This window comes from Coffea arabica, chromosome 1e (assembly GCF_036785885.1).
Source record: "Coffea arabica cultivar ET-39 chromosome 1e, Coffea Arabica ET-39 HiFi, whole genome shotgun sequence".
NCBI lineage: Eukaryota > Viridiplantae > Streptophyta > Magnoliopsida > Gentianales > Rubiaceae > Coffea > Coffea arabica.
This window is the reverse complement of record NC_092311.1, coordinates 47,000,644-47,123,966: the sequence shown is the minus strand read 5'-3', so window position 1 is coordinate 47,123,966 and position 123,323 is coordinate 47,000,644. Positions and strand designations below refer to the sequence as shown.

General features: G+C 36.4%; 11 protein-coding genes across 20 annotated transcripts; 5 read left to right on the top strand and 6 right to left on the bottom strand.

Moving 5' to 3' along the window:
* Window positions 1-4,886: 4,886 nt before the first annotated feature.
* LOC113689647 (NAC domain-containing protein JA2-like) lies at window positions 4,887-6,608 on the bottom strand. The gene is made up of 3 exons (XM_027207393.2): window positions 6,350-6,608; window positions 5,962-6,245; window positions 4,887-5,635 (listed from the first exon to the last, which is right to left on the bottom strand). Exons 1-3 carry the CDS (start codon window positions 6,597-6,599, stop codon window positions 5,054-5,056), a joined length of 1,116 nt encoding a protein of 371 aa, XP_027063194.1. The 5' UTR covers window positions 6,600-6,608; the 3' UTR covers window positions 4,887-5,053.
* Window positions 6,609-20,220: 13,612 nt separating this feature from the next.
* On the top strand, window positions 20,221-23,198 carry LOC113708139 (protein indeterminate-domain 13). 6 transcript variants are annotated; one of them, XM_027230636.2, is made up of 4 exons: window positions 20,221-20,545; window positions 20,663-20,961; window positions 21,067-21,463; window positions 21,686-23,198. In XM_027230636.2, the coding sequence occupies exons 2-4, from the start codon at window positions 20,814-20,816 to the stop codon at window positions 22,707-22,709; spliced, it is 1,569 nt and encodes a 522-aa protein (XP_027086437.1). In that variant the 5' UTR covers window positions 20,221-20,545; window positions 20,663-20,813; the 3' UTR covers window positions 22,710-23,198. The 6 variants fall into 6 exon arrangements, with proteins under 6 accessions (XP_027086437.1, XP_027086418.1, XP_027086411.1 ...); XM_027230617.2 differs by having other exon boundaries at window positions 20,222-20,545; window positions 20,667-20,961; window positions 21,064-21,463; XM_027230610.2 differs by having other exon boundaries at window positions 20,222-20,545; window positions 21,064-21,463.
* A 5,045-nt stretch (window positions 23,199-28,243) lies between these two features.
* LOC113708131 (fasciclin-like arabinogalactan protein 11) lies at window positions 28,244-29,281 on the bottom strand. The gene has a single exon (XM_027230602.2). The coding sequence runs from the start codon at window positions 29,164-29,166 to the stop codon at window positions 28,435-28,437; it is 732 nt and encodes a 243-aa protein (XP_027086403.1). The 5' UTR covers window positions 29,167-29,281; the 3' UTR covers window positions 28,244-28,434.
* Window positions 29,282-34,777: 5,496 nt separating this feature from the next.
* LOC113708120 (uncharacterized) lies at window positions 34,778-38,582 on the bottom strand. The gene is made up of 4 exons (XM_027230592.2): window positions 37,764-38,582; window positions 35,735-35,819; window positions 35,306-35,347; window positions 34,778-35,200 (listed from the first exon to the last, which is right to left on the bottom strand). The coding sequence occupies exons 1-4, from the start codon at window positions 38,376-38,378 to the stop codon at window positions 35,142-35,144; spliced, it is 801 nt and encodes a 266-aa protein (XP_027086393.2). The 5' UTR covers window positions 38,379-38,582; the 3' UTR covers window positions 34,778-35,141.
* Window positions 38,583-54,980: 16,398 nt separating this feature from the next.
* Window positions 54,981-62,272, top strand: LOC113708085 (beta-galactosidase 8-like). Its single transcript, XM_027230554.2, has 19 exons — window positions 54,981-55,635; window positions 55,777-55,872; window positions 56,226-56,338; window positions 56,470-56,536; window positions 56,617-56,709; window positions 56,823-56,972; window positions 57,105-57,193; window positions 57,318-57,423; window positions 57,540-57,627; window positions 57,950-58,068; window positions 58,260-58,424; window positions 58,546-58,733; window positions 58,825-58,934; window positions 59,966-60,075; window positions 60,260-60,373; window positions 60,617-60,718; window positions 61,315-61,526; window positions 61,593-61,929; window positions 62,036-62,272. The coding sequence occupies exons 1-19, from the start codon at window positions 55,471-55,473 to the stop codon at window positions 62,141-62,143; spliced, it is 2,532 nt and encodes an 843-aa protein (XP_027086355.1). The 5' UTR covers window positions 54,981-55,470; the 3' UTR covers window positions 62,144-62,272.
* A 2,035-nt stretch (window positions 62,273-64,307) lies between these two features.
* On the bottom strand, window positions 64,308-66,248 carry LOC113695455 (uncharacterized). The gene is made up of 2 exons (XM_027214572.2): window positions 65,239-66,248; window positions 64,308-65,107 (listed from the first exon to the last, which is right to left on the bottom strand). The coding sequence occupies exons 1-2, from the start codon at window positions 65,978-65,980 to the stop codon at window positions 64,383-64,385; spliced, it is 1,467 nt and encodes a 488-aa protein (XP_027070373.1). The 5' UTR covers window positions 65,981-66,248; the 3' UTR covers window positions 64,308-64,382.
* A 3,081-nt stretch (window positions 66,249-69,329) lies between these two features.
* LOC113708111 (probable pyridoxal 5'-phosphate synthase subunit PDX2) lies at window positions 69,330-73,363 on the bottom strand. The gene is made up of 7 exons (XM_027230585.2): window positions 72,916-73,363; window positions 72,696-72,823; window positions 72,037-72,124; window positions 71,857-71,930; window positions 71,296-71,487; window positions 69,865-69,962; window positions 69,330-69,790 (listed from the first exon to the last, which is right to left on the bottom strand). The coding sequence occupies exons 1-7, from the start codon at window positions 72,965-72,967 to the stop codon at window positions 69,667-69,669; spliced, it is 756 nt and encodes a 251-aa protein (XP_027086386.1). The 5' UTR covers window positions 72,968-73,363; the 3' UTR covers window positions 69,330-69,666.
* Window positions 73,364-74,301: 938 nt separating this feature from the next.
* Window positions 74,302-79,911, top strand: LOC113708091 (serine/threonine-protein kinase GRIK2). 2 transcript variants are annotated; one of them, XM_027230567.2, is made up of 13 exons: window positions 74,302-74,932; window positions 75,241-75,410; window positions 75,534-75,920; window positions 76,017-76,091; window positions 76,185-76,229; window positions 76,656-76,730; window positions 77,050-77,137; window positions 77,340-77,464; window positions 78,427-78,522; window positions 78,887-78,953; window positions 79,075-79,190; window positions 79,331-79,409; window positions 79,561-79,911. In XM_027230567.2, the coding sequence occupies exons 3-13, from the start codon at window positions 75,591-75,593 to the stop codon at window positions 79,713-79,715; spliced, it is 1,251 nt and encodes a 416-aa protein (XP_027086368.2). In that variant the 5' UTR covers window positions 74,302-74,932; window positions 75,241-75,410; window positions 75,534-75,590; the 3' UTR covers window positions 79,716-79,911. The 2 variants fall into 2 exon arrangements, with proteins under 2 accessions (XP_027086368.2, XP_071915167.1); XM_072059066.1 differs by lacking the exon at window positions 75,241-75,410 and having other exon boundaries at window positions 74,796-74,932.
* A 7,322-nt stretch (window positions 79,912-87,233) lies between these two features.
* Window positions 87,234-89,547, top strand: LOC113708102 (F-box/kelch-repeat protein At5g60570-like). Of its 2 annotated transcripts, none has more exons than XM_027230577.2 (2): window positions 87,234-87,513; window positions 87,769-89,547. In XM_027230577.2, the coding sequence occupies exon 2, from the start codon at window positions 88,114-88,116 to the stop codon at window positions 89,311-89,313; it is 1,200 nt and encodes a 399-aa protein (XP_027086378.1). In that variant the 5' UTR covers window positions 87,234-87,513; window positions 87,769-88,113; the 3' UTR covers window positions 89,314-89,547. The 2 variants fall into 2 exon arrangements, with proteins under 2 accessions (XP_027086378.1, XP_071915162.1); XM_072059061.1 differs by having other exon boundaries at window positions 87,234-87,543.
* Window positions 89,548-104,627: 15,080 nt separating this feature from the next.
* On the bottom strand, window positions 104,628-107,055 carry LOC113695451 (uncharacterized). Its single transcript, XM_027214559.2, has 2 exons — window positions 106,518-107,055; window positions 104,628-106,384 (listed from the first exon to the last, which is right to left on the bottom strand). Exon 2 carries the CDS (start codon window positions 106,323-106,325, stop codon window positions 104,922-104,924), a length of 1,404 nt encoding a protein of 467 aa, XP_027070360.2. The 5' UTR covers window positions 106,326-106,384; window positions 106,518-107,055; the 3' UTR covers window positions 104,628-104,921.
* A 4,996-nt stretch (window positions 107,056-112,051) lies between these two features.
* On the top strand, window positions 112,052-119,579 carry LOC113708073 (zinc finger CCCH domain-containing protein 24). Of its 3 annotated transcripts, none has more exons than XR_011818304.1 (14): window positions 112,052-112,727; window positions 113,470-113,562; window positions 113,658-113,981; window positions 114,159-114,231; window positions 114,471-114,603; window positions 114,692-114,845; window positions 115,005-115,088; window positions 115,410-115,532; window positions 116,272-116,445; window positions 116,583-116,717; window positions 116,984-117,079; window positions 117,746-118,069; window positions 118,930-119,007; window positions 119,093-119,203. XR_011818304.1 is itself a non-coding variant. In XM_027230542.2 (14 exons), the coding sequence occupies exons 1-13, from the start codon at window positions 112,200-112,202 to the stop codon at window positions 118,977-118,979; spliced, it is 2,247 nt and encodes a 748-aa protein (XP_027086343.1). In that variant the 5' UTR covers window positions 112,052-112,199; the 3' UTR covers window positions 118,980-119,007; window positions 119,093-119,579. The 3 variants fall into 3 exon arrangements, 2 of the variants coding, with proteins under 2 accessions (XP_027086343.1, XP_027086335.1); XM_027230542.2 differs by having other exon boundaries at window positions 118,974-119,007; window positions 119,093-119,579; XM_027230534.2 differs by having other exon boundaries at window positions 118,964-119,007; window positions 119,093-119,579.
* The last annotated feature ends 3,744 nt before the right edge of the window (window positions 119,580-123,323 follow it).

Below are 123,323 nucleotides of genomic sequence, written 5' to 3'. Positions count from 1 at the left end.
TATGAAACTTCAATCATCAATTAATAAAAGCATAATTAGAATAATAAAAACTAAGATCACTTATAGTTGCACTCCAAAATACTTATGGTACTTTTTATAGGGAGATGGGTACTTTGGACAAATAGAAAACTAAAACCAATTCCTGCTTAGTCTATAATGTTTATTGTTATCAACAATTATTTATTCTAAATCAATAGATATGATATAATGAGTTTTAATCATCACAAAAAATTAAAAGGGATATAGTACAAAATCTCAATCATCAATTAATAAGAGTATAATTGAAATAGCAAAAACTAAAATCACTCACACTTACATTATAAAGTACCAAGACTCGTGGTACCTTTTATATAGTCATGATAGTCACAATAATAAATCCCTCGGAGAGGTGAGAGTCGGCCTCTTTTAAATTAACCTCTACTTCTCAAATATTTTTTTTATTTTTTTTGTCAAACAGCAATATCTACTCTACTCCTACTTCTACTCGTATTCTAGTCATAAAATAGGAGACCCAACTGGACCAATTGAAGAATCGTGGAGGATTGAACCACTATCGAATCAGACAAATGCACAATGCATCCATATGAATTTTGAAAAAATCAAGTGAACTAAGAAAGCAATAGAAGGCAAGATTTGAATATTTAACCATCCACTTCATCAAAATTTAAAAGTATTTGATGATGGCACTTAAAGTCTTTGGTGGCCAACAGCTCAAATATCAAGGAAGTTGAAGTAGATCTGGCTAGTTATTTTGAACTAGGAGGGCTGATTGACTTTGCTTCATTTGTGATCGTGAATTCGTGATGTGAAAGTTGAGTGGGTTCCATTGTGGCTCTCATTGATTTTGGTACTAGCTTAGTTTAGGAGTTGTGATTTGACGAGAAAAAAAAGGAAAGTGACGGGAATGACATTTTCTCCAATGCCTAGGAGTCTTTGATGAGCAGAAAGGATGTAAAGTGTATGATTTTGACGGATGAGCTTCTACAGTCCTATTGCAATGGTTGTCAAAGTATTTGGGCGGAAGGCACAGGAAAAGTTAAGAATGCCAAATAAAATTTTTCTAAATGCTAATTTTGTGCGTTCAAATGTGTCTTGAACAAATTTTTATTATATAAATATATATATATCCAAAATCATTCTTTTTTTTCAACCATAACTCTCAAATAATATTAAAATCTTTTATCTTCTTTTCTTTTCTTTTATAACTTAACATTTCCCATCATTTCTTTTCTAACCTAAACTTACAAACTAGATGTTAGAATTCGGATTGTGTAGTCATAAGTATTATCCGTTCGATTCTTTGTCAAGATTAGTCCTTGTTGTAAAAGCCATTTTTTTTACAGACCTTACAAGGCACTTTCATGATTAACTGAGATACCAGAAATAGAATTATGAAAAAGTATAAGATTCCTGTTTTATGCTTCCTATTTCTGTTTGGATTTTCTTCCACCAGTTCTCTTATAGTTGGAACAGGTTTGGAAGACAGCAGAATGAATCAATAAAGTCCCTAATCCTTCTTGTTATGCATTTATAATATCGCACACATATTTTTAGGACAATCGTGTAAGCACAATACCTCTTCTGAAGTCAATGTCAATTTTTTTTTCATCTTTCATCTGTTTGCTGGACAAGTGGTCTTCGGCTTATGATTGCAGAACTATTCTTCTGTCAATCCAGAGTCTTTTAGGAGGTAAGGAATTTCTTAGTCGTTCTTCTTTTTTTCATTTTTCCTTTGCTTTTACTTGTAGATTCTAGTAATCTTTTTTCCACTTGTCATAAACATGCAGAACCCAATAATGAAAGCCCTCTCAACAGCTCTGCTGCTGCACTTTGGAAAAACCAGGAAGGTTAGCTTCCCGTTCTATCTGAACTTTGATGCCAAGCCTATGCATTGCTCTATTCTACAGATTGTTCAGTAAATCTTGTCACTAATTTCCTGCTAGAATAAGAAACTTTGTAGGGCTGGATGTTTGTCTGTCAAAGGTTGCTTATATCTTAGTTTGCAATCACATGATCCTTTAAAGGGTACTCAGTTTAAATGTTGGAGATCCCAAGAGACTGTGCCCATTAGAACTCAAAATAATCTCATTTGAAATTTCGTATTGGGACTACAGTATTTAATCTTTTGTTTCAAGTGTTGTTGTGGGACTAAATTAGCATTCTGAGCCTGTATTTTGCGAGGCACAAGCTAATTAATTAGTTTGACTACTTTCAGTTTCAAATTGAGTTTCTTACCTTGTATGTGGGTTCTGTAGCCCAAACATTCTTCAACACAGTAGTATTTACGTCCCTTATATGGAATGTGGTAGTCCCAAACAGAAGCTGCTCTCCAGGTCCATCATCTTTCGATTCAACGGTGATAATTCACATTCACATCATTGGGTCTGATGTTTCAATTTCTTTTTTTGCTCTAAATTTGTAGAAATCGGAGATGGCTGCAATGGAGACAAGCAGGGCAAAGGTGGTGGCTATAAATGCTGAGGTTCGACGCGTAAAGGCCAGATTAATGGAAGAGGTTCCTAAATTGCAGAAACTCGCCCAGAAGAAGGTGGATTCCCTTTTTTTCATATTTTCTAAAATTATGTTTCATATTTCATGATTTAAGATTATTTTGTTAGTTGTTCTTAATTGGTTTGCAATTGCAAAAACTGCAACTAAAACATGCGATGTTTCAGTTTTTTGCCTTCTGTTTCATTTTTATTTTTTGTGCTTTGTGAATAATCCATCTTGTACTAGTTATAATTTGAGAGAATTCTGATGTTGGAATTATTTTAATGGCCATGAACAGAAATTATTCTAAGGTTGACTATAATGTACCTCTGTGTGTGTGTGTGTGTGAGGTAGAAAGTTGAAATCATAGAGAAGTACTGAAATTGTTGAAGGAACTTAATGTTTTAGTCCCACTCAAATTGTCCGAGTCAGAAGGAAGGTCTGGATACACTGAAAAATCTGGCTCAAGATATGAATGAGGTTAGCATTTATCCATGTGTTTATGCTTGAGATGCTGCTGGGAATTTATTAATCTCATTCACCCACCACAGCCAAGTGTGCGATCCGGGTCGACCAACGGATTAGTCAGGGCAAAACCCTGGATACCGTGGCAGGCAACCAAAAAAAAAATCTCATTCATGATACCAATTTTTTTTTTTTTTTGTTTTGTTTCAGGAGCTTGATAGGCAAGTTCCCCTAATTGATGAAATTGATACTAAGGTTTGAAAAACGGGTACTTGGTTTTTTTGTTTTTTTCATGAAATTGCTGTTACAATGATTTTGAAGATTTTCATGGGATGTATTCTTTGGTATTTACAGGTGGACACGGCAACATCTGAGCTCAAAAACACGAACGTTGAACTGAACCACACGTGTAACTATGTTTGTATCTTTCAGTTTTTCAAAAACTAGTCGCGACCCGTGTAACGAATTAATTATTTAGAGCATGCTTTTGCATTTATGGATTTTGTATTGACTATTCTCCCGAAATTGTTCCAGATTAGGTCCGGTCAAAACATGCGTACCGACATCATTCTTTTATGCATTCTTCTCGGAATTGCTGCCAACTTGTGCAAGTGAGTTACTCAACCTTATCGTGAACGTGCTATGTTTCCCATGTGTTATGTTGGTTCTGTCTCATCGCATGGAGGCTATGAGCTGTTAGTGCCCATCGCATGAAGGGTACTTCTAAATAATGCTAACTTATCTCGTCCCTTATTAACCACTCACTGCTCTCCCCATTAACATCACTTTCTTCTGTTAGTTGCTGTGAAGTGAAAGAAAATTACTGTATACTGTCTTTAGCTATTAATTACTATGATTTTATACATGTAGAATACCAACAACTACATCAACACATTTTGTTTTTTCTGCATGAATTGCTATTGCAATCCACCTGAAATCTCAATGGAAAAAAAATCTTACTTTTAAAATTCATGGTATCATCATGACAAAATGCTGTTTTTATCTTTTGCAGTATACTAAGTAGTCAAAATGTTCTCATCTCTCTGATGATCTTCCAGTCTGGTACTTGCAGTCGCTTTGCTGGATTTCGACCATCTCTGACGCATTTCTCGTACCAACTTCAGTGAATCATGATGGTTTACTTTACAGCTTGAAGGGGCATTATCTACCAGTTAGATGTTAGTACTGGCTGTTACTTTTCTGTTAGATGTGAAAATATAGTAAATTTGATGATTAAAAATCGGGGATTAAAATCTGTGATGATTATCAAACTACTGTAAATCACCGGTCAAAACCCTTGAGCAGAATTTGCTTCCTCTTACAATGTTGGGAGAGTTGGTGCATGAATCTTCATTGAGCTTCAATATGTCTGACTTGGGGATACAGCTTCTTGTTACTTTGATCAGGTCTGTCTATTAAATTTGTAATCAAGGCAACTAAAGTACTTTCATTCACTGCATCTAGCTCTCTGTTTTTCTCTTTACGATATGAAAACTTTTCACCCGTATGTTTTGCTACCTCTCTCCCTCTCCCTCTTGTGATATATTGAGAACATGAAGTAATGTACTTTAGGGTCACATATATAGCTGATAGGAAGCGCTGCGTCCCTCCACATCAGTAAACTCCTGAATTATTTACTTTCTACATTGTTCTTCCATTTCATATTCAGAGCTACCAATAGTCGTGCCCATGTATAGATCAACTTGGCTTTCAGGTTGAAATTACATTGGCAAAGCTGAGCGAAGGAAAAAGAGTTAGCAGGCTCGGCAATTAGTTGCATTTGAATGTACTGTGCTGAATAACTGAGTCGAGTCTACAACGTAAATGTCAAAGTTTGCAACATAATATACAACTTAAAAATGGAAATGAAAGACGCCATAGGCAAGCAAACTATAGGCTAGCAAACAGAAAAAAAAATAATAAAAGCACACATTATTTATTAAGTTCACAAATACTAGAAAAGGGGTAATGGCATTAACACCATCCATCGGTACACAAAGACTGATGCTTCAAGCATCATACTGACTACAGTATCATCTATGTGCTGAGAGTTTTGGCGAATTCGGTTGAAGAATGAACTTCAGAGGAAGCTTGCCATTTACGGCAGCAATTTTGCCGCAAATGCAGACACATCAAGCTCCTGTAAAGTCATCATAGCACTAGATAAATTGAGCTTGAACATATCTCCATGAGATTGTTGTTGATTATAGAAGCTTGCACCATTCACATTACCAGCTAGGAAAAACTCATTCTTGTTCAGATTAGTCATGGCTTTCTCGGATGGAGGGATGTTCCCATATCCAATTTCTTCAATAGGTTTTCCCTGCTGATTCAAAGAACTTGGAAAGAAAGAATTTGTCACTTGATTCTCCTTGATTGTTCCATGTTCATATACTGTCTTGCAGTTCTGGGAAATGTTGCTGCTGCAAGAGGTTGCTCTTGTATTTGTCTCAATACGAGGCAAATCTTGAGTAGCAAGCAGTTTTGCCAACAGGTGACAATCTTTTGATAGGAAATAGCTCGAGCAGATATCTAAGGCGTTTTTTGCTGCGTATGCTGAGTGGAGTTCCTTGAGGTTTGGGGTGTCCTCCGTCACCTTGATGGGACTATGAGGAACTTCCCATGAATTCTTTGACATGTTGCCTTTTTGTCTAATCCGGCATAGGACCCAGTCATCCAACTGCATAAGAGATGGGCCAAAATTTAGCCACAGTTGATTTCATTGATGAAAATGATCCTCTTGTATGTATCAAAAGTTGTTTAAAGTCGAAACATAAACTATTGTGTCCAACCGCGTTTCAGGGCTTAAAAGGGAGAAGGCTATACTTTTACAAAACTAAAATAGTAAACAAACCCTATAGTTTTCTGGCTCTTGGCGTTGCTTCTACAATAATTGTAGCCTTTTTCATGAATCATGATATGGAGAACACAGTTATCGTCTAGTTCTCATGCATTAACAATAGGCAATATGAATGAGCAGATCAATGTATTTAGCCAATTACTTACCCTCATGGACCCTTTAGACCTTGATGGCCTTTTATGGGTGTCAGGAAGTCGGTACTCGATCATGATCCAGTCCGTCTTGACTCCGTTCGGAGGTTTTCCGATGTAGAAGACAAGAGCTTTCTTGACTCCTATTCTTGCTCCAGAGCAACTGAGAATAGGTTTGTCAGTTCCGGTAGCCTTCCAATATCCTGAAGCTGCCGTCCTGTTAGGCCGTGCACCATTTGGGTACTTCCGGTCCCTCGGGCTGAAGAAGTACCATTCTTCCTCTCCAAACAATGCCTTCTCTGTTCATTCCAAATATAAAAGTGAGTCACGATCACTCAATAAAACTACTACATGGACATAAATTTTACAAATACATAACAAGTAGATAAGTTGGAGAACAAACTTGGCAAGTCCCAAGGATTATAGCTATAAAGCTCGATTTCACCTACAACAGCAGCTGGCAGTGGACGAGAATTCACTTTGTTGTGGAGATAATAAACGATGAGCTCTTCGTCAGAAGGATAGAATCTGACTCCAGGAGGAAACTGGAAGCTAGAAATGGGTTGTGTCTCCATTGGAACAAGTCCCTGGATCCTATTCGCCTGGTGATCAGCAGGCTGGCTACAAAGTACAAAGAGTGGTGAAGTGTACATGTGTGTGTGTGTGTATATATATATCCCCTGGAGAAACTTTCTATCTATGTTGTGGCAACAATTCTAAGCTTTATAACGCGTAGTACATAAGTTCATGCAGATGGGGACGTTCCTTTTTAAACAGGAAGCGACGAGAGGGATATACAGGAGCATCCAAGATTTGGAGGAATATATACAAGTCGGACCAATACAACCAGCTTTTGTTTCTCTGCATTTGTTATTGGGATCATGCTTCATGCGCAGCAACGTGTGAACATGCTAATTTTTATTTTGTTTTACGAAAATAAGGTTGAAACAAACCTTGTGATTCTGAAAATTAGAGACTACTTTTAGGTATTGGTTTTTCTCTATTTATCATTATTCTATCTCCTTGTCTCTAGTTCTCCATATTTTAAGGATTTTCAATCCCTAATTTTTAGACATTATCTCTAATCTTTAAAATCCCAAGCGTTACCGAGAAATTGAATTAAATGTCACTGATACTACTATACAAAATCACTTTAATTAAATTGAATTCGTTGGATTAGCTTTCTCCTAATCCATTTAAACATTCCTACTGTACCCATTTACCTTCCTGGAAGCATGTAGTCATTAATGAACTCATTGAAATTGTTAATGACTAGAAGTTAGAATGTTGGTTTGGAATCATAGAGAGTTGTAAATATAGTTGTTAAATGACTTATTGAGATTGTTTACCATGATGGGTTAGAATGTAGGTTTTCAAAATTGTCAAAGGACTCGTTGATGTTTTTACTATGAGGGTTTAGAATGTAGGTTCTTAAACCATAGAGAGTTAATAATAAAAAATTTATTGAGATTATTTACCATGAGGGCTAGAATTTTATTTTTCGAGCTATGAAAAGTTAAATTGAATATTTAGCAAATCACAATAGGCTTTTTGGCATTTAATCCTATTGTTTATAAAGCGCACTTATGACATTTCACATGCAACGGTCGGCTTATACAAAATTTTTCCTCGTAAGGATAAGAAAATTTTTCCTCGTAAGGATAAGTAGGCTCAGGTATTACAATTTATTTCATGTGAACTCAAATTGAAATATAAAATTAAAATAATATTGACTCGTATATCAATGCTAAAATATATATGTAGTACGGGAGTCTCTTTTTTTTTTTTTCTTTCTTCTTTTTGAGCACATTATGCCAGAATTTGATATGGAATATACCAGAAGTTGCACTCTCCCTAAAAACTCTTCTTTTTTAATCTATTTTAATAAACAGTTTAAGTTTCATGATCAAGTAATAAAACTTACATCTTAATCGTGTTTGGATGGTAAATTACTGTGGACTTTCAATGTGAATATTATGTCGTCATAGAGTTTGGGCCCCTCATATATTTTTTTTTATTCAATAATTGGAAATTTTCTTTGCAACTAATTCGGTTTTAAGCATGTTTGGCCACCACAGCTTCCTTTTGTTTGGCAAGTAGCTAGAGGGATCAAATTTCTCAGCTTGTACTTAATTCAGAAGGCTATTAATTGTGTCAACACCAAAAAAGAAAATATAGAATTCACCAAGACTGGCTAAAATGCCATTCGATCTAAATAAATTTTCGCGTGAAATGTAATCAGAGCACTATTAAGGGAATTAAGGAACGTGGTCTCGAAATGGTTATATAACGTTAATCTTTTGATTAAGGACATTGATATTGTGTGTGTGTGTGTATATATATACATGAATGTAAATGTAGCTAGAACGCAACAAAGAAGTTTTGTTTCGATTTTGTGGTCAATTTTTTTTATATAGATTGGAATCAGGAGGACGAATTTAAAGAACATACTTTTACGGTTGAACAGAAGCAGTGAGCCCTATGAACAATTCTTATGCGAATTGAATAATTTTCTGTAAGTTCTATAGCCAACTAATAAATTCTTGAAGTTTTCATAAAGAAAGTACAATGTTTGACAAGATCCAGCATGGCTTTTGTACTAAACAATCATCGTCATGTCGTAGCTAATCATGACTATGTGGAGCATTTCAGTCAAATATGCCTTACAAATAACGCAGGGAGATGTTCAATCAATCTTGATATTCCCTTTTCTTATTTATCAGAGGAGAATTTTTGTTTTGGTTTTTTTTTGGGGAGGGGGGGGGTGTGGGAGCATCGGTATTTTCATAATAGTCTAAATTTTCCCAATAAAATTCCACATATTGCATGGCCTTTGGATCAGGAAAGAACAGGTGTTGGAAGAGCAGACACGAGAGACTCTGTAGAGCTCTCTCCCAGCTCCCTCCAGTCATTCATGCACGCAGAGGAAAGATTATATGCTGTTAAACAATAGATCGTAAATTAAAATTTACAAGAATAGATTTTATACCTCCGTAACCATTTGCTAAAGTACCCCCCCCCCCCACCCTCCAAAAAAAATTCACCTGGGGGTTGTGAAGTTCTTGTAAGGGGAATACATGGTTAGCAAAAACAAGAGGGGAAAAAGAGAAAAAAGAAAAAGCTGAAAACCTAATGTATAATCTAGCCTCAACATTGACTCATCGAGAACTCAAGAAAATGGCACAAATTATGAATTTTTCATAACCAATAATTCATCATTTACTAATCATAGGAATTTTCCTTCGGAATAGGCTTATAAGATTAAATTTCCTAAGTCTTTAAGACAAGCACATTAAAATTAAAATATTGTTCAACCAACAAGTAAAACAGATAGAGAAAAAAGCTTGTGGCTAAATTTGCGATCCTGAAAATTAGAATTCCTAGATTCTAATCTCTTTCCATTTTTTAAATCCCACCACCCCTTCCCTACTGAAAAAAAAGAAGCTTGTAAAATTGACTATATTTTTCCGCAACGGATCTTTTATCCCACATCATGTGCCACTCACTGTCCCACTTTTTATTATATTGCTATTTCTCCTTCATAAACATCATGTTTTAATTCTTTTTTGTTTCCTTAAGATCCAATAACTATTAATTGAGTAATACACAAAATTTAACAAACTCAAAAAAATCAAAATGCATAAAAAAATGAGATTTTTTATGAATTTTCTGCTGTATTTTTTAATTTTCTATTATATATTACTTTTTGAAGTTGTTGTATTTATTTTTTACTTAATTAATAGTTATTGAATCTTAAGAAAACAAAAAAGAATTAAAACATGATATTTATGTAGGAGAAAAAGCAATATAATAAAAAGTGAGACAGAGAGTGGCACATGGTGTGGGACAGAAGATCCGTTGCAATATTTTTCCCTGTTTTCTTGTCCAATATCTTGGTGAGAGATCAAGGATAAGTCCAAACACTATATCAATCCATTTTTTCATTTTTTGTCAAAACTATATGAATCCATATTTGTCGCACACGATTTCATTCATTATTTATTGCCATGCAAACGTTGTTCCAGTTGCCATATTACACGCTATAGATCGGCATAGGAACTATATCCGGACCCAAATGTTTTGATCAATTACTTTTAAAAAAAAAAAAAAATCATTATCTAAAAATTTTGAGTATGACAATCTAACCAATCCCGGACCGACAGTATTAACCTGGAATCAGCCTGTAAATGATACTTCAAGTCAAGAAGGAATTATCCATAAGGGATTATAATGACATTGTTGGCCTGGTAATCAATCTTCATCGTAAAGTACAACCGATTTTATCCATGATAGGATTTGTTTTCTATTCAAGACTTGAAAAATCCAATATTGAACCTTGTTATAATCGCTCTAATTATGACATTTTCTTTTTCTTTTGTGGTGAAAGAGATTACATATCCAAGGGAGGATATGATTTCGCTATATGGATAAAAAACCGTATCTACTATGTCTCTAATAAATTCCATTGTCATGTTGACCCATGTTGAATAACTTATCCGCCAATAAGCCTCCATGGACTGTTAGCTAATAAATCAATGGTCTTGCTAATAGGTGCCTATGGAAATTTCTTACTCCTAATAATTAAAGATGTTTACTGTTAATTTTTTTATTAAGTGAAATTAATTTTAAAAAGTATCTACAGAATAAAATAAGCAATAAATGTTGACGAGTGCATTAAATATAATTTAAATTTAAATGACCTTACAAGTACTCATCAATTACCCATTAGAAAAATCCAATTTCAGTTGAGAAATTCACTCTAGGTTCTAGAATATGCCAAGAGACAACCACACAGAACAGAAGTCATCAAATGAGAAAGATCCTATTGGATAAAATTGAATCTAGAGAATACCAGAGCATGATTATCCAGCAAAGCAATCACAAAGTGCCATTCATTATCAATTTACCATCACCAAGCAAGCAAGTGGATAATTTTGTCGGATTTAACCCTATTTAATAACTCAATTCAGCACTTAAATTTAATGGATTCAAATCTTAATATGTTCAAACACGTTTGATAGCCAAAATAGAGCATCTTAATTAGTGATACTGAATTTTCTAAACAAAATTTGTTCTAAAAAATAAGTGATAAGTTATTCATTTATCACTTAATATGATGTACAGTTAAATGTATCAGTGTTTTAACAATTTAGCAGTGTAACAGACTTAGATTTCAAATTTTAGATTTCATTTTTATCAAATGCATCCTTAGTAATACAATGATAACCTTAGTTATGTTAATACTCCTGTTGGATCTTACCCAAAACAAAAAATGGTGTGATGACAAAATAAAGAGTAAATGATAAGGAGAGTTGGTGCAGTGATAGCTGCCTTGTTCAGTAAGTATTTAAAAATGGGGCAGTAATTTTCTCCGGCGACATGAGCTTGGGTTTTGACCGCACTTCGGGGAGCATCAACTGTGACTGCTTGTCGGATTCGGGACAATTAAACAGTCAAGGGGGAAGCTGGGGAAGGGCACTTTTATCCTGCAGGAGGAAACTTACAGCTAACTGTAAGTAGCAGTCAAAAGCCAAAACCCGTCAATTGATGGACTTTCCCAAAGGACAATCATAAAGATCATAAACAGATTCTACAAACCGCCTTAAATCCACTTAACAATCACATAATCAATAATATCTACCAATGCCTAAGGGCCAGTTTCCTTTGTCTCTTTCTTATGAGGTCGTAGTTTATTAGATTTGAAGAGGATTTTGATTTGAAAAGCAATAATAATGTTGGGTTAATTGTAATTTTTGCATCTTGATCATCATTATTAATTTAAAGCACCTAATTGAATTATACTACGTATATGAAGTTCATTGCCCAAATGGGGTATAGAAGTCAGCCTATCTTATACTACAAACAACAGAATGCTTCAATAATAGAAGATGCCAAATACGATATAATATTATATGCCCTCCCCAAAAGAAACACAAAAGAGAATGATCTACAAGTGGCAAATTCTAAGTTTTTCCGTACATAAAAATACGTATATATTGATATGAAAATTACCCGAAAAGATTTTAAAAGAATTAAAGAAAAAAAATTCAAATTGATAACATCTTGGTGCAAACTGCAAAATGCAAATGGCGATTGGGGATTTTAGATGCCACTAAGGTTTTATAATCGCCAAAAGGGTTGCTGTTACAAACAATTTCCGAAGGATATTCACATGCTCTCTAGTGTTATGTCATTCTATTGCAACGTTGTTTGTACTGCATACATTGCTACCTGGTATTTGCTGATTTTGAGCTCCACAATGACAGTAGTCCAACTGATTTCGTAACCTGATAGTTATTAGCAAATCACGTCATCGACCTTCGTATGCCGAAAAGTTGGGATATCACTAAATTAAAAAAAATTAAAAAAAAAAAAAAGAACTCGCCAATGACCGGTCCTTGGTCGCACAATTGTTTTAATTGTTACTATTTTTATTATTTTTATGGGAAATTTTTGACTTGTTCCTTTGTTTGACAGGTTTGATCCATCAATATGGGTACAATTGATTTGCCCGTTCAAAATTTCTAAAATATGTTTGTAATGTTATTCTTGTCAATAAACTAAACTTTCATAAAATAACCTACAGAAACAGTTGCCCTTTTGTCTTTTTTTTTTTTTTTTTGCAAAGATGCAAATAAGACTGGTTCAAGCTGAAAGAAAATGCATAAGCATAATGAGAGCAATAGGGCAATTTTAATGATTAATTTGACTTTCTAAGGGTATGTACACCCTAAAATTGTTTGTTCTCCCCGTTTCTGAGGGGTTTCTTTACTAATGTCCCAAGCTCGGAAGTCTCAAATAAATTAAAATGATTGTGGTTTCCAATAAATTCACCATTCAAGTTATTCGGATTTAAATTGAGTTTATGAGGCATGAAAGATTGACTGTGAATTGTTGCTTCTTGCAATTATATGCTACAGATTTTTCTGCCAAATAGAAAAGAAAAAGATGAAAAATACTGCCCTTAATCGAATGCCATTTCTAAAATTACGAAATTGCAGATGTTTTTACCTTGCATATTCGACGGCATCTCATGCATGGGTTGGACTTCATTCCAATGGCTGGAACTGTCCAATACAAAGACCTGGACCTTTGTCTTCTCTGTTCATCAGTATATCATAATTGGGCTTCGTTTGAAGAAGGAAATATCCATCCCCACCCACAAAACATCCTTTCAGGACTTTCCTATCCGCAATTTCTTTCTCAACTGTTTTTCGAAACAATGAGGACAGCACTCACAGCAGCAGCAATCATTTAAAAAAAAAAAGAAAAAAAGATGAAGGGTCTACATCCTGAATTGCAGTCCTCTGAGAAAGTTGTAAATGCATTTTTCTCTAATTCCGAACGATGTTGTTTTTGAACCACGCTTTTTGTTTTCAAGGGGAAAAATACGCAAGTATTTACTGGTACCAGTCCGTCAATTCGGGGCAAATGTGAGCGCTTCTCCTCTCTAAAACGACTAAAAGTAAAAGTAAAAGTAAAAGCGTGTATTCAGAACTTGCTGCTGGTTTAACCACGGTGAATGGGCAGCCCGCCCTACGCTGAAGAAATGTCCTTGGAAAAGCCCACCACAAACTGCATGAAATGTAAAACCCATCAGGCTCAATTCATATACCATATGCATGCATCAGGTTTTACGTTTGCATTATTATTATTCAAAACCAACTTATTCTTGCTCCCTCTCTCTTGTACTAACTTGTAGGGTTTGGAATGACCCCTTCAATTATGAGAAAAAAAAAGTTTTCTTACTTCCTTTTTTTTTAAATTTTTTATCCTCCCACCACGTCACTCCACAGTCTTTCCACCCTAAATTGTAAGGTACAAGATTCAAGATTCGAATCCTGAACTTCATGATAGGAGGAGAAGGTTTTCTTGCTTCCCAAAAGTAATTCGGACTCCTAAATTTCCTTGAATCAATTCAAATAGCATCTTACCAAAAAAAATTGTTTTTTTCAAATAGCAGAAAAAAGTTATATATGAGAGGGCGTGTTTTGTTTGGAGGAGGTTTTTTTTTTTGTGGTGGGGGGGGGGGGGGGGGGGGGGGGGGGCGGGGGGCGGCGGTGACTACCGTCTCAATATTATGAAATTCCTTAGAGCCCCACAAAGATTTGTGCAAAAATTTTAATTATAAAGTTCTGTTATCAACCCCTTGAAGTTTGAAAATATTCCATCTCGCCATGCCCTACTTTCATTTCCAAGGAAATTTTAATATCTACTCTTAAAAAATTTCTAATGGAATTTAAAAAATAGGTTCTGACATGGCTTATTCCTTTGAATTAGTCAAAAATTGTTTAAAGTTCCCTTCCGCTGATTTTGCAGTAAGAAGCCGAATATCCCCGTTCCTTCCTATCGTAAAGAAACCCATCTCCCATAGGGTACCATAAGCTGGTGCATGAGTAAACATGGGAAGTTGCATGTGAAGATCTTCTGATTTCATTTGTTAAATCTACCAAACAATTCAAACCTTAAAAAAAAAAAAAAAAAGAAAGAAAACTATGCCAAACAAGAATTCTAAAATAATTCCCGTGTTTTCCGCAAATTTTCCAATTCTCTAGTTAGAAAGAGAAGAGGAATAAACACATAAATTACTCTCCCCCATAAAATTCAGGCTTGGCGTCAAGAAACATTCTGGACTAGGCAGTTGATATTTGAGTAGGTGAGTTTGATGTGGGGTTTGGTGTCTTCAACACTTTGCATTCTTCAGAGATCGAGGGAATTAAGAAAGCATCCCAATGGTTGTTCAAAAGAGTATAATCCGACTGCTTCATGCCAAAAGTGGTTGAGCTTTTATACCATCCTCCTTATATTTTATTGATGCAAGTGAATGAATTGATGGAGGCATCTGCTGGTTATATATATAGTTTCATGTGTCAAATGCAATAACTACTCTACATTAATCTATAACCATTTGTTGTCTCTTGCTCATTCACGTAATCGTATTTTATTATAGAAATAAATTTTAACTTAAGATATATTTCAAGCGTCATATTTTTTGAAAGAAAGTAAATAAATATAAGGGAGGATAAGTAAAATTAAATAGAGAAATTGTATAAATGCAATGAAAGATAATAATTGTTATTATGTATATATGCATGATAGATTAAGTGAATGTTAGATATATTAACGATTGCACTGCATAATAGGCATCCATTAGAAAAATTATTCAACTTATCGTTTTAATACGTGCATTTACCGTTTATGCATCTCCTCTATTTAAACACTTTTTGAATTAATTGTACTTTTTTAATAAAAAAAAATTATCACCTAAAAACCTCTTAACAATTGGTCATTATTAGACATTCGTTAGCCAAACCATTTATTATATTCATGACCTTTGAGGTAATCTTGAACCCCTACCTTAATCAAGCTTAATCAAAGCTTACTTGCTTTTTTTTATTAAAAAAAAAAAAAAAAAGGCTTACGTGGGAATACTCTCCAAACTTGCATGCATGGGAAACGGTAATAACCAAGAATATTTTGTTTAGTAATTGTTATTGCCTGATTCAAGACTAATGGTCTCGTGAAACAGTTATGCTTATTGCTAGAAATTATATTCATCTTGTTTGATGAAATTTCTTTGCATAAAGCCGGCCCTCACCGAAACCATGCAGTGAATTTACTAATTGTTGGAGATATACAAGGTAAATGTCCCCGAAAAATTTGTGTGATATCTCTCAAGCATAAGTTATATATCCTCTTCCTTCAAACATAGAACTTTGAGCATTAACCATATTATGACGAAGATGCAAATAATTCGGAAAACCATTGATGACTGTTCCGCGTCCATTACCAAATTTGGCAACAAAAACATGTAAACAGCAAAAGAAAATTTGAAAAAAGAAATTGTTAATTTGGTGCAATCCAAATAACCTTTATCTGCGCTCTAATTTCACGAGATAAAGCTTGTCCAAGAAAAGAAAAAGCGTTCTAGAAGTGTAGAACTATCCAAGAATGCACACATCTTATAGTTTTGAGCAATTTATGGACTGTTTTCTGGATCGAGTAACCAGATAATGCCATGGCGCCACACTGGCTCTCTACCGTGTTTATTATTGCTATCACACTCTTTATCTACAACATCAGCAGATAAGAATATTCTTTTTCCCTTGTTTTTTTCTGTTCTTGAGAAGTTTCCCTGTATTGTAGTCATCTGCCCAAAAGTGATGGCAGATGAGAGCCAGCTTCCGCAAAGCTGATGAAGTTTCCCCTCAATCATAAAATCTCTTGTTGTTAGAGAAATCTAATTACTGGATTCCTGTTCCTTTTTGGCAGTTCCACCAAACGTACGTTTTGGCTCGTGACCTTCTTTTTGTGACGCTCAGGCACTCGTCAACCCGCCCTGGCCAATGCATCATTTCTCCCCTCAGTAAGTACAGTGCTTTCGTACTCCTCCAATGCAGCTTTCAACCATTAATGAGGGGGGGAAAATGATGAGATATATATATCTTGTGGCATTTGGTATATATCTCGAAGAATGGTTAAAACAACTGTAATCTGCAAGACCCAATTTAACTGATGCGGCGATTGATTAAATTAATCAGATAACTAACTGTGAAGTACTTGATTTCACTTTCAACAATTTTCTTTCGCCTTCTCTGATCTTACAAGTCTTGAAATCCCTTCTTTTGGACCAAAAAAAGGAAGAAAAATTATGTATCGCAGCGTGGACAAATTGGTTGGTTAGATACTACTGACTAATTAAATTCTGCAAAACAAAAGAAGGCAGACTTTTTCATTTTTTATTTTTTTTGGAGGAAAAAGGAAAGGGAAAAAAGGCAATAACCTTTTCAAAAAATTTACCCAGCAAGCAAGCAATACATCGTAGAGGAACAGAAAAAAGTGATCGTATCATATGTTGCAGTACTACTACTGGCCAGGTAATAAATGAATGAGTATCTATCAATTTCACGCATTAGCAAGAGGAAAGAGAAGGAGGGGGACCCCCAGCCGAGAGAGGGAAGAGGGACCAGGGAGAGATCAATCATCTGCATAGATCGGGCGGTGTCTGAAGTCTGAATCGAACAGTTCAGAAACCGGAAGAGATTCTTTCTGAACTTTCTTTTTCATTTACATATATATATATTAGCAATATAATTTTAACTCTTCAATTAGGCATCAGAATTTATTTAGCCCACCATCTCCCCCTCTCTCTCTTTGCGGGTGCGAAGAGTAATTTTTGGTTTCAAGAATCAAGATCTCATCGTCTCATGATCTGTTTGAGACTTTGAGAGAAGAAAAGCGAATTTTTAGAAAAGCGTGTTGGTATGTATGTTGTTCGTGGGTGTCTCGTCTCGTGGACTGGTCGACATATCAAAGCGCAACCAGTCATCTCTTGTCTTCGTACTACAGCTGCTATTACACTATTATGCTGCTACTGTTATCCACTTCATATCCTTCTCTTTCTCTCTCTCTCTCTCTCTCACACACACATACGATACAAGTACACCCTCTCTCTCTCTCTAAATAGTACTAGTATATATACGGGAGGGACTAGGAGGCATCTCAATTCGAAGAAATAGTTACCCTGCAAAACATGCAACTGTGTCTTCTGTCCACGGACCAATTGTATAGTAACCTAAAAGAATACGCCATACTTCTCAATCATATATGCTTAATCAATCAGCATACCAACTAATCTCAATCATTAGTGATTTTAAATTTGGTAACATGCAAGCAATCTTGCAATCGTCCAAGCTGAAATCGTCTAGGCCCTCTTATACCCTTCTTTTTTTTTTTTTTGATCTTGGGGAGGGTCGTAGACGATTACACTGGAATCAGTCATGGTGATGCCCCTTATACCCTTTGTCTCTAAAGGATGTTTAATGCAGAGGTTGCACCATGCTAATTAAATTAGACATTAATTTGATACTTTTCTAAAGGTTAAAATTAAAATTTCCATGAAAAGAAGTACTATGTTTCAAAAATTAGACAATTTAAGTATTATGGTCAAACTTTAATTATCTTTGCACTCCGTATTTCTCCTCTACTCTGGATATGCGTAGATGAGCAGCAATTGCAAGAGGCAGTTAATACTGAACATCACAATTTAAATGTGAGATGCTAACATTTTATAGGTTTTCTATGAGTGCACGCACCAAATAAGCACAGAAAAATTAAAACCGTTAAAGTTATCATTCACCGCGAGGATCGAAACATTTTAGCAAAAATTTAAGGAAAAAAATTTACAGAAAAAATAGCACCCGATTCACTTTTTATTTGGTATCTTTTGGATATCAAATAGTGCGACTCAATTTTATATTCGAACCAAAATTGGAGAAATTTTTGTGAGTATGTTTGGACAAGGGATTTTTTGAAATAAATATTCTAGCACTTTTTGTAATATGATGTATGTGAAATAAAAATGATAATTTAAAAACTAAAAAAACATATTTATGATGCAATCAAAAAAAAATTTCTGTTTGATGCACTGATGTGCATCCTCAAATAGATGTTTACTTTGATAGAATTAACATGTACATAGTATCCAGTGATTGTTATTGCAAGCAATTGTGAATGCATTGCATGACATATACATACACATTAATAGTACTAGTAATACTTCACGTGCTTTGCATGTTATTGTATTATTTTAAAATATAATTTTTTTTTTTTTTAGATATTATGAATAACCGTGGTCACACTATAGCAATAATATCATATGGGTCTACTAATATCATTTATTTGTATCCAATTTTATATATTCGGTAATCATCTAATCACATACTATGTCAATATATTAGGTAATTTAACATATTTATCTAACCTTTCCTCTTTTTCTTTTTCTTTCACTCTTGTAGATGCCATCAAATTGCTGGCTAGTTGGCTTTCGCTACTGTTTTGCAACGATAACTTTTTGTCTTAAGATCATCTTTTTTCTAGTATCTATATTAATATATTTGATAATCTCTTAGAATTGGAATATTTGTGGATAATTGAGAATTTTTCATTAACAAATAAATTGGGAGTAAAATGGAAAGGGATAGTTTTAGATAGAAGTGCTTATTATTTTAATTACCATCATAATTGAGATTCAATGCTTCATTTTTTGTAACCCACCACTATTGTTAACTATTACGTACAGTATTAGAATTCAACGACTCTAATTATTAGAAAGGAAAGTACTTTAGACAATAATAAGCACAAAATGTTCTAATGTAGTGAAGTACTTTAGAAAGGAAACGACTCTAACTGTTTGAAATGTAGTAAAATGTTCTAATTATTGGAAAGGATGGTAGGTTTACTATCACAAAAAATAAAACCAAATTTTGATTATACTTCTTCTAACTAACTAAGCCTCATGCATGATACTAAAATCAAATTGAGATATATTGGGTTCAAGATGCAAAATTGGATGTATACAACTTACATAATTCATCTATTTATTCAATGTTTCATAAATAAATTGTTTCATTTATAAATCAATATGATAAGATATAACATATATAGTGAACTTAATCATCAATTAACATTTCATCTTGTCATCAACCATTATTTTCTACAATGAATTTAAATTATCATAAATTATAAGAGCACACTACTGTAAAACTTTTATCATCAATTAATAAGGATGTAATTGAAATAGTGGAAACCAGTTAGTATCACAAAAATAATTACAGGTACCAAGACTAGGTAGTACTTCTATAATGGTAATGATATATCTCCCTCAGTATATGCGATGACAACATTGTGGGTCCGGTCCAGCCCACCTAATCTTCCACTGAATCCAATTCCTAGTCAGGAGCTTCACGGGACGGCACCGTATGAATACTATACTCGTACCAGTCTCGCTCACTCACGTCTATCCATCATTTCACACAGTCACACAGTGCCACGGTCTCACACACACACACACTCTCTCTCTCTCTCTCTCTCTCTTCTTTTTTTTTTTTTTTTTTTTTTTAAAAAAAACTCTCGCTCAAAATGTTCACAACCAGGGTCCAAATTCAATTATGGCATAATCATTATTACCTGATGAATGGCTGTAAAGGCGTTGCACTTTTCCCTATCAAACTTTTTGAAGATCTAATGTTTGATTCTACTACTCTTATCTTTTTACTCCCTTTTACCACTAGCTAGTACTCTTTTACCGTTTTTTTTGTTCGGTCAAATAGTACTCTTTTACCTTGCCATGTATCCATAATTCTTTTCTATGCTAATGCTAGTTAGTCATATAGTCCAATAGAAGTAGGACGAATTCGATCTTAGTCTAAGCCATGAAAAGTATCACAAAATATATACTATAGCTCATACTATTTGACAATATACTAAAACTAATTCAAGTGAATTATTATTAGTATCGAAATTTTTTATTTTTTTTAACTGTGGAGACCAAGATGTCGATATGTGTTTGCATGAGGGGGGGAGAAAGAGAGAGAGAGAGAGAGAGAGAGAGGAAGAGTGGTCCACTCTGAGTCTATGGCTGACCGACTCTCTCTTGAGAGAAGCCGTGTAAGATAAGAAATGAAAGAGAAAGATAGAGTGAGAAAATATTCCTTCTTTTAGCTGGCTGTTGTTCATGGTTATATGGTTTTTTCTGCTAAGGTTCAAACAAAGGCGAAGAAGATCTGTGCAAGTATTAGTAGCAGTGAAGACTGAAGAGGTGGATAATTGTACTGATATGCAACTGGGTTTTGTATGTTATGTGGGTTTTTCTTTGTTTTCAGGGAAAGTTTTGATTTAGCTATTTTCAGCAAATCCTTTTGTTTTTTCTGTGTAGGCAGGCGAGAGCAGCCAGTTGGTTTTGTAGTGCATATATATTTGCCACGGCACCTTCTGAGTTTGTTCTTTTAGCTACATCATCAGCTCAGCTGCTGCTCCTCTTAACTCTTCGTGCTATATAGCTTGCTCTCTCTCTTTTCTACTTCAAGATGATGTCTGATGAAGGGCTTGCTTCTTCACTAAGAGGGTTCATTCAAGATCCTAATCCAAATCTTCCAAACCCTAATCCTAACAATTCCAACCCTAACCCTAATTCAAACGCTGCTAAAAGGAAGAGAAATCTTCCGGGAACTCCAGGCAAGCTGGCTTATTTCCATAGCCTTATGAATTTTTTTCCTTTTTATCTGTAAGTACATATTTGTTCTTGTGTTATTGAATAAAAAACTGTGGATTTTTTAGCAGATCCAGATGCAGAAGTGGTAGCACTCTCACCAAAGTCTTTGATGGCTACAAATCGGTTCTTATGCGAAATATGTAACAAGGGTTTTCAGAGAGACCAGAATTTGCAGCTGCACAGGAGAGGTCACAATCTTCCTTGGAAGCTGAAGCAAAGAACCAACAAAGAAGTCAAGAAGAAAGTGTATATCTGTCCGGAGAAGACTTGTGTTCACCATGACCCGTCCAGAGCTCTGGGAGACCTCACCGGCATCAAGAAACATTTCAGCAGAAAACATGGCGAGAAGAAATGGAAGTGCGAAAAATGTTCCAAGAAATATGCGGTCCAATCGGATTGGAAAGCTCATGGTAAGATTTGCGGGACTAGAGAGTATAAATGCGACTGCGGAACACTCTTCTCCAGGTATGCATGCTAAACCCTTTTAACTGAAAATTCCATCATAGAAGTTCAATTTAATGCGAATCATGTGTAGCGTACGTAGTATCTATGTTCTATACATGATTTGTTTGGTTAAGGAATTTATTGATTCATGGTCAACGGCGTTGAGCTTTTATTATCGCCTGAGTACGCATATTAGTAATATCTAGTCAAGTTATTGAGTTCGAATTCGGTTATGTTTAACAGAAAAGACAGCTTTATCACCCATCGAGCTTTCTGTGATGCATTGGCTGAAGAAAGTGCAAGGTTTGCTCCAATTCCATCCGCGAATCTTAATTTCAGAAATGAATTGTTTAATGGGGGTCTAAGCAGTCTTCAACCAGCCGGAAATCCACAATTTTCTAGTAGTATTGCTGGACTAGACCCTGCCACGGGCCAGCTTAATCTGAATGGTCAGAAACCTAGGCTGCCATTGTGGTTGGATAATGCAAATACTCAGCTCAATAATCCTATTGGAAATCATCCAGGTAATTCTAATGCTTTCTTGGCGTCAAGCTCAACAAGCCTGCCTGAACTGGTCCAAATGACTCCGACGAATATGCTGGGGTTGTCTTCACAGAATCAATGGTTCAATAGCGGTGGGAATGCTTCGTCATCCGGTCTGCCCCGAGTACTAAAGGAGGAAGAGGAGAACAGAGGAAATTTGTCAGACCACATTAGTTCACTGTACTACAACAATGGCCAAAATAGTAGCCAGCATGAAACAGCACCGGCTCACATGTCAGCAACTGCACTGTTGCAAAAAGCAGCTCAAATGGGATCAACAAGAAGCAATTCAGCTATCTTTGGAACAGGCTTTGGCCTCATGAGCTCATCTTTGTCTAGTCTTTCGAATTTCAATTCTTTGAACCAAAGCAGAAATGAGCTGCAGAATTTCGGCCAAGCGGAAAACTTGAATGGGCTAATGACTTCGACATCCCAATCGACTATAACTACAAATCAAGGAGATGGATTGCTGCTAGGAAACATGAGATCAAGCAATAATTTAGTTGGCAATTTGAGACATCCATCGGCCCCTCCAACAATAATGCCTGGCAGTACTGATAGAGGGGGCAGCCAAAGTAAATCAAGTGGAAATGAAGCTGAAGGCGGATTAACTAGAGATTTTCTTGGAGTAGGAGGGAATGAAAGCAGGCCCTTTTTGCAACAAAATGAATTAGTCAAGTTTGCTTCATCAATGAGTTCAGCCATGGATTTTGGAAACCAATGAGGTTCAAAAATTTCCTTCGATGCTGAACGGGAAAAGGACCATTCCATAATTCGAAAAGGAAAGAAAGAGAGAGAAGAGGGGATCTTGTGAATTGTCAGAGAAGGAGAGGAGGATTAGGAGGGGAGGGAGGGGGCCACTGACTATGGGAAGGGACTTGACAAAATAGAGACTTGGCAATCAAAAGGCAGGCCATGGGTTAGATGACTGCATCCACAGAGACAATTTCTCTACTTCTACTTCTACCCTACGAAGGGGGAGCTTTATATTGGACCACTTTTGGTGAGTCCGTGAAAAAGTCCTTTTTGGGTCACTCCTACAAACAGCCTAAACTAGGGCAATGTATTGGAGTTTGAATTTGTATTTCTTGGTTGGATCATGGATTGTGGTGATGGACCATTGGCTGAGAGAAGAAAATGTGTGTATTTTACTGAAAGTTCTTGTGATAATGAGGGTTTGCCAACAATATGGTAACCGTCCCACTTTCTTAAACTCTTTTTTGTAGTTTGCTTTCGTTTTTCTTGCACTCTCTCAAGTTTAGTTTTTGACTTTTTGGTTAGTCCCTCTCTTTTCGACTTTTGCCCCAAATCAATTGTGGAATTATTAGAGAAGTGACTAGGTGATGACCTTTTTAGGATAGGAAACTACGGGCTAGGCCGCATATGTCGTACCTTTCTGTCACGGATCTCTCTCTCTCTCTCTCTCTCTCTCTCTGGTTAACTTTTGGTTGGCTGCTAATTGGTGCTTATTGAGAATTCATCAAATTGTTTCAATTGAACTCTAGCTTTCTCCTATGTGGAACTTGGGTGGCATAATCCTGGTTAATTCGATCTTGTAACAATTCTATTTTCTTTAAAAGAGACGAGATACTTTTCCTTTTCCGTTTCTTCTTTTGTTTGGTTATTTTTTGAGGTCGCACACTAGTTGAAATGCTTGTGATTTAGATTATACGAGGGAAAAAGAGAATTGAACCGCACAATATACGTAGAAAGAAGACATCAATCACCGTTGTGTCTCTCAAATCAAGAACTAATTAAAGATTCGTTGATTCATTTGTTTGTTACAATTTTGCATTCGCGCTTGAACAGTAAAATCATGGAAATACAAATTACAACGAAGAGGACTTCGCATCAATTACATTTTCTTTTTGTTTCTTTTTTTTGGGTGAACGAGAACGGAATCTTGACAGCCAAAATGACGGTATTAATGCAAGGCATGTAATCCTCAGAGATAAATCTGTTTGCTTATATTTTTTTTCCTCAGAGATAAATCTGTTTGCATATATTAACCTAGGAGTTACAGCAGATGAGATCTTGATTCCAATTTAGGATTCAAATGAAACTCACCACACACAGAAAACGTGTCAGCATTTTCTGCTTCTGTCTCAACACAACATGTCGACACACACTACTTGTCTTTACCCTTGGCTGCATGCAAACAATAATGTCCCCATCTTTTGTTCCAATCTCTTTCCGATGCTCTCTAGCTCTAGCTTCAGCCCAACACACACACACGTATATATATATACATGGCTTGAAACGGCTTCAATTATTTTAGTCCAAATCTCCCTTTCAACAAAATTAGCAGGTAATCTTTCAAATCTTTCATATTTATAAAACGCCAAGTTAGAATAAAGTAATCCCCTGAAGACTATATAAAGGAGGGTTTAAACCCAATTGATAGTGCAATGAGCTGAGAAAATCTTGAGACGTGTCTAGCAGCCGTATATAGAAGCATTTTGGAAGTTTATGGTAAGTTGGTTTAAGGTATGTGCTAATGTTAAACAAGGTATAGATAGAGAGTACCATAAAAGGAGATAGATGTTCGTTCAAGCCGTTTGTTAGGTAGGCGTCAGTCCCGTTAATTTCTTAACTCCAATTTCTTATGCAATCTTAGCATACTGCCGCTATATATAGCGACGTATAAAGATTCGTGCATGGACCGGTTGTTAAGCGTCATCAGTCCCTGTTAATTTCTTGAAGAAATCTCAGCATTCTGCCGCTATAGCGACGTAAAGAAAAGAAAAGAATCGTGCATGAACCGGCCAGTTGACCGCTGCGACCCCCTCTCAAGCCCTATCTACTTGTAAAAACATAGACAGCTTAAGCCTTCAGCAGGATCCCGGATGCTGATACAGGCGGGGTGAAATTGTTTTCTTTAGATTGGTTCATTTATTTGGTGCGTTTTCTGGCGTAATATGTTGTTTAAGGCTTGTTTTGCTTTTTGAATCATGTATTCAACTCTTGGGGGGTAGTTTTGATATGTTTTTAGCTGCGGCATAGTCGATCTTGATTTCTGCTCGCAGTAATTTTTTTCAATTAGAGAAAAGACAAGCGAAGGAAAACTCGAAGTGAAGTTCATCTCAAGGGCAACCTTTAATTCAACATCTTGTACAAATTCGATGACCATCGCACCCCGTTTATGGATGGATGACCAAGGAGAACCAAACACACCACCATTTCTTGTAATTTGTACTATATGGCTATAGTGAAGAATTTCAAAGTGATAGGAAACTGAGAAAAAAGACGTAGAAATTCGAAACCACAGAGCTTGAAAATTCTGAATTTCCGATCATAACATACAGCACTTACTAGTAGAGTAAACAAAACAAAACAAAAAGAAGAAGAAGATGAAGAAATATTAACCATGAAATACAAGAGAAGAAAGGCATGATTTGTTGATCATTCCCGCCAGCTATGACTGATATTAGCCGGGGCCAAGGGGTCCCTTCTACGAAAGATCAATCCATCACGGTTAGCGGTCCCTTGCTCTATTCATTTATTTATTTATTTATTTATTTATTTTGTATCAATCAATTAAGTAGAGGGGAAACATCGGAAATTGAAAATTCAAACCTCTAATGTTGAAATTTGGTGTATCCTAAATGTTATATAGTCTTTGCTAACATGTGACTATGATGCTTTGGAAATTTCAAATGCAAGTTTTTCGACCAAAGGCCACCATAATTGTGTTTTCAAATTTTCGTTTATGGTGTAATTTTGGTTTTCAGATTGATCCTCCAAATTGAATATGGCATCTATACTGTTGAGATGTCGAGTGTTGAACTATTGATTCTTCTTCTAGCCCTAAATTATCTGCGTCATTATCGACCTTCAAGATTCAGAGGGATCAAGATGGCACAAGAAGTTATATTATCAGTCCGAAATTCAGGACGAATTTGGAAAAATAAAATATTCTGAATAGGTCAATTCTGCATAAAAACATATGTTAAAAGTTTTATTTGAAAGAGATAATAAAGAAAGAAATCAAACTTTCAAGGGCCGGCCGGCTCTAGTGACAATTTTTTACAATATTTTAGAGAGAAAATCAACATCGCCACCATTTTTTTCATGTTCCCAACATTTTATCTCTAAATTTGTAAATTCGCCAAAGCATACTTTTTTTTCCTCATGTTAGACTTTACAAATTCAAGAACAAATTTGAAGATTTAGTATGTTATAGCTAAATTAATCTTTGTGCGTGTATTCAGATTATTGTTTTTAACATTTTGGATGCACTGGTAGAACAAATTGAACATAAACTCGATTAGTTTGAATTCCTTTCTCATTTTTCAAAAGGCTTCTCCTTCAAACAGCAATGAAAAGGATGAGATTATGATTGTGCAACCGAGATGCAAAGGTTAGCTTGTATTAGTCAAGAAATGTTTTTAGTCCAACTTTTTGTAAATTAGCAACATCTTTATCATCCTATTCTACATGAGAGGGGGACTTTTTGGATATGCTATCCCATTCCACGGGGGAAGGGGAACTCAACTAGATTGTATGAGAATCAAAAGAGTGTTTTGGTACATTTAATTTTTCGGAATTTTTAACTGCAGGGTGTTGTATCTCAGGTGTGAGATTTAAACTCCTTACCTGCTTATCAAAGAGGGATTTTAAATCCCTTTTGATAGCCAACTTGTTTAAGACAAGTACATTTGTTTTTAGTTTATCCGAGCACTCGAAACTAGTCTCATTACTCTTTCCTATCTCAAACACGGACAAAAAATTATATAGATGTTGAAACAAATAGAAGAAAATGACTTTTTTTTATATAAAAAAAATAATAATAATAAAGTGCAGCCTAGCCTAGCCTAGCAAAGCCACCCATGCACCAGTTTATTATTTTCCCAAAAATCATCACGGGCCTTTAATTTCCTTTGGATGCTTAATATTTTTGGGCCCAACTGTCTGAAATGCATTCCCCCCCCCCCCCCTCCCCCTCCCCCTCTCCTTCAAGTTTGCATCCAAATCATGTAGTACAAAGTATAAGCATTCATCCAGAATTTCCCTAGACTTCAATAATTATGGCTCTGTTGGTTCCCCAGAGCCCTTTCTTTAATCCCTAGAAATGCACACACGGAATAGTGGAAAAAACAATTCCATCAAAAACGAAAAAGAGAGAGAGAAAAAGAAGGGGGTCACGGGAGTTAGAAGCGAAGCAGCCCATATGGTGGGCCATTATTACTAGTCTCAGTATATGGGCCCACAGTATTGGTGGGCCATGAGCATGCATTTTCCGTATGTGGATCCAGAGTATTATTGGGTCTGCATCCTGCACACGCGTATCCTCGAAGAAATTATCATGCCCGGTGTCCTAAATTCAATGAAGAAAATGTCAACAATCTCAAGGAAAGCCTGCCCCCTCCTTTTTCTTTCTTTCACTATTGATTAGTATTCTTCTTTTTTTTTTTTTTTTTGTCAATACTGGGAGTGTCCCATCTTTTGTCAAACTAATCTCTTTGTACCCGTGCGCCTCGCCCCCTAAGGATACACGAGACGGTAGGAGAGTCAGAATCGACCACACGACCTGAGGCCTAATGAGGTTATCCCATATCCCTAATGATTAGTATTTATTGTTACATTTTTTGTTTGGTAAATAAGGAGAATTGAATAAACTTGCTTTTAGTATCTCTTTTAAAAGCGATTACAATTTCTTACCAAATGAGAGGGTTTCTTTAATTTCCTCCCCATTACAGTGTATTAGGAGTGTATAATCCCATCAAATGTCTTATCTCAACTTTGCCACGAATCCACCATTATAAAAAACTCAGAGTGTATTTGGATAGCAGATTATCCCGGTGATTTTGATTTTTTGGTATAGACCAAAAACCACATCTACACCTCATAATCGCCTATCCACAATGAGACAAAAGCACTATTGCCCCCGTACCATCACTTAATTATTTATTATGAACTGAATTCATATATTTACTTTTAATACTCCTAGTTTGATGGCCGATTTTGATTATGCAAACAGCGAGCAGTTAAAATTTTGAATTAAGTAGAAGCCCCAAGTAAATTTAAGAACAGGACCAACTTTGGTATTTTATGATAACATATCCGATGAATTTAACTGGAATAAAGGAATAAAAACACAAATTTTTGCTGTATAATGGTACATAGTCTCAAGATACACAAGCTGGAAGAAAATGAAAAAAAAAAAAAAGTGAAAAAAGAAAAGCAACAAAAAGTGTGAAAGACCCTAAACATAATCCAAAAATTGAATGATTTAATGTGCTACGTTAAGTTCAGAACTCCAAATAGCAAATGCGACCATATTCAATGCAATTATTAAAAAGACACATCAAGTTTCTTTTTTCTTTCTTTTTTTTTTTTCAATCTCGACCGTCGAATAGGACTCAGCAAAATCATGGAATGCCTTAAAACACGGACCCCACATCAGCACTCCCCACCTGATTCAATCACCACCGTCCACTTTTAACTCGTCACAACCAAACTGTAGCGAAAATCGCAGCTCCAAAACAAACGGCCATGCCATGCACGCGAAGCCCACTTGCATCGGACGACGGCGTATCATCGCCTGACGTGGGAGTATCAGCCGCTGACTTCTTCTTCTTATCCTCTCCAGATGTCGGAGCGGGGGCCAATGCCGGTGCCGGAGCACCAAATAAGCTCAAGGGCAGAAGCACTTTATCCACTTGATAAACAGCAAGTTGGTTGTCCGTATAGATTGTGTTGGCCACCGTGGCATCATCAACCCCAGTCGACACGTTCACTTGGTTGCCGGAGGTGGTCACGTTTAATGGGAATCGGGCCGAGCTGTCTCCGGCTTGAGTCCTTACTGGATTGCTAATAGTTTGGAACTGTGTCGCTGAGATAAATGAGGGTATAATGTGAAATTGGATAAGCTGGACTTTCTGTTGATCGGTTAAGGAGTTGAGGGTGCCGGATTTAAGACTTGAGAAGGCGTTATCGGCTGGAGCAAAAATGGTTAGTCCATTATTTGTATCGTTGAGTTGGCCATTGATCTGATCGCTGATTTGGGTGATTCTCATAAGCCGGATTAATGTAGTGAATTGACCGGCCTTTTCGAGGATTTTGGTGATGTTGGTTGGACCAGCTGGTGCTGGGGCGGCAGCCGGTTGAGCTAGGATGTCCGTGCATTGGAAGAGAACAACTGCTATGAATACAAGAGCTGATGAAATTTGATTCCTCATTGTTATGAAGTTTTGTTTGCAAATTTTGTGTGGTGAGACGGTGCCCTGCCCTATTGGCCTATGCCACTTGGGAAACAAAGAAAACAGGTTTTTCTTGTAGAACTATGCTGGTCTCGTCGAGAGGAATGGAGGCTTTTATATGTAAAAAAGGAAAAGTAAACAGTCGTGTTTGGTGAGTTGGTGCATTGTTGTTTATTAGTTAGAAAAACAGTTTGCATCATATGAATACGAATGTTGGTGAGGCGTAGCAACTTTAGTTAGAGAAGCTAATGGAAGAAGCCTAGTTTTGAAGACTATTCATTTCGAATTGGAATGAACATGAGGTTGGAATCACTGCTTAGTCCATTATAGTTTGCTTAGAATTCAAGGAAAAACAGAAGGATCTCAACTCAACTCTCAAGTGGGGTGTATGGCAGAAAGTTTTTCTGTGATTGCTTCACTTCCACTTGTACGTATTACGCATATATGAGATTTCTTTCGCTGGCCTCAATTCAAACTTAGGATAGAAGTTGCCAATTTCAATTGTGTAGTTTCCATTTGGGGTCATCATCGAATTGGAAAGCATACTTTTGCTTGGTTAAGTTTGACAAGCTTATGGAAACATATATATATATATATGGAACTTGCGTTTATGTCCGCATGTAGATCTTCAAAGCAATAGCCAGGTTGTTAACGTAGGAGTATTAACTTAACTACATAGGATGTATTCCAGCTGCTATCCTCTCTTGACTTCTGCCCCTTTTTACCAAAAGCGAGAATCAGAAAACAATGTTCTACCGTTTTAATTGTTAAGAATAAAATGCATACCTTAATGATCACTAATCATTGACTATTGCTTTTAAAATAATTCATTTGATATACCCTACTGATAAACCAGCCACTTATGTTGTGGTACTCCAGCAGACATGGCCTAGTCTGTGTTCAATTTGATTAATCCATAACTAATTATAGCATCAAATATTAAATTGCTTCTTGCCTCTTATACTCACAGTAACCCATCTCGATTCTCAAATTCCATTGATTCGGGCACAATGTTTTCTTTGGAAAATGAGGTAAGTTTCTCCTTTTGCATCTCCTTTTGGAAAATGGGGTAAGTTTATTGTGGAGGCACCGTGATACGTACAAAAGCCCTGTTTAATATTGCGGCGGCTTGTAAAAAAATACTTCTGACACAAGTACCTTTAACAAAAGTACTTTTAAGTTATCAAAAACTGGGTTCCTTAAATTACGAAAAATTAATCTTAAAAGTAATTTTTGTACTTAAAAATGTCTTCTTTTTTTTTTCCGTAAACGTACTGTAATCCCAAACGGAGCAAAAATCAGATTTTTACACGGTGTATGCTGATTGGAGTCCAATGGGGTAGTACTTCTGCCCCTGGTATGGATTTAGCTCGAGCATTGGAATTGAGCAATCCAATAATACCTTTCAAGATTTGAAGGTCCAGCTTTGGTTGAGGTCCAATGTTCTCAGCTATCGGGAAGAACAGAGAAATCAAGACGTTTGCGTAGCCGACGACCTGGTAAGGTGTGGTTGAAAATTAGTGAAGTAGTTGATAGTTGATACATCGCAACCGAATTGATCTAAAGCTTTCTAAGCAAAGAGGAGAAAGAAAGATAAGTTCCACCTTTTGATCAAATCAGCTTTCATGCATCCACCATAGAATGATGGAAGTTGCTCCAAACAAGACGAAAATGCTTTGACTTGCTAGAGCAAATTCAAAAGATTGAGCTGACTGAACAGCCATTTGAAGGAGTAATTGTTATTATATAAATTAACTAACTATACAAACTACAATATATGTATCCAAGTTACTTTCAAAGGTTAAAGCCTTGAATGTTGTTCGTGTAACCAAAAAGTTAAAATGCTTTTCTAACGAGGTTAACGTTACTACGTTCTAACCAATCTACCATGTATATATACACATTAACAATCACTACTTTCTCTTACATTTGTACGTTTTCCTATTAATCCTCTTGCAATTATAATATGCTTTCCTTAATTAATTTTATATTTCTAAAAATTTAACATCTGAAATACTTTTCAACGAATGCCCATAGGACACCCGTTAAACAGATCGAAAGTTAAAACAAAGAGAAGATAGAATTCGAACCAGGGTAGACCGTAGACTAATATAAAATTTTGCCAACAGCAAATGGCATAATCTTTAAGGACAAATGGAGGAAGTACTAACTCAGAACCATACAAATCCTCATTAAGAATGTCTGCTAAATTGGGAAGAAAAAGTAATGGTACATTTGTACCTTATTCTGCCTCGTGCATACCTAGTACTTATTACACTGTTACTTTATTTAATCTTCATTTTGACATGGATTAGTCGCATCACTAACCAAATTAGCCACTGTATAAGACATTCATTTGCCTTTAAGGGTAAAATTACGAATTCTAGCTCTGTTTACCATTCCATAAAGAATATTTAGCAAAGAACATATTTGCTAGTCATAATACATATAATCGAAGCTAAATCAATTAAGTAACCCTACAACTTGAAAATAAGAAAGCATGTTGTCTTAAATACTATCTAGTTCAATACCATTTCATGATAAGGGTCCAAAATGAAAATATCTTCAAGTCCAGAATTACAAAATTAAACCCGGAAATGCACCTCTTCCATGACTAAGAAAAAGTGATATATCAAGGCTGCAAGAGTTGGCAATCATGTAAAGAGGGATTATTCATAAATTCATCAGCGCCAAAAGCAGCTGCAGCATAGCGTGGATCATTATTTGAGGACTTAGCTTCACCTTCTGCTTCTGAAGCCCTTGTAGTACTAGTATTAGCACCAGCGGGCTCCTCATCGTTACCACGCAGCTGGTCATCACGTTCCAAGTCTTTCAAAATCTGAAGATTATTCCTTCGAGACATCATCTCATAGGTAAGCAGATTCATGTTCTGCAAAAAACCCAAACACATGCCTGGATATAATATATAACTGAGAAATTCACAACCATCAAATTTTTTTGTACATAATCTAGAGAGACAATCTACTTGCCTGTAGGAGAGACATTAACTTCAAGCCTGAAACGGCGTCTAGAGCTGAAGGCAGCGAAGAAGATTCAGACTCCACTGGAGAATAATCCAGGCCTGTTCTCTGGATGATACCCGCGCACCATTTGCTGTTTTCTGCCTCTTCGGCCAACGAGATGCTCTTGGGTTGGAAGGTTCTTCAGGAGCTCCTGGGTTTTGCGGGCTAGAGCTGGATGGATCCTTTGTCGCTGCTGTCGTTCTTTCATGGCACGAGCAAATGCCTCTATAGAGGCCCAATCAGCTGGAGGGCCTATAGATGCCACATTAACTTTTAACTACCTCCTCAAACAAATATTTAATCCCTTAGCCTAGATTTTTTTTTTCTTTGTAAATAGAAAAGATTATTTCATTACACTTAAATGAAATTTATAGTAATGACAATCATTACTTGAAATTTATATTATCTAGAGAGAGAGAGAGAGAAAACTTGTATAAAGAGAAAAAAAACTTCGTGATTAGAGAATTGTATAGAATAGGCAATTGTATAAAAAAAAAAACTTTTACAAGGAAACTCCAATAGGGAGAAAACTCTCACAAAAAATCTATAGAGAGAGGGAGAGAGAAAACTTGTACTATAAAGAGAAAAAAAACTTCGTAATTAGAGAATTGTATAGAATAGGCAATATCAAATGTCGACCTCTAATAAATAGAAAATTTTATAGAATAGGCAATATAAAATATCAACCTCTAATAAAATATCGTAATTAGAAAAAGATGTATAAGGTAAAAAAAAATAAAAGCACTTCTAATCTAATTAGAAAATTATAGTATGAAATAGCCAATGCCAAATGTCAACCACGAAAAATTGTGTGAAATAAGCCATGGGTATTAGGGCTTTAGTTCCACATTAATGGAAAGGGCTTTTACACGCTACTCCTCCACGATCCTAGACTACGGGTGGGGCCAAGATGCCTTAAGGGGGTGACCCAACTCTTAACCAGAATCGGGTACTACGGTTGCCACTCTTAACCCAACTCTTAGAAACTGCCGCTGGTCCGGTACTGCCGCTCATTCTGTGGGGTTGCCTGCAAATGTAGGAAGTTGAATTCTTGACCTACAATCTCCCATTGGTAATCGGTCAAGATTAATGGGAGGAAATTGATATTGCTTTTTTTAATGTTCTGATACTATAGCACTACATTGAATTTTCTAAACATAAAAAATAAAGAGATAAAGGTTATTTAGTCACAACCTAAGAAATAATCATCGGGCGATTATTATTATTATTATTATTAAATATTGGTTTATTTTATTACATGTCCTAGGACACAAGATAAGTACGCAAAAAATAAACAAAAGAAGAGGTAGGTCCAGTAAAAAATTTTCATGTCATACCTCGCCCCTTAATTTGCATGGAAATTTTATTTTACATGCAATGACTAATTTACCCCATATTTTATCTAAGGTCACGGCATCGAGTAACCCTTATATTATATATATATATAATCAAAGTGATGGGCATTTTTGTCTTATCATGTGACTCAAGAGCCAAATATGATCTAATAACAAAAAGTTTTTTTTTTTTTTTAAGTAAGGAAATAGACTCCCTTCTCATTATTTATAATCACCAAATTATGCAAATTTAATTAATGAAGGACAAGAAATCCGAGGCCTGGTTTAATGGCATCACCCTTCATGGTGGCATCTTAACTTATTAAGATTTATGCTTAAGTGTTTGGCAAGGAGATTATTTTAAATATTGTTTGAAATATTTATTATGACACTTTTTATGATGTGATGTATATAACATAAAAAATTGTCAAAAAATAAAAAAAAATTGTGTGATGCAAAGAAGTACTAATATTTTTTTTTAACAAATAATGCCTATCCAATCACAGCAAATATATATATATATATATATATATATATATATATATATATATATATATATATATATATATATATGTACAAATAATGCTTATCCAAACACACTATTTAAGGGTTTTCTCCAAATATAGATAAAAACAAAATGGGAAAAAAAACTAGTTAATTGTTCTTTTGGCATATTTCAAATCTTGCATCAGCATGAGTATGAGAGAAACACCATATAATTTAAGATTTGTTTTTCTTTTGAAAAATGTTATTTATTCGCCATATAGAGAAACACCATATACTTCTTTTTTTTGTTATTTGCACTTCCATTATCATTTTTATTATATAGTTTTGCATTTATTAAACTATATAACATAACAAATGATGGAAATGCCAATAACAAAATATGGAATGCAAATAACATTTCCCCTTTCTTTATCTGTTTTTCCCCATTTTTTCATCAATGGACCTTAGGCAGCCTACACATAATCTTGAAATACTACTACCATTTTGGCTCTGAACCAGGGAAAACGCCTAAACGTCCCCACACTTCCCCACCCCATACAAAAACAACAACAACAACAACAACAACCCACACGCACAATCCTAGCTAACAGGAATGGTATCCAACTAAAGTTATACAGAGGGAGTTGGAGAAAAACAGGCTCATCTAGACTACAAATGTGCACTGTCAACAGGTCGGTGAGGGATTTCAAAACCCTACTAGTAGCCAATTTGCCTTTGACAAGTAAGTAGAAAAATGCCAAAACCATTTCTTTGCTTTCCGCTGCCAATGGTGGAAGCTGAAATCTTAATTCTTCCCCCATGAACTAGGTCGCAATCCACAAATGCATCAGTTAAACTAACTACACTTGTATCAACCAAATATGAAAAATTTTAGGGCATACAAGTACAAGCGTAAAACAAAATCCTATACGATAAAACTTAGCATGTATACAGAAAAAATAAAAGAAAAAAGAGCAAATTGAAAATTGCTCTGAATGTTAAAGGAAGCATGTTTAAGCTCGAACAAGCATAAAACTTCTTCCGCGAAAACTCTCGGTTACTGAAAACTTTTCCAATTAGCTTGCACAAAAAATTCCAATTTCTTGCCAGCTCATTTGTCAGACACTTCAGCCAAAGCATCCTCGGCTTTCACCCTTTGAGGAATGATATCTAAAGGCATAACACCAATTATGAACTATGAACGTAAACCTGAATAAACTACATGCTACTTTAGGATGCTAGAACAATTTTCATTAAGGAAACAGTAGCAGATACCTGAGAGGAAGTCAAATCTCTTCCTTTTTGAAACTACAGAAGCTGAGACAACAGAAAGGAGCTCTACGTTAGAATACAACAGATTTGGAAAGGCCTAATAAATTTACTAGCCGCAAGTTTGTGTCTAATTACCAACTTCAATAGCTAGCCATATGTTTACGAGTATTTAAGTGTTTAAAAACCAAGTGCTGTAAAGGATGATACAAAACCTAAATCTTCCATTTAGGGTAAGAGAATTTAGCATCCAGTCTGATGTCAAGAAACCATTTTCACGGTAAAGCAGTCTGAATGATTCAATATGCTGCTATAAATCGACTACTCCAAAACGTTAAACCATTATAACAAAATTTTGACTACAACTGCAAAGAAATAACTAAATATTATAGCATGCACGATTACATGTGACCTTCGAATGCAACGAGAGCTTACCTAGGTGGTCATAAGAAACTTGTTTCTTGTGATCAAGGAAAGCACAAGCATATGCTTCCCTGCAGTACAATTCGAGAAATTTCTCCTGCAGCAGCAATCTAACGTAAATAACGAGACTTGACCAGACAATACATGTACAATACATTTTACGTATTAATAGCACAACGGCAACATAAATGTTCCATAAGGTGTAATTCTCCAAAGTAAAGATCCAAATATCACATAATGTGGCATAGGCTCCAAAGCAAATGTAGCATAAGGTAGTATTTCAGATGAGGTTTACAGAAGCATCTTTTATCAGAAAATTTAATCGCAATTCTGCAACATAATATCACAGCAAGTGGAAAGGACCCAGTGCACAAGGTTTTAACCATTCTGAAGTCTAGATAGAGGCTAAGCTTAAGCAGTATAAAATGTGGGATGAAGCTACTACCATACCCAACATATGTAACAACCAATGATATATGCTGTTTGTGTAGTTCAAAAGCTGATGGAAATGGACAAAAAGCAAAGGAACGTTCTGTAGTTCTGGAAATATCTCAAAAAGCGACATGTGAATTTGACAAAGTATTGAGGAATCTGATAGACAGCTGTCTTTTCTCTTGCTATCATAAGAGCAACAAGATAATTTCATCTTCCGAGCACTAAATGTCTCCATGAACAAGAAGGGAGGTCATTTTCTATAAGGATTGCATATCCTACAACCAAAATTGTAGCAGTTGGTAAATGACATATAAGAATCGACCCTACCAGTTAAAAGATTTTGTTCATTGTTTTGGGTAGGGCAGGGCCCCTGGGGGGGTGGGGGTGGGGGGAGCAGCTGCAAACAGCGAGCATCTCCTCATTTTTCATAAGGCAGATTATAGTTACGGGCAATGACTGTACAGTTGCTTTTTTATGAATATCCCCTCAATGCAGGTGATCAAACACAGGCAGAATACATGATCTGGGCTTAGGAAAAATCATCTTGCCAAAAAGTTATTCAGCAAATGTGACAGAATTACCTTTCTTAAATTTTATTCATAGTGTGATATCTTTCCCCATATAGATATCTTCCCTTTCCAATGTACAGCACTTTTCCTCTAACTTAGCAATAGAAAATAGCACTTCCCATACTTCAGTCACAGGTTCTCCTAACCATTAACATCAAACACTAATAACCAAGACTCCACTGCCCCATTAACTGATATTTGAATCAAATTTTGAGTTGTTCAAGTCTAGCATATCAATTTGTCTGTGCAAAAAGTCTTCCATCTATATAATCAACATAGGTTATGCCAGTCATTACCAAAATATAACCAATACCTGAACAGAAAGCTACTTGTTAAAAACCAAGCGTCTACAAATTTGGTGATTTTGAGAAACTTTTACTCATCAAACACCATTTAGAATCCAATATGTCCACCTCAATCATCATGACCTATTCGTTTTTTCGAAAAAGACTAATACGAATTTTAGTAGCATCACTATTTTGTTCAAATGCACCTACAAAACAATCTCTTAGAAGCCAGCTTAAACTAGTTTGCAACCAACTACTCTTGAACCATGCATCAGGAAACTTTTGAGTATCAATACAACGTTACTGAAATTGTGTTAAAAAAAAAAAAAAGCATTGGTGCCCTTACACCACACTACCAGATTTCAGTGCGTCACATTGAACTAATACTGAATAATACGAGATCATAGACTATATGTGTGTTATCAAATCCCACATGCCACCACTCAAACGTACGTAAATAGAATAGCATGCAATTACCAGGATCACTAATTAATCCCGGAGAAAAACTCAACAAAAATGGAAAACAAAAACCCCAAAACAATAAACTAAAGTACAACAGTTTGAGATAGTAACATACTTTGTAATCAGCAAGTCAAAGAATCCATATTATATCAATTCAACAGACTAGCTATTAGTGCTATGCAATGTTGAATTCCTAAAGTTAAAAACTAAATTTACTAATAAACAGATAAAGAAACACATACTAAAAACAATCAAAATCAAAATAAGGGAATTTTACAGAATCTTTACCGAAGCTTTATTTGCCAAGAATATAGCCTCCTGAGCCAACCTGGCACTGGCATCGTGATCCTTCATTATTTTTTGTATCCTGTTCATGGGAAATTTGCACTGGGGCCCTTCTTCCCGCTCGTTTTCATCATCTCCCTCTTCCACCGCGACCATATTCTTCTTCTTCTTCGAATTCTTCATCTCTTTCTTCCCACTACTCTCCTGCTCCCTCTCCTCCTCTTCCGCCACAGCTTTCTTTTTTCCTTTACTTTTCTTCTTCTCAACTTCCTTCGGAGTACTACTACTACCAGCGCCACCACTTTTCTTATTTTTCATCAACCCACTTTTCCCAATTTTCCCCCATTCCTTTACAGCAATCTGGGAAGCGACCTTCTCTTCAAACAATAAGCGAATATCCTCGTCGTCGCTGTCCTCTTTTGCTCCTTTTTTCGCTTTCTTCGTAACAACTTTTTTCCCCCGTTCTGGCTTGGAGCTCGACGACTCCAAAATCAAAACCTCTTGCTCCTCCTTCTCCTCCTCCTCATCTCTGTTCTTCCTTTTTGGGGCAGATGGGTTTTCGGGTTTAGACAATTTTTTGCTCCGAGTTCCATTAGAAATACTTCTCTTCCCCACCATTGTTGGGAAAACTTGTTATGGTACACAAGCTACGGGTTCGAATTGAGTTGAACCCACTTCGGAGAAGGCCTGAATGTATCAAAATCGAACAAATAAAAAGGCCAGTGTGGGCGGGGCGGATGGATGGTTGGGGAGTTTGGGCGGGGTTCAAATAGGACAATAGGGGACCCGCCCAGAAAGGGCAGAGTTTAATGTGTAGTTGTATATTGCATTCATTCATTAGTTAACTTTCTTTTAACAATCCTTTTTGGTTTCATTAATGAGATTTTGAATTAGAGTCATTTGTTTTCATAACTTACCATAGTAAACCCTTGACTTATATCTTTAGTTCTCCTTAATTATATTTCTACTTCTAGTGTTTAATTTTCTGATGATAGCATTTATGACTTATTGTTTGTACATGAATCTATAATATGTTAAGAAAATCCTAATTGGTGAAATTTTTCAAGGAAAAAGTTAATAGAGAATATCGATCACGACATATTTAATTTTCTAATAATCCGATAACATGTGGTAATTCTCTACCGGTAATTTTCCGAGTAGCAAGAATTCCTTTATTTTTTGGATAAAATGCCAGAAACAATTTTGTTTAATATTGTTTGAATCATAGATTAGCTGATAAAATGCAATAACTAATAATAATGCATTGAAATAATGTTCAAGTGTCAGATAAAAGATTTTGCTATAAGCACAAATACAAAGGACAAATCTCGTGGTAATAGGGTGAAAGATCGAAAATCTGAAGCACTTTCCCTATTCAACGCATACATACTTAACCTAAAGATTTGCTACCTTCGATTTTGCAGAGTAAGTTGCATGCATTTGTTTGTGACTCATTAAGATATCGTTATTACTCAATATTTTTTTTTACAATGAGTGCTGTATTTCTTTTATCTTATTTCATTAGTAAGATATTTGATTACTTTTTTGCAATAATTTATATGAAAAGAGATCCATGTATATAGAGCTATAAAGAAGTCATTTTAGGGGTACTTGTTTCACAGATTGGAATCGGAAATGGAAATGGAATCATAGACTCTGGTTTTGAAATTAAATTTTTCATTTCAATATCTAGCTTGGTTCACACATTGGAATTAGTATCATTCCAATTCCTGATGCTTGGTTTGATGAGTGTTTCGGAATCAAATGCAATTAAATTTCAAATTTACCCCAGATATAACAATTCTTATAAAACAAAGGGATAATTGCAGAAACTGGTAGGTTTTGTATTTAACAAAAATATGAAACTTTGTAGATTTTGAAGTTTAAGGAAGGGATATTTGAAATTTAACGACCGTTATACAACTTTCAAAACAAACAAATTCATTTTAAATTTTTTTTGGGACAATTTCATAAACCAAATCGCGGTCACTTTCACAAAAGTCATATTTTTTCATAAAAGACCAGTTCTTTATGGCTTTCCTCCATTATAAGAACAGAGTACTCATTTTCCAATAAACAAATATATTTGTAGGATAAAATAAAAATAAACCCGTTTTTCAATAAAACACCAATTCTTTATGGCTTTCCTCCATTATAAGAACAGAGTACTCATTTTTTCATAAACAAATTTATTTATCCAATAAAACACCAACTCTTTATGGCTTTAGAATGAAGGGTTACAATGTCGTTGTCTCTATCACCATCAACTTTTGACTCCCTACTTCTTCCATCCCACCCAACCCCAGGGTACCCATTTTTTCATAAACAAATTTATTTATCGGCTAAAATAAAAATAAACCGGTTCTCCAATAAAACATCAACTCTTTATGGCTTTAGAATGAAGGGTTACAATGTCTTTGTCTCTATCACCATCATAAGAACAGAGTACCCATTTTTTCATAAACAAATTTATTTATCGGCTAAAATAAAAATAAATCCGTTCTCCAATAAAACACCAACTCCTTATGACTTTAGAATGAAGGGTTACAATGTCGTTGTCTCTATCACCATCAACTTTTGACTCCCTACTTCTTCCATCCCACCCAACCCCAGAACGAAAAAGATTTCACAAAAGATCAAACCTTGCATGAAATGATCAACTATAAAGCTTTATTAATATGCCAACCGCAACTCTGTTCAAATGTTATACTGAGCAGGTTTTTAATATACAAAGAACAATTCGTACTAAAATCTCACAATTAATTCACAGCAAGTCATCTTTCGTGCACTAAACAAGACCCCTGAAGCGAAGATCTTTGGGTTGAGGTTCTTAATATACTGAGCAGATTCTTAATATACAAAGAACAATTCGTACTAAAATCTCACAATTAATTCACAGCAAGTCATCCTTCCTGCACTGAACAAGACCCCTGAAACGAAAATCACAAACCCCTTGGATTCGGGTTGTGGGTTTTCTTCAATTTTTCTTAGAGATCTTTCTGGTGAAGATCTTGTTGAACAATTTGCCCACTGAAGATATTTGCCCACTATTAAGAAAGAGATGGTAGGTCCGTCATAAATGTTGTCTGAGGGAATAAGTAGAGGGCTTTGTCCAAAACCTCCCAATTGCTCAGGAATGGGATAAGTCCAATTTTTTAGAAATGATTTCAAAATTTGCATTTCAATAGACTTAACCCAAGCAATAAATAAGGGGTTCATTCCTTTCTGTGATTCTCAAACCCTTGCTATTAGAGTTTCTAATAGCTTTACAAACTAGAATCCCATCATTGAACGTTCTAGAAGTTTGAGGTAAATTAAAAAATTTTGAAAGACGCCTAATGAGAAATGGACCAAATGGCCTCCTTACTACTTACTAGTTACTAGATGCCAACTGGAAATTTCATAAGAATGGATTAAACAAATGGAAAGAAATCCAACGGTGAATTCCTTGTTTATCCCTCTGATTTTCTGTTGTTTTTGAGTTTTCCTTAAACTAATGAACTAGTATCGCAGTTCCCAATTGTTGTTTCCCAGATTGTCAAAGCCAAAAAATTAGCTAAAACTACTTGGTCATTTTAATTTGCTGGAAGTTGATTATTTTTTTTTTCTCGTAACGGCACATTTAGTCTAGTCTAACCTACTCCTACTTCTAAGAGGGGGGAACCTACTCTATGAGAATCGACTCTAAAGAGTGACCCAATTGAGTCGGGGGAACCTGACGGGGACTGAATCACTATCCGATCAGACGGATGCACCACTCACCCGTATGGATTTAAAACAATTCTTATATACAGGCACATTGATGGGAGGTAAGATTTGAACCCCTAACCTCCCACCCCACTATTAATGTGCTGAAAATTGATTACCGTGCTTAAAACAATTTCGGAACTGTGATTTACATTACCAATACATAAAAACAAGCCACACGGCAGCAAGGCACTAGCTTTGCTGAACACCTATTCAACGGCCTTTCAAATCCTCCGTCCCGTCAGTTTTGTATTTATATAGCTGCACTGCACACACACGAAACAAACAAAAACAAAAGGTAATTTCCAGACAAAGGATTATAAGCGATTCAATAATCAATTCGTCAAATGCGTAACATAAAAAGTGTCTATATCTGGGGATGACAATTAGGTCACAAGTCAAGTTGAGATTCAAGTGTCCAGAATAACACGTCAGTCAATCCGAAAATGACCTACACAATTAAATGGAGTCAAGCTCCTTCACCGAACACGACCCATTAATTTCGCAAATTACTTGAACCAGATTTGAATAAGCTGTTTGCTTAGCTTTCTTTTTTCTTTTTTGTGTTTCTCACCTTGGTAGTATGACGGAATTTTCTATAATTAAGTTTTCATAAAAATATAGAAAATTGCAGTCCAATCCTAAATTTCGAATATGTTGCTTGTAGTACTTTTTTGGTTTTTTTTTTCGAAAATATCATGAACAAAAACAAAAACGGTGAGATTTTCACAAATAAAATCTATTGTTTTCACATAAAATTCATGATTGCATTCTTGTAATACTAATTGACAGCCTAGATTAGTTTTTTTATTTATTTACTCCCCTATTTTATTCATTAAATTATAAAATTACACATTAAATGGGTCGCATAGGTCAACTTGTGATTGACTTGATTTGGATCTGTTTGGTTGGTAGCTTATTTGAGTTTGATTTGATTTTGACCCAAAATCATGAAAACTATATCCAGACCTACTAATTTCATGTGAGGTTCGAATTATATTTTCGGATTCTGTCGAAAGTTGCCACCTCTACCTATAACAATCTAAAAATCACACTAAATATAGAATACCTCATTATAATTACGGGTGAATAGCAAATTATCTCCCATATTCATTAAATATACGCGTTACCCATTAAAAGCTAACAATCAAACATCGACTTTGGTCTCGTTTGGAGTTGCAGTACTTTTGGTAAAAAAAGCACTTTTATGTGCCAAAAATACTTTTAAAATATTTGGTGAATATCATCCCATAAAATTAGGAGTAGAGTTTTTTGGTGTTAAAAACACTTTTAACAAAAGTATAAATTTGGTACTTCTAGAGTAGTTTTTGTAATTTAAAAAATAAAATATCAAATTTAGTCATTTTATCCTATATTATAAACCAAATAAAGAGATAAACACTTTTAAAAAATTTTAAATTACACATTATCCAATACAATAAGTACTTATTGAACTACGTCTTCAAATAATACATTTAAAAGCACTTAATACATATTTTTATTAAAATTTTTTTAAAAAAAATATTTTTCAATAAGCTACCGCAATTCCAAATGGCCATTTGACTTTTCGTTTATGCAACCAACAAAAAGATCAATATGGCATTAGATAATTTATTTGTTGACAAATCTTATTCTTTTACTGACAAAGGATCGTCTAAGAATGAAAACTTTTGAGTGCCATATTTTATGAGGACAATTTTTCTCCACATGACAAAGTGCTTTAGTTAAACCGTTAGTATAACTAACGGTGTTAGCCTTTATGGAGTGTTCTGTATATTTTGTGAATATAGGGAGTGATTTTCTGTTCACCCCTAATAATGGGGGCATTTCGTTTTCAAGCCTATAACCTTAATTGATTTTTTTTTTTTAACTTCACTCCCCAGAAACGAACATCTAACCAACTAGTAGTACATGACGGTGGACCTTTTTCTTTTTTTTTTTCAGAGACGATAATTATTATATAACCTAATTTATCCTACACAAGAGGGAGGAGGTGAAACTGAGAAGGCCTAGAAGTAATTCAAAAGAGATTGAATCATCACCAGACCAAACAGCTGTACTACGTACTCTTCTGAATTTTTTTAGGTAAAGCCACTTTTAACGTGGCAATTACCTTCCATCCCACCAAATTTTAATGCTTTGATGGTGGTCACCGGACAAATGCCGGTGGTTGGTGAACCTCTTTATCTCCGTTTTCTACTTTTCAACAAAGTATTGAGTTATGATCTCTTAGAACTGCTCCTTTTCTTTCTTTTTTAGTTTACTTTATTTTATTCTGTTTATTTGTTTGTTTATCTTGGGGCATAACAGGTTCCTGAGACGCGGACACATCATAGTACTGCTCAACGGCCCATTATTTTTAGTATCGGGCCTGCTTGTATGTTAATACTTTTCTGTTAAGGAGAAAACACTTCTTCAGTTCCAGGCAGATTTCTTTGGTGTCTCGATTCACCAATTCCCTGTTTTTTTTCACTAGCTCTTTGCAGGTTCTTCCTTTTGTAATTTTGATTTAATTTATTAATAAAATAAAGGGCCGGCATCCCTATCCTATGAACGGGATTTGTCCAAAAAAAAAAAAAGAGAAAAAGATCACACTTCTTCCAGCAGCTGGTTTGCCACGAAACAGAAGAAGCAACAGAGGAGAGAAATTTCTAACTTTTGGCAGCTACTATTCTTAGGACGATTACCTATATTTTTTGTTGATTAGTATACAGTAATCCACCTTGGAAAACATTGGGTAATAAAAGAAGAAAAAAGTTCTTGCAATCTTGCATACTTCACAGCCTTGTTCTAATATTGAGTTTGGAAGGACCAAAGGAGAATTAGAAAATAAGAAAGAAAGGAAAGCATGAAGAGATGTGTCATACAGGGTTTGTTTAACCGGCGTCTAAGTAATGCGTCCTAAGAACTATGAAGTGTCTCCCGCGTCTAACTTTTTAGGATAAGGAAAATTAAATTGAAAAACCTCTCTTTAATAATTATGCAAAAATGGGAGTGGATGTCTGTATACCTTTATGGTAAACTAGGCATATTCTCAGGTATCCATTGGAGATTTGTTGGAAAAATTTTACTATCTCACAACTCAATTTTCTTTCTTTTGTTAGTAAAGCAAGAAAAGACATTTCCGTAACTAATGTTAATATGAGAAAAAAGTCAGAGAAGTAGTGTTGTCTTGGGAGTTGTGCTAATATAAGGGTCATTGCATTTCAAATAATCAGCGACCGAGAAAATAATTATTTTCTTTTTCTTTTTCTTTTTCCGGTCCGCAAGGAATGACTAGAATTTTTTTTATGAAGGTGCTTCGCCACATGCAGTTTTTAAATTGCCGCATCCATTTGGATACGACGATGAACATTTTAAAAAAATTTTTTTAACTAAACCTTAAACTCTAATTATCAACCATAAACTCGGAACCCTAATTTATAAACCCTAAACCCTAATGTATGAACCCTAAACCCTAATTCATAAACCTTAAACCCTAATTTATCAACCCTAAACTCTAATTTATCAACGCTAAACCCAAAAATGATCTTAGAATGTATTATACTTTAAAGCAAAAATTACGTTAAAAACATGCTATTTTGTTTTCGCTATTAATTGGTGATCTAACATCGATGAATGGGTAAAAGTGAGGTTTAGATTCCAAATTCAAATACAAAAATTAATTTAAATTTGTCATGTTGCATCCTAATTATGAAAGTTTTTTGCTTTTACGAATAATTAAGGTGCCATAAATAATGCAGCATCAACCGTAAATGTCTAATAAAGCAAAGTAAAAAGTATTGTTAGGGATGGCAACGGGGCGGGGTTGGGGCGGGGGACCCCTCCCCCATCCCCCACCCCGCTACCTACAAACTCCCCCCGCCCCCCGCCCCGTCCCCCGCCTCCCACTGCCCCCGCCCCGCCCCACCCCGCTTCCCCCGCGGGTGCACCCGCGGGGTTAATAAAATTTTTTTCGTTGGGTTAATAAAATTTTATTATAGTGAAATTTTAATCAATAATCAAGTACTAAAATATCAACACATCATCAAATTATTATTCATTTTAATTTTACAATTGAAACTCATAAAAACAATCAAACAAAAATTATTTGAATACAATCCAACATGATGAAATAAATACAACTAAAATAGTTAAGTTTTCACTTTTGGTACAAATACAATCACTAATTCATTATTGTGTTTGTGCTTTTTTTTTTGAGAAAAAAGTGTTATTCTATTAAGTGTAATTAGAAATTTAGTATAAATGTATTAGTAAATTTAGTATAACTAATTAATAAATTCTATTAGTAGACATGTCTAATTATTCGTATAATTGATAATATTAATTATATTACATACACTAATATACATTATATAATATATCTAACTAATAATATCATTATCATAAGTTTATAACTAATTAAATTACATATTATATATAATTATATATATAATTTTTTTTTTGCGCGTGGCGGGGCGGGGGATGGGGCGGGGGTATACTCCGCCGCCCCCCGCCCCGTTTCTAAACGGGGGGAAAAAATTCCCCCACACCCCCGCCCCAAACCCCGCCCCGAGAGCCCCCCGCGGGCACCCGCCCCCATTGCCATCCCTAAGTATTGTCATTGTTTAAAGTTACAAATCACTCATGAACGCTACAAATTGTAATCATCCATCAACGCGCCTCAAATTCAAATACTATTTACTTTTACTTTTACTTTTACTATTACCGTTACTTTTCTTTACTGTTAATATTTACTATTACTATTACTATTTACTTTTACTATTATTTTTATTATTACTATTACTATTTATTTTTACTTTTACTAATTCCTATTTACAATTCTTGTAATATCGGTACATTAACGTTGAATCAATCAATTCTAAATAGGAAGATATTAAATATAATTATTAGTAACCACTTGTACTAAATAGCAACAATAAGACGTAAATACATGTAAATCCTAAACATAAAAATGCAATAACATTTACTAAATAGTACTTGTACTGAACAAATAAACTAAATAGTACTTGCACTGAACAAACAAATATGTAGATGTAATACAATTAAAACTAAAAACACTATTAATTAATAAACTATTACTAATTAACTAATTCAAATACCAATCAAATGTAATAAATTAACACTAATTAAATATAATAGTAATCTTTTAAATCAAATTTAATCAACTAACAAACAAAGTAATACTAATTAAAATAATAAACCAACCAATAAAAATTTGTCTGAGATACCTGTTGGTTCGTCAGAGATTCTGGCCGCCCACCATCAAATTCAGATCCCAAAAGTCCAACAGCGTTTTATGACTGACAAAGGAAACCAACACGCACCAATGATCTTCAATGTACGCGAACGAACCGTCTGCACAATGGTGAGAAGCCAATCTGGGTAGGAGTTCTTTGACAGAAAATTACACTGTAATAGAAGGAAGAAATTGGAGCACTTCAAAAGTTGCCGGCTTTTGAAGTGTCTTCGCAGAGTCCATTTATCGAAACACTCATACAAAAAACTGTGAGTTATGAAAGGGAATAGAAGGAAGAAATTGGAGAGACGATTAGTGGAAGGATACAAATGGGATTGTGCGAGTCAAATTGACAAATTCGGTTGTTGATTTATAGCCAAACACATGTTGCATCGTTTGTATCAACACGATCCAGCTGTTTATCCAGAATTAATCAATGACTAAAATAAATAAATAAACTGTTGATTGAGTGTATGTGCCGTTGATCATAATTGATCAACAGCCCATATAGCCCTTCGCCGCATCTATTAATGGATGTAGCTACACCTGACATCGTATGCGGCATCTGGATTTTTTTAAAAAAATTATTTGACACTACACTGTTGATCAACTATTGATCAATGGTACTGCAACTAAGCAGCATCCAAAAATGGATATGGCTAAGCAGTCGCTGCAATGCGGCATTTTCATACACAGCACAAATTCAGCCGCATCCAAAACTGGATGCGACTAAGCCAGTCTCCACATTGAATTATTGTGCCACTTTTAGAAAAATCTAAAATAAATTCACTTTCTCTCAATGCCGCTTTTCTCATTTACGGCAACCCCTATAAGAGCCCTAATTTGTCCAAAACGCCAAATTTATCGTGATTTCTTATTTAGGCATTATTTGCAGAAATTCGCCATAAAATTCCCTTGCCTATTAGTATATTTCATCTTTAATGACAAATACCTACTCATCTGCTTGTGGTTGATCCGTTTTTTGATGAATACAAACCCTGAAAAGTGCAAAGGAACATTGGTGAATTTCTCTTGCCAAACTTTAATTGCCTGTATATCCCGCCTCCCAGGTTGACCACCTTAAACATCTGTAGCTCCAAAAATTAAAGAAAAAGAAATTAAAGTCACTTTCTTCTCTTACTCATTTTTTGAATAACTATGTGATTTTTTATTTGTAAATTGTAGTAAACTAAATTTTTTTTATCTTTTTCTTTTTGTGATTGTGATAGAGTGGCGTATGATTTCTTTGTTTATTTTTAGTTTATTTTTATAATGATTTAGTACAACTAAAGGATTGAGCCATGGGTTGAGAAGAGGTTGGGAAGACAAAAATAAGGTTCATGAGGAATTTGTTTCGAACATATAGAGTTGAATTGCTACTAGTGTATTTCTTTACAAATATTTTTTATTTTCTAAATTTATATTTTTCTGGACTATAATTTTGTGATATTGTGGCACTACTAGATATTTGTTTTTTAGGTGGTTGTTTTTCTTAAAGTAAACAAATTAGTTTAGAAGTATTTTATATAGCAAAATGAGCAAAAGGGTGGTTTAGGATTTTTGAAAATTTTGTTCCATAAATAATAAAAATAGCAGAGATAAGTGAAATTTTAAAATTTCAGGGGTGCTAAATGATATTAGGAGAACCTCGTGAGAGGTTTTTTCCCCCCTTCATATTTAGATCCAAGCAAGCTCAACATCACAAGTTAGTAGTTAGGACCAGTGAAGTAACACACTTAAGCTGAAATCTATTCTTTGTCTCCAAATCCACTTATCAAACGCCTCCTAAAATTCATTTAGTGCGTTTTCTCTCACAATTTCACAAGATAAAAGTTTTCCTTGTTGAAAGATTCAAGGATCATAAAACCACTATTCACATTAGTAAGGCGGAAAAGGACTTCACATTAACAGTATCTGGATAGAGTTGTCTAACAATATTAATAATATTCACTACTACCCTCCAGTCCTGCCTTTAACCGAGTAGGAATTTGTGTCCGGTATGTGCAAGTGCAAGTCTCATAATTAGTTACCACCACATTTATCGAAAGGTAATAACCTTATCAGGAACGTAAAAGGTAAATGTGTTATGTTGGTTTTGTATTTTTTTTTGTTCTCGATGTGAATTCTTGCTCTTGTTCACTAAATTTCCTCAATGATATATAGTTGCTCGGTAATGAAAGATGATCTAAGATACCAGTAAAGGAAATTGAAAAACAACGCATGAATGAAAGAAGGCAGACCACATAGGAGGAGCGAACCGAAAAACACACAGCTTTTCAGAGGTTTTCTCTGATTTTGTCCGCGTCAACAAACAATTCGAAATATCTCAACATTTTTAGATCAAGTAATCTAATGGATCATCGCAATTGTGCTAGGAGGGAAATAATTTCGTGAGATAAGAGAGGTGATTTCCAACACAATCGTACCAGTATATCCAAATCCCATCCAAGCTCAACATCACAATTTAGGACCAGTCATGACAAGGGGACCTCACATCACCATTTCGTGTCAACGTACTGATTTAGACAAGCTTCTGGGCTCTCTCAAGAAGGAGAATGAAAAGCATATTATTAGTATTATTTTTTTTTTTCTGACATTCTCTTACGAAAGTAAGAATTTTTGGCAAATAAACCTAACTCCCCACAGTAACTCCAAAAGCCGGTAACTTGTGGAGTCCTGTGAGGGACTTATAAACCTAAACCCCAACCCCCCCATTACCGATGTGGGATAGAAAACCCCACAGGGGTGCCCCGCTGCTAAGAGATAAAGACCCCCCAAGCCCCCTGAGAATGAGTTTTCTTTCTGACATTTTCTTACGAAAGTAAGAATTTTTGGCAAATAAACCTATTATTAGTATTATTGGTTTGCTGACTTTGTGTGTTTTAGTTCGTGGAGCGGCCTGATTGTCAGCATCCTATTCAATCTTCAGAGAACACCTACTCAATACAAAATAAATCGAGATGTGACAATGACGATGCACTGATAATAGTCCTATGCCCGGCATCATGCTAATCAGCCTATTACTGCACGACACTTTGAATATGACCCTGGTCCAAACATGATCAAGCAATTGATTGATGATCCTTAGGGAGTCAATTTAGCTAAGAATTTAGTACTCCCTCCGTCCCGTTTTGTTAGTCTTGATTTTTTTTTTCACACAGATTAAGAAAGTGCAATTAATTTGATTGGAAACATAAATTTAGATTAATAATTTCCTAAAATACCATTATGCTAATCACGAAGAGGTGATTTCTGACCGGCTGGAGTGAACCAAGAGCTAGAAGTGTTCCGGCTGAAAAGGTCAAAGCGGTCTTGGTCACCTGTTTAGGTTACAAGAGGGACTGAATCCCCCGGTACCACTCCGAAGCTTAAGTCAGGGATTAGAAAAATGGTTTAATAGTAGAGAGAATGAGTAACTTGCTTTACCATAAAAAGATCATCCCCCCTCTCAGTAGAAGTATTGAGTATTTATAGAGGATAGGCAGGAAAGAGGGACTGCTGGCACGGTCCCTAAAGATATGACATGGGCAGTGCATCAAGTTGATTTGATGTGCTCCTGCGGAAAGGCCAGCCGGAACAGTTGTCAGAGCCAGGCGGCGCATGTGTCAGAGCAGCTTTATCAAATGTCAGAGGTGTCAGAGATCACGTCCCACCTCTCCGGTGGCCAGGTCTTTGGATGTCACCTCGGCTCTAAGACAGAAGATCTTGGCCGAGGTGGTAACAGGGTCGAAGTCATTTCGGCAAGGGGATTACCGAAGCTGCACTTCCAGAAGTACCACAGGGTGAGACCCAGGACTATTTGAGCCAGAACGACTATCCTCACCAATTAATATCAATTACAGCTAATGGTGCCAATAAATATCAGTTACCGCCAATAGTACACCCTGATTGTTTCAATTACCGCCAATAGTGCCAATAAATATCAGTTGCCGCTAATACTCCATTTCATAATCCATTTCAGGCGCCTAATACTCCATTTCATTTTCAATCATCCGCCAATAGTGGATTCAAGTTCTTCCCACCAAAATTATCTTCAATTTTTACACTGAACTCTATAAATATGGCAACTAATTAAGCTTAAGCAAAGGCAATTAAAAACGGATAATTCATCCATAATTAGTGCCATCGATTTGAATATTTTGCCAGAAAACGTCTTCTCAACTTTGCAAAAAAATACTTTCATTGATGATTTTTAAATCATCTTCCAGAAGATTTAAATCACCGATTTCAACTTGGGCAAAAAAATCCTCTTCATTTCAAAGACAACTTGTGCACATTCTTGACTCGTTGAGATGAGATCATATTCTTTTGTTGGTGTTTCATCAGAAAAATTGTGAGAATATGGATGATTTTTCAAATTTTCACTCATGATTTTGTAAATAATGATGGCATTATTTGTTTCCCTCCTGATATAAATAAATTTCAAAGAATAACAAAGATAGACTTTTCATTTATCTATGTATTGGACAAGGTCAATGTATTCAATGTAGTGGGTTAGTATTTAATAACAATGTATTAATAACAAGATATTTAATAAGAGTATTTTAGACAATTTGAAAGATTATTACATTCCTTAATGGGAAAGTGGATTATAATTTGGGACAGACGAAAAAGGAAAACAAGGCTAACGAAACGAAACGGGGACGGAGGGGGTATAAGAAAGAAGTAACAAATACTGAAACATTACTATATGATTTCTTGAAGATTTCAATGAACTTGGACGAAGATGATTAGTCTTTTCAAAATCGGACTCGTACGTTTACCAATCATAGCCAGTTTTACCAGTTTGTCAATTGCCGGTCAAACTATTGTGACAAAAAGGAAAAGAGGTCCAACAATTTCATGTGACCCATCAAATTCTGTCGTGCACTGGCCACTTGGTAATTAGGTAACGGTGGTGGAATGAGTGAGGCTGAGTGCCGCTTGCATTTACGCACCGACAGTTGGAGTGCTTGCCAACCCAGTCAGGCAGTCACCGTCCAGTCAATCATGTTGCTATCTTCTTCTAGTGGTTGTGGACTTTTGGAACCGGGCAACCTATACTTTTACCAACATGATTTTGCGGATACAAGGAGATTCTTGAAAATATTAAACTAATTGGAAAGGTGAATTAACTCCGTTAAAGAAGTAGTTAGTAGAATGTTGGTGATGTATTATTGCTAACAATTTTTCAATATTAGATGGAAGAACATCTAATTCTAAATTGCCCTTTAGGATTAGAGGAAGAAGACATCAATGGACTTTTTGTTTTCCACGATAAATGGTATGGATGGTATAATTTCTGAAAAACATTTACAAATATTATCCTGCTCGTATCATAGGCATAATTTCTAATCATTTTTTTTATCACATACATATCACATCACGAAAAATGTTATGTATTCCTTTGTTTATTCAGAGAATACATTTGTAAAAGTTTCGAAACTTCACAAACAAAAGAAAAGAGAAATGGGTAGGTTTCAAGTTAATCAGCATTTGTTTGCTAATCGAGATGAGGATGATTAAAGGTACACTTTCATTCGTGAATGTTGCATAAAAGAAAGAAAAAAGAAAATGGCAACAAAGAAAAAGAAGTCCGCTAATGCGAAGCAAGAGACCATGAGAGAGCTGCCACTATTGACTTAATCAATCTGAGGCAGTGGTTGGAGGTTGGATCTTAAATCTGTCTTGAATTGTTCTCGACTTGATTCCATGGTTTGGCTGTCTCAATAATCTATCTCGCTATCTGCAACGACCGCCACGTTTTCCAACGAAAGAGACAAAGCCTACCCATGGCCCGTCAGAAAATGTCCAAAAAAATTCTCTATTTTCAATTGTCGTCATAGCTTCGCTTAAAAAAATACACTCTATTCTTACATCCGTTTGCTATTCTAATGTTTACGTGCATCTCTTGAATCTTGAATTTCAGTTTTATTTTTTTTAAATTTTATGGCTCCCATCTTTTACCGATAATTATAATACTGCAGCATTTTTTGTGATACAATATATATGAGATAAAAAATTAATTTAAAAAAAGTGTTCATGAAGTAATTAAATAAATGTTTGAAAAAAAAAATTTGACAATCCAGACAAAACCTTAAAATAAGTAAGGTAAACAGCGGCAAAAATTTAGATGGGTTGTGGTTGCTTTTCCATCCTGTACAGCCATCAAAATCGCACCTTCGTTATTATTAATGAGCCATTTGGTTCAAATTTTACAGTTATTATTAGTATAGGTATGATAAATATATTGAGTTTGTGATAATTTTACAGCAACGAGTTTTAGTAATGAAAAATAACGGATAAGTGAAACTATACTCTTTATGCATGAGCACAGATAGTAGTGAAATCTATTCTTTATCTTCAAACCCACTTACCAAGTGCCTCCTAAAATTCATTTACTGTGTATTTTCTCTCACAATTTCACAAGATATAAGTTTTCCTTATTGAGAGATTCAAGGATCCTAAAATCACTTTTCACTGCTACCATCCAGACTTGCCTTTAACCAAGTAGGAATTTGTGTCCAAGATGTGCATGTCTATGTCTTCTAAATATAGTTACCACCATATGGATCGAAAAGTAATGAACTTATTAGTAATGTAAGGTAAATGTGTTATCTTGGTTTTGTACTTTTTTTTTTTTTTTGGTTCTCGATGCGAATTCTTGCTCTTATTCACTAAATTTCTCAATGATATTGTTGCTTGGTGATGAAAGATGAAAAAAAAATACCAATAAAGGAATTCGAAAAACAGGTGGTTTGGCTCTTAGCAATAAATATTATTACTTTTTTTTTTTGTTAAAAAAAATTTGGGTGGGTTCGATTCTGATTATTATCACAGGTCAGGGTAGGTCTTTGGAACCATAGGTCGCTTGTAGCGGTACTTATAAATCATCCACTAAAACAGCTTTCACGTGACAGTGATATTTGAACACACGACCTTTTTGTGAGAAAATAACCAGTTTTTATTAACTGAACCAACTTGTGTTGTGCTGGCAACAAAATAGAAGTGGCCAAATGATTGTTGCATTTGCGCAGCAATCCAAAAATGTTCGGAGGGGATCAAAATAATTCCGTGATGCGAGAGAGGTAATTACCAACACAATCGTAGCGGTGTTATACTTTCGGTCGCACCTTTTTTGACCATGTGAAATATGAGGTAGCAAGAGTTAGCTGTGGACACTGTATTTGTGCACAAATTAAAGAAAGAATGTGAAGGAGAATATTACGTCACGAGATGATAAAGGCAACTCACTGTTTTGTTACGTGGATCGTCAGTTTTTGAGAATTTTTTTTAAAATTTTTATTGTGTTTGGATAGTAGATTATTTAGAATAATTTTTTTTGATATAATGTACATGAGATAAAAAGATGATTAGAAAATGTGTTGATCATGTAAGCAAATAAAAAAGACAAATAATCCACTATTCAAACATTATTTTAATTAGCCCTGTTTGGATTGTAATTTTTTTTTTAAAAGTTACCTTTACATAATCACATTAGTTTAGTTTATTACTGTGCTTTTGGTAAAACAACACTTTTAGATGTTAAAAGTATTTCTAAGGTTTTGGGTAAATATCATTCCGTAAAATTAGGAATGAAACTTTTGATGTTAAAAGCAATTTTAAATTAAAATTTAAATTTGATGCTTTTAATGTAGGTTTTGTAATTTAAAAATCAAAATATTAAATTTAATCATTTATTTTATATCATAAACTAAATAAAGTGATAAATACATTCAAATCACACATTATCTAATAAAATAAGTACTTATTAAATTATATATGTTTCAAAACAGTAAGCTTAAGAGCACACAAATACTTAATAAATACTTTTATTAAAAAAATATTTTTCAATAAGTGACCGCAAACTCCAACCTAAATCATACACACATCATATCCACAGAATCAATTTGTTTGTTTAACGTTTGCCTTTTTTTCCTGGGGGAAGGCGAGATGATCAGCAATTACCATATTAACAAAACCATTCAAGGACGAAAACAAGAAAATAAAAATTTTATTCGGTTAAGAATTACTCCCTAGCTTGGTCCCATCGATCAGCAAGGGGAGGAGTACATTTAGGCTGGCACCATTTAGATTTACAGTTGTCCAGAACTTCCAACATTTGTAGGCCTGAGATAGTGGTTTCCAGGACTCGATGAAGAAGCACCTGTCGCCATCTCCTTCTTGGAGCCCACCATTCATCCATTCGTTTGTTCTGCCACTATATAAAATCACCGAAAAATGGCTTCATCTTCCTCCTCCACCACCTACGCAAAACGCGGTATAATAATAATAAGCTTCACTTAGCTGATTTCACCCTTCACCTGCGGTTACACAATGCGCCAATAACAGTGCAGCAATACTGCTTTGTGAAGAAGAAGAAGAAGAAGAAGACGACGACGCCGTCTTCACGTGATTCGTCAACCCACAAACAAAACCCAGTTATCCAAATCAGCTCAATCATCTAAACAATAAAGAAAAGATAACCGATGGCGTGTCGTGCCCTCCTCTCCTCGTCATAGCTATCTTCCGTCACTCCTCTGTTTCCTCCCGATTCCCTACTTCTTCAAATAAAACCGTCTGCTTCTGCTGCTGAAATTTAACCCCGCCAGAATATTCCAATTTATTAGAACTACCATTGCTTAGCATTTGATATTCTCCGAATAAAACCACTACTAGCATTTGTTTCTTTAAACAAAAAAGGAAGAAAAAAAACAGGACGAAGCAGCTAAATTTGCAGAGAAAATGAGAGGAACAATGGTGTTGTTCCTGTTCATGATTGTCTTTCTTTCCGCCGTTACGACGTCGTTCGCCGCCACTGTTACGTACGATCACCGCGCCTTAGTGATCGACGGCAAACGGAAAGTTTTGATTTCCGGTGCCATTCATTATCCTCGCAGCACTCCACAAGTCCGTACAACTCTCCTCTCCCGGAGTTCAGTTCTAGATATATAGTGTATATTAGTACCGCCAATTAACACGCATTTACATGCTTTTTGCAAACCATTCACGTTAAGTCTCTGGAAATTTATGGGAAATGTGTAAACGCAGATGTGGCCGGACCTGATTCAGAAGTCGAAAGATGGAGGTTTGGATGCCATCGAAACATACGTCTTTTGGAATTTGCACGAACCGGTTCGAGGCCAGGTCTGTTCTTCTTTACTTTCTTTCTAATTATGCTTTGCTTCAGTTATTATCCTTTTTTGGTTACTTAGAGCGAGTTAGTACGCCCGAGAGAGGAAAGGAGCAAACAACAATGGCAGACAAATATTTTACATTTCTACGATTTTTGTGTATATTATGTTTGTAGTTTTCTTTTTCCCCCCCTCCTCTTATGTAGGAAGAAACATCATAAACTAAGTTTGACAATAAAAAATGATGAAGCCTTGGAATGTGGAAAGATATCTTAATCTTGACGGGAATTAGCATATCATTCCGGGAAAGTGAAAAATAAAGGAGTCCTAGCATTTAAGGGAAAAATTTTTCCTTTTCCCATGCAGTATGACTTCGAAGGAAGGAAAGATTTGGTTAGCTTTATTAAATTGGTGAAGCAAGCTGGTCTCTACGTTGTTCTGAGAATTGGTCCTTATGTCTGTGCTGAGTGGAATTACGGGTAACTAAAGATTCTCTCTTCCTTTTCTTTGAATATTCACTTGGATTCAAGAGAAAGATGCTTTAAGTTTTTTTTTTTTTTCCTATTTATTTGGATTAAAATTTCGATCCTGTTTTGGGAAATTGGAACAGAGGATTTCCACTTTGGTTGCATTTTATACCTGGGATTGAGTTCAGAACCGATAATGAGCCATTTAAGGTGCACACTCTTGCTTATTCATTACTTCAATTTTACTGCACTGCTTTGAATTTTGTTATTAAGCGTTGTCTCTGTTTCAGGTGGAAATGCAGCGATTTACAACCAAGATTGTGGACTTGATGAAACAAGAATCTCTATTTGCTTCCGAAGGCGGTCCAATAATCTTCTCTCAGGTTGATTTTTCTTTCAAGTTTTAAGCAGCATAAACTTTTTTTTTTCCTTTTTTACTTTCCCTTCCGTTCTTGGTAATAGGAATTGAGTGACTGAAAATGATGCAATTTCTCAGATTGAGAATGAATATGGCAATGGAGATATTGAACCATACTATGGGAACCGTGCCAAACCTTATGTTGATTGGGCTGCAGGAATGGCAACATCTCTGAATACGGGGGTACCCTGGAACATGTGCCAACAGAAGGATGCTCCTGATCCGATTGTGAGGACCATTCTTCCACTTACCTATGGTGGTTCAATTGAAAGGATAGAAATTTGAAAAATTTTATGAGCCCTTTTAATGGAGTACATGGCTGAAAATTGTGACTCGTATTTGGTCTCCATATAAATGCAGATTAACACGTGCAATGGATTCTACTGTGACCAATTTACTCCAAATTCTGACAAAAAACCAAAAATGTGGACCGAGAATTGGACTGGATGGTATGACTTATTATCTGTTTCGTTTGACATGCATTTGTTGCTTGAATTGCATGCTGATATCATATTACTAATTATAATGTGACGTTTTCGTCTCTGGGAAAATTTTTGTGGTTCGGTACATCAGGTTCCTTTCATTTGGAGGGGCTGTGCCCACCAGACCTGTAGAGGATGTTGCTTTTGCTGTGGCAAGATTTTTCCAGCGAGGTGGAACCTTCCAGAACTATTATATGGTATTATATGATTAACGTAATTATGACTAATTGTGACTTGAGAAGTAATCCATTTCATTCCCTTTATTGATTTCAGCCTGATGTTATTAAGTTATAATCTTGTTGACTATTTCCAGTATCATGGTGGAACTAACTTTGGCCGGACCAGTGGTGGACCATTTATTGCAACAAGCTATGATTATGATGCTCCAATAGATGAATATGGTATGCTTCTTGCATTAATTAAAAATTCACAGTTCTTCTCGTCAGTAAGATTATCTTGGTAAAGATGCCTCAATGAGGCAATCCTCCATGTAAGCATGGACAATCAGTCATCTGCTACTCATTGTGCAAGAAGCAGCCTACTGTAAATGATGTATGCATGCTGTTAAGAGTCATGGATGCCTTTTAGCCAATATTATATTTTTGAGGCAAAGAGAGATTTTAGGTTATTGATGTCCATATCCTAATTGATCATAGTGGTGATGAAGAGTTGTGCTTCTCTTAGGAGTTATGCATCAATACATCAAATCCTTATTATTTGCAGGTCTCATAAGACAGCCAAAATGGGGGCACTTGAAAGATTTACATAAGGCCATAAAGCTTTGTGAAGAGGCAATGATAGCAACTGATCCAACTATTACTTCTCTTGGCCCAAATTTAGAGGTGAATATTGAACAATTACAGTGGATAAAGTCTATGGACCAGTGAAAACATTTCTGCTGAATTGAAAGAGCTGCTTGTATCCATCTGAACGGAGCAATTTTTGTATGAATTGTTCAAGATCTTTGAACAACAATCTGTTATCTCTACCTTTTCACTGATGAGGTCTTTCCAAAACTGTTTTCTTTCTTTAGGCCGGTGTTTACAGAACAGGATCAGGGCTATGTTCTGCTTTTCTTGCCAATGTGGGTACCCAATCTGATGCTACTGTCAACTTCAATGGAAATTCCTATAAATTGCCTGCATGGTCTGTGAGCATCTTACCAGACTGCAAGAATGTGGTTTTCAACACTGCAAAGGTTCGCCCACGAATTGCACTATTACCTGTCTTACACTTGTTTGGAAGGGTGCAGGGGCAACTAAATATGGGTTTCATACTACAGGGTTTGTTTAACATCGTTTCATCACCTGTCATGACAGATTAATTCTATGAGGACGCTTTCAAGATTTATTAGTCAGTCTTCAGAAGATGTGGCATCTTTCTCAGGTTGGAGTTGGGTTAATGAACCTGTGGGTATCTCAAGTCAGAATGCATTCATGAAGCTTGGTTTAGCAGAGCAAATAAATACCACTGGTGATAAAAGTGACTATCTCTGGTATTCTGCAAGGTCCGTAACTTAGTAAATCTGTAATTGCTTTTAGTAGACTTCTATAACGTTTTGGTAATAACCAACGAATCTCTTGAACCATTTTCTGCAGTATCGAGATTAAAGGAAATGAGCCTTTCTTTCAAGATGGGTCCCAGACAGTTTTACATGTTCAATCACTCGGGCATGCTCTTTACGCTTTTATCAACAAAAAGCTTGCAGGTGATGGGAAATTAATGAAGAAAAATCTGTGCAATGCTTTCTTGTTTTTGCATTGTGCTTCAGTCAGCCTTCTGCTTTACTCAATCCTCCTCCTTAGTTAAATGGAGATGATTAGAATTCTAATTGCCACGAACAAGCTTCTAGTTACTAGCTGCCTGTTTTCATTAAAATTAAGGATTAGTCACAAGCTGGATGAAAAGGCTTACATGACGTTGTCTCTATCCTCCCTTGATTGATTCTGATGATCTTTGGAAGATTCGGATTGAAATAATTATAGACGATATAAGACACCTAAGAATTTAAACCAAGGTGATGCAGTACAAGAAAGAGAACAAATAGATGAGGAAAAAATCTTTGCTTTCTTGATGTTTCTTTTCGATCATTCTTTCTTAACTACCCTCTCAAACTCCATTATAGAACCCACCCTCAAAGTGGATTGTACCACTCAATAGCTTCTTCTGGTGGAAGGTCAATTCCATGATGCTATTGGAAAAAATTTTCATTTACTCCTAATCTATATGTTGTGGAAAATTTGTATTGATGCATTAACAGCACGTATACCAGAATAGGAATGCTGGATGTTATGTAGCATACATCATGTATACCAGAGTAGATATCTTTAGAATCCAGAACTAATGTATATGAAATAATAGTTTCCTAGTAGAAATGTAGACCACTCTGGGGTATAGCAACTTATTTTATTTGAAGCGTTGAAACTTAGATCCAAAAGGAGAGCATTGCCAAAATGTTTCAGAAATATTATTTGACATTTACTCCAGCCAAAAGAAGTAATCAGAATTTTGGATTAATCAAATTAGCATTGAAATTGGTAATCTACCACAGTTTGGAATTACTATACCAATTACCACTTTGTAAGCCTGTTATTGTTCCCTGGTAACTTGGGTTCTAAGGGGACCAGGTTTCAACTCAAATTGCCAGTAAAAACATATTTCTATGTCCTTGAACACAATGGTGAGATTAGTAGCAATAGTGCTCGGAATTTAACCGTAAGATGATTGACTATCTTGTAGGAAGTGTGAAAGGCAGCAGTGGCAATGCTAAAGTTGCACTGGAAGTCCCCATCTCCCTCGTAACAGGAAAAAACACAATTGATCTCTTGAGTTTGACAGTGGGACTTCAGGTACAACTTTCTTCTCCATGTGTTAAAGTTTATCTAGAAACAAGGATAATGCTACTTGGCACTACATGCTATGCAGAGTTTGGTTCTTCTGTAGTCACTGAACTTTTCTGTATTCATCTCTGCTTGGGAAGTAACATATTAGCGTGCACACTTTTTTCTGACACAAACCTCTAATGACTTTCAGAACTATGGGGCATTCTTTGATCTAAAAGGAGCTGGGGTTACTGGCCCAGTGCAGTTAAAAGGTTTAACAAATGGCTCTACCACTGATCTCTCCTCACAGCAGTGGACTTATCAGGTTATTTTTGTTTACTCTTTGGGATTCCGACTCAATTTAAGAGAATTGCAGTTATCTTTTCAACTTCTTACAGGAAATAACAATATCTGTGCTTCTAGATTGTTATCTTGTCAAATTACGCAACTTAAGTTGGACAAACAAGATTTCCTTCTGTTGATTATTGAACACAACGTGATTGCTCTCCGCAAAGTAAACTAATTTCTTTTGAGGATCAACGTCTCATATTGAAGTCCTTCAATGCAGATTGGTTTGAAAGGGGAAGAGATAGGGTTATCAAACGGAGGCTCTTCACTGTGGGTATCACAGCCTGCTTTGCCTAAGAACCAGCCATTGATATGGTATAAGGTAAATATTGCATATCTCAATGTATCTTTGAAGGTTTTTATGATCATAAAAGGATCTATTGTCAGGCTTATACAATAGTAATGGAATGCCTTCAAAAGCCATGGTACTCAGTTAATTAGATTAGAAGTTCTATCATTGGCACTTTGTAAGCAATGAAGTGCTCATTTCCATTCTAAACCTGCTAATAAATAGGAAGATGAAGATTCGCTCACAGAGTAATTTTTATTTTAAGTCTTCACCATAAGATGATGAGGCATTATTTCTGAAACAGAGCATTTTTTTTTCCCAGTAGAATCTGGTTCGCTGTGTTATATCCCCTGACACATAATTTCTCCTAAACTGAAGTAAAATAAGTTTGAGATAGTCATGCATTTTCTACAGTTATACATGCTTAATGTTTTCAGTTAAAAAGAAAAGAAACATGATTATTCTATGTTCCTCGAGAGAGCTTCATTACTTGGTTCACATTCAATGGAAATCACTGAATATATGTAATTATAACTACACCAACAATAAGAAATCGGCCCCCGTCCCTTCCCCCTCCAATGCTGTAGTAGACTACATCTTTAACTTGTAAATCCATGTTTTTGGCCTAGACAAACTTTGATGCTGCTGGGGGCAATGAGCCTCTTGCTTTGGACCTCTCCAGCTTGGGAAAGGGTGAGGCATGGGTGAATGGACAAAGCATTGGCCGTTATTGGCCAACCAATAATGCTCCAAATGGAGGTTGTGTAAGCTCTTGCAACTATAGAGGATCTTTTAATTCTAACAAATGTCTCAAGGATTGTGGAAAACCATCCCAGCTTCTGTAAGTATCTTAAGTTATTCTAATACCTGTGTATGGTTAGAATGTTCTCTGATCCATTAAGTGCAGCTACCATGTACCTCGAGATTGGCTAAAACCGAGTGGAAACGTTCTGGTGCTGTTTGAGGAAATGGGAGGGGATCCAACACAGATATCTTTTGCAACGAGACAGATAGGAAGTCTATGCTCACGAGTTTCAGAGTCTCATCCAGTTCCAATAGACATATGGACTTCAGACCAAGAGGCAGCCAAAAAAGCAGGACCAACAATGTTGCTGGAGTGCCCTTCTGCTAATCAGGTCATTTCTTCAATCAAGTTTGCTAGTTTTGGAACTCCAGGGGGAACGTGTGGTAGTTTTAGCCATGGTAAATGCAGCAGCAAGAATGCTATATCCATCATACAGAAGGTAAATCTTTCCTCAAGTATCAATCATGATTATTCATCGAATGCAGCTAACATGTTTCTGATGAAGATATGCCATTTCACTGATTCGGCAATATTTGTTCGTCCAGGCTTGCGTTGGGTCAAGAAAATGCAACATTGGTGTCTCAATTGCTACATTTGGTGACCCTTGTCTAGGCATTACAAAGACTTTAGCTGTAGAAGCTTCTTGTACATGATAGGGTCCTGCACCTAACAGCATTGGCTATTTGGGACAAAAGCAAAAGCATTGTCCCTGCGTTAGCGGGATAACTCGTATACGGTCAGCAAATAAAGCGAATCTCTAGCATAAAGTAGCTTAAGAAAAAGGGCCTTGCAATTCCGTATTGCAACTTCTCTCCTTGATCACAAACGGTCTGCCTTTTTTTTTTTCCCCTTTTTCCAGAGGCTTTTAGGTCACATAGAAGAAAGAAAAATCAATTCAGGCAATGCAACCAAGGCTTCATAAATCAATGACCAGAAATACTTGACAGTATATTATCGTTGTAGTAAGTGGAGAATGAATTATGAATTGCTCGTTGACGGTGCGTGATCGGAGGCAGCCTGATCTCCTTCCGTCACAATTTCGCGCAAATCTTTTGAAATTGTCGTTTTTGTTGAATGACTAACTCGAGTGATCTGATAGGCTGATGAAGAATCCATAGAAAAATACTAGTACAAGAAAATATTGGATGAAGCAGAAATTTTTTAGGAGAGAACAACATCATTATATAGCTAACGATCGATTATATTCCAAATCAACAGATTATACTACCTCAGGGATTGGCATATCCATGTCAAGACTTTCGCATGAAAGAAGGGTCAGCTGTCCATGCACTTGTTAAGATGTATTTCGGGTATTAGTTTTTGGAAAGGTAAAATTAATTTGAAAAAGTATATAAATATAAGAGAGGGTATTAATTATTAGTATATGCATATTGTGTGGGATTTAGGTACATTAACGAGTGTCCAGTTAGAAAAATCAAACGAAACGGGAAATGTTATTTGCACTCCCATCATTTGTTATATCATATAGTTTAATAAATGAAGATTATATAATAAAAATGATGGTGGGAGTGCAAATAACAAAAAGGGGAGGATAAATAACATTTTCCAAAGAAAAAAGCATAATTAATCTACTTCATGTTCATGCCCTCTTTATTAACTTTTCAATTCTCAGCTCCCACTATTAGTTATACCAAATCTTGTAAGCTTTGAGATTGGATAATATTAGGTGGAAAGTTTCCCTTGTTTATTCTCTGACACATATAGTTAGTTAATTATGGATTTGCCAGCATTTGTCAAACGATTTATCTAACGGGTGCTCTATATAAGATTGATTAAGAAAAAGTATATAAATGAAGAGGATTAATTAAGGAAAGTGTATAAATGTAAGAAAAAGTAGGATAATAATTAAAATCCATTAACAAATCCATTTTGACCTTAGTGTTTTGTCGTTCTGCTGGTTCAATGTCATGAAAGGTAAAATTACAAATATGTATTAAATGTTACTATTAGAAAAACACATTCCGTTAAAATTAGGAGTCTCTATAGAATGTCAATTTCTAGAAATCAAATTCATTTAATTTTCATATTTTGTACTAAATGTGAATTTAAAAACCAAATTTACAAACGTTTATGCTAAATGTGACTTTTTTAAACTAACAAATTCAGTTAAAACCAAGAGTTTGTATTGATATGACCCTTTTTTTTTTTTTGGTAATGTTGTACTGATATGACATTGAATGACATTATTGATCACAATTCACAAATAGCAACGTAAACTAATAGTCAAGGGTACATTTTCTTGGAATGGAAACTCAACATTTTTTATGACTTCCAAAAACTCAAATGGCAATCCTACCTAGGAGCGGAACCAATATCCCATTTCGATAAGCGCTGTTTGGATCCATCAGTTTTTTAAATATTATAAAACATTTTAAAAAGTGCTCTAAAATTTTTTAATATTTAAAAAATATCCCAAAATATATTATAAAAACTCTACTACTCTTAAACATCCAAAATATATTCTAAAAATATCCTAAAATATACTTTAAAAACTTTACTATAATAAAATTTTTCAAAAATACTCCCAAAAACAGCTAATTCAAACAGAGCTGGCTTCGATTTTGGAACCGAGATCCAAAAACTTCCAAATCTAATACTTCTGAAGAGATGTTCGTGCGCAAGCAACCATGTAGTGTGATACTCGAGATAAAGACGACGGACCAAAAGTAGGAATTGATAGACATGGGCAGCAAAATTTTACTGCCCTTATTCACATTTCCAGTCACATAACGTAACCAGTCCAAATTACCAATACAATAGATCCGCTGCTTAGACAACAACGGTGACGATATCAATTATTGGTCACAAAAATAATCAGAGAATTTTAGACATATTTTTTCAAAGCACTAACAGTATAAAAATTTTAGATTATCAGATTGCAGTAACCATGGAGATGGAGGGCCTCTGGAACCTGCATAATTTGCATAGCGGTGAAGTAAGTGATGGAGTCTGGTATTTATCCTCCCCACCCATCAGTGGCATGGCCACTCCCATCTTGGCTGGGCCTACAAATCCTGGCTGGTAACTCTTCCCAAGAACTCCCTCCACAGAATCAGAAAGCTTGAAGAACTTGAATTGTGTCTCCAAATGAGCAAATGCATCATCAGATGGTATCTGGTAATTGTGAACCTTGTTTTCTTGTTCACCAATTGGGGTCACCCTGACATCCACCTGCACCAGTCCTGAGACTGTGGCCCTGAATGTGTTATGATCATCGGTTCTTTCGACAACCACAACCCTATTTCCAGTGTTGATTTTCCACTCAGCTTCTCCATCTGTTGGGATGTTAATCATCTCATTGTCCCACTTCGCAATCAGAGCATCAACCTTGTCATCCCATCTGGAGACTCTCTTAGCAGCTAGGACAAGTGTGTGGGTGTCGAACATTATTGAGAGAGCTTGAACCCAAGTGAAGTCGCGGGTCCTTCCCTCTGGTCGAGTTCCAATGAAGTGAGCATTGATTTGGAGGTCGTCATCTGAGACAATGGCGAAATCGCTTCCTTTTGATCCATGGAAGTAAAACATCATACCATCACCCCCAACAAACCGGGGATCATAGCATAAAGAGCCAAACCCATCACATTGAGGTTTTCTCCCTGCCAAAGAGTAAGAAGAAATTTAGCCATCGCATTCAAATTTGCAACTGAAGCCACTCCATAGAGATATGAATGAAGGCTTGAAAATCGAGAAGAAATAGTAAAAAAGTTGTGATAGTCAGCTAACTTACACTTGCAACTGGCCTCGCACTTGCTGCTGCAATCAACGAAGCATCCTTTATTCTTATTGTCCTTGGGCTTCCTAGAAGGGCACTCAGATGGGCAAGTGAGGATCTTCCAAAAGCATGCACTCGTTGCTGTGCAGAAGAATCGTTCTTGTCCTGTCCTTTCCGTGGGTGACACCTCATAGTAGTCAGTGGAATCGCCTGTTGAAGGTGGAGAAGTAGATGGAGGGGATTGTGATGGGGGAGGAAAAGATGGAGGGGAATTGGATGGTGGGGGTATTGATGGAGGCGTCTGTGATGGAGGTAGAGGTAATGACGGAGGTTGGGATGGAGGCAATTTTGATGGCGGAGTTAGAGATGGAGGCGGGTATGACGGTGGAGGTGGTGGCCCCTTGTTTTTGTCACCATTTCTGCCACCACCTCTTCCACTGTTATCACTTCCCTGGCCACCATTTTTTCCACTGTTATCATTGCCATCCCCACCATTTTTGCCATTGTGATCGTTATTGTTGCCATTATTGTTGTTGTGGTTCTGCCCCTGGCCATTATTGTTCTCGCCTTGATCATTGTTGTTCTGGCCCTGATCATTGGTGTTTTGGCCCTGATCATTGCTGCCCTTGCCCCCATCGCCATGATCGCCTCCATTATTGCCTTTGCCACCTTCGCCTTCAGCAATGGCAGCTTCTAAAGAGATGAATAGCAGGAGGGAAACAACTAGGATGCACCACAACCATCTTCTACCACCCATCTTTACTTTCTACTAGCATGCAGTCCTATGCCTGTCCGTTTACTTCTATACGTACTTCTATGTGTTTGAAGTGTTTGTAGTGTGTGATAGCACTGCAGGGGGTGGAAGTGTATTTATAGTTGCAGTTTGCTCAGCAGGGCATTAAGTTCTGCTTAAATATATGCCAATAGTTTTGCTTCTTCAGAACTAAAACTTAGAGGTACAGCTCTTTCCACTTGATTTTCGTAGAACTGCAGTTTTGGGAGTTTGATTAAAGCGACTCCAGAAACTGGGGTAGAATTATGAGTCCTTTGAGTCAATCAGAAGCAAGATTCGTTGACTTCAACTACGTTCTTAAGGCAACAGAGAATGTATGCGTACGTGGATGACTTTGCTAATTCTCAAGTAAAAGTTCATGGTACTGCCAGAAGGCCCAGAACCTAACATGGGAATAATTGAAATTAACGACTATTCAAACCCACGTACAGAAAGATGGGGAGAACAGATGGTACCATGGATCAAGTAACTTAGCTTTGCAGTTCTTTGACTTGGTTTGCAAGATTTCTATACGAGTGACTCCCGAAAACAATCAAATACTGTTCTGATGGGACGTGCATTAGTTATTGGGATGAGCTATTGTTCCATTTATGCCAAGTACGTCTATGAAAATCGCAAGCAAGTAAAAGTGTAAAACTTCATGAGGGAAAAGTACAACAACCTGTATGTTGTCCCGGAACATTCATCGTGCCTCAAACCTAGATCAGCTGTACTAATATCCCGTATGCCTCAGCCCCAGATCCGGCAAAAGTGCATGGCTGGCCTTCCTCGAAAAACAGAATCAAGAAACGCGTTTCCTTAATTTGCTGTAGTATTAACATGTTGGATACAAGTAGTGTTTCAAAAGAAAATCCTACTCGATGAGACGTACAACCCAGATACAAACTAAATGATAATTTATCTCTTTAATTTTAGGGATTCCTGTGTTGCAGTCGCTTGCTTTTTGCAGGTGACATATGTTAACCATCTTTTTTATGTTGTATATATCAAATCAATAAAAATGTTACAATAATTATTCTAAATAATATTTTGAGTACTAATACTCTATCCAAATCCAAACACAGTGTTGTTTAATTTCTTGTTATCTTCAACAATAAATCATCTTAAACATAAGACAGCTAGAAGAAAGGCTTGCTTTACAATGTATACTTTGTACTATTGCACTGTTCCTTAATTATTGTTGTTGCATTGGTAAGATATGGCAATACTTTTCGTCTCATTTGAGATTGGGTCGCTTACTACTCAATAGTGTTTTCAATAAAAAGTTTTTAGTTAGTATTTAATTATGACTCTATTTGAATTAACTGTTTTTTGGAGTGCTATAGCTGTGTATAAAAAACTTTTACTATAAATGTTTTTTGAATTGTTTTTAGAGATATTTTTAAAATATATTTTGGGTTATTTTTATAATTTACAACTTTTTTGAGGTATTTTTTTTTTAAATTTTACATCACCCACCACCACCATCCCTTCCCTCCTCCTCCTCCCTCTCTCTTCCTCTCCTCCTCCCCTCTCTTTCCTCCCCCTTCTCCCCCCTCCCCTCCTTTCCCCCAACCCCAATCTCCTCTCCCACTTGCAGGTGGTGGCTGCGACTCTAGCCGCAACCTTTTAGGTCGCTACCAGAAAGGTCACGACCAGAAGCCATGAGTCGCTGCTTTTGGCCGTGACCTTTCTGGTTGCGATCAAATTTGGTCTTGACCAGGAAGGTTGTGGTCAGTGGAAGGGAGGGGGGATTGGGGGTGGGAAAGGGAAGGGAAAAGGAAGGAAGGAGAAGAGAGAGGAGAAGGAAAAGGAGGAAGAGGGAGGGTTGTGGGTGTGCCGGTGGTGGTGGAGAGTGATGGGTGGGGGCTTTTTTTTGGATATTTGGAGTTATTTTTGATATATTGTATGAATATTTTAGAATTGTTTTTGTTTGTGTATTACTATAACATTATATACGAAAAACTTATTTTTCAAAAATTGAGGAATCCAAACAGAGCCTATATGTTATTTGGGTGCAAAATTACATAAGTGCTTTTTGTGTACAATGAAAATAAAATTTTGATTCAAAATCTATGATAAAATAATCAAAGTTAATTTTATTTTAACATGAAAGTAATTTTTTTAACGTGAAAGTACCTTTAAAAGCACCAATTTTGAACTTCTAATAATAGTAGTGCTTTTGAGACTAAAAGCTCTACTTCTAAGTTTATAGAATTAAAATTACCAAACACTTTAAAATTGCTTCTATCTCCAAAAATGTTTCTTCAGCAAATCAGTCGAATCTCAAACAGGTTATTGCTAGTATAATGTTATTCTGCACTTCTTTTGGTTCAGCATTACCAATTAATTGGGTCTGTTTGGATTGTGAATTATTAGAGATATTTTTACTGTAGCACTTTTTGTGATGTGATGTATGTGAGATAAAAAGGTAATTGGGAAGATAAAAAGGTGTATTGAAAATTGTAATAATGATGTAAGCAAATAAATTTGGGGAAATAAAACCCAATCACTTTTTGTGATGTATGTGACATATTAGTGTTACAAACAGCTGATCTAAACAACCTGACTACAAACAGCTCTGTCCTTGTTTTGCTTAGCCATCTTAATAGCTGTAAAATGCTTTTGTCCGCTCTTTCCTCCAAAACTCAGATCAAAAGAACAACTCAGAGAAAACGAACCTTGGCAGACAATGAAGGAACCCATTTTTTTCCCCTTAGTGATATTTGACACACTAATCTTTTTGTAATTTAGCAGCAAGATACGATGAGTTTAGGAGGTAAACCACTTAAAATGCTCAAATACGGTGCAACTCTGCCTATTTGGAAACGAGTGTCCCCATTCACCATAACCTACAATTTCAAATGATGGGTACTGACCTTCATAACCAATTCACCTGATACGTGTGTGACGCCTGAATTAGTATTTATTCCAGGGGAACGAGCAGTAGAAGTTAAGAATCCTATGGCAAGAGCTCTTTTTATCCTGAACTTAATTCCAAATTAGTCTATGTTGAGGCAAAAAATCCTAATGACATGACAAATACAGCCAAGAAATTGAGTTTTGAAAGACCATGAGATGCACAGGACATTGCCAATAGAAGAATCCACTGTTATTTCACAATTGGAACCCTTAAAAACAAACAAACAGAAACTAATTCAGCTCTTAATGAGATGCTTTTCTCCTTGATGCAAGTTCGAGTGATACAACAGAGCGGAGAAATGAAAACTCAGACCACTACATTGTCACTAAAACTACAAGCTTTGGATATCCGGCAATCAAATTTTGTCAACCAGAGAACACAACAGCATCCAATTAACTATCAGACATACCATGCACCATAACAATTGAAATTCTAATTGCATAAGCAAAACTTGCAAGTTTGCTTAACAAACAAATTCAAGTAATTATGTACATGATCTTGTGTGCAGCCATAAGAAATCAGTTCTCTTTGTCAAGGCGAAGAGTTTGTATGGACTAAGGGCCCTCTTTGGAAGTTCTATCTGAATTAACTTTGGAAGTTCTATTGAAAAGTCTATCTGAATTAACTTAGAAAGTTCAAGACAACCACAAATGAAAACACAGATTAAGAAGAGAACAAAGAGTCACAAAGAAACTATTTGACTTTTCCTCTCTTTTAGAAAAAGTCCTACCACTTTTTACTTCTTTTGCTATTGAAAGATTGGAAGATCACTTTTATCTCGCTCAGAGAAGCTTGGATCCTCCACATATGTGGAGCGGCAGCACAGTGCCCCTTCTCCAATCTCACCCGCCATCTTCAAGAAGTAAGTATGCCTGTAAAGATCACCTTCAGAACCTATACCCATTACATTAGGCAAATAGTTATTTCATTAACAGAAGATACTCACCATCTACCATCAGCAGTCAGTTCAGGGTGAAAAGCAGTTGCTAACAAGTTCCCCTGCCTCACCGCAACAATCACTTTCTTTTCTGAATGTGTATTCTCCTGAAATAAGAAAAGACAAGTATGGCAACCATTAAATGACCAATTAAACATGCATAATGTTGTGGATCTTACAAAAAATACTTAGAAATGCATTAGCTATCCACCATGTATCAAACTCAAAGATAGCAGCTCAAGAATTCCTATAATGTAAACCAGCCCCAGAACACACATCCCCACACAGAGAACATTGGGTATCTTACCAGCCACAAGGAGGAGAATGGTGCAGTGCAAATAGAAGCACAGAGTGGCATTGTTCCATGACATTAGTATATTCAAGCAGAACCAAATAGGAATGCAGAAGGGTAAAGTTCCCGCAGTCGTATAAATAACACTGTAGCATTTGAATTTTTACAAATTTGTGGAGGTAGTTTTTAACTAAAAGGACTTCGTTGAGAACATTTTAGTCTTGTAAGATTAAACGTACATTATTGGATCTTGTTCCCAGTACCTCTAGGTCTGCCCATGAGCAGAAGACTAGCATACATGCATCTATGACTATCCGAAACTTAATATAAACACAGACACACAAAATGGGTAACACACGCGTATATTGTTGACGTCTTTTAAACCAGAGTAAAATTTTGTTACTGTATCGATTAAACAATTGCTAGTGTCTAAGTCTCTCAAAATATCAAAGAGTTCCTGCAAGGTCAGATGAGCAAGAAGAGGTCATAGGGCCAAAGTTCATATGCTTCATGGAAACACTCAAGCTGATAAAGTGCTATTAATTGGTACAATTATGAAGTACGCTAGTAATTACCTAAAATTCAAACAAAGAGAGGAATAGAGACGATATAAGTCACAAGATGCTAAACAGAAAATTGTATGCTTAAATGCATTACCAGCCTTCATAAAACACCATGAAATTAGGACTACATGAAACTATGAAAGAAGCATCCTAGTGGTGTTAGCATATAGGCACATAGCAAACCTACGACTGACAACTGAATCAAGTTTCACCCTTATATCAATTAAGTGTTTTCTGCAAAAGTTTGGTATAAGTATCAGCAAGAACTGCCACAAGTCACACACTCAGATTGCACTGTTTCTAATTGTGAAGCTGGTGCAACAAAATACAATCAATGTACTTATAAACAGGTAACTAAAAATGTGGCTCTTAAGAATCAATGCATTCATCGATTAAAATTATTAAAAAAAAAAAAAGATTGTGAAGCAGTAAACAGGAGCTAAGCATCCAAACCCAAAATGAGGCCAATACCCAACCAAGTTTACAGCTTCTCATACACACATCAGATACTGCATAATAGAATTTTTTTCTCCACATGAATGTTTGGTGAGAAAACCCAAACAAAATTAGGAAACATAAACAGACCTCTGGGCTCTGAATGCCAAGGTCCGAACTAGAAGCTTTGTCAAACGGGACAGGAATATCAGCCAGAACTTCTACTCCAGGTCCCACATCAAGAATTCCAGGAGCACGAATAAAAACACCTCGAAAAATTGGGGGACCACCTTCTTTGGCTGCAATTTCCGGAATTGAAAGCTCAGCCTCAAAGCTTTGAATCTACAGAATTTAGGGTACAAAAAAAGAGCACCAGATTCAAGCAGTCAGCAACTACTCATATGATAGAATCAGGATAGAACAAGATGATCCACTATGATGATTCAAGAATCAGCATTTTTTTTTTTGCTTTTTCTTTTTTTTTTTGGGCTAGTTCGTGTATAGTTGTTCACTAAGCATGTGACAAAAACATTTCAGTATTCAACTGAAGGCAAATTTGCTCAGCAGATGGGGATAACATATAACCAATAAAGGCCCAAACCAAGAATTGTGTTGCCTCAGCAAAAAGATGAAGCTATTGATAGACTATGAAACAGTTTAGTCCATAGATCCTTTTTGGGTTATAACGTAATTCAAGATAGTAGAGAGTACCTGACTGCCAAAGAAGTTCCTGTGGACTGTACAATCAAGACCTCCAACAAGTTCCTGCCCACCAGTTTTTTGCCCTGCAATGATTGTATTGTGATACAATTCACACTAGATTGCCAATTGCAGTCCTCATAACCATGAAAAGCATAGAATTTCAATTCACAAAATGAAAGTGATAATCACCAGTGGCTTTGTTTGCCAAAAAGATTAGGCCAGCACACGTCCCCCAAACTGGCTTTCCCATTTGAACAAACTCGCGCAAAGCAGGAAACTGCAATGACAACATGAAGTAAGCTCCTAGCCTCTTAGAAGCATGCCGACATCAGCAAAAAGAAGCAGTGACAGCAACAACAACCATGGTAATGCTGACGATAGCTAACTAGAAATTATGATAATCCTTTAACTAAAGAATTTCACAAAATATAAAGCTAAAATGAAATGAGACATATTCAAACTTGGTTCCTCCCAGAAGACCTGAACCCAAAGAAAACAAACCAAAAATACACATTCATTATCAGACAGTCTAACTAACATTAACCCCACGTGAAAAGAGGGGCAGAAAAATTTCATTGACACATTATACAAGTAATAAAGACTCTTCATTTTCTGCCACAAGTCACCAAAGAAACCAGAAGTGCTTTGTCAAACTCAATAGGAATATCAAAAGAGTGACTCAATTCCATTTAATGGTCTAATCTACAACAAACCAACATAAATATTTAGTATGCAGAAATACAAAATATTACATGCAAACACGGAAAGCTATACGTGTGTGCGCATATGGAAAGAGAGAAAAGAAACAGAAATAAGAAAGGTAGAAAAGGGGCGAGAGGAGATGAGACCAGGTTGTGGTACTCGGCTAACTTGGCCATGGTGGTACTCTCGCCGCCGGGAATGATGAGAGAGGTGACATCCTGCAGCTGTTCTGGTTTCCTTATCTCTACTCCCTTCACTCCCAGTCTTCTCAGGGCTTCCCCATATCATCACATCACATTTTTCATCAGATATCAAGAATAAAAAAGAGCATGGAAATTTGGTAACGGCGGGGGGATGGAAAATTACCCGAGATGTGTTCGTTGAAAGATCCCTGTAAAGCCAGAACGCCCACGACCATGTTTGCCCAGTTGCAAGCGTGGGGAGTCGGAAGTGGGCGGCTACAAATTTTATTAAAAGAAGAAAGAAGCAGGGGCTGAAAGAGGCGTGTCCAACTATGCTTCACTTGCGTAGGCAAAGTAGATTAAAAAGAGACGATGGAATTCGATCAGCGACATTTGGGATCATGGAACTGTTAGCGTGCCGCATGTACACTTGTTTTTCAGTGGAAATCTGCAATTTCGCCGCCACACGTTCTGAGGGACTACGATTTGGGGGATCCATTGTCCTCCGCTGGGGAAAAGGACATGAAGAGATCAGAGTAATTCGAATGATTGAACTATCATCGAATCAGACGAGTGTCAGATGGATATACTATGCACCCGCTTGAATTTTGTGAACAGAGCAATCTTAATGTGACAAATTGATGGAAACCCCACCAAAATTTAATGCATTGGGCAGGTGGTTCATTGTCCTAACCTTTCTAACACTACTAGTATTTGCATTAATCTCTCCAAATTGATTTGAACCAATGAGCCACCCACACATTAAGGCAGGTTATAATGATAAGGTCTGTAAACAAATCAAGTCGATCTTTGGTTTAATTGAGTCTGAGTCTTGACTCAATTTTATCAAATTCAACTCAATTTTATCACCATACAAACACACACATATATAATTGAATCGACTCATGAGTTAACAAATTGAGTTTCTCTATACTTAGCTCGATTTTAATATTAGTTGACTCATGAACTAACGAATTGAGTTTCTTTATACTCAGCTCAATTTTAATAACTTGATTTGGTTGACTCGAGTCGATATTGGCCAAGTTCAAGTCAAATTTTGATTGAGTCGATGCGCTAATAGTTCGATTCGTTTGTAGCTCTATATGTCATGGCAAATTTTGTTAAAATACCAATATTGTCCACATAGAAGTTAACAAAATATATTCTCACCCTTTTTTTATGGTCCCTACAACTAGTACTTTCCTCTTTTCGACCCTGAAATCTGAATCCCTCCGAGAGCCCTACTTTCTTTTTCCCAGCGTATTTCTCGCTTCTCACCCTCCATCTTAGCTAGAAAGGCTGCATTGACACGTGTTTGAAATTTTCAATACTACAAGTAATGCTATTGAACATTCAATCTATAGTCACGAAGGATCTTAAATCTCTCTTCTCGGCCAAACTTGCCTTTGTAAAAAAGGTACTCCAGCTGTTTTGGAACCACATGAAGCATCAGGAATCTAAAACCAACCTTTGACAAATGCCAGCATCTTTGACAAGGTCTCCTACCTATATTCCACACATTTTGTACTTAGCGCTCTTAAGCAAAGCGGTGAGTTGATGAACATTTCACAGACTCTAAATGCAAGAATCTGATTCTCTATTTACGGTACTCTTTTTTCAGCTTTCCCTCACTTTCATTCCAATCTCTTCCATTTTCCGAACTCCAAAGTCTAAACCCAAAACCAAACTCACACCAAACCTCGCCGGGGAGCAGCCACGTAACAACCAAATTTTCAGTCGAGGCTTATTTATGTGAATGGAAAGTTGAATACTTTCCCTCCCCATTCCATCCCCCAAATACCAACTCCAATTCTTTCAAAGCTTCCAAGTCCGGATCTCTTCCCTGGCCTCCTATTTCCATATAAGACAAAGGGATTTGAAATTCGCCTCAGATAAATCCTCGCCGTGCATCCCTCTTCCTTCCCTCCTAAATCTCCTCTCTACCTCCTATTTCTTAGGGTTTTCCAAAATCAACTGCAATTTCTCAATAATTTATCAAAATCGAATCTTTTTCATTTCCTTATTTGATTCACTCATACAATAATTTAATTAGCTTCGAGTCGGTGGCCAGGAGCATATATTCTTATTTGTTGAATTGCGAGGGCAGTTACAATTCAACTTCCGGGATTGTAAACGGCTGGGTTGTTTCTTCAATTCGGAGCGAGGGTTTTGCTGAGATGCTTCATTCATTGTGGTAATCGGTATGTAAAATTTCGATCTTCATATGGTTTATTCCCCCCCCCCCTCGAACTGCACTTTTTTATCTGTATTTGGCACCATCGTCTGCGACTCTAGATGGGACTTGTCCTTTTGCTGGAGAATAAAGTATAAAAAACCTTTTTGGAAAATACAATTTGCTTTGCTTGCTGATTGCAATTATTGAGAAATTGGAATTGGATTATCTAATAGTATGTTGCTGTCTTTGAACTTGTCGTGGTTGATTTGCATCTATCTAACATTGTTAATGTCTAGCAAAAAAGTAAAATTTGTTACTTTTTATTGAATACAGGAGATTTAGGAAGTATTTTGGGCTGCAATCTCCTGTTTGAGATGTCAGGGTGGAATGTGAATGGCATCAGTTTGATCAATTGCTTCTATCATTTCTCTGAATGGCATCCTTTATTATAGCAGTCTGCCTTTGGGCCTTTCAAAGCCCAGATTACATCACTTGCTGATAAGGTTAATATCAACACCTTCCCTTTCTTTCATAATTAGTAGCAGTAATTTCTGTGTTTGGGTATAGGTTGTGTGGTTCTTGATTGATAGGTTAAGATCTTCATCTGTCAATGTGGCATTTTTCAGGTGTTTGGATCAGAAAACTTGTTTTGCTGTAGATTATTGGGCGGAAATAACTTAGCCATGTTCATCAAGAGAGATCCTCTTGCAGAAGCAACGGAAATGGGTTGCTGTGGTTGTTTTGGTTTTTCTTTTGCTAAAAAGCCGAAAAAAGTTGTGCGACCTAGAGTTTTTGGGAATTACACTTCAGAGGAATCCTTGTTGGATCAAGAGATGGAAGTGGAGGATGGTGAGTTTGATAATGGTGATGTAACTGATACTGGAAATGGGGATGATAGTGACTTGCAAAGTCCGGTCAGACGATCTGAGGAGATTCTCAATTATAGACTTCAAAATTCATTGATTTGCAGGGAAGTTCCAGTGAAGGAAACCCACAAACTTGTGCGGTCTGAAGTAAGTAGCTAAATGACGGTTTGGATGTCAATGCATTTAGCGCTCATCTTTGCTATATTACGAGTATAAATTGATCCTATGGTTGGTTCTTCTAAGGATGAAAATGGGAACAAGATGATTAATGAATATGTTCGTGAATATAAGATTGGTTCTGGAAGCTATGGCAAAGTGGTGAGCGTACTCTTCTTGATATCTACTGCTCATCTATGCCCATAGGCATTTAATCAGTGATTCTGTGGTCTTATGCCTAACAAAATGTCACAGGTTCTTTATCATAGCAGTGTTGATGGGAAATATTACGCGATAAAGGTAATGCCTGCTGCTGTGTTTTCTGAACTGTTGGGACAATTTGGAGACTTTTTTGTAGTTTCTTGCAATATGTTCTGAATGAACTGGCATGTTATGCCAAATTTGTAGCTTATTTTTTTCAATCATTTACTTCATTAATTTGTCAAAAGGCCTTTGGTATGTTTGATAGGCCTATTGATTTGACAATTCGTCGTATGATGAGCCTTCTACTGTTGGTTGAACGTTGAAAATTTGTTTTAGCCAGAATCAGAACCTAATTAGTTCATTTGGGTTTCATGTCAAACCATGTAGACAGAGAAATTAGTCATGGTCCTTTTAGGTATCTGTTGAATGTTATGGTAACATCAAATGAATGATGGAATGGTGAATGGGTACAATTTAGCTGGTATACTGGAGATAAGTAATTTTCTTTCCTTTTGAACACAGGCTTTTCACAAGTCTCATTTGTTAAAGCTGAGGGTTGGACCTTTTGAGACTGCTATGAGTGATGTCCTTCGCGAGGTACTTTTATTGAATTCTGTGGTTAACTTTGTAGTGTCACAGTCAGAAGTTTGGATGATTTCTATTGCATTTCTGATTTATATTCTATTATGATGAGCTTTCTGAAGGTTGGTAGTCTTTCTTATGTTTTGTATTGTACGTGGAAGTTTGCAATTGCGGTCAACTATAGAATAGAGCATTTGTGAGTCTGCTTTTTATTGTGCACTGGTGGCTTTAATGTTTATATTGCTTTCTTGAAGAAGTAGTGAATTTCAATTAGTTCACCATTTTCAGATTATTGGGATTATGAATTAATGCTTTCAATTCTTATGCCTTGCAGGTTTTGATAATGAAAACCTTGAACCATCCAAATATAGTGAATCTTGTTGAGGTGATTGATGACCCAACCACAGATCACTTCTACATGGGTATTCTTCAATATTGCCCCCCACGCCACTCCAACCCTCTCCTTTTAAAGGGACAAAAGAAATAAAAGGAAGAAAACAGAAAAAACAGATCAATGTTCCTGAAATAAAGCACTTGCTCTTCATCTTGCTTTACCTTTATGAATTTCCAAACGTTTAGTGTGTGGGTAGTTTAGTTGACCACTTCTATCTATTTCTTGTTCAGTTCTGGAGTATGTGGAAGGCAAATGGGTCTTTGAAGGTGCTGGCCCACCTGGTGGTCTTGGAGAAAGTACCTCACGGAAGTATTTCCGAGATATAATTTGTGGTTTGATGTATCTTCATGCACATGTAAGAGAAGGATTGTCCATTTTTGACTCATCTTATATGTGCACTTTCTTTACTCTAAGCTAACTGGTCCAATCCATTAAAATGTTATGTTTCCCTTGTGTTGAAGTAATTTTTTTTCTTTTGTTAAAGTTTTTCCGTGATGCTTGCTGTTGCACAAATTACTTGGTCAACTGCTAATCCCAACTGCTGATTTGTGGCAATACTTTTTATTTTTTGGGGGGCTAACCCAAGGCTTCTTCACTAAAACTGAATCTTTTATAATTTGTTTTCTGACGTGCTTTGTGAATATGTTTCATTGCCAATCCATTGTGCTTGAAGTGGGTCTTAATCTTTTCTGTGGTAATTTAAGCTCAAAGCCATCCGAAATAGAGCTTCTTAGTGATGGTGCTCGTCTTTCAGTTTTTTTTCGCTACCAAGCATTGTAAGGGACAGGATTTTCAATTTTGCGTTCTATTAGCCATTGTAGCTGCGCATGAATAAGGTCTGTTAGAGATATAATCACAAAATTTTTTTATCTCGGTAGTGTCCTAGCTTGTGCTGATACTACCCCTGCCTATTGTGGCTTTTACCTGGTTTTACAGCCTGTGTTCTGCTTCATTTATTGCATTGCTTAGAAGACAATATAAGTTCTTCCCCTCTGACGGACGCTACTTAGGCTTATAGATTACCTCCTAAGTAATCTTGCAAGTTGGATCATTTAGGTATTGTCTGGTTGTGGATGGTTTATGGTATTCTTACCTGCATCTAAGATTCTGGTAAGATTGAAACCTCTAAACTTGATTGCTCTCCCAAATCATCTCACCTAGTTATGAGCCTATAACTTTGCTGAAGAAAATGGCCATTTTTTTCCTCCTATGATGTCTTACTCATGCACAGCTTACCTAAGCTTCTGTCTTTATATTTTGTTTGCTCAACATTAAAATGTTCTAATGTTTTGGACTAATTTCGTTCCAATTCCACAGAATGTAGTGCATGGTGATATTAAACCTGATAATCTCTTGGTCACTGCTTCTGGGACTGTGAAGATTGGTGATTTCAGTGTTAGTCAGGTTGTTGAGGTAATGCACTGCTGTTTTCCTGATATTGTTACCTTAAGGTTGATCCTTACTTGATAGAAGAAAGATTCCTTTTAGTAAGGAACTTAAGAAAGATTAAATAGATCAAGAATTTTTCGTTCAACCAAGAAATCGCCAAACACTAAAGCAAGAAATAGTCTTCCTCTTTTGTTATGGCACATCCGCGTTACCTTTCCTTTGTTAGAAATAAGCCTCCATTTTGTTGGATTGTGAGGATCTCCTGGTGAGCAATTCAGTGTGCACTTTGTAATGGGTTTGTTTTTATGACTGTGATTGTTGTTTTATTTTATAGCTTTGCCTCCTAATTTTGGTAGGTGATGTTCTCTTATTCTGCTTTTACTCTTAGGATGATAATGATGAACTTCGCCGCTCTCCTGGGACTCCTGTTTTTACCGCACCAGAGTGCTGTTTAGGTAGTTGTATGACTGATGTTGAAAGTATGCTAGACCTGAGACTTCACTTCTGTATATTTACAGAAGTACTTTGCCCAATATAGTCACGTCATTTTTTTTTTTATATATATATAATTATCAGGTTCAACCTATCATGGCAAAGCTGCTGACACGTGGGCAGTTGGGGTTACATTATATTGCATGGTGTTGGGAAGGTATCCATTTCTTGGGGACACCCTTCAGGACACGTATGATAAGGTATTCAGTAGTCCCACTGCCTCCTCACTTATGTATAAATGTCCTGTAAAGAACAGGAATGCTTGTTATTCTTTTTATGCCTTGTTCATTTGCTGGTTTCTGTAGCTGTTTGTAATTGGGGATTTGTACTCTTTTCGCAGATCGTTAATAACCCCTTGTATCTCCCTGATGGAATGAATCCCCTGCTGAAGGACTTAATTGAGGGGCTTCTCTGCAAAGGTTTGTCTCTCGTCTTTGATTAGCTGATGATGCTCAGAAGTTGATTTCCGCACACATACTGCCATTCCCTTCTTGTGCTCTCTCTTCATTCTCAGCCTGTACACGAAATTCTTGGCCCTTGTATTCTTTCTTATAGAAATTGTCTCTGCAGACCCCGAACGGAGGATGACACTAGAGGGTGTTTCTGAGCATGCATGGGTGATTGGTGAAGGAGGGCCTATTCCTCGGTATTTATGTTGGTGCAAAAGGAACAGCAGATCAAAAGAAGAAGTCTCTAATGGGAGCGCAGTGGATCTTCTCGCTTGACGAGGCTTTCCATTTTTGTATAGCAGTAGAGTTTTTGGTCCCTTTCTCCAGTGAAGGGGGTGACTTGCGAAAACTGAATGAATTATGTATGCGAGGCATCGCAGTATAGAGATGAGAGGCAGTGAGAGTCTCTTTTAGACTTGCTTTGTTTTGTAGAGAGCTATCACGTTTATAACATCTTTTTCTTTTCTGATAATTCCTTGCGTTCATCAGCTCCCAATCTTCCTGCCGTATTATTAGCTATGCAAGTACAATGGAAATGCTATTAGGAGCTTAGTGAGTTGACTTGCTGTTTACAACGTGACCGGTGGATGTTTCAACGTCCCACATCTAATGCTGCTTTTCATTCACATCAAGTGCCTTCAACTGCTGCTTTTCAAGCACCATCTGCCCAGTAAGCTAGCAAGTCAAGTCTGATAGTAGGGGAAGTTTGACAGAGAAGTGAATGCCATGCAAGCACAAGTATTCCCACTTTAGGAAAATAGTTAATGGTACTAACCACCCGCTTGGTTCAGACTCAGCAATGGCAATGTCTATGACCCATCAATAGTTATGGTTTTATTGGGGGTTCCCTTTGCCAAAAAACTGATGCTTGGTAGTAGTAGCTGTATCTGCATAGGAATCTTACCAACCTCCATTTCTCTTCCTCTAATTTTTGTTCTGATTTCATAATTTTACAACAAAATCGACAAAAACCCAGTAAATGAGGGCCACTTTCTGTGGCTTATGGGAAGGGAAAAAGGGAAGACGAGAGAGGAGAGGAGGTATAAATGAGGGTTGCAGACAGAGAGAATGATGGGAGTTTTTTAATCAGCAAGATCTTGGCTTTATCATGTTGAGAATTCGGGAATGGACACAAAAGTGTCCAATTTGGTCCGGAATGGCCATTGAGCACTTTTGGGTCTTCCATAGTGATAGATGTCAACCAATAATCATGTATGTATGGGTGTGTCGAGCTTGAAACCCATTCCATAGTGGTGATTCTCCCTTACCAAACAGCTGGTAAAAGATTTTGGCTCGGGACTTCGAAAGCACCACATGTAGTTTTTTATAGCCGCCATGAACCTGTCCCATCCCTCTTTTAAGTTTGTTCCATTCCATGCCTTGTCTTCATTGATTCTAAGGTAAAACCCACTTTGCCCGTAATTGTAACCTAAATTAATTGCGTCCAATTGACCCCTTATTTATTCCGTTATACCGAGCAAAAAAAAAGGGACATAAATGTCTTCTAATTATTATAAGGTTCTTAATGAAATCAGCTAAATTGTGTATGGTAAGTACTTAATTGTATACCCTCGCTAGCACTATAAATATATATTGGATAGAACAACTACTAATATTTAGTGAGTTTTGTCAACGCTGTCCATCATTTCCATAACCAGATTTTTTTTTTTTTTTTTATAATTGACAGTTTTATGCATGGATCCTGCACCTTACAACTACTATATTTTTGTCTCTGGAAAAAAGAAACTACTATTTTGAACGTTGTATCAGCCATTTTGTTAACAAAGGTGCCAGAACTTATGGTGGATATTTTAGTCTTTCCATATAAAATGAAAACAAGAATAATTGCGAATGCATGAAAGGTAATGTAGCGTGCATAAAACTGATTAGTGGATCAACATCAAGTGATGGAGGACAAATTGCATTTTCTTTTTGTGTTATTTTTAATAAACGATTATAAGGAACTCACAGTAGTGGTAGCAATACAGTCAAAGTACAAGCTTAAAAAAATTTCACATGAGAACTCACACTAGACTTCAACTCACTCAATACCTTTGATATTATTTTTTTTAATAGAATATCACAATTTCATTATTAATGATAGAAATTATATCGTGTTCAAAAAAATTTTAATGCTTTTAATATCTAAAATCACAATTTCGATCACCTAAAATCACAATTTCGATCACTAGATCAAGCTCTCATCACTAATTGCACTTTTACATGAAGATTATTATATTTGTAACGTGTGGACACTCGGCCAGTTCAGATGAGTTTCAACTTCATCTCGACCAGTTCCATACATACGAGGTGACACAAATCTCGACATAACACTAGTATATGATATGATTGATGTGACAATTTGTCACCCTATGATTTAGGTCTACTCCTTAACACTGCCGCCCTACTCTATTCTACTCTATGAGGTAAAACTCTCATCATTTGGTCTCTTAGTCCCGCCAATATCAATGCCGATCACTCATCAACTTGTAGGCATGCAATGCTATCCAACCTTACCAGCCTCATTTTAATCTAAATAACATCTGATTTAAGTATCGGAGTGAACTCGGAGCACAAAACCCCGACCTCTGTTTTTTCTTGTGTTGCAGATGAGTCTTGATTAGTGCTGCAAATGAATCGAACCGCTCGCGTAGGGGGTTTTGGTAGCAAGTGAAGCAAGAAATCAAGAAAGGTTGCATTGAATCCCAAAATCCAGATTTCTGGAAAATTTCAGCTCTATTCTGTCCGGTTTTATTGCACCATGTTAGAGGCCGAATTAGTCTTGGTAAAAACATGAAAGTTCTAGAGAATGGTATTTTATAGGTGCCTACAAAATTTCAGCTCAATCGGAGTAACGTAGCCTGAGAAAAGACCAAATTACCCCTGCTGCCCTGTTTCTACCCGAATTTGAGAATTGCTTCTATAATGGGTTATTTTGGTTGGGAATACTTCTGAATTGGTTCTTGAGGTATTATGAAGAAATGTATCCTGATGTCTTAGCTTTCGAATGGCTTTGGAATCACTTGATTTGGACTTAGGTAGCCTGACTTACAGTTTATTAACCAGAATGCGGTTTGTTCACCTGTTTTTGCGGTTCTGGTTTAGTCTCCTGCATTTTTGGCCGAGTTGCACAAGAAACTGGACTGAGTGGACTTCTTAAACATTGTAGCTCTATCTCTTTGCTTCGAAACGGTGTGTATTTCACCTCCATCCGATAATCGTAGTGCCAACGGTGCCAAAACCGTAAAATGATGTCAAAACTGTCTTTTGTAAACTTCATTTCCGCACTCAATATCAGCTTAATTTTTGTTCTTGTCTTGTTTTGAGCCTACGGAATGGCTATTGAAATGAAATTGTGTTGTGGATAACCTTGGATTTGATTGAGTAAGGATGAAGCCATAAATGGCTGGAAAATAGGAAAATACAAAGGGCATGCTGCCTAAATTATCGCTCGAGAACTAAGTTTCTATTTGAACTGGTATACTTACGTTTGGTCTATGAAACCCTAGTTATTTTTATCCACGGGTCCAAATGTCCTCGTTTCACTTTAAAGTCTTTTTGGACGTTCTACTCAATAATTGTCGAGTTTCTTTGATTGCACCTAATTGTTGTGCTAGATGATCTGTAATATTCTTTCTCGTTTAATTTAGGTTTTCTCGGTGACTGAGGATAATATCCGGAAGGATATTTTACCCGTTGTTTTGCATACATAGGTGAGTGTTCCTTGTTTTTTATATTTCCTTGACTTATTGGCTTGTTATTATTGATTGATAATGTGTTAAGTGCTTTCAATGATTGTTAAAACGAGTTTTCTAGGCGAGTGTGTACTTTATCGCACTCGACCTAAATGAAATGTGAAATTTTCAATGATTAAATGATTAAATGCTAGTTACGCATGAATGTAAGCCGTTTGGCTGAACTGGGCCCTGCCCTTCGTTACCGATCGACTCGAGCCAGAAGCGGACTCGGTCGGGCGATATGGTGACCCTGGGTGAATTTGGTATACTCGAGTATTACCTTGTAGTCCGGCCATGTCCGGATGGGTGGAGTCCGGCCAACGTCCGGATGGGTGGAGTCCGGTCAACATCCGGAAGGGGATGAATGAACGAACGAAGGCACGAAGGTTTTACTTCTCAAAAAGGAAATTTTCAAATAATTGGAAGAATAAGGAAAAATGTCAGGGGAACGAACGAACGAACGAATAGCTCCATGTGAGCTCGTATCTTTTTAATGAATGTGTTACTATCGCTTTACAATGTTTCTTGAATTATTGATACTCCATGTTTAATGTCTTGAATTGATTGTTTGATTATTGTTCGGAACCTCACTGAGTTTTTAGCTCACCCCTTTACTTTTGTTTTCCTTAACAGGGGACGGCGAGCAGGATGAGAGCATAGACTAGCCAGTCTAGTTCTTTTGTTTCTTTTGTAGTGGTTCTCGCCTAGTGCTTAGCACGGGCTGGACGTATGAAGGATGGAGAACCTTTGTATATTCGATATTTTTACTTTCTTTTGGAGATAACAATGTATATAAGTTCCGCTTTAAGTTTTGGATCGTTGCCCTATTTATTCTTGTGATTTATTCCGATTTAATTGAGGACTGTAGTGAACGACTGAGTCCCGGCGAGAGCTGGGCAGGCGACCCGCCGAACCCTGGGGTACGCCCTAGGGGGGGTGGGACCGTCACAGGTGGTATCAGAGCTTAGGTTTCAGATCTCTGTAGTGTATCCTAGGCTTGAAGTTTAGGATGCCGGACTGTGGGATTCGAGCTCGAGTTTTAAAATTGTCAGTTCATCGAGTTCGAACTCGAGTTCGAATTCAATAAAACCAAGTCAAGACTCGACTCGATTAGGCCAAAGCTGAACTCGACTCGATTCATTTGCAACTCTAAGTCTCGATCACATCGGACCTCAGGCTCGTCCAGAATGATCTTGCTTGCACACAATGAGTGCTTGCGCCAATGACAGAAGGCCTAACAAAACAAATAAAGAAACAAACAATTACGGCATTCTCATCAACCGCGTGTTTTGCGGTTGCAGCAGGAGCATGAGGCGAGCCAGCTTTGCCATTAATATGCTGTCGCAAGGATTTTGTTCTCATCTTCCACAGGAATTTTTGACTCGAGACGTTATCAGCCTGCATGTCTTTCATAAGCAATGGCATCACCTCATTTGAATAGTCTAATCATCCAACAAGTGTTGGTTACAATATCTAAACCCAAAAAGAAAAAAAAAATTATCACCTCATTTGGTTTTTTGGGTCACAATCAAAATTCTAAGATAGATGGTGAAATTTATCAGTCTTGTTGTTTTACCCTTAAATTTTGCATCAGATGCGATTATCTGTTGCTCCCACCTATTAATATTAATTGAGCCCTCGTATCATTTGTTTTCCTAATATGATTACGATAGAAAATGCAATGTCGACATTTATTCATTGTTCAAGTCAATAATAATCTTACTAAATCAGCTAAATTAACCATCTTTTATCATGTTAAAAGCCTATTACTATATTCCAACAAGTACGGCTTATGAGGACATGGAGGATAAGTTGATATTATTATTGATGAGTTGACAAGGTAGCCTGAGCTATTATGGAAGCTTGCATTATACTTCTGTTTTTATTTTGGAGCATAAACATGTGCTGACAGGGACAAGTAACCAAAGTTTTTTCTTCTTCCTTTCAAGTACTTTATATTATCTCTTAGTGGTGATTGTGTTTCTTTCTTTCTTTCTTTCTTTCTTTCTTTTTCTTGATGTGATTAGGTAGCAACGAATTCTTGATGCTTTCTGGGCTAAGTACAAAGGGCCACTTTTCTCGTAATTCATAAAAGAGAATAAAAACATCAAAGGAGAAAGGTGAAAGCAATGAATGGAATTGTACGTACGTGTGTTGTATTACTTTGATTGGAAGGGGATCTACGAATATTTTAACCCATTGAACCATCAACAAGTTTTGATTGTTTTACCTATTCCTACAATATACTTATCGATTATGAGATTTTATTTTATTTTATTTTATTTTAAAAAAAAAACTTAATGAACACATTATATAGCCGGTCTTGTGGATTTACCATAGTAGTACTTTTCACGTTATTCCGCGAGGGAAAGCAGTTCGTATTTTCATTTTTGTTAATTACATTTCCGCTATCATTTTAATTTTATAATTTTTATTTATTAAATTATACGATAAAATAAATAGTAACAGCGTAAATATCCATCCAGTAATTGTTTTTATTTTTTTCTTTTTGCCAAGATCTTAATTGGTGAATGTGAATAAAAAAAATCTGACCTGAAAAGCAAGGAAAACCAGACGCAGACAGGTAGATGCCAAACCGAAGTTGATTGCTGCTGCAGGACTTGTACTTCTACTGTTTGATCCAGCCAGGAAATTAATAAGGACGCTCAACATCAGCCAGCCACGTATATTTCTTTCTTTCTCTCTTTTTTTTTTTTTTTTTTTGCCATTCACTTTGCCGTATGGATTGACATTATTATTATTATTGTACGTAAATTTGTTTTCAAGCAAATTATTACATAATTTAAATGCTTGAATTGGATATATTTCTTTCAGGGAAGAATTCAAATTGACCATTTATTTTTTATTTTTTTGATACAAAAATTATTACAATGACAGACACCTAAGCTACTCATAAGACCAGTACGTTAGTGCACTACAAACTCATGCCATCCAAAGATTAATTCATTATTGGAATGGAATTTTAAACAAAAACCTCATAATTTTTTCTTTTTTTTTTTTTGGGTTTTCTTCTGTGGGCCAAAACCTCTTGCTGATGGCAAATATGTTCATCAGTTGGAAATTGTCAGAGTAATCAAAACTGTGAACAACTAGTAGAAGACAAATGTTGACAAATGTTAACTGGCAAATTAGTTGGAGTAGCATGAATATGATTGCTTTAATCATTTTATATATATGTATATATATATATATAACTAAGTATATGCTTAGCCACCGTGTTTGACCAGTTCTAAATCTAATCATCAATATGCTTAGCCCATGTTTACTCTTCTTAGAGATTGATTTGCCTTTGACACTTTGCCTTTGTCCAACCCACGTCACATGGTGAGAAAAGGCAACAAGGGTCAAACTTGTTTACTGATCACCTCATCTATTATTAATTTTTTCCGAAAGTGAGGCTAAAAAATGTTGCTTCTTCTTTCTTCTAATCTATTTACTAAGTAATTCGAATTGGTCAAACATTGTAAAAATATTTCCACTTTGAAGGGAAAAAAACCGCTTCAAAAGCCAAGCATATGAGATCTGTCCACTAATCATCATTTTAACATGATAAGAACCTCCATATTTTCCATTGGTATATGTAAATCCATAACCTAAAAAGTTAGATTACCCTTAAAAATTAGTTACAAAGCCATAAACCATACGTTAATTTTTGAATTGAAATCAATTGCTAATTCGTTCTGTCATATATATGTTTTGTTGAAGAAGACACGGCAGCAAGTAATAATTAATATATTGTACAGATGAGATAGAACAAACAATAATGAGAAATTTCATAAGCAAATAGTCAAAGGCCCCCATGCTTTGCTAGATTTTAGAATTCTTGTTTCACTTCAAATAAAAGAGAGCTAGCAAATAACTTCATTAATGATGAACAAAATCTAATAAATGTACTCGACAAAGTACAACCAAAAGTGGGGAACTTGAACTGGAAAAATGTAGAATAATATGTGAATTTCCGGGCAGAAAAAAAAACTATCTAATTAATCAGGGACTAGCATCGCAAAGAGAGATATACTTTTCTCTTTGGGTCTCTCATTCACTAAACTCCACTTCTCGCCTGCCCTCACTCACTCTCTCTCTCTGTCAAATAACCGCTTCCGCTTTTTCTATCCCTCTCTAACACATAGACACGCACCAGAAAGTGTCTCTGGTAAAATGTTCACCGGGAATCAACTACCGGCCTTTCCAACCTCAGAAAAACATTTATTACGATTTTTCTTGGGCAGTGAAATCTCCTTCCTCAGGCTCTGACTTTTCTCCGGCGTAGATGCTTCAACTTTCCGGCGAGATCCGAACATCTCCTCTGAAACCCGGCGAGATCCGAACATCTCCTCTGAAACCCGGTTCGAATCCAAATTTATTTACTTTTCTCTTTCTGGTATTTATTTGTCTGGTAACTTGCCATCAAAGTCGTTGCAAGTTATCTTTCTGAGGAAAACATCTGAGAAAATAATGAAAATTGTGGAAGTGTTGGTTAAAGATTAAATTTTTATTGGATTTTTTTGGCTTAAATTGGTGCTTTTGTTTATTTGGGATTGGTATTTTTGTATAATAAAGTTGAAATATAGGTGTTACTTGAAGAGGGGTGCGGACTTTTCATATGAGGTGTTCAGTTTTTGAGGTTGTTTAATTGATGGATACGATTTCAAGGAAGTGAAAACTGGTGAAAATTCGAGCAATTAATGGAGTAGCTGATTTGGTATTTCACTATTCAGCTGATAAAGTTGGCATATAGGCGTTATATCAACAAGGGGTGTGGATTTTCCGTACGGGTCTTCAGTTTTTGAGTTTCTTGAATTGATGGACAGGATGGAAAGATAGAGAAAAGTGGTTAAAAATATGACTGTTTGACAAAGTTGCGGATTCAAGATTTCTTTTTCATTGCTTTTCTAATTTGTCCGGGATAGGATATCATGGTTTTAGAAACACAGAAGTTGAAGAAATTGCTGACTTCTTCATATAAGATGAATAAGTTGAATTCTGATTGTTTGGTGGGGGGATTAAAAGGAGGAGAAGTGGCAGTGAGGTCAGGAGTAGGTGATGATGATCAGGGTAACTTTGGATCAAATGATTCTTTTCTACCTGGTCTACATGATGATGTTGCATTGACATGTCTTGCTTGGGCATGCAGATCAGATTATTCCTCATTGTCTTGCCTAAATGCGAGGTTTAATAAGCTAATTAAAAGTGGAGACCTATATGAGCTGCGGAGGCAGTTGGGCATTGTGGAGCATTGGGTGTATTTGGTATGTGATCCAAGGGGATGGGAAGCATTCGATCCCTTTAAAAACAGATGGATGAGGTTGCCTAAAATTCCCTGTGATGACTGTTTTAATTATGCCGATAAGGAGTCATTAGCTGTGGGGAGTGAATTGCTGGTTTTCGGTCGTGAGTTGTTTGAATTTGCTATTTGGAAGTATAGTTTGGTTCATCGTGACTGGGTGAAGTGTGAAGGGATGAACCATCCTCGGTGTTTATTTGGATCTAGTAGTCTTGGTTCGATCGCTATTGTTGCAGGGGGGAGCGATAAGAACGGTAACATACTGAAATCTGCAGAGCTTTATAATTCTGCCACCGGCAGGTGGGAGATGTTGCCAAACATGCACTGCCCACGACGGCTTTGCTCTGGTTTTTTCATGGATGGAAAATTCTACGTGATTGGTGGGATGACTAGTCCAACTGACTCCTTGACTTGTGGGGAGGAGTTTGATCTTAAGACTAGGAAGTGGAAGGAAATAGAAGGCATGTATCCAACTGTTAATAGAGCTGCCCAGGCACCACCTCTTGTTGCAGTTGTTAACAACCAGCTTTATGCGGTTGAGTATCTAACCAATATGGTAAAGAAATATGACAAGGAAAAGAACTCTTGGGATGTGTTAGGAAGACTCCCAGTCAGGGCTGATTCTTCAAACGGTTGGGGTCTAGCTTTCAAGGCCTGTGGGAAAGAACTTCTTGTTGTGGGTGGTCAAAGGGGCCCAGAAGGTGAAGCAATTGTGCTGAATTCTTGGAGTCCAACATCGGGGGCCAAGAATGGCACTTTGGATTGGAAGGTCCTTGGTGTGAAGGAGCATGCTGGGGTCTTTGTTTACAACTGTGCTGTCATGGGTTGTTGAGAGAATTTTCTCCATTGATTACTCAAAACCTATGGATCTCTGATATGTGGCCTTGGTTTAGGTTGTTTCTTCAGACATTTTTTGATTGACCAAAAATTTGTTATCATCTGGATCTCCGTACCTCATATCTCGAGAGGGGGACTAGTTTTACAATTTTGTAAACATTCCTGTAACTAAATGTGCCTCCTGGTGCTCATAATTCTGTGGCCTTCTATTTTCAAGGGTTTCATTTAAGATCCCGTCTTTCATCTTTTCCTTATTCTTGGAACAGTAGAAAGTTGCTTTTTTTTTTTTTTTGGATTTATCTATCGTTAACTGGAGAATGGCAAAATAATGCAGAATTGATGGGATCTGAGTTAGCTTTCTCTTGTGCCTGCATCTTTTGTACTTTGTTCTTGTCCTCGGATGAATTAAAACTGGCTCTATTCATTTAAAGTATTTGTTGATTTTTGCCGCACAGCTTGCTGCAATATAAGACTCCTTCCGGTTCTTTTCTTATGTGTGTGGAAACTTTCAGATTTGCCAATCATATTTCCAGCGCACCAGTCATGTTTGTCCGCATTATAGACCAGTGAAGTTATATCTCTGAGTTGCACACTGTCACTGGCTCAAAGCAGAAATAATGGAGTGAGAGTCATGGACTTAAATTTACATGGGGAGTAGTAGCCTGTGCAGCAATGAAACCTCTGTCACCCAACCCCCACCACACTTTCTTTAGCAGGTTTTTCTTTTTTAGTTTTGTTTTTTCATGTTTTTTATTGCTTCACTGCAATTCAACGCTTTTACTGGGGATGTGGCAATCAGTACCCCATTATCCTCCCTTCACCTGCTGGCCCTGGCAGTACAAAGTACAAACTCACATGGTCATTTTTTTTGTCAATCAAGTAGCCTTCTCAGTCGTAGTCAGTCTTGATTATTGGTCACTGAATCGATGGATTTGGCTTTGATTACTAGTCCCGTTCCGTTTCTATATGCTTGAGCTCTGGAATTGCTGAGGATTTTAGTCTAAGATTGGCTTCGGACAAGTTCAGAATGGGAGTATACGTGTAACTCTTTTGACTTTTCAATCCCAGGAAACACTTAGCTAGCAGAGTCAATCATAACATTCATACATTTTGAGGTTGAATCATTATGCACCAACCCTTTGGTTGGATGGTAAAAATCTGGAAGTCAAGACAATAGTGGCTTGGAACCAACAAAAAAAAAAAAAAAAAAAAACCAAACATTCCTTTCAATTGTGAGCTTTAGAAGGAAAGAGAATAATAAACGAGTTCATCTCTAAAAACTTCTTTCGTTTCTTCCATGAGTTGGAATAAACGTGGAGAAGAATGTGAGACTCCTGACATTTTAACGCTAACAATGCATAAAAAAAAAAAAAACAATCATACAAGAAATATATATACTGCTGTTAAATCATGCACATGTGACATATATTCATAATTATTAATACTATAAAAAATTCGTTACGGTGCCAAAATATAAAACTGTAACTTTTTCTTTGTATGCTATCTTCTTCTCTCGTTACTTTTTTTTTTTTTTTTGTCGACACAGGAGTGTCCGAGTCAATCCTTACGGGGCCCGACTAATCCCCTGCGGCCCGAGCCCGGCGCCCCAACCCAACCAATGCACGATAAGTGCACAAGCGTCCCCATAGCGCAGTTTCGAACCCGGGACCTAAAGGTCCCAAGGAAACGCTGCTACTATGTGATTAAACCCTGCTACCATGTGATTAAACCCGTGGGGGCTTCTTCTCTCGTTACTTGATTTTGCTTCTTCTTTCCTTTCTCCCTTCAACTCTGAAGTGGGGGTAAATATTTAAATAAATATGTATAACCTGATGATACAGAATTCTTGAACACTATGGATGCATGATGAGTTGGGGTATGGTCCTTTTCGCACGGCTTTTGAGTAGTGATTTTGTTTGTGTACTGGATCTAGAACCTTTCATGAATGAATAGGAGGGGCTTTGTTCGTTCGTTATTGAATAATTGTTCTTGGACTGCATGTGGGATCTGACTTTTACTCCGCCACACTTTAGTACTCTCTCCCAGAGGCCCCATAGGCCCATATGGCATATACTTGTTATGGCAAATCTTTGGTGTTTAGCCGGGTCATCTTACCCTTTATGGACAAAGCCTCCTGGAAGAGGAGGAGTGTTTCCACCGCTGCTACTTTTCATCTTTCTTTCAGAGGCTGTTGGAAATCCATAACTCGCACCTGCTGACTCCATCATTGTGTTGTTTATTTATGATCTAGGTACACTTTTTTGTTACTTTTATGAGTGAAGCCCAATTGAAAGATAAATAGCCATCCATTAAGTATTTGAGTAAATTTTATATACACTATTATGGTTGGATGGATAATACATGAACAAATTTTGCACGTGTATCATATATCTAATGGTGATAGTGTATATAAGATTAATCCTAAGTATTTTCTGGAGTTGAACCTGACTCGAGAATTTATTTCTCTTTAAGGGGTTTGACTTTCTATAATATTTAGAGTAAATCTTATATATACTAACACTGTATACACTATCACCATTTAATTCAAGATATGTGTGTAAAAGTTGAATTTCAAATTCAAATTTTGTCTAGTTGTTATTCATCCAATGCTGATAGTGTATACACTGTCAGTGTAGGATAGATTAATTCTAGTATTTATAGCCGTTCTCCTCTTGTTATTTCGAGTAATTTTTTGTATCATAATTTTGAAAATCCAGTTTTTTCTTTTTTATATTTTCATTTGATCTGAGCTTAAAATTTAGATCTGACAATGGACGGAAAAAAAAATTAACTAACATCTACTCGAAAACTAAGCACGAATCGAAGCACCTTCATAAGACTACCTACCTGAAAACTAAAAACGTGATCAGTTAGATGCACTCGGTAGTCATTCACAACAGCGCCTATTCTCTTCAGTTTTGTCAAACAAATCCACAATTAGGCCTTTACGATTGGTTCCCTCACGTTATCGAAATTTTACGGAAAAACAAGTCATGGATAGGAGTATTATAATCCGTATTTGGAGCTAAGGATGCCCTTTGAAAAAGCGGGATTCCGATTAGGGATGCAATCGAATTGAATCGAGATCGAATATCGTCATACACGAACTCGAACTCGATGATTGCGCACAGAACTCGTGCTCGACTCGCATTGGTTTGAGTCAATGCGAGCTGTTATTCTTGGTTTTGATGATCACAAAAGTTCGTTTATACTGACCAAGATTGATCAGGCCTGATGGAACAAGGAAAGCATATGTTTGATTGACTCCAGTCTACGATGCTTTGGATGTGGCAAACAAGATTGAAATAATATAAACGAATTTAGTCATTGTTTTGTTCCGATCAAAGATACTGTCTTTTAAGTATGTCTAGTTTGTCATTCTTGGTACTTTGAAATGTTTATCTAACCTCCTTCAAATACAAATGTTTTTGTCTATCCAAGAATCAGGTTCAAATATGTCATGAAATGCAAGACAACCAAAATGAGAAGCAAAAACAGGACAATCAGGTCGGACGGCCGAAAGGAAACTGTCGGACGTCCGGAAGGATCGGACGCACACCTCGGACGCATATCAAACAGATCGGACGTCCGAAAAATTCCAAGATAACTTGCTAACTCTCGGCCTACGATCGGACGCTGTGCTGTCGGACGACAAAAATCTCATCGGACGTCCGAACTTCAACTTGGCGGTTTTCGGACGTTTGGTTCGGACGATGATTTGATCGTCGGACGTCCGAAAGCCCCAACGGCTAGCTGACCCTTCATCTGCCTTCTATCCGTTGGAAGCTTTAATGAAACCCATTTTTGTTCCCCTTTAAAAGCAAACTGTTCTGAACGAAGGAAGGACTTTTGCACACTTTGTTTACAAGATCTCAAGAGATATTTTAGCTAGAAAATAGTCTCCAAAGCAAGATTTGTTTTAAAGTGGTGTGAATTTCTGGTGAGCATTTCTTTTGTGACTGAAAGGATCTTTAGTGTAGCTTTGTTGAGGGTTTTTCTGAGTAATTGTAAAACTTCTTAGCTTGACTAAGTGAGGCTTAGGGCAAGGAAGAAGTGCTCCCTCCATTGTACATCTAGTTGATCTTCTTTCATCTAAGAGAAGCTGCTCTTCCTAGTGTGTGGTCTTCAAGTTTGAGGATAGCTTGGTAGACACTTGGTTTGATTCCCTAATTTACTTTTCTGTTTAATAAAATTCTCATTGCTTGTCTATACTTGTGTTTCTGATCAATATTGCTCTTGTCTTCTAATCTACTTGGTTGATCATTACTAGAAAAGAAGGTAAATTTTTATTAAAGAAAAAGTGCATAAATTTGGTTAAGATTTTAATCAACCCAATTCACCCCCCCTCTTGGTTGTCTTTGGGACTTACAATTGGTATCAGAGCTTGGTCTCCTTGAGATTAAGCTCTAACGGCTTGGAGTAAAGATGACAACCAGTCATGCTATGTTTGTTGAGGGGCAATCTGTTACTAGGCCTCCCATGTTCAGTGGCTCCAACTATGTTAGCTGGAAAGAACAGATGATTATTTTTTTGCAATCTATTGATATTGAACTGTGGTTTATTGTGAGTGAAGGACCGCATGAAGCTAACTTTCTTGATGCAGATACAGGGCTGCTTCGGCCAAAAATGAGAGCTGAAATGAATGCTCAAGATAGGACTAACCTCACATTGAATGCCAAGGCCATGAATGTTCTTTATAGTGCCTTAGATTCAAATGAATCAATTAGAGTGAAAGGCTGTAAATCAGCCAAAGAAATGTGGGATAAGTTAAGAGAAATCCATGAGGGTGGTGACAATGTGAGAGAACAGAGAAAGGCCATCTTGGTCACAAAGTATGAATCATTTAAGATTGAACCTCTTGAGGATATTGACAAAATGTTTTGCAGGTTCACTGACTTGATCAAAGATCTCGAGGTGTTGGGCAAAGAGTACACCTTGGGAGAGAAGAACAGAAAAATTCTCAATGCATTGGGCAAAGAATGGGAAAATAAAGTGACTGCAATAGAGGAGGCTAAGGATTTAAGTTCTGTGCCTATTGAATCTATCATTAACTCACTAACCTCTTATGAGTTAAAACTGAAATCTAAAGTGCAGGAGGAAGAGGATGCTAGAGCAAAAAGAAATATTGCTCTAAAGACTACTCAAAGTGAAGATGATCCAGCTCACTTGGATGATGAAGATTCGGATGGTGATGATAATGATCTTGCTCTCATCACAAGAGGTTTCAAAAGAATCTTGAATAAAAGGAAGTTCAGAAAGGGAGGACCTAGCAATCAATTCCAAAATTATTCATCAAATGCAAGGAACAAAGGAAAACAAGAATTCAACAAGAAGCAAGTGGACAAATGCTATGAATGTGGACAGCCTGGACACTATGCAAACGAATGCCCCATGAAGAAAATGAAAGATGGAAAAGCTGATCGAAAGCCAAGATTCAACAACTTCCAGATTACTTGGAATGAATGCAACTCTGAAGGGAAAGTTGAAGAAGAGGAAGAATCAGCTCAAATGGCCTTCATGGCTATTGGAGATAATGAGGTAACTTCCATACACTCTCAATCTGAAAGTGATGATGAAGAAGATGATGATCTTGAATCCTTTGTTGAAAAACTGCATAATGCTTTGAAGGAATCTTATGATAAGAACAAGCAGCTAAAACAGAAAATTGCTTTTCTCGTTCATGAAAATGCATGTCTCCTTCAACAAAATAAACAACTAAAGACTGACAATGAATGTCTTGTAAGAGCCGGATTTGATGTTCAGAATGAGCTTGATAGAAAGACAAATATTTGTAAAATGCTGAAGGAAAGACATGGTGATTTAAAAAAGAGAATGGACAACTTGGATGAGACTTTGAAAGCAAGAAAGCAGGAGTTTATCAAAAGGAACATGTCACCTACACATCCTACTATTTTTCAAAGAACATTTGCACACAACAAAAATGCACATGGTTTCACAACATATAGAAAAGGTGGATTGAGATATGTCAAACCAGTACATGTTAAGGACTCTTCCATTGTGTGTGGTTTTTGTTGTCAAAGAGGGCATTTGAAAGGTGATTGCTATGTGAAAAGAAATCTGAACAAAGGGATGAAATGCATGTGGTTAGTTAGATACAATGCTAACTATTGCGGACCTAAAAATTAAAAAGGGTACCAAACACTTTCTATTTTCAGGAAAAATGATCAAACAAGTCCAAATGGTTTATTGATAACGGCTGCTCAAGGCATATGACCGGTGATCCCTCCTTGTTCATAAAGCTAAAATCAAAATCAAGTGGAAAGGTGACATTCGGTGATGATGTGAAAGCTAAGACAATTGGTATAGGAGATGTTGGTAAGGATGGTGAAACTTTTGTCCATAATGTGCTCTTAGTTGATAACTTAAGTTATAACTTGCTTAGTGTTAGTCAATTATGTGATAAAGACTTGAATGTGTTATTCAAAAAACATGAATGCATTGTGCTTGATTCCAAATATAATATTGTGTTCAAAGGTAAGAGGTTCAACGACATATATATTGTGGTTCTTGATAAAATTGATTCATCTAGCTTGAAATGTCTTAAAACTTCAAATGAAGATCCTTGGTTGTGGCATAGAAGACTTTGTCATTTTAACATGGATTTACTAAAGGAAATTTCGAAAAAGGAGTTGGTTAGAGGCTTGCCAAAAATCAGTTTTGATAAGGACAAAATATGTGATGCATGTCAATTTGGGAAGCAAACAAAAAATTCCTTTAAACCTAAGATGTGTGTATCTACTTCTAAACCTTTGGAACTCTTGCATCTTGATTTATTTGGTCCCACTCAAATTACTAGCTTGGGTGGTAAAAGATATTGTTTTGTAATTATTGATGATTATTCTAGATACACTTGGGTGCTATTTCTTGCTCATAAAGATGATGCCTTCAAGAATTTTACTTCATTGTTTGCTAAAGTGCAAAATCTGCTTGGCTTAAAAATTGTTAGGATTAGAAGTGATAATGGAACGGAATTCAAATATTGTGGTTTTCCAGATTTCTGTGATCATAATGGCATTACACATGAGTTTTCAATTGCAAGAACTCCACAACAAAATGGTGTTGTAGAAATGAAAAACAGGACACTACAAGAGGCTGCTAGAACTATGTTAAGTGAATGTAGTTTGCCTAAATACCTTTGGGCTGAAGCGGTAAACACTGCATGTTATGTGATGAATAGAATACTTTTGAGACCTATTTTAAAGAAAACTCCTTATGAGCTGATTTTTGATAAGAAACCTATGGTTGGTTATTTCAAAGTATTTGGTTGTAAATGCTTTATTTTGAATCTAAAGGAACATCTTGGTAAGTTTGATAAAAAATCTGATGAAGGAATATTTTTGGGGTATTGTGAGAATAAAAGAGGATATAGAGTTTTTAATAGAAGGACTCTTGTGATTGAAGAAGCTATACATATAACATTTGATGAAACAAATGATGATAATTCCAAAAGTTCGTGTGAGGATGATGATGTAGGTGTTCGAGAAGGAATGGAAAAGCTATCAATTGGAAATGAAGGAAGCTCTAAACCAGCAGCAACTGAAATGGAAAATGAAGTTCATAATGATCAAGAAGAAGAAGATGAAGACAAAAATGATGATCCACTCAAAGATCTTCCCAAGGCTTGAAAATTCAGTCAAAATCATCCAAAAGAGCTTATAATTGGTGATCCATCCGAGAAGGTAAACACTCGTTCCTCATCTAGAAAATTGATTGACAATTTTGCTTTAGTTTCTCTCTTTGAACCCAAAAATATCAATGATGCTTTAAAGGATGAAAACTGGATTTTGGCAATGCAAGAGGAACTTAATCAATTTGAGAGCAATGAAGTTTGGACACTTGTTGATAGACCTCAAAATCAACCTATCATTGGCACAAAGTGGATTTTTAGAAATAAGTTAGATGATAAAGGTGTTGTTGTAAGAAATAAAGCCAGATTAGTTGCTAAAGGATATGCACAAGAAGAAGGAATTGATTTTGATGAAACATTTGCTCCCGTACCAAGATTAGAATCTATTAGAATGCTTCTTGCTTTTGCATGCTTTAAAGGCTTCAAATTGTTTCAAATGGATGTTAAAAGTGCCTTTTTAAATGGTTTTATTGATCAAGAAGTATATGTGGATCAACCCCCCGGTTTTGAAAATACAAAATTTCCAAGTCATGTGTTTAAACTATCTAAAGCTTTATATGGTCTAAAACAGGCTCCAAGAGCTTGGTATGAAAGACTAAGTGATTTTTTGATTGAAAATGGTTTCAAAAGGGGTGTTGTGGACACCACACTTTTTACTAAGCAAGTGTTGAATGACCTTCTTATTGTGCAAATATATGTTGATGATATTATTTTTGGTGCTACTAATGAGTATCTATGCAAGGAGTTTTCCACCACTATGCAAAATGAATTTGAAATGAGTATGATGGGAGAATTAAATTTCTTCCTTGGACTTCAAATACATCAAGCGCTTAAGGGAATTTTTATAAATCAAGCAAAATATACCAAGGAATTGCTGAAAAGGTTTGGCATGGAGGACTCAAAGCAAGTTGGAACTCCAATGTGCACTTCTACAAAGCTTGACAAAGATGAAGAAGGTAATCATGTGGATGAAAAGCATTATAGAGGTATGATCGGAAGCCTACTCTATTTAACCGCAAGTAGACCTGATATTATGTTTGCTGTTTGCTTGTGTGCTAGATTTCAATCTTGTCCAAAAGAATCACATTTGAATGCTGTAAAAAGGATTTTTAGATATTTGAAAGGTACATTAGACTATGGTCTTTGGTATGCTAGATCTAATGAGTTTGCACTATATGGTTATTCGGATGCTAATTTTGGAGGTTGTCGTGTGGATAGAAAGAGTACTAGTGGAACTTGTCATTTTCTTGGAAATTGTTTAGTCTCTTGGTTTAGCAAAAAGTAAAATGCAATATCTTTGTCTACAACCGAAGCGGAATATATTGCCGCTAGTGCATGTTGTGCTCAACTTTTATGGATGAAGCACACTTTGAATGATTTTGGATTGTTGTATGACTGCATGCCTGTATTCTGTGATAATACTAGTGCTATAAATTTGACCAAAAATCCTATTCATCATTTTAGGACAAAGCACATAGATATAAAGCATCACTTTATTCGTGATCTTGTTCAAAAAGGTGAAATATGTGTAAATTATGTTTGTTCTAAAGATCAATTTGCTGATATTTTTACCAAAGCTCTGCCATTAGATCAGTTCATTCATCTAAGATCAAAATTAGGAATAATCGAAAAATCATCCTAAAATTTCTCAAAGTCTTCGGACGTCCGAAAGAAGATGAACGGACGTCCGATGATGTTCTTCAGCCATTTTCCAGAATTGCGCCTGTTCGGACGCAACTGTCGGACGCACAACTTCGTTCGGCCGTCCAACAGTGCAACGGCTCATTTTTTAAAACAACTTTCTTCCTCATAAGCTTCAGACTCTTCCCATTTTATTTCTTCTCGGACGAAAACCCTCTTGTCTCTCACTCTCAAATTCATATCGTTCTGAAGCCCCCATTCCCAAATTGACTCAACCAAAACAGTTCCTGATCAATTGCGAGTCATTATTCCTGATCATTTCACAGAATCATCTATCACTTCGCACATTCCCAAATTTTCTTCAAAACCCTATCTTTTCATAACCGCTCTGTCAAATCTTCTACAAGGCTTTTTTGTTCCAAAATTTTTGTGCGATTCACTTTCCTACTACTGTGTGTATCATTTGCATCTATCATTCCATACATTTCGCACAATGGTGAATCTAAGGGGAGGAAAAGTTACTGCCGGACGCAAGCATCCACTCAAGGATGAGGATGAGAGTCTTCCCACTGTCAAACGGACATCCAAACGCTTCAAAAGAGGAGCTATCAATGGTCAAATGTCACGGCCTACACCACAACCCTCCTCTCAGCCTGAATCTGGACAGGGGACATCTTCTCAACCGCCTCCAAAATCAGCCCCTCCTCCTACATTCTTTGATGATGCTGCGAAAGACAAATACTCCTGGATATCCCAGAAGGGTGTCATCCCTCAAAGAACTGTTAACCCCTCTGAATTTCGCTCCATAGGTTTAGAATCCATTCTGAGTCTATTTGCTTTCCAGAAATGGTCACATCTTATTTCTATGCCAAATGTCTACTATCCTGATATGTTGCATCAATTTTTTGCCAATCTAAGGAAAGGTTCTGACCAAACTGAAATATTTTCCAGGGTTAATGGGGTAGACTTAATCTTTGACTCTGAAATTGTGAACTCCATTTTAAATACTACCATTGAACGTTTATGCAAAGATAAGATTGCTAATTTCTTTTCCTATGAAGAGCTCCTGACTGCGGCAAATCATTTTGATGGGACAAAAATGTTAACCTATTTCAAAAGAAGTTTTTCCTCACCTGCTGATGCTAAATTGAATGATCTGGCCCCTGTGAATTTAATTGCTTTTTCTATCATTTCAAACCTGCTTGTGCCTACTGATGGCCATAGAACTGATGCAAACAAAATGGAGTTGTACCTCTTTTATTGTTTTCAAGAAAAAATTCGTATTGATTTTGGTTTTGTCATGTGCAAGTTTTTACTTCGCTATGCCACTGATTCTCGCAGAAAATTATCTTATGGAAAGTTTCTTCAAAAGATTTTTGAGTTTTACAAAGTCCATATTCTAGGTGTTTGTCCTAAAGAAGCATCTTCTTATGCCTTTACAAAAGGGTATTTTGAAAGGAAAAATCTTGTTTTTAAAGATAATCTGTGGGCTTATAAGGGTGCATCATCTAGTGAACTTAGGTCTAAGGCTGCACATGATCCTTCATCTATTCCACTCACTCCCATTCATCCTAGGAAATCTGCCTCTAAGGCATCTTCCTCTTTCAGTGATGAAGTAATTGAGCTCCTTCGTGAACTCAAACAGCATGTTCTTCTTCTAGAACATGGTCTAATGCTCACTATGTCCTCTGAGCAACAAACTGCCTTCCTAGACAAAAAGAACCTCCTGTTTCCCCCCCTGTTGTTGAGGAAGTTTCCCATGACAAAGAGTCACACCCCACTGATCCAAGTTCATCAATTCCGGATCCTGGTTCTTCAACCCCTGTGACTCCTCATGGCACCTCTACATCAGATAAAGGCAAGGCACCAGTTGAAGATGCTGCTGAAGATGATGAAGAAACTGAAGAGGAGGATCTTGATCAATATCAGCTCTCTCGGAGGACACCTGGATCCACTTAGTTCATCATTTAGGACATTTGCATTTTGTTTGTCTCTTTTATGTGTTTGTGGTATTCAACAATGAATATGTGAATGTAATGAATTTGTGGATTGTCTATTCTGATTGATGGTCAAAGTTTTGATGTGTGAACTTGTCTAAATTTGTGAATTTATGGATGTGTTGATGTGATTGGTTGCCCGTTTGTGATGACAAAAAGGGGGAGATGGTATCAAATGATTGGATTGAGTGATGATTGATAATTGGTGATGTTGGCATGATTGATGATTGGTGATGTTAGGATATGTTGGATTGATTGTTTAAATTTGGATTGGCAGATATGCTTAATTGTTTAACTCGGATGGGCAGCCTTGTGAGGGGGAGTTTTTCAAAATTTTCAAATTTTGTGATTCACTAAGACAGGGGGAGTTCTTGTTTATTTTGAAAGGGGGAGTTTTCATTGCAATCATAAAATTTCATTTCAAACTTTTGTTTTGTCATCATCAAAAAGGGGGAGAATGTTATTCTTGGTTTTGATGATCACAAAAGTTCATTTATACTGACCAAGATTGATCAGGCCTGATGGAACAAGGAAAGCATATGTTTGATTGACTCCAGTCTACGATGCTTTGGATGTGGCAAACAAGATTGAAATAATATAAACGAATTTAGTCATTGTTTTGTTCCGATCAAAGATACTGTCTTTTAAGTATGTCTAGTTTGTCATTCTTGGTACTTTGAAATGTTTATCTAACCTCCTTCAAATACAAGTGTTTTTGTCTATCCAATAATCAGGTTCAAATATGTCATGAAATGCAAGACAACCAAAATGAGAAGCAAAAACAGGACAATCAGGTCGGACGGCCGAAAGGAAACTGTCGGACGTCCGGAAGGATCGGACGCACACCTCGGACGCATATCAAACAGATCGGACGTCCGAAAAATTCCAAGATAACTTGCTAACTCTCGGCCTACGATCGGACGCTGTGCTGTCGGACGACAAAAATCTCATCGGACGTCCGAACTTCAACTTGGCGGTTTTCGGACGTTTGGTTCGGACGATGATTTGATCGTCGGACGTCCGAAAGCCCCAACGGCTAGCTGACCCTTCATCTGCCTTCTATCCGTTGGAAGCTTTAATGAAGCCCATTTTTGTTCTCCTTTAAAAGCAAACTGTTCTGAACGAAAGAAGGACTTTTGCACACTTTGTTTACAAGATCTCAAGAGATATTTTAGCTAGAAAATAGTCTCCAAAGCAAGATTTGTTTTAAAGTGGTGTGAATTTCTGGTGAGCATTTCTTTTGTGACTGAAAGGATCTTTAGTGTAGCTTTGTTGAGGGTTTTTCTGAGTAATTGTAAAACTTCTTAGCTTGACTAAGTGAGGCTTAGGGCAAGGAAGAAGTGCTCCCTCCATTGTACATCTAGTTGATCTTCTTTCATCTAAGAGAAGTTGCTCTTCCTAGTGTGTGGTCTTCAAGTTTGAGGATAGCTTGGTAGACACTTGGTTTGATTCCCTAATTTACTTTTCTGTTTAATAAAATTCTCATTGCTTGTCTATACTTGTGTTTCTGATCAATATTGCTCTTGTCTTCTAATCTACTTGGTTGATCATTACTAGAAAAGAAGGTAAATTTTTATTAAAGAAAAAGTGCATAAATTTGGTTAAGATTTTAATCAACCCAATTCACCCCCCCTCTTGGTTGTCTTTGGGACTTACACGAGCCTTATCGAGTTCAAGTCAGAAATTTTCATTTTTTTTTTACAAATTTTGAGCTAAAAGACATTATTGCCCTTTAAAAAATTTCATACGACCTGAAATATTTCGTAACTTCAACCACTCTTTTAAGCATAAGGATAATTTCATAATAATAATATATTAGAGAATTAAAATTTAAAAAACTAGATAAAACTTGACAAACTTTTGAACATTCCATTTGGATACTCGAATACGATTTGCTCAACTTATCGAGCTATTTGAATTCGACTCGAACTCGATCAACCCGAGTCCAAGTCAAATTTTTTTATCACGAGCAGCTCGGTTCGATACAGCAGAAACTTGACGCCTTTGATCGTGCATTTAAAAAATAATGCCAGTAATAAAGTTACTGAGTTCCACATCAAAACTTTAAAGACAGGTCATGTTTGCATTGGAAAGCGTGATTAAGCCCAGGTATACACGTAGATAACCTAAAAGTTGAAGCAAAAGATTTATGTTGTTTTGAGTCACGCTACCACCAAAGTTGGTGGAGTGGAAAGTCAGGGGATCAAACACTGCCTCCCACCATTGACCACAAAATGTGACAAGCCACTTCAAGTGGCTTCCAGACAAGTGCTCTATTAGACGAGTGCTTGGTGCACTCGTCTGGGCCGGTAAATAGTTCAGTCCCCTCCGATTTCTCCTTGACCTCTTCAGGTCCTCCCCTCTCCGTAACATAGAATAATTGTAGGTATATCGTATCGAAAAAAAAAAAAAAAAACCACTGCCGCTGATAAGTTTTGGGCCTTTTGGGCCGTTGACTTTTTCATCACGTGAGGAAGATCAATTTGAGGGCCCTGCATCCGAGGATGAAGACGGTCTTCTACGTTGATCATCAAAGAGTATATGTTGGATTTCTATGCATTTTTTTCGCTCATCTTCGGCCATACATGAACTTGGCAAGATCCAAGAACATTTGTTGGTTGTTCAACAGCAGATAATAATGGATGGTCTTTTGCGTGCAGTCCAAGGCACGAAATTGGAAGCAATGAGGATTTCTCTTTTTGCGCTTTGGCGCATCAGAGAGTTTCCTAACAGAAAATGCAAAATGTACATATACTAGATGAGCTAATAATGAATTGCTGTACCAAGGCTTTCTATCTTAATTTTTGACTAAAATAAAGCGGTAATATCTGAAGGGCCAGTTATAATGATCTGATGGAAGATAGAGCAACCGGATATTGAAGGAAACTGTAGCCACTTTGCTCAAGAAGTTGCACAGATAGAAGAGAGAAATTTAATTTGTTCGCAAGGAGCAGATGAATTTCAGTTCACCAGGATGTCAGTCAGCGTCATATATTGCAGCCTCATTTTTCTTAACAGCAGGATTCACCCGTTCCATTTGCCTGCATAGGATGGCGGCAAGTTCATGCCAAAGATGCATAGTAGTAATTACAAACTCTTTTCTTGATTCAATAAGTGCTATAGATGCTGTTGAACACGTTTGAATGCTGCTGATTCCCCCACTTAGGAGCCTCATTGGAGCAGATCTAAGAGGTGTTGCTGCCCCACAGGGTTATTTCTTGTCAATTAAATGCTGTCAAACATTCAACAGTGAATTGATACTCATTAGTACGGGTCCCAAAGGTACTATGGACCTCCCCATATATATTGATACCATAAAATGTTTTGTCCTGGCAAACATGCTACCATTCTACAAATGATACGGCCTTGATAATTAGCCAAACCAGATCCAGTAGGAATTTACAATAATGAAACAGCCGGAATACAACATGCAGAAAGATGCAGAAAATAGCAGTACTAAGGCTTAGTTTGGGAGTTTAGGATAGAAAAGAGAAGAAGGGAAAACTTTAGTTATGAGAGAAGAGAAGAGAATAGAAGGGATTGTTACGTTGTTTGGGAGTTTTGAAAATTAGTGGAATAATTTTGAATATAAAGTCATTAAATATTTGTTCAAAACCTTTTTAAGGATAAAATAGGTATTTTAAAAAAATTTCACAGGTCTCCTCCAAATTTCTCTCCAATTTGGGAGGAAAAATTTTGCCTACGATTCATCGTCCGATTTCCTTTCATTTCTTTCTTACTAAAAACTCACAGACAAAGACAAAGGAAAATCAACTCACGTTACTCCAAATGAAGCCCTAGGTTTGAGTACAGTCACTTCCAGCAACTCACGTTACCACCACAAGCCCGCAGATGGCGTTAAAAGCCAATGCAAATTTATGTATTTACATTACTCCGCAGCTATCGATAATAAGGCAGACCATTATGTTATCCTCACAGGATTCATGTTCCGGTAGCCACTTCAAAGTCAACTCTGCCATATCTTAACCAGTTGGCAGACGAAGATAAATTCAATACCCTTCATAACATAAAGGAGTCTAGTACTGATACATGAAAACTCCCAAAGACATACAAAACAGTGACATGGAAGAGAGTGGCTGATTATCAACCCACACACTCTCCTCAATTTATTTTACATTCAATAAATTAAAGATCCTCCATAACCTAGAGGATAAGATCTCACACTTGAAACACTAGTAAATAACAGTTCAAAGGAAAGAGTTGTAGATCAGAAATCTAATCCACAAACTTTCCTCGATTTATTTTACATAGTAACTTTGAAATGATATATGGAAATGAGCAAATGTTTCATGAGCTTCAGTCCCCCAACCACTGATGAACAAACACACCAGAATTTCTGAGACTTCTGAAAAGACTCATGCAGTCTTCACAAATGGCACCTTTGCAGTCTAGCGACTCTGAGCACTGGAGGAAAAGTTCATCAACGCGGCATATTACTCCAGTTTTGAACAATTCACCAAGAATGTTCAACTTCAGTGTTCTTGTGTTAATCCTAAGGACCACAAAATCATCATCTTCCACTGTTTCTTTAAACCAGCGAGCAAAGTCAAACCCTTCTGTATCCATTGGAGCACTCAAGTACTCATCAGAGTCCAGTTCCGGAGCAGCATTTTCTCCTGCGAGGCCTGGATGGTAAATAAAAGTGATACCAGGAGTTTTGATGTGAGAAGACAGGACAGAAGTGTTATGATCCATCAAAAATACACTGAATGCTCGTTTACCAAATGAACTATAAGGTTTAAACAGCTCATAAATACTCAGGTTTGTGGATTCGTCTGCACCAACATTGATGTAAATGAGTCTGTTCCTTGTTGAAGTATTCAAAAACTTGGGCAGATAAGAAACTTCCCTCTTGGTATGTAGTGATTTTTCATCCGTTAGGGGCTCAATGAACTTCATAAATGGTTTGTTATTTGTGATGGCAGGGCATTCATTTGGAAGTTGAAATTGCTCAAAGAAAGCAGCATTTTCAAATCTTTTCTTAAAGATGACTAGAGCATTTGAGCCAACACCACACACATGTATGATTTCAGAACTCTTTAAATATAATGAAACTGGTGTGGCAGACCTAATCAGGCTTCCAGAGTAGAAGTCATGGGCACCAACAAGCATAGCACCAATGCCACCTGGACGTAAAACACGCTCAATCTCAAGCACGATAAGAGCTGGCACAGATACCCCATCAAGAGCTCTCGAGAACAAAAAATCGAAGGAATTATCCGCAAAGTCGAGCTCACAAACAAATCTCCGTTTTAGAAGTGAGAAAGATGGGTGGCTACCAACAGCAACAGCATGTCGGAAACCCAGCTCTCGCAGAGCTGATACAGCAGAGGCAGAACCCTCCCCAACACACAAAGTTTTCGAATTAGGATCCAGCAAATTCTTCCCCATAAGCTCCTTGAAAACATTATTAGCCAAGTTTTCAGTCTCTTTGCTAAGCATCTTAAAACCCCCATAAAGAGAAAACCTAAGAACCGAAAGGGGATTTGAAAACTTGCTGACATTGTAATACTCGCTAGAGCCAAAGTTCAGTGGGCATGCATCCAAGTTCAGCAAAATTGGCTCCATTTTTCGAGCATCATGGGTCATCTGTATAATGGAAAGCACAAGCAGAGCAGACCCTAACGCAAATGCCTTAACAAACATACGTTTCATTAAAGTCCCACGTAGCATTTGCCATTTCAAGACCGTCAAATCCATCTTTTCTTTTGTCCCAATTATCCCAAAGACAAGGCCTTTCAGAGTTTTCTACCTCAGATCTAGATAAATCAATCAGGAATCAAAGTGCGTGCAGCTAAAGTTGTGATTTTGGAGTTGCAGTTCACAAAATCAGTAATATTGAAATTGAAGCCAACAGAAATGTAAAAATAAAATACTTAGCGAGTACAAAACCTGGAAGAGGTGTGATTTCCACCCACGAGTAATCCCATTGACATTTGGAACCCAAGCCAGACCCTTTTTGGAACCCTTTTCGGCATTGAATCAAGCATCTTGTCCACAATCATCAAATCCAAATCTATGAACCAGTTCTATCCTCCTTACATCCTAACAATGTGTGCTTAAAACTCCCTACTATTTATCTACATAGCATTGATTTCTATGAACAATTTCAAGAGTTCTCCAGAGAGGTTTCTGGGATTTGGATCTGAAAGAACTAATGGGAGTCAAGTTGGAGACGGTGAGAGGAGTCCCAGGCGACTTGGGGTGGGGTTATCAAGTACTTACTGAGTATCGAGTGATAAAAGGTCAAAAAAGATTCCGAAGGTTCTTTCCCCTCGCTCATATTACACACGTGCCCCTTTTAAAGGGACAGACGCCTTGAGCAAAATAAGTGATAAAACCATACGATCATCTACTAATCACTAGTTAATTAATTAATTAATTAACTAAAGTTCTTGTAGTACCCTTTTAGTTACATTTTAGGATTTTTCTAAACGAATATTATTCGATACACGTTGTTTTATTATACTTATACAGACACTCACATGTATTATACTCCTTCAATGCGAACACTTTCTTACCATAATGATTTTTTTAATTAAAAACTAATATTTTAATAAATTTTATAGCGTTAATCAAATCCTATATTTTATTTCAAAGTAACTTTCTTCCGTTGGTGATGTTTATACTCTATAGGTTTGGACACATCATATCACATGCAATAATATCATGAAAGTTGTCGGTGGTTTGGATTTGAGTAATGACTTGTTTTGAGGTAGCCTGTGGGTACTAGGTAATGATTAAGAAAGAAATTGTGTGTCACATCGAAGATTATGAGTAGGTGGTGCAAGTATTTTCTCTCTCTTTTTTTTCCCCATTTTCTAAGAAAAAAAAAAGTTTAGCATTAACATTTTGAGAATGCATTAGAAGCCTTGACGCGCAATAATTATTGTTTGGATAGGAGTTTATTTGGATGATTTATTTGAAATAATTACTGTAATATTTTTTGTGATGTGATGTACGTGAGATAAAAAGGTGATTGGAATTTGTGAAATAAATTTTTTTATTTCAAATCTCTCTGGTCCAAACACTTATTTCTGGAATCCTTAGCTATGTCATGAATTTCTATTTACTGCAGTGTTAGAAAATCATCTGTCAGATAGTAACATGAATGATCCGATCCACTGAATTTTGATATTGATGATTCTTTAATCTCAATCTTTCATTAGGGTTTTGTTTAAAATGAACAAATTTTTGAACTTTTCAGTTTTCCAGTTGTACATGGAGATCTTTCATATCAATGCATCCTCCAAATCTTCAGCTCCATTGTATGTGACCATGTCACAGCAGCCATAAATTATTAGTCCTTTAGATCTTACACAGCAAAACTTACAGGAATCTTCTTTTCTTTTTTCTAACCCCCACTCCCCATACTTTTTCTGGTGACGGCTGGGTGACTTCAGAACGGAAACCTATAATTCTTGAATCTTTATAGATGCAATGATTAATTCATACTGTTCATTATTTTGTGAAGATAAATCCACCCTAGGGGTAGTGCTTTTTCACGGTTGATCTAAGAAACCATATGTCGCCACTCGCCATATAACTTTAGCGAGCAAATGCATGAGAAGTCGCGGTCCCTGTCAAAGATGTATATTTTCGGAAGGCATCTGGAGGAACTTACCTAATCTAGCATGCCTTATGTTTAAGGTAATCCTTTTTGGGAAGGGTTTGATGGTAAGTAAGCATGTCAATGGTAGGGTTTGGATTGGATGCTTTTGATTTAGATCTAAACTCATTAAATTTAGTTAGATCCAAATCCTTATGGGTCTGAACAAAAAAAATTCAAATTCAGATCCTCGTGGATTTATGTATTCAATGGATATCCGTTGTATGTTGTAAACGTTCTAAAATAAAAATCTATATTACAAATATATGGATTTCAAAAAAATATATAAATACCATCCAATTTTTATTTTCAAATAATAAAATCAATATTCAAGAAGTTGAATGCAATATTATGAACTAAAAAAATAACTATTATCGACTATTTTTATTTATTTTTAAAACTTCAACTGTATTTACGTCAAATCTTTAATTTATTTGTCTTTACTTTATCTCATTTTTCTGAAAAAGTTTGTACTAATTATAATGACAATTAGGATCAGGTTGGAAAAAAAATCATGAAATCTTATTATATTTGATCCGATAACCAGAGAATATTATAATATTTTATAAATTTACTAATATATATAATTATATATATATATATATTTGGGTAGAATCTGGTATGAGTTTGGATTTAGATATGGATCATAGAAAATTATACCCTATCCAGACCCATAACTCTTTTACATGATCTGGATTTGGGTAGGATTTAGATTTGAGAAATTAAATCTAAACCCTACCTAAGTACATTGGGTTTGGGTTGGATATAGATAAGATTCGATCCATTGATATGCCTGATGGTAAGATAGGAGAGATTATAAATTAAAAATCTTGAATCATAAGATCACGTAAAATATATATATATATATATATATATATATATAAAGAATAAGTAACCTTTTCAAGATCACGTAATATATAATGGACTTGAGGATATATGATGTATTTACATCCATCATGACAAAGGCATGGTAGTATTGGACATACCTAGAAGATAATAAAGGATGGAGAGTTGTATAATTTTCCACTAGTATGCAAGAAACGAATTCTTTTCAGCATTTAAACAAACAATCTATTAAAAATGAGAAATGAGACTCTTCCTTCTATAGTTTAGATTTGTCCCACCAATAATTGCATCGCATTAATTCTAGTACTGTGCATCGCCATCATCTGCCTTTTTCTTTATATCTTTTTTTGTTTCTTTGGTTCCGCATCGCCATCATCAATCTGTCGATTTGTGCATCAAAATTAAGTGTCGGATGGCTTTGAGGCGTGACAAGTTGACACTCTAATGATTCGGAAAATTTAGACTTTTGTGTAGCATCCCCCACAATGGCAACTATTAGCATCCGCAACAAAAGCGGTGGGTGCAGAAGGGCCATGGCCAGTTGATCACCGCTTAATTTGTTCGCCAGGTTGTACATATACATATAGGTGTAAATGCATTGAATTTGAATCTTGAACGGATCATGTCTCATATTTTTGTTGATAAGGGACCGCAATCGCCATTCGAGAGTATGCGTTGGATAAATTTCGTCCGGTATAATTGTCCGTCAATCATACGAAGGGATAAGACGCACTAGGCAAGCTCCATGCAACGGACAGATCATGTCGCAAAATGCTTTAAATTTTTTTTTTTTTTTTGTACTTTAAACCTTTTAATGATGCAACTTAAGTTGCGAAGTTCGATGATGCACTACATGTATTGTTCACGAATGTAGAATTGTAAAATGACATCCAATGATCGGAGCGCACTTTGGTAATTCCATATCGGCTATGGCAATCAAATCATTCCCGCTTGCAACTTAAACCATTTGAGAGGATTAATTACTTGGCAAAGTGCAAAGAGAAGGAGTATCTAATTAAATTTCAGGCTTGTTTCTTTAGATGTTACCCAACGTTAATTTAGCGTGACCACAAGTTGACCTTTAATATCCTTCGAAATCTCTCCCGGTAATCTTTTTTCATTTCCCTTTAATAAGGTTTTGCTTTAGTGGTGATTCTGGTCAAGTGATCAAGGTCGACATTAAGAGCTAAACATTTTTAGTTTAAATTTTAGAAGTTGTGAATTTAGTCTAATGTTGTCTATGCTTGCGTTTATCCTATCAAATTTGTTTTAGCAAGAATTGACCTCACAATGTAATCTTACCAAATAAAACAAGAAACATACCCTGCCTATGAGGGCAAAAAATGAAAAAATAAATAGCTTACTGCACGAAGGTTTGCTTGGATATGATTTTATTTGCAAAAAATTATTTACTTGTATCATAAATATATTTTCAATCATCTTTTTATTTGACACATATCATGTTACAAAAAGTGTTACAATATTTTTTCAAAATATAATCTCCCATCCAAACACAGTAGTCATTTTATCCCAAGCAGCTGGTAATTACAAAATATTTTTGCAAAAATGGCCAATTTAGTCCAAAAACTTTTTTTCCTGTCGATTTAGTCCCTATATATTATTCGTAGTTAATTTGATCCCTAAACTTATATTTTGATCCAATCAAGGAATTCAGCGGCGCCGCTGCCGCATAATTTCCATCAAGCTCCTAATCGAGCAACCCAAAAGGGTATTTTAGGGATTTTGATATTGGGGTTATAACTAAAAGGAGTAAATTGATAAAAAAAAAAAAACCAATTCTAAACCTAGAATTATTTAAAAAAGGAGAGATCTGTCCAATTTTTTCAAACCCGTGTACAAAAAGTACTGCAATTAAATGCATATGAGGAGGAATTGGGACAAAGCATGCTAAAGCTTAGCTAGTGATCGAGTTGTTAATTTTGTCGTTGGTTCAAATGGTTCAGAAATAGGAAACTCGACTTATGAAGGAAATGAGAAATACTGCAATAGAGACAAAATCGTGTGATGCTACTGCCTCGAACAATGTTGAATTGTGACTACATGGACAAAGGCAAACCCATCAAAAAGGTTTCATGGCTGCAGAATTTCGGGGTAATTTTTTGTATGTGCTAAAGCTTAGAATTTGTTGAAATATTATGGTTGTTTAGAATTTGTTGTATGGGTGCAGAAAATCTCTACTATTTGACATAAGATTAACCCCACCAACCATGATTAAGCTATTAACATAACAAAATAGACAAGATTTGAGTTCTTAAATTTACTCGATTTGCTTGACTCCCCTTCCTCAATATTGCATCATTCGTGCATTTCGTCCCCCACTCCCTCCATCCTTCGATTTCTTACGCCCTCTAATTCCTTATTCATCACAATCTATTTCGATTTTGTTTAGCAAATCATCAACTAAAGCTCTAGATTTTGTCCAAGAAAGTTTTTTGTTTTCGTTTTGGGTTTTGGATATTTCTCAAAAGACTTATCTACTAGTTAATTTTTGTTACAGCCCAACATCGAAGTCCTTAAAATACCCTTTCTGAATTGCTTGATTAGGAGCCTGATGGAAATTATGTGGTGGCATCACTGCTGAGTTCCTTGATTGGAACCGAAATATAAGTTTAGGAATTATATTGGTTACAAATAATATATAGGGACTAAATCAACAGAAAAGTTTAGGGATTAAATTGGCTACATTTTCAAAATTTAATCTCCCGTCCAAATACAGTTTGTTTGGATTGCGGTTTATTTGCCAAAATATATTTACTTCCATCATCATTATAATTTTCAACGCACCTTTTTATCTTTTCAATTATCTTTTTATCTCACATACATCATATCATAAAAAGTGTTATAGTAAAAATATCTCTAATAATTCACAATCCAAACAAACCCACTAGTGTTGGGGCTGCCTGGTGACTACACAAGCGGCCCATTTCAACAAGATTTACCAACAATAGCTTGGAAGGCCGCAGAGAGTGAAAAGTCAGAGGTCCACAACACGGGGAAATATAAGGACCTATCCAATACTCTGCGGTTGCACTTTTGACAGTTTTAAGTCATTAACGTCGATCAACCGAGAAAAACCCGACTGCTGTTCGGCGAACAAAATGTCTGCTGCTACACCAACAGAAACCTTAAACCCGCCGGTTAACCAGCAGGATTCATCAAACCACGTCGAACCAATTGAAGCCCCTCCCGAATTGACTCCCAATACTGATAGTGACACAACTGCGGAAAAGCGAAAGCGCGAGGACCCGGATCCGGAATCAAGCCCGAACAAAGGCCGGGAACGTGAGAACCACCCATTCTGGAAGACGAGCCTTTGCTCCTATTTCAGGCGGTCCAAAGGCTCGTGCAGTCACGGTGACACGTGCCGATACGCCCATGGGGAGTTGGAGCTCCGGCCCCGACCCGACAACACTTGGGACCCGACATCCGAGCGAGCTAAGAAGATGGCCAGAATAGATGAGGGTGGTGGGACAGGGAAGGAGGATAGGAATGACTGCATGATGACAGAGGCTTTTGCAGATGGAGAAGAAGTTGGTGGTTCTTCAGAGGCTGGGTTGGCTAAGTGTGTCGTGAACCTCCCAATGAAGTGGACTTCGGATAATTTAAGGAACTTTCTCGATGAAAATGTGAGTCGGGCCTTTCTTTTTCTGTGAGCATAAAAGAGTATAATTCTATGTGCTACTTAAGTTTGAAATTTGGATATCTTAGTACTGTTTGGTTGATAAATTTGGAGAATGGAAAGGAAAACTAGAAGAAATTAGTGTTACTGTACATTGATTGCTCACGACCTTGGTGCTTTGAAGTTTACAAAGTTATCACTTTCAACCCATTATTGGATTGAAACTCCTGCATGGAAGAGTCAAGCTTTATGTTTGAAGAGTTAAAAGTGCATGTGCCAGAAACCTTTTTTTTCTTTTTAGGAAAAGCATGTTCCAGCAACCTTGATTAATGGCCCAAAGCCAATTCTCTCCTTTTTGCAAAGTTGTGGGTAAAATTCTTTAGTCTGTGCTAGTGTTTAAGTTTTATGTTCTTATGTAATTTGATATAAGAACGTTTGTTATACTTGCTAAAGAAATTAAAAATTGTATCTTTGGAAATTTAATATGTTGGTATTTGAAAACTTAAGCGGATGAGGTTGTCCTCTCTAGCTCTCTGATGTACTCCTTTATCAAACTCTAGAAAAGTCTTCAGTTTTAAGTTATTTTGAAATAACAGATCAGAAAAGTATTCTTTTTCTGGTTTCCCTTTTGATATCTTCATCTTCCATGTTTTGTTTTGATTTAAGCTATTACTATGCTTTTCAAATATGTTGCATTCTTGGTGTACCTTCATGATGATGTAATTGGACTATATGTTGCGGTTTTCCAGGGAATTTCCTTTAAGTCAGCTAAAAAGAAGAAAGGTATGGTTGTCGGATTTGTGAGTTTTGAAAGTGCAGAGCAAGTTAATAGTGCATTGAAGGTACCCTTTCCTTCTACAGATATCAGTGAGAGTCCTTAAGAAACTTATGTAAAATATGATGTTGAATTCTGCTTTCTCAATTTTTAATATGACAGGAGTTGGATGGAAAGTCTATTGGCAGCAAAAATTTGAAGATTGGAGATGTGATACAACGATCATTTGATAAGAAAAATAAAGTGGCTGTGCCCAATGCTCAGGAGCATGATCAGAACGCTGTGTCAGTCAATGGAAGTTCTGATATTCATGAATCTTCAATTGACACTGAAAATGGTGAACCAACAGATGAATGTTCAGCACCAAATAATTCAGATTCAAAGGGTAGAACTGCTCGTGATGTAGTAACTCCACTTGCGCATATGCCTTATGCTGATCAGTTAGAGCACAAGAAAAAGTCTCTTACCCAGACCCTCAAAAGACTGGTCAGATGAACTTTTCTTTTCCTTTTCTTGATTTGCTTTTACTTTTTTTTCCCTTCCTGTCGAGTTTCTTAGATTCTTTTTTGAAGTTACCTTTTCGTAGTTACTCCTTACGAGCTTTTAGTTGCCAATCTTATGGGAATTTAACTCCTGGTTAATGTTTCTTGTTTTTCTATGTAGACTCGAAATGCACGTAAAGCTTGTCCAAATGGTGTTCCACTTCCAGAATGGGTTCTCAAATCTAGAGAAATAGGTGCTGATATAATGATATCTGAGAAATTGAAGAAGAAAATTTAAAATTTTTTGAAATTATTTCATACATCTGAACTTATTGGAAAGGAAGAGTGGTCACTCTTATCTAAGCCAGAATGAGGCTGCTAATGATTTTATAAAAATTGAAATGTAACTTTTGTTACGAAATTCTTCCCCTTCTAATTGTCAGCGGAGGAAATGTGTTCTATAGCTGTCCAACCAAATGATTTGGATGTGCAGGTGGTCTTCCCTGCAAATTAGAGGGGATAATTGAGTCACCTGTTGTCAATGAGTATCGTAACAAGTGCGAGTTCTCTGTGGGTTACTCCCTACAAGGAAAACTAACAGTGGGATTTCTGCTAGGCAATTTCAGGTCATCTACATCAAGACAGACTTTCTTTCCACTAGTTTATGTTATCGTTGTCTGTTACTCATTACTTGAAATTGATAATTTAATTTAGGGAAGGTGTTACAGCTGTTCAGGAACCTGTGGATTGCCCGAATGTATCTAGAATTGCTAGCAGGTATGCTGCAATCTTTCAGGAATTTTTGAGTCACTCAAGCTTTCCTATTTGGAACAGATTGAATAATACGGGATTTTGGCGTCAACTGACGGTATGTTCTGAATAAATGTTTCTAGCTTTTGAGTCGCTTTACTGAAGTTCACAGTTGATGACTGAAGTTGATCTTTTCTTCTGCCATTTGGACTTAGTCATGGAAATGATATCATTTTTTCCTTTCTGCTGCTTTTTGGTTCTTGATCTCCATAATAAGGTTCGAGAAGGGAGGAAGCCAGGCAAAAGTGCTGAGGTTGAGAATTCTGATATGACTGTTTCAGAGGTTATGCTCATGGTTCAGGTTTTAATCTTATTAAGCTGTTCTTTAAATTTCAGGTTATCTGTTTGCTGGTTCCAAAGTACAACCTTGATGTTGCTTTTTTTTATGGGAAAGCTAAAAATGAATTGGTTCATGTTATTTTTAGCTTTAGAAAACATAGTATCACCCTCTCATAACAAAACGGGACAGAAAACTTATTCCTTGTGCATTTATGAATCAAGATTAGCACTTATATGCTTCTTTGACACCAATGTGTAACAGTCTACATTTTGATCATGCATTCAAATTTCTGATAAGTTTTTGTTTGGCTGGCTTTTGCTTTTATGATCGCTAATAACTTAGGTTTGCACTCCGGGCTTTGATGATGAAAAGGTAAATGATGAACTTCAAAAGATGGCTCGAGATTTTTCTTCAAGAGCTACTGCAGAGTCTCCTTGTTTGCCTTTAACAGCCATAGTTGTCCAGGTAATGAAGAATTAGATGTTGGACTTCTTATTAGAAAGTAATGATTTCTTAGTTGCACAGGAATACAAGCTTGTTGATACGGACTTTGGCCAGCATCATTTTGTAGTTATTTTAAGTTATCCTGATAGCTTTCTGAATCCCATGTCACATTGAATGGAGTAATAAACTACCTCATGAGGTAAGAAATAAGAATTCTTCATATCAAACAAGATCCTGAACTGGATCTGTCTGCCAGCGTTGTACCAGTTTGCTACGTCGGCTAAACTGGTTTAATGCTTAATGACATCTGTCCTTCATTTTGAAAGTTGCTGACATCAAAATAGATTGTCGTTGCTGACATCAAAATAGATTATCTCAGTTGGAACCTGAAAGACTTTTAAATAGATTATCTTGTTGAGATACTTGTAAGTTCACATTCTGTCAGGAAGAGTATGAATGGGATACATGCATCTGGTAACTGGGACTAGGCAATTGGTCAAACCGATATAAGAGTGCCTGGATTGTACTTTCGGAGGTGGAACTCGTCATACAACACTAGTTTGATCAGAGCACTTCTTGTTTGCAGAAATCAACTACGGTGCTGCTATTTTGTAGTATTTGATTCATAGACAACTTTCTCTTTTCTTTGTCTTTACAGAGGAAATAGCTTATATCCAGTTACTGTGTCGTCAGATTTAAAAACTTCATTTTTTATATTTATGTGGTTTACTTATCTAATGTTGTGCCTTCCTTCTTGTAGGATCATAAAGGAATTTCAAATGCAGCACCAGCTGAAGCTCCTCTGCATTCCCTTCCCATTCCCAGGGAATGTAGTGATTCAGGAGTTGTTGCACCTTATGATGGTGTTGAAGCTAGAATTCATGATTACATAAGTAATCTCCAGTTCTCTATCTCTCCGACCGCCTTCTTTCAGGTGAGGCACTATTTATTTACACACCATCCACGCTCTCTTTCCATCACATGCACACACACAGAGATGCATATAAATATTCTTCTTGAAGTCATTGTTGTTTCGCATGCTAGCATCCTACCATTTTAGACATCTTGCAGGTTAACACCCTTGCAGCTGAGAAGTTGTACGCGCTTGCTGGGGAGTGGGCTGGCTTGGGTCCTGACACCTTGCTTTTTGATATTTGCTGTGGTACAGGAACAATAGGTCTTACCTTAGCTCATCGTGTTGGCATGGTAATGCTCATGGGCTTATTCAATGAGCTTTATGACAATTTTTTTATTCGTTTCATATATCGACAGATACACTTTATTCTATAGCCTGCTATCTCAGGATTGATAGAATAGATAAAATTTATAAACCTTTGCACAGGTTACATGATATTTATTTCAAGAAGCACTTCCATTTTCATTTGTTGTTTATATGTGACTATTGGCCTATTGTTTCTCAAATTCTTCTCCCTTTTGAAGAAATCATCATCAAATAACTTAGCTTTTGTTAGGTTGTTGGCATCGAAATGAATGCTTCTGCAGTTTCAGATGCTGAAAGGAATGCTGATATTAATGGTATCAAAAACTGCAGATTTATCTGTGCAAAGGTCAGCTTGGCTCGATTTCTTTACTTGTACTTTTTTTTAAAGGTCTTTAGTAATCATAAATCTTGTTTGTGCGGTGAAATAGTATGGACTTAAAGTATGGTCTAGGCTCAAGTATTGGTTAGTCTCTTCAACATCTGCCAGTGATGTTACATGCCAAATTCACATCCAAATTGCGCCTGCCAGTAGGGCTGGTTAGTAAAATTAAAAATTATATTGCTGGATCACTTTTTTGTTAGTAATCTATCATTTACAGTGATGCTTTGTACATAGAACTGGTGAATTTGCCATTAAACAAAATGGTGAATGTGTTTTGTTCATCTTTATATAAATCTGTGTTTAACATTCAAATATGCTTTGTTGCTACTATTTTTTCTCTTATGCCTGATTTGTTTGTTCATACATATATTACAAGGACATAATTTATATCTAATGAAATAGAGTATTGGAAAATAATATCAGGTACTTCTTATTCATATACCCATACTAAGATGTACTCTCAAGGGAAGCATGTGGGGTCTTACATGTTTAAGTCATTGGTGAAATAAAAGTGGATATTTGGATTCATGTTGGTGGCACGTGCTACTTGAGTATTGCTTTTTGTGGTTTTGTAGTTATTATATGTGTTAATATAAAACTATTGTTCCTTTTTGTATATCTTTGTTTCAGGCAGAGGATGTAATGGGGAGTCTCCTGAAAAAGTACCCGACTTTATCTCAGAAACAAGAGGAAATTTTGGAACTGGCTGAGGACAACAAAGAAGTCAAGATTTCTGAAACAACTTCTACAGAAAGTGCCCTAGAACCTCAAGAAAGCTCAGATCTTGAGAACATGAATTGTCATCATGAATCTGGGTCTCTGGATAATGGAAATGTAGAAGCTGACACCCAATACAAGAGCTTTTCATCCTCTGAAAATGGGACCACCTCAACGAAGCAGTTTAAAAATATTGTTGCCATTGTAGATCCTCCACGTGTTGGTCTTCATCCTACTGTGAGTCATGCAATCCTTTCTGATGATAGAACCATCTGAATTACCTTTCAGATCCATCATATTTCTGTGTCCATTTGAAGATCATTTTCTTCTATGCCACTACAACTGGGCTTTGATAGTGTTGTTGGGTCTTACTCCTAATTGTAATTTCACAAAGCTTCACCTTCTAAAGATACAAGACTGAACTTCATTGTCATTAGCCTCTTGTTGTGACTAATAGGAGGACTGGCACATGTTCATCATCCAATTCATGACCTGCTTGGGTTATGATTGAGGTGGTTCGGTCCTATTTTCTTATGAAGGTCAATGAAGGGGATCGAAAGATGTGGTTGAAGCCTTTATAATCCTGTATATTCAGAATTTTACATAATTAATCTATTTGTGGCATAAAAGACAGTGAGTTGGAAAGTCAGTGATGCCTCCCCTCCTATGATAAAACTAATGAAAGTAGTTTTTGAGTCTCTCCTTGAAGTCCAGTGATTTCAACCCTTGGCTTACAACTCAGATATCTGCCCCAGTACTTCTTCTTATTTATTTCAAACATGGACAAAGCTTGCAAATTTCAGTAATAATGTAAGTATGCAAGACCAGTTTTGGGGTAATTCAGGCTTCATAAAGTAGTCCATACTTTAATATTGATTTTCTTTGAATAATGTGTTGCTTCTGGACATGTTTAACTGTCTGCAGTTTGTAACAGCTTCCCAAAACTTAGCAATGTTTTTGCATTAAATCAATTTGAGTTGCCTCAACTGATCTGTGAGTTTGCATACTGCAATTGTTGTAGTTGTCAAATGCTTAGAGCTCCTCAGTATCGGCTTTTTTATAGCTGCTTCTCCTTAGACTTACTCTGTTGAAACTAGGTGTTTCTTTTGCAATGACTGTGATTTCTGTCAGGTCATCAAAGTTTTGAGGACAAATACAACTTTAAGGAGACTCGTGTAAGTATCTCTATTGGATGACTGGTACTTCTACTGATATTGTTCTTTACTGGACCTTCATTCATTTCAATTTGTTTGTCTTCAGCTATATTTCCTGCAATCCTGAAAGCTTGGTTGCAAATGCTATTGAACTCTGTACTCCATCAGCTGATAAAACTGAGAAAGGGGGTCAAAAGAATAACTGGGCATGGAGAAATATGAGCAGTGCTGGTCTTGCTCGTCATAGGGCTAAATCCATGCCTTATTCTGAGCCTTTTAAACCTGTCAAAGCTATGGCTGTTGATCTTTTTCCGCACACTCCACATTGCGAACTGGTGATGCTTCTGGAAAGGTAAATATAGCTGCTAGACATTCCCAAAAAAACTATAACGTTTTCTACTTTTGAAATTTCGGTATATGGATCTTTTGTTTTCACTAAAGTTAAGGCTGATAGAACAATTATAGTTGTAATTTGGCATAGTGAAAATTTTCTCTTGCGGGCGCAATTTTGTCCCTTGTTTCTGTATTCTCTGTAGGAGGTTCACATGTGAGGCTATCCCAATAGATATATTGTGACATGCCTTTTACAAGAATTTTCATCTTCTTTTGTCATTTAGACTTTGATGATTTTCATTTTTGATTATAGATTCACTGAAAATGGCAGAAAGGTGTCCATTTCTGTGGATTGTCCAGATTATTTGACAAGATTTTTGAAGCTATGATCTAATTTTTCCTAGCTTTGATACTGAACTCTAAAATTCACAGAACCGGTCTGTGTATACATAATATATGTACAACCAAAATCTGATCTTGTCAATTTTATGGTTCGCATGGTTGCATAACTCATGGATGAGCACATTTCATGAGTTGCATGGTGGTCATCTCTACTCATGGTACCCCCATAACATGATTCCAAGAGCTTTCACCTAATTAGCCTCTATAAATTACCTTTTGAATGGTTTAGAGATATGGATCCGTGTGCCTGTATGCGTTTCCAATGTGGGCTTTTTATTGGTTTTTTTTTTGTGGTTGGGGGGGGGGGGGGGGGGGGAGAGAGCGGGGAGGGGTTGGTGGTGGTGGATATTCATGTGATAAACCTAAAGCTGGCATTTTGCCATCATACGTGTACTTGGCTCTGGTGTTTCATTTGTAGCCAAATTATATCAACCGTCACTTTTTGATACTTGTAACCTTGCCAATACTTTCTCTGTTTATAGCCTTTTTAATATGTAAGGAAAGGTGAATAACAAACAATCAAGAACTAAGATTATAGTTGATACGCATTTTTTCTTTATTTGACAACCTTTGACAGTAATCTAAAATATGCAATCATTTATATATCTTTTACTCTTCGTGTCAATAAAGTGTGTTAATATGCTAACAGTCCAGTTGAAAAGCAATAATTTCTGGAGTCTCTTACAAGCTAGTTCTTGGTTGGCATTCATAAAATATCTTTGAACATCATATGCCTGCCTTAATAAGTCTCGCATTTTCTTGAGTGAGAAAAAAAGTCAAAGGTAGTCCATGATTATTCTGCTTTTTGATGCCTTTTGAATCTTAAAGCTCTCTTGATGAAGAGAGTGGACCAAAAAAAAGGAATCAGGAAGGGAAAAAGTAAAAGCAAGAAAGAAACATATGCAACAACGAGGCTTGCAATTCTCATGTGGAGTATCGAACCTACCAGCAGAAAGATTGATGTATTAAGAGGATTAACCTAGTCTCCTGTTAAGCCTAAAAATACCTGCTCGCTGTTGTAATTGAAGAAGCTTGATCAGGGAAGAGACGTGTAGCACTAGCAGCTATTCACATAATTGTTCTTTTCTCTTCTTTTTTAACTAGTAAGACGCTACTGTCTCTGATTCTCTCTCTGTTTTCAAGTTTTGAAAAGGTGGAAATTACATTATTGTGCCTTGCTGGTATTTCTCACATCTCATCTGTCCTTTTTAGGCATCTTCAGCTCCTCTGCTTTTGAAAAAGCTATTCTTTGTTTCAGATGACCACTACAACCGCGAAATTGGAAGTGGGGACAGTCTTCAGTTCCCTACTTTAACTTAAAAACTTAGCAAGTAGATTTTCTGTTCTAACGATTCTCAAGTCTCATCGATGTCTACTCTTGTCAACTTTTTTAACCCAAAACAAATACTAATTTTTTTTTTTTTTTGCCTTTTTGGAGGGATAAAGAAGCAAGGATGAAGTTTTTTCAAAGGATGTATAATTTTGTGCCAGACTAGTAGTAAAATGAATTGGGTCGGTACCTTACTTCTAAAAACCCGTTTGGATTGCATTTTTCGTCAATTTTCATGGAAAAATTACTATAACAATTTGATGTATTTGAGGAAAAAGGTAATAGGAAAATATGATTACGGAAAACGGTGTAATTTTCTGACAAAAATGGCAATTCAAACAGGGCCTAAGGAAGTGAAATTTGACAGGGGTATGGAGATACGTTTAGGTTTAGGCTTCAAATTAGTGGATGAAGATCCAAGTTTGTATTGGAAATGGGTTGAAGTTATCATTATTCTCACTTGATAGAATGAGTAAATCTTATATACACATAGATAGTGTATACATTATCATGATTGGATGCACAATACATAAGCAAAATTTGAATTTCAAATTCAAATTCGGATTGTGTGTCATGCATCAAATGGTAAAAGTAAATTCGGATTGTGTGTCATGCATCAAATGGTAAAAGTGTATAAAATGTCAGTGTATAGAAGATTAATTCTTGATTTAGAATGTTGAGAGGGGACTTTAATTCTTGATTTAGAATGTTGAGAGGGGACTTATCATTGTGTGCCAGATGCTATTGGACGTCTTAGTACAGGTGTTGTAGTATTAATTCTACTTTGCAAGTGCATTAGTTAATTATTGGTGGTGCTCTCCATCTCCATGAAAAGCAAAAAAAGAAAGGTTCCCGAATATATTTATTACCATTAGACTGCAATTTAAATTCCAGTTTGGATATATAGTTTCTTTAAACTCAAAATTCGGACGACAGAAACTGAAAAGACAGAAAGGTACCCCGACCACTTTTGGGATGGAACAGTCTTGCAAATAATTTATGTGAAAAATCCTGGACCATCTAAACTTCCATAGAATCTTATCTACCTCCCACTCACGGAGATAAATCAAGAGTAACGATTTTAGTCTCTTTTTTTTTTCATTTTGAAAAGAAAAAGAGGGAAGTGTTAATGGCATTTCCATTTTAATTATTTACATCCTAACTATGCCATCTTTTATATCGAGGGACTAAAATGCCCTCGTCTTATTTTTTTGGTCTCATGTTCATAGACTGACTTCATCATATTCACTCTTACATTCCAACTCTGATTAGGCATTCATTTACATGTATAAATGGTCAATTTAAAGTTGATTAGTAATGTGTTTTGTACCTTTTTTTGTTCAAAAACTTCAATTAAACAATGAATAAGAGTTAACAAAATCACAAAATGCTAAAAGCTAATTTTTAGTAATGTAAGTAACATTTATTGAGTCAAAACTTAAATATAATGCTTTTAAGCATGGCCACTAAATTTTTGCTCTTTCAATATTTGTCTTTTTAATGAGTTTTGTACTAGACGGCAAAAAAAAAATAATCAAAAAGAACAACAGTAGATATTTGAATAACTCCAATAATAACAACCCGATATACAACTCACTGGAAACTCAGAAGTGTGGGCGCCTAAAAAATATTCATATTACATATCTTCATTAGTAAGTTCTAAGGAATTCAAGTGTTAATATAAAATAAAATTTTTACAATATCGTTGAACCTTTTTTTTTCAATATTGTTGAACTTAATCAAGTGGCATATCTTATTTAATTCATCAATAGCTTCTTCTGGAATATTGTCTTCCATGGTTAATCCTAAAAAATGCCTAAAATTTGTAGAAAAGAAGATGAGGTGGATGTGTTTGAGGTAACTATAATCACCACCTCAATTTGTCAATAACAACGTTTTGACAAGATTAATCTATGGGTTTGAGAAACAAAAATAAGGTAGGGGTATTACAGTCTCTTAATAAGAAAGATAAGGTAGCAGGCGTATGAATAACCAAAAGAGGAGTGTCGTTAATATTCTAAAAAAGAAAATTTTGTATTATGTACATGGTTTCTAATACATTCTTATTTATATTTTTTAACCGACTTTGAGGGAAAAAATATATATAATTTTGAAAGAAATCTTATAAATAATCTCTTATCCAAACATGGGCTGGCGGCGGAGGAGGGTGCTCAACTTTCGGACCAGGGTAGGTTACGTGCATTTTGCTCCCGGCGGTGTAATTTACTTTCAAAGGCGTGTAATTTTAGAACAAAATTTTATGAGTTTTACA

Excerpts from the sequence above, each read along its gene's own strand:
- LOC113708091 (XM_027230567.2), top strand. The coding sequence starts at position 75,591 with ATGTTCATCAAGAGAGATCCTCTTGCAGAAGCAACGGAAATGGGTTGC. Across the intron at positions 76,731-77,049 it reads TGAGTGATGTCCTTCGCGAG|GTTTTGATAATGAAAACCTT; the intron begins GTACTTTTATTG and ends TATGCCTTGCAG. Across the intron at positions 77,138-77,339 it reads CACAGATCACTTCTACATGG|TTCTGGAGTATGTGGAAGGC; the intron begins GTATTCTTCAAT and ends TTTCTTGTTCAG.
- LOC113708111 (XM_027230585.2), bottom strand. The coding sequence starts at position 72,967 with ATGGTCGTGGGCGTTCTGGCTTTACAGGGATCTTTCAACGAACACATC. Across the intron at positions 72,824-72,915 it reads TTTCAACGAACACATCTCGG|CCCTGAGAAGACTGGGAGTG; the intron begins GTAATTTTCCAT and ends GATATGGGGAAG. Across the intron at positions 72,125-72,695 it reads TAGCCGAGTACCACAACCTG|TTTCCTGCTTTGCGCGAGTT; the intron begins GTCTCATCTCCT and ends TTGTCATTGCAG.
- LOC113695455 (XM_027214572.2), bottom strand. The coding sequence starts at position 65,980 with ATGGGTGGTAGAAGATGGTTGTGGTGCATCCTAGTTGTTTCCCTCCTG. Across the intron at positions 65,108-65,238 it reads GTGCGAGGCCAGTTGCAAGT|GGAGAAAACCTCAATGTGAT; the intron begins GTAAGTTAGCTG and ends ACTCTTTGGCAG.
- LOC113689647 (XM_027207393.2), bottom strand. The coding sequence starts at position 6,599 with ATGTACACTTCACCACTCTTTGTACTTTGTAGCCAGCCTGCTGATCAC. Across the intron at positions 6,246-6,349 it reads TAATCCTTGGGACTTGCCAA|AGAAGGCATTGTTTGGAGAG; the intron begins GTTTGTTCTCCA and ends TGGAATGAACAG. Across the intron at positions 5,636-5,961 it reads GGTCTAAAGGGTCCATGAGG|TTGGATGACTGGGTCCTATG; the intron begins GTAAGTAATTGG and ends TCTCTTATGCAG.
- LOC113695451 (XM_027214559.2), bottom strand. The coding sequence starts at position 106,325 with ATGGATTTGACGGTCTTGAAATGGCAAATGCTACGTGGGACTTTAATG.
- LOC113708139 (XM_027230617.2), top strand. The coding sequence starts at position 20,814 with ATGATGTCTGATGAAGGGCTTGCTTCTTCACTAAGAGGGTTCATTCAA. Across the intron at positions 20,962-21,063 it reads AAATCTTCCGGGAACTCCAG|CAGATCCAGATGCAGAAGTG; the intron begins GCAAGCTGGCTT and ends TGGATTTTTTAG. Across the intron at positions 21,464-21,685 it reads TGCGGAACACTCTTCTCCAG|AAAAGACAGCTTTATCACCC; the intron begins GTATGCATGCTA and ends TATGTTTAACAG.
- LOC113708073 (XM_027230534.2), top strand. The coding sequence starts at position 112,200 with ATGTCTGCTGCTACACCAACAGAAACCTTAAACCCGCCGGTTAACCAG. Across the intron at positions 112,728-113,469 it reads GGAACTTTCTCGATGAAAAT|GGAATTTCCTTTAAGTCAGC; the intron begins GTGAGTCGGGCC and ends GCGGTTTTCCAG. Across the intron at positions 116,718-116,983 it reads TAGCTCATCGTGTTGGCATG|GTTGTTGGCATCGAAATGAA; the intron begins GTAATGCTCATG and ends AGCTTTTGTTAG.
- LOC113708102 (XM_027230577.2), top strand. The coding sequence starts at position 88,114 with ATGGTTTTAGAAACACAGAAGTTGAAGAAATTGCTGACTTCTTCATAT.
- LOC113708085 (XM_027230554.2), top strand. The coding sequence starts at position 55,471 with ATGAGAGGAACAATGGTGTTGTTCCTGTTCATGATTGTCTTTCTTTCC. Across the intron at positions 58,425-58,545 it reads TGGTTTTCAACACTGCAAAG|ATTAATTCTATGAGGACGCT; the intron begins GTTCGCCCACGA and ends CTGTCATGACAG. Across the intron at positions 60,374-60,616 it reads CACAGCAGTGGACTTATCAG|ATTGGTTTGAAAGGGGAAGA; the intron begins GTTATTTTTGTT and ends CCTTCAATGCAG.
- LOC113708131 (XM_027230602.2), bottom strand. The coding sequence starts at position 29,166 with ATGAGGAATCAAATTTCATCAGCTCTTGTATTCATAGCAGTTGTTCTC.
- LOC113708120 (XM_027230592.2), bottom strand. The coding sequence starts at position 38,378 with ATGGTGGGGAAGAGAAGTATTTCTAATGGAACTCGGAGCAAAAAATTG. Across the intron at positions 35,820-37,763 it reads TCTTGGCAAATAAAGCTTCG|GAGAAATTTCTCGAATTGTA; the intron begins GTAAAGATTCTG and ends TTGCTGCTGCAG. Across the intron at positions 35,348-35,734 it reads AGTTTCTTATGACCACCTAG|CTTCTGTAGTTTCAAAAAGG; the intron begins GTAAGCTCTCGT and ends CTGTTGTCTCAG.